Source organism: Cornus florida, unplaced genomic scaffold, assembly GCF_030987335.1.
Source record: "Cornus florida cultivar Cherokee Brave unplaced genomic scaffold, ASM3098733v1 CherokeeBrave_3.0.0_Hap2_Chr11, whole genome shotgun sequence".
Taxonomy (NCBI): Eukaryota; Viridiplantae; Streptophyta; class Magnoliopsida; order Cornales; family Cornaceae; genus Cornus; species Cornus florida.
In genome coordinates, this window is record NW_026775581.1 from 134650946 (window position 1) to 134770530 (window position 119585).

The 119585-nt window shown below is 35.4% G+C and overlaps 7 protein-coding genes, 1 long non-coding RNA gene, 1 other non-coding gene and 4 pseudogenes across 12 annotated transcripts; 9 read left to right on the forward strand and 4 right to left on the reverse strand.

The window, feature by feature from the left end:
* Nucleotides 1-15354: 15354 nt before the first annotated feature.
* On the forward strand, nucleotides 15355-23984 carry LOC132282196 (cyclic nucleotide-gated ion channel 2-like; annotated as a pseudogene).
* Nucleotides 23985-24212: 228 nt separating this feature from the next.
* Nucleotides 24213-25940, reverse strand: LOC132285356 (uncharacterized). The gene is made up of 2 exons (XR_009472513.1): nucleotides 24989-25940; nucleotides 24213-24863 (listed from the first exon to the last, which is right to left on the reverse strand). It is a non-coding gene; the product is annotated as an uncharacterized LOC132285356 (long non-coding RNA).
* A 5315-nt stretch (nucleotides 25941-31255) lies between these two features.
* On the forward strand, nucleotides 31256-36632 carry LOC132282198 (uncharacterized). The gene is made up of 8 exons (XM_059783811.1): nucleotides 31256-31304; nucleotides 31694-32020; nucleotides 32139-32643; nucleotides 33199-33337; nucleotides 33462-33523; nucleotides 34425-34563; nucleotides 35232-35440; nucleotides 36322-36632. Exons 1-7 carry the CDS (start codon nucleotides 31256-31258, stop codon nucleotides 35367-35369), a joined length of 1359 nt encoding a protein of 452 aa, XP_059639794.1. The 3' UTR covers nucleotides 35370-35440; nucleotides 36322-36632.
* Nucleotides 36633-38237: 1605 nt separating this feature from the next.
* On the reverse strand, nucleotides 38238-52811 carry LOC132286051 (probable ubiquitin conjugation factor E4). The gene is made up of 16 exons (XM_059788305.1): nucleotides 51546-52811; nucleotides 45538-45742; nucleotides 45123-45274; nucleotides 44671-44965; nucleotides 44324-44476; nucleotides 42415-42618; nucleotides 42198-42310; nucleotides 41945-42059; nucleotides 40750-40839; nucleotides 40445-40648; nucleotides 40182-40277; nucleotides 39932-40054; nucleotides 39348-39440; nucleotides 39055-39219; nucleotides 38794-38883; nucleotides 38238-38597 (listed from the first exon to the last, which is right to left on the reverse strand). The coding sequence occupies exons 1-16, from the start codon at nucleotides 52379-52381 to the stop codon at nucleotides 38415-38417; spliced, it is 3117 nt and encodes a 1038-aa protein (XP_059644288.1). The 5' UTR covers nucleotides 52382-52811; the 3' UTR covers nucleotides 38238-38414.
* A 2908-nt stretch (nucleotides 52812-55719) lies between these two features.
* Nucleotides 55720-62620, forward strand: LOC132285441 (formate dehydrogenase, mitochondrial-like). Of its 3 annotated transcripts, none has more exons than XM_059787634.1 (8): nucleotides 55720-55800; nucleotides 56889-57033; nucleotides 58762-58864; nucleotides 58964-60136; nucleotides 60393-60862; nucleotides 61625-61749; nucleotides 61890-61999; nucleotides 62107-62620. In XM_059787634.1, the coding sequence occupies exons 4-8, from the start codon at nucleotides 60122-60124 to the stop codon at nucleotides 62212-62214; spliced, it is 828 nt and encodes a 275-aa protein (XP_059643617.1). In that variant the 5' UTR covers nucleotides 55720-55800; nucleotides 56889-57033; nucleotides 58762-58864; nucleotides 58964-60121; the 3' UTR covers nucleotides 62215-62620. The 3 variants fall into 3 exon arrangements, with proteins under 3 accessions (XP_059643617.1, XP_059643616.1, XP_059643618.1); XM_059787633.1 differs by having other exon boundaries at nucleotides 58782-58864; XM_059787635.1 differs by lacking the exon at nucleotides 56889-57033 and having other exon boundaries at nucleotides 55782-55800; nucleotides 58782-58864.
* Nucleotides 62621-64406: 1786 nt separating this feature from the next.
* LOC132284810 (phosphatidylinositol 3,4,5-trisphosphate 3-phosphatase and protein-tyrosine-phosphatase PTEN1) lies at nucleotides 64407-73132 on the reverse strand. Its single transcript, XM_059786939.1, has 8 exons — nucleotides 72655-73132; nucleotides 70634-70961; nucleotides 69815-69991; nucleotides 68925-69038; nucleotides 67298-67486; nucleotides 65665-65907; nucleotides 65088-65189; nucleotides 64407-64718 (listed from the first exon to the last, which is right to left on the reverse strand). Exons 2-8 carry the CDS (start codon nucleotides 70919-70921, stop codon nucleotides 64584-64586), a joined length of 1248 nt encoding a protein of 415 aa, XP_059642922.1. The 5' UTR covers nucleotides 70922-70961; nucleotides 72655-73132; the 3' UTR covers nucleotides 64407-64583.
* A 3211-nt stretch (nucleotides 73133-76343) lies between these two features.
* Nucleotides 76344-82823, forward strand: LOC132285759 (formate dehydrogenase, mitochondrial-like). 2 transcript variants are annotated; one of them, XM_059787965.1, is made up of 6 exons: nucleotides 76344-76747; nucleotides 79933-80098; nucleotides 80498-80990; nucleotides 81742-81869; nucleotides 82212-82291; nucleotides 82393-82823. In XM_059787965.1, exons 1-6 carry the CDS (start codon nucleotides 76619-76621, stop codon nucleotides 82552-82554), a joined length of 1158 nt encoding a protein of 385 aa, XP_059643948.1. In that variant the 5' UTR covers nucleotides 76344-76618; the 3' UTR covers nucleotides 82555-82823. The 2 variants fall into 2 exon arrangements, with proteins under 2 accessions (XP_059643948.1, XP_059643947.1); XM_059787964.1 differs by having other exon boundaries at nucleotides 80429-80990; nucleotides 82393-82822.
* A 1792-nt stretch (nucleotides 82824-84615) lies between these two features.
* LOC132285326 (UDP-glycosyltransferase 708G1-like) lies at nucleotides 84616-86514 on the forward strand (annotated as a pseudogene).
* A 4611-nt stretch (nucleotides 86515-91125) lies between these two features.
* On the forward strand, nucleotides 91126-96601 carry LOC132282199 (UDP-glycosyltransferase 708C2-like; annotated as a pseudogene).
* A 1568-nt stretch (nucleotides 96602-98169) lies between these two features.
* Nucleotides 98170-100281, forward strand: LOC132282200 (UDP-glycosyltransferase 708G1-like; annotated as a pseudogene).
* Nucleotides 100282-101032: 751 nt separating this feature from the next.
* LOC132286698 (probable mitochondrial saccharopine dehydrogenase-like oxidoreductase At5g39410) lies at nucleotides 101033-104801 on the reverse strand. Its single transcript, XM_059789064.1, has 2 exons — nucleotides 103864-104801; nucleotides 101033-101826 (listed from the first exon to the last, which is right to left on the reverse strand). The coding sequence occupies exons 1-2, from the start codon at nucleotides 104539-104541 to the stop codon at nucleotides 101137-101139; spliced, it is 1368 nt and encodes a 455-aa protein (XP_059645047.1). The 5' UTR covers nucleotides 104542-104801; the 3' UTR covers nucleotides 101033-101136.
* A 327-nt stretch (nucleotides 104802-105128) lies between these two features.
* On the forward strand, nucleotides 105129-105200 carry TRNAQ-UUG (transfer RNA glutamine (anticodon UUG)). Its single transcript has one exon. It is a non-coding gene; the product is annotated as a tRNA-Gln (tRNA).
* Nucleotides 105201-115613: 10413 nt separating this feature from the next.
* On the forward strand, nucleotides 115614-119194 carry LOC132284353 (chorismate mutase 1, chloroplastic-like). The gene is made up of 6 exons (XM_059786450.1): nucleotides 115614-115963; nucleotides 117361-117583; nucleotides 117668-117754; nucleotides 118139-118282; nucleotides 118543-118635; nucleotides 118768-119194. Exons 1-6 carry the CDS (start codon nucleotides 115782-115784, stop codon nucleotides 119002-119004), a joined length of 966 nt encoding a protein of 321 aa, XP_059642433.1. The 5' UTR covers nucleotides 115614-115781; the 3' UTR covers nucleotides 119005-119194.
* Nucleotides 119195-119585: the final 391 nt, after the last annotated feature.

Here is a 119585-nt window from a genome sequence, read left to right on the forward strand (position 1 = left end):
TTTATCTACAAAATAAAAATTCACCAATAATGAGAAATTGTTATACATAAAAATTCTTATAATAATAGTAATAAAATATTAGTAAAAACAAGAGATTGTAAAACCATTTAGTGGTTTAGGAAATTTTATAGCTGGGTCTCGATAAGCTCTGAAAAATATTTTTGTATCATGTGCAGTTCCCTCCCTTCCCGGCCACACAAAGGTAAATAGCATGTCAAACCCACATACAACCATTATATTTGAGTAGGATATCCCTTCCTACCAATATAAGGGATTTGCTCATTTACTGGAAGTGATGTACGAATGTGTCCCTTCTATGGCTCCAATGCAATCCTGTCAATATAATATATATGGATATGTACACATGTATAATCAATAACCATTAACAAATATGAAATTTCCTAATAAGTGAATATATATATATATATATATATATATATATATATATATATATATATGAATAATTACCTTAAAATATGGCCAGTATTTCGGGTTGGATCGTATATAATGTAAAACTTCATCATAATTTTCAAGTGGTTTAATCTCATCTAATGCCAAGACAGTCATTTTTTCTAGCACAAGACCAAATTGTCTACTCACTATTTCACCAGAATGTTGGAACCATTCTTGAATCATTCGATTTCCAACTCTATGTCCTAAAGTCATTAAGAACATGCCCACTGCTTCCTCTAATTGTATACCCCTTGTGGATTTTAATCCACAACTTTTTAATCTATTACATAATTTTAAAAAGACATGTTTTTCTATGTGAAACATTTCAGGACAACGATTGTCGTGTTTATCAAGAATCTCCATTAGAAACTTTCATATGAGGGGAGTCCCTGCATGGGTTTTTCATTAAAAAAAAACTATTTTGATGATGCACTGCTACACATGACGTTGTAACGATGATTTGATTGAGCTCCATATCATCTTTTTTAACATGTTCTAAAATCCCCTCATATATGTCATTCTCAATATCACTATCATTCTCCATCACAAAACTGAAAAAAAAAAAATAAAAAAATAAAATAAAATCAAAACAAAACAAAAGTTAAATAATCAAAACATATAGTAAGAATATCATACAATAACATCACATGATCCATGTCCAAACAAAGTAGTACATAGCAAGAATATCATACATCGATATCACGTAATCCAAGTCCAAAAAAACCTAGTACATAATACATCAATATAACATAATCCATCTATAAAAAAAAACCTAGTACATAGCGCGATTATCATATATCACCATCATACAATCCATGTTCAAAAAAATTAGTACATAGTAATAATATTATGTATTAACATCACATGATACATGTCTCAAAATTTTAATACATAGCAAAAATATCATAGATCAATTCATATCCCAAATACCTAAAACACAACAACATAATATCATAATGCCCAAAAACCATATCCCACGGATAACACATTACTCTTAAATATCAGCATTGCTTGACTTTATATATTGAGCATTCAACCATGCAAGTTGGCTCTCCGGGTCCTCCAAAGCTACAAACACCTCACGATATGCTCGATTTACGAAGAAGTTGATCCCAAAATTGAAAAGTTGACTCCCCTTTTCACAACTTGGAAGTGTACATAGTTTATTAAGAACCTCTTTAATAGAATATTCAGGTGGATCAATTCGTATGTAGGAATCCCTATTTTTAACAGTTTCACAAAGTTTATCAAGTTGCCTTGATAACTTTTCAGACGTAGACGGTTGCGTCTTTCTCTTATTGAGTATTTTTTTATTTTGATTTAAGGCTCTCCCATCATTTTTACATTTTGTTTCCTCATGTTCACTTTCTTCAGGATGTTCTCCCTCATCAATATTATCATCAATGGTAGGTGATTGATTATACAAATGAGGCATGGTTCAATAAGTAAGTGGCCAAGACCTAGCTCCAGTGGCGATCACATCTTGAAACAACTCATCTAGCTTAAGTAAGTGCTCTAAACCTTTCACACGAAATTTGGCCGCATCTGGAACTTCTGCACTTTTTAATTTAGAAGTTAGAAAATAAAAATTACCATTAAATTTACTGTTAAAAAATGAAAAATACATACACATATACATACTTGTAACTTTGTCTCCCACCGCTCACTTGAAGCATCTATAGTCTGTCTTTTAGTATCCCACCCAATTCCAGTCTCTCCTCTTAATAATGTTGTAATGACCCGAACCCAGAGGTCCGAACTGCTAGCCGGGTCCTTATCCGAACCCGAGGTCCGAACCGCTAATTGGGTTCTTACCCGAACCCGAGGTCATCCAAGTCATTCCACCAAATTTCTAGAGTCCATACATCACCCTTGAGTCCTAATTGTGTCATATAGAGGCTTTAAGCAACAATCAAAAACTCGGGGTAAAACGTATCAAAAGAAGGAACAAAGATCACAAAGCAGCAGTGTTTCGGTTGGCCGAAATAGAGCTTCGGCCAGCCGAAACAACCTCTGTACTAGTCGATCGAAATGGCCATTTCGGTCGGCCGGTTGTGACTTCTACAGGAATTAAACTTACTGGAATGATCGACCGACCGAAGTGCCCGACCGAAATGCCCTGCGAGCTACAAAATCTGCACTGAACAACTATGTATATGGAAATGAAGAATAATCTCAATGGAGATCTTGAAACTGACCCAAATCCATTTCAAAACACTACAAAATGGTACACTACATTCCACACAGTCAAAATATAAAACTTACATGCCCTTTTCATGGATTCAAAATCATTTACATGCATTACATCATAATTACATCAAATACGTTGCAATCTATGCAACAAAATACATCAACTAGCATTCATGTGTCTCATTTCTAAATATAACAAGTTGAAGTTCACTTGTCTTCATGTAATTTAGATACAAAATAACAAAATATCCCATTGTCCAAGCTAGGCCTGTGGTGGAACATCGTCTGCTACCTCTTTTCCTAATCCTGAAAAAATGTTAGAATATTGGGATGAGCAAAAAGCTCAATAGAAGTCACACAAGGCATTAGTTTTGAACCCCCTTAAGCCAAATAATATATAATGGAAGTGAAAGGATGTCGGGATCATGGAATGGGGATTCAAACACCATAAACAACTTAGCAAAATACAACTTCAACACTAGTCACAATTCCACCAATGGTATGCATGAAATGGTATGCAATGCACCCGTCCCAAATCTGCATATACCTACCCAAACGACATTTTTAGAAACCCACTAACTGACTTTATCGATGTGAGATTGGTGACTAGTCCCGGTTCCAATTCTGGTAATGCCTGGTAACTGTTAAAGGCCTAGTATTAACTTTTTCACGCCCAAAATCGGGCCGCGCTCTCTCTGGGTCAAGCTAGCTCCAGACTCGCGAAATCCGGTTCGTTTTAAAGAAAACATTTCCTTTCCTTGGAAAAAAAACCCAACTTTCAAAAAAACAACCTTTCCTTTCAAATTTTCTCCAAAATCCTTCCCTTATGCCATGATATGCAATGTGATAACTCTTGTCATTAGATCTCAATTTCATCCTTATATCAAGAATACATTACCATGGCATTTATAATAATTAAGTAAAACATAGCATACTTTAGAAATTTGACACAACAAAGACATCATCATCTCAAGTATAGTATGTACAAGAACCATTCATTAGCAATTTCGACACATATGTACATACAACTTCATACTTTAACAAGAAAAACATTCCCAAATCCTCAATTCTAAATCAAAGTTTGCAATTTTAAACATATAGCAACAATATGAGAAATTTACTCAAATAAAGAGACAAAACTTGGTGCATTAAGAAACCCCTACCTCAAATTGATGAAAAACCCCCAATTTGAATCTTAGATTTCAAAAATCCTAGGATGTACCAAAGTTGAAATTGTTGATATCAACTTGAAGATCTCACCGAGCTCTTCGATTTGCCGCAAAAGGCACCCAAAAATTCCAAATGGTTAGAAAGTAATCAAACTTTGAAGTTTTGAAGTAAAAAGAAAAGAAAAATGAAGGGAGAAGAGTAAGAGAGATAGAGTGCCGGGAGAGAGAGGAAAATGAAAGGCCAAAATGGCCTTTTGGTCACACAAAATATAAGTAGGGAGTGGGTCCCACCACTAACTCAAAATATCCCACTTTTGTTTTCCATTTGAATATATATAAATACATAATAATTCCAAGCGCACTAGTTAACCCACATAATTTAATTCTCAACAACACAATTATGCGCAAAATAATTATGCATGGAATGCAATGAACCTGTGACATAACAACATCGGTAGTGGGTCCCACCCGAGACCTTCCAGTCCGAAAAATGAAAAAATGTCGAAATGGCAACCGGTGCATATCCAAGAGTCCCCAACTTAATGGAATGCCCCAACCAACTCTCGGACACACTCGGCACACCCCACGGTGTTAGGCACGCAAAACGTGAAAAGACAAAAATGCCCTTGCAAAAATAGAAAATTCCAAAAAATAGAACACGGTGAAAATGGAAACATTACAAATGCCTCCAAGAGCTGCCAATCTTTTTTTACATTATCCCAATGATTTTTTAGTTGTTTCCTTTCATAATTTTTGTTGGTGGCCTTATTAAAATTCTCAATAAAATTCTTCCAACCCTCTTTGTTCAAGTGTGTTCTATTTCTATTACCAGTTCTCACCTGTTGTACAACAAGATCAACAAAAATCGCGTGTGTGGTTGAATCCGATACCACTTTTGTTTTAACTTTTTCTTCCTCACCCTCCATCTAATTTACAAATGGAATGTAAATTAATAAATAATGGGAGGTGATTACTCACATATTAGCATTGGGCTAGTGAAGATGCAAGAAATATCCTCTCTCAATTTGGACAATTTGGACAGAATAGTTTTACACTTCAAGAAATTTTTCAACCCCTTTTCCCTCTCTTTTCAATCTATTTATAGACTTCCACAATCATTCTAGGAGCTTCCTAACTAACCCTTCACGCTGGGCTGATCCTTTGGGCTCATCCTGGATATGGGCCCACTTCCTTTGCTCTAAGATCGGGCTCCCAGACTGATCCTCCGGTTCTGGGCGGGGATGATTCGATGGAACCGAGTCTTCTTTCCATATCCGTTTCTGATAACCTGGGTCGTACCCAACCCAAGTCATTTTTGGTATCTTCATATAGATACTTTAATTATTATTAAAGTTTTCTCCAATATCTCAAACATAATATAACAATGGTTGTTTAAGTGTTCATAAATATATGTATGTATATGTATCCATATTGATTAGGGCATAAATAAAAATATGGGCTAAGAAAAACAGTATGATTTACAAGTTCAAAATTTTGGTCATTCCAAACTTCACACCATATATTCAATCTAACATTCATATACAAAATAGAATCAATCATTCATATACAGCAAAGTAAAAGATTACAATTGTTCTCGATACTTTAATTATTATTAAAGTTTTCTCCAATATCTCAATCACAAACACTCATACAAAAATGTATAACAAAAATGTCAAACAAAGTATAAAAAGCATATTTATAACAAATGTTATAATGTTGTATATGTATATATATCCATATATCATGGAAAACTGGCTGTTCATACAAAAATGGTTATTTAATGATGCAACATATTGATTAGGGCATAAATAAAAAATGGGTTAAGAAAAACAGTACAGTTAATTAGTTCAAAATTTTGGTCACTCCAAACTTCACACCATATATTCAATCCAACATTCATATACAAAATAGAATCAATCATTCATATACGACAAAGTAAAAGAATGCAGAACTCAATACTTTAATTATTATTAAAGTTTTCTCCAATATCTCAGTCACAGTATAATAAGCATACTCATAATAATATGTCAAACACAGTATAAAAAACATACATATAACAAATGTTATAATGTTGTAAATGTATATGTATCTATGTATTATGAAAAAATGGTTGTTAATACAAAAATGGTTGTTTAATAATGCAACATTCACGTGATCGATTAGGGTATAAATACACTCCAAGAATTGAGGGCAATAGGGACAAAAAAATCTGTCCCTATAGGTGCTCAAACCGTCCCTAATGTCTTTTTGGGACGGTTGATGCAAGCGTCCCTATATGTAGCGTCCTAAAAGGTCTATAGGGACGGACTAATTGAGACGGAATAAAACTCCGTCCCAAATACTTAATTGGGACGGAATAATTATCTTCCGTCCCAAATACTCAATTGAGACGGACTTTTATTTTGTCCCAATTGAGCATTTAGGACGGAATGAAACTCTGTCCCGAATACTCAATTGGGACGGATTTTCATTCCGTCCCAAATGAGTATTTGGAACTGAATGAAATTCTGTCCCGAATACTCAATTGGGACGGAGTTTTATTCTGTCCCAATTGGGTATTTGGGATGGAGATTTATTCTGTCCCAAATACCTATTAGGGACGGACAGGTTTTTTTATTTCTTTTTATTAGTAATATTATTTGCATATGCGATTCATATATAGCCTGCTTCATACATCATTTATGGACATCCATTCATTATATATATCCATTTATAATCTACCTGTTATATATATCCATTCATAATCTACTTCTACATAAACTAAATTTAATGTCAACACTAATAATAACCATTAATTAAAATAAATATAGGTAGTTCAAATCATACTTCTAGCATTTCTCAAAACAGTACAAAAAATTATCATATATAATCATCAAAAACTTAGTTTCTAATCAAAAACTTTCTTGGCCTTGAAAGTTTTTGTTTAGAAACATGGCAGAGAGGTGCAGCAGCTGCCACCTATTTGTGTGCCAAGCTATTAGGAAATGCTACCAAAAACTTAGTTTCTAAACATCAATGTCTGAAATCAGTAATCATTGATCATTAGGCTCGGATTGAAATGGTTGGTACAGATGACCAAATGCCCCAAACATAGGTGGCTGAGGACTATTTAATAGACAGCCAAATGGTCCATAAGTTGACGGTTGTTACTGCTGTTGTGGGCTACCAAACGGAGGCCGATGCACGCCAAATTATGTGAACATAAGCTGAGAAGACATTTTGTTTTGATTCTCTGCAAGACTAGCCATAGTTGCCTTCAAATCATTTATGGACTCCAACATTCCATCACATTTTTCTTCAGCTCTATTAGCCCTCTTTCTCTCAGCTTCTAATTCTGCCACTAATTCTGCAATATTGGCATCCCTCTTGCGTCCTCATGGAGGAGCCTTCTTTCCATGACCAAACCCGCGAAAATAAGTGCCCTTTCCTTTTCCAAGACAATTCTCTAGTATCTGTTCATCCACTGGAATTAAACTACTAGCATCCACATTAATAGATTCTTTTGATTGGGCCACCATATTATCCTGCATTTTGAAATGTCGATGAAGTAATTTAATAGATTCCTTATATTTTACATAGTATTCATTATTTCAAAAAATTGCATATACAACTTGAATGAGCATAATAGTAATCACAAATACTCTACACAATATATAGCAAGAAGAATTCTGTAAATTGCTCAAACAAAAGAAAGATGAAAAGATATATAATATTTTCATGGTTATGGTATGAGCTCTATTCATAAAATTTGAAAACGAACATGAGATTCAAGAACAAACCATGACATTAACATAGGATCATAACTATAATTTACACTGCTCCACTTCACATCCACTCCATATTGTGTGCTAGTTCAAGATTGTGATTGAAAACCAGTACTCCAAAAAAACAAAAAAAAAAAAAAAAAACAATTATAGAGATTGTCTAAAACAGAGAAACAAAGCAACAAAACAACTAAAAGAAGCAGCTAGGTAAGGCACCAAAATGCTGGCCAATTTTGGTGCAACTCCTAGAGGCCCAAAGCACAGAAGTATGTTTTAAAACTGACCAGGAAAATGCCATAAATTGATATACATTTTCTAAAATAGAGAAACAATGTAGTTTGCCTTCATAGCTTCTACATTTGATATGTAGTTTTCTACTTTAATGGATGCAGCCAAGACAGAGAGCCCTGTCATCAATTGGCATCAAAAGAGTTGCAAGAATAGCATAATTTGGTCCTAAACCAATTGGCATTTAAATGGCAAAATTGAATTGGATATTGGTGTTCGTAAATATATGAATGTGCCTAAAAATGTAACAACAATTTCACTACACATATGATCATGCCTAAATTGTTATATTTTTTATTTATGAATTCGAACTGCCTACATTGATGAGGATGCATGGTTGATTAATTAATAGGTTAATTATAGGTTATGATCATGATAATCCACCGACTATTGAATACTATAATATGATTGAGTGGGGCATAATATGAATTTCTTGTATTATGGGTATCTGGTACTAGAAATCTTATTCATTAATTGAAATTGTAGACCTTATACAATCAATCAATATAATTTATGAGTCCAAGTTCTGGCAGTTGCACAAACCCATATTGATGTTTATTACTTTCCACAACATTTAACACTTTGATCCTAAATATGGCTAAGGAGTTGGAGGTTTGGCAGTCTGACTTTGACAGAAACCTTCTGCCCCTTAAAAACGATTACCAAAAAATATGGTGATAGTCTATTTTTGTATAATTGTGAATTTAAAGACAACATTGAAGACGTGAAGGAAACCCCATAATGTTGTTAAAAATGCATTTAGGGTAATAATTTCTTGAAAAAGGAAATTCATATTTTTTGAAATCATATACAACTAGAAGTCTAGAATTACATTAGCGTGGTTGTTTGTATAAGGTAAGACCTATAGCTACACTACCTATCTTCTGTACAACATTAAAGATCTACATATCAGTAAACAATAGTAGTGCACATGTTATGCTCTATTAGGACTCAAGACGCCATAGTAATCAAGGTCCTCTGTTTTGACTAACACACCACTATTTTGTGTTCTTCGATTTCTCTTCCTTTCCTTTGTATGGAACCTAACCCCGTTTACAATGCAACCAGAATATCGATGTATCCAAAGGTCATCATTAATTGTTAACTTGTTATGATAACGTTCTTCCTTTATCTATGAAAAATTTGTAGAGTGTTAAGCTAATGCACAAGGACACAGCATCTAAAAGAAATGGTAGGTATGTTAAGTACATTATAGACTTACCAGTGTTTCCAACCATCTAGGAAATTCTTTTGCGTGTCTGCCCTTCTTTATGTCTTTTAGCCAACTTTATGAAGTTTCTCATGCCTTTGTTATACTCCTCACTACCTCTAGCATGACGATGAATCCAAAACTTATCCATGTAACTGGTTCAGCAAAAATAAAATCAATTATGGATACACTAGATTGATGCATGTTGAATATATATATGTATGTATAACAATTTTAATTTCCTCATCCATGGTCCTATCCCATTAAGGTTCTTTTTTGTTCCTTTTGTGTGTGTAATTTAAAAGTCGGCAACATGATATTTTTTAAGTTATGAACAAGTTAAAACAAAATTATTAAATGAAAACTACTCCATCAAGTAATAAAGAATGACACATTGGTGCACTCTTAACTAGAAATCAGGCATGGTTGCATTTTGTATTAAGGAGAAGAAATAAGGTGGCTAGCATTTTTATCACTTAAAAAGATAAAAGACAAATAATCTTTTACTCATTTTCAAAACACCACTATCACTTGCAAATTTTAGAATTATTAATCATTTTTAAAAAGTAAACTTTTGTCATTACTTTTACATTTTCTTATAGTGAATAACAAAATTATAGTAATAGATCAGCTAATTCTAACCCAACATAAAAAAACAAAATTAAAAATAAAAAAATAAAAAATAAAATCCCATCCCTTATCCCATAATCTTGTGTTCCAACACAAATAACTTCTAAGGACTCCAAAAACAAAACACACAATCAATCAATACATTTCAAACAATTAAGAATCCAGAATTAATAGTTAATATAGAATTACTTGGGAAGAACAAAAAAAAAAAAATTAAACATATAGAAGTACCATTATTACATATAGATTTTATGCAATCATGATTAACTAGAATGGATCTCAAACTAGAATGAACACGAGATCATTCACTCAATAAAAATAATCAGAATTCAGACCCATCCAACTCGATATCAGAACACAAATTTTTTTTCTTGTGGTTATATATTTAATTCTTACACGCACAAAATAGAAGAAGAAAAAATCACAAACAGAGTCATACAAATATAAAACACACACAAATCCTTCAAAGGTTTTACACAAAAAATACAAGAAAAAAACACAGAGGCATACAAATAAAAATACATCCCACAAATCCTTCAATTGATTGGAAAAATTACCTTCAAAGAACAAGCGAATTACCTTCAATTTAAACGTTGGCGTTAAGGAAAAAAACTGAGGCGTTTTGCACTCTCTCTAAATGAAGCTTTTCTTTGTAATTTGAGTGTCGATCTATAGAATACAAAAAAGAAAAAATAAATAAAAAATTAATTTAGTGAAAGAGCCTAGAGTCAAAAAAAAAAAAAAAAAAAAAAATTCAGCCTTAGTTCGCCCCCAAAAGTTCAGAAACACTACACCCACAAATAGGACGACGGCGGCGAGAAACGGCCTGATACTGCTGTAGGAAGGAAGGATGGGATTAAATGTAGTTGAGGAAAAGATAGTAGGACACGAGTAGAGCCCACCTTCTGGTTTAGTTTACAACCAACACAGATTTGTGTGAATATGTTAAGTTAGAAACAAATATAGTAAGGAACAAGTTATACAGAAATCTGAATCTCTTACCTGCCAAGACAAATAGAAATATGTTGTCAATATTCAGGAACATGTGATAGATCGATAGGCTTTTGCTGCTCTTCACAAATTAGGGCACAAATTAATTGAGAGAGAAATTGGGAATAATCGAAGAAGAGATCGAAGAATAGAAGAAAATTGGTATGGTTGCCGAGAGAATGGTTGCTGAGAGAGTCGGCGCCTATGGATTACAGAGGGAAAAAGGCGATCTGGCCATGGGGTTAGAGAGAGAGTTATTTGCGTTGAGGAGTTGAAGAGAGTAGTGAAGAGTTGAAGAGGGTGGGTTTTGTAAAAAATCCAAACGACGTAGTTTTTTTTTTTTTTTATAATTGTTATTTATTTTTTTATTTTTTTTTATATTTAGAAAGGAATAGAGACTTATATCACTGACACGTGTAAATGATGATTAGGCACAAAAAAAACCCTCTGTCCCTAAACATATATTATCCGTCCCAAAATCTAATTCCACCAAATTTATTTCCCTCCAATCTGTTTAGCGCCTTTTTTTTTTTGTTTACTTAGAATAGCGCCATCTCTATTTTTTGGTGATTTGGGACAATAATTCTCTTTTGTCCCAAAAACCCTATCTTTTTGGGATGGAATTTAATCCATCCCAAATAATCCGTCCCAAGTATCAGGATTTCTTGTAGTGATAAAAAATTGGTTAAGAAAAACAGTATGATTAATTAGTTCAAAATTTTAGTTGCTTCAACCTTCACACCATACATTCAATCCAACATTCATATACAAAATATAATCAATCATTCATATACAACAAAGTAAAAGATGTCGTATTCTTGCCAGAAACAAAAGAGATCCTTAAAGGGATGATCTTCCTGAAGTTGTTGTTTGAGTTGTCCTTAGGGTTTAGAAAGAAAGTGACGATCTTCCTGAAGTTGTCGTTTGAGTTGTCCTTAGGGTTTAGGAATAATACAATGTCTTTTATAATGGCAGATGTTGTAATTTTATTTTCTCAGTGCCTAAAATAAAAAGGTACGCTTGTCATATTGAAAGATTCATTAAACCCATAAATAGCTTTCCGTGTGTATCTAGAAGAGCGTTTTGTCAAAGCTGGGGTCCCCAATTTCTCCAAAACGCTCTTTTAAGAGCTAAAAGTTCTTCTATAAAACTATCCAAACACCCTTCATAATAGCTTCTAAGCCCAAAAAGTTAAAAACAGTATTTGAAAAGCCAATTCAAACAGGACCTTAAAAGAGTTTTGAGAAGTTGGTGGTTCTAAGTCATTTGTAATTTAAGTTATATAGTCATTATTCGTGCACATGACTCTTTAAAAAGAGTGCTGTGGTTTTAGGGCTAGATGAGACCATCTTCCAATTAATCAAATGGAAAAAGCCAATCAAATTCAAAAGAAGAAAAAGGCTTGCCGCTTTAATTGTTTCTTTCAAAACATTATTCATCATAAAAGTATAAAATCAATTATTAGTATTCAGCGCCAACTGTTCTTGGTTGTCCTTTTCATTTTTTTTATCTTTTGTTCTTATTTTTTATTTTTATTTTTTTCCTCGACACTTTGAACATTTCTTGGGTTGATCAGTTCAACCAACCTAATTTTATAATTATTATTGTTCTTAAGAAAAATCAAACTGGTTTCATTTCCCATATGATTTTAGAGTTGTTGATTACTTAAAACTTAAAATTAGGTTGGAGATTCCTTACCAAAAAAAGAAAAAGACTTTAAGGAAAAAAAAAAAAAAACAATAAATAAAAATGAAAATGAGAAAATGCATGTATATGCATTTAATGTATGAGTCCAAAATTTATGATGGGAAGAGTTATGTTATTAAATGATTGAACACGTGTATTTGAGTGAATTCATATACTAGCTTTTAACCCTATAATAACGGCTTTACATGGAGTGAAATATTTTTAAGTGTGATTATTTAATGATCATATTATTCTATTGCATATTGTATTCAGAGTGAATTTGGTACCAATCAAATTGATGTCTAGCCGCCATTAACAATATTACTTGAAAGTTGAAAGTTGAAAGTTGAAAGTTGAAACAAAAGCATAGGAATAAATAGATTCCTTACAGTTAATAATAGCTCTAGGTGATTAGTGAGAGAATTATATATATATATCTATATTTTTTTATCTCTTAAGTTGGAGGGCAAATGTTAATGATGTTCCTGCATCTTAAAGGTCTTCAAAGTGGACGGCTAATTTTCTTTTTTCTTTTTTCTTTTTTTTTTTTCATTTTTGTCCACTATTTTGGGGTTCGATGCTTTAAATCACTTGTAATTCACTATCGGATACATACAGTTCTCATTATACATCCATAATTCTTAATTACCAAAAAAGTGCATGATGGCCTAACTTTGAGTAGTATGATTTCCTCAAATATGAAGGATTTTTTTTTTTTTTTTTTACCCAAATTAGGAAGAGGGAAACTCACTTTTGGAGAGTTAGGTACTCTACCAATTAAGAAGTAAATGAAGTAATATCGGTCAAATTCATGGGAGTATTGTTCCATATTCCTTTTGCTTAAATTTTCCTACTATTATTTTCTTTTTCCTTGAATTATTATTTCCTTATTGTAGATCATTGCGCCACGCCGTATGCCATGTGGCACTATTTATTATAATTGTAGATGATCGCGCCAAGTGGCACTATTTATTATTGTCTCGAGTTACTAAGTCTCTGGTGAGTACTGAATTCGCAAGGGCAAGGGGTTGCTACCCTTCGCCCTCCTATACATGGTGATGCCCCGCTCTAATCGGATGGGTTTCACCAAACCCCTGTATGAAACTCTTTCTTTTGCGAAAGAAGTTTTTTGTATATTCATTATAAGAGAGTTCTCGCCTCAAGCAAACCCTTGTAAAAGGAGGGCTCGAGGTATGAACAAGGAACGAAAGGCCGAGGTTTCAGAAGGCAAACCCTCAATTAGTCTCTCTTTTCCCTTTCTTATCCGGGGAATCTGAGTAACAATGATTAGGTAGTTAAGTTCCAAGGATTCGCATTACCTTGAGGTCTACACAAGGGGAAGAGAATGCTTAATACCCAATAACTAAGCTCCAGCAGGAGAGAACACATAATATATGTTGATTGACTTATAAGACCTGCATTTAATACAGGTCATCGCCACCACCTCGAAAAGGGGCAACGGCGTGCCTCGGTCTGCCTGCTAGATATCCAACTTGTCAGAGATTAGGTAGAATGATTATTGGATAAAGAAGGAGCTACCCATGTAACCAATGGTTCTTACTTTGGTAAAGTGACCATTAGATAAAGAATGAGCTACCTTTGTAACCAAGGGTTCTTATCTAGGTAAAACTACCATTGGATAAAGCAGGGCGGCCTTGAGGTTAAAAAAATCTTGAGAGACCCTAGGCGAACTTTAAATGTAAGATCCTTTATGCATAAATTTTCACATACCTAAAAAAATTATAAAAGTGCGAAATTTTCATTGAAGTAAATGTACTGAGCTGCAAAATTATGAATTAAAGTGTTCCAATAAAGTTTTTCCAACATATATTTTTTCAATAGATAAGATCAATCCATTCAATCTCTCTTGTGTCATTGTCGACAGCAGGTAAGATTTGATTAACTTCAACTTTGAAAAGCTTATTTCCACAGATGCAACTGTAACTGAAATAGTCAATAATATTCTATATGCGATCGAAGCATTTGGAAAACAATAACCTATCATTTTTATAAAATCCAATACTTCAATTATCTTTTTAGTTTCTTTTGGTAAAGCGTCTCTCAACTTGTAATTATAAAATAATTTTTTCCCATCAATATCAGAAATCACTTAAAATTTTTATAAAATCCAATACTTAAATTACTTTTTTTTGTTTCTTTTGGTAAAGCTTCTCTCGATTTATAGTTCTAAAAATAATTATATCACATCAATATCAAGAATCTTGTCATGTTTTAATAGATTTTCAAAGTTACAATGGGAACACTTTAAACTATCATTATTTGCAAACTTCAATCTCCGTAATGCAGGGTGATGAGACTTAATGATAGGGTAACTTGACAATGTGCATACTCCAATCCGTTGCATGAGCCCCACCATAGCTAGTTCCGTAAGAAGTGATTCCATGCTCACTCAATATTCGCTTTTAGATGTTTAGTTAGCATAGAGTATATCATGTTATTGATATATTATTTAAATTAATAATAAAATTTATTATTATTCTTTTTATGAAATTTCTTAAATAGTGTCTTTTGATTCAATGAATTAATGTCGGGGCTCACCGAATATGTTGACGGTTAATCATCTCCTCTATACCTGCAAGTACAAGCTGCTTCATGTGCTACAGGGCAGGCACCAATCTTCAGGCCACATACAAACACCAACCCCTCTCTCTCTCGTACATCACACAACTGATCAATATATTGTTCCACTGATTTTTTATTTTATATAATAATAGTTTTTCTTTTTTCAAATTATATATCTATAGAAATTTAATATTCCCCTTCAAAAATAAAAATAAAAAATAAATCTCATTTTTGCCTCTCTACACAATTTCCTGAGTAAATTAACTTTTCAATTTCATCGTATACATCACCCTGCATTTATATCTCCCACCCACTCCCTCTAGGCTCTATGTATAACACACTGCTTCATCTCTAGCTTTCCAAGGAGTAGTAATACCTCATCTTCACTCCCATGGTTCCTCCCTTCCAAACATGCCCTCTAGTCCAAACTACACATTCCGGCAACAAGAATGACGATGACGACGACAAACTAATCTCAAATTCATCCGAATGCTACGCATGTACGCAGGTGGGTGTCCCAAATTTTCACTCCACTGGCTGTGACCGGACTCACACACCCGAGTGGGAGGCATCCGCCGGTTCGTCCCTGATCCCAGATCAGAACCAGTATAATCGGAAAATGGGGAAGGACCGGTCTATTAGGTTTCAGCGGCTGGCTGGGCCGTTCGGCCGAGTTCTGGACCCGCACAGCAAGCGGGTGCAGAAGTGGAACCGGGCGTTTCTGCTGGCACGTGGCGTGTCCCTGGCCGTTGATCCTCTGTTCTTCTACGTGCTGTCCATCGGCCGTGGTGGTGCGCCGTGCCTCTACATGGACGGTGGGTTGGCGGCGGTTGTGACCGTCCTTCGCACGTGCTTGGACGCTGTGCACCTGTGCCACCTCTGGCTTCAGTTTCGGTTGGCGTACGTGTCGCGCGAGTCCTTGGTGGTCGGCTGTGGGAAGCTCGTATGGGGCGCACGTGCGATAGCTTCCCAGTACGTGGGCTCTCTAAAAGGGTTCTGGTTTGACGCCTTCGTCATACTCCCGGTTCCTCAGGTTAGCACCACTTCAATCATAAATTGAAACTGGGAAGCACTGACACTTTTTTTTAGGTAATTTAGACACGTAATAAGTTTATGGACACTATGGAATTTAATTTAATTTAAAATGTATTAAGAATTATTTAAACAATAATACAAAAATTACAAACGCTTAAAGTTCGTCACTTCATTCACAATTATAAGCGCCATACCTAGCCGGAAAACAGGAATAAAATGGTTAAAATTTATTATTTTTATATATAATAATATACTAATGTATAAATAATAATAATTTTCAAAAGGAATATATATATATATATATATTTGGTATTATTTTTTTTTAATGTATTCATATCTAAAATTCACCATATGATCGGTTCCGTACTTCCTAACTGAAATACGGAGCCTGACAAAACCAAAGGTGTACTGCTGTCATTTACACTAATATTTTTATAGTCAAAATGTCAGAAATACCCTTATCCTTTTAGAACGACAAGTGCTGCTCTGCGTGTTAATGTAACGAGAAGCGTGCTTGCTAGCTTACCGTAGCTCACAAGGGTAACTTGCTTTAGCATATGGACAGCTATGCAGATGCACGTGTATACACATATTACATATACTATATATAATATTTATATATATGATTATATAGATTATATATCTGTATACTTGTACATGCATAATGTCTGACATTTATATAACTGGGGATGTGGTGGGTATGAGAAATAAGATTATGGGGATTGAGATGGATTTTTGATTGAAATTTTTTTTGAAAAATCTAAATTATAATTAGATTGAGATAGTAATTCAGAGTTATGAGATTGGTTGAGATGGAAGCAAAAGAATAGAGGTGGAGGATCCATGGATATGAATGTTAAAAGAAATATTGAGTGAAAATTGTTAGTAGAGTTGAAATTAATATTTATAAAGTGTTTTTTTTTATTTTTTATTTTTAATAAAAGAGCCATTTGAGTGAAGAAAAACTATTGAATGATAAAAGAGCCTTTGAGATAAAATAAAACAAAGGGTATTGCTGATGTTGTGAAAAAAAAAAAAAAAACACATTGATGCAGGAGACGAGATAAGAACACATAAAATATTCTGACAAATGGATAGAACATATCCATATGATTCTCCATTTGTAGACAATAGGATAGATAGGAGCAGGTGGGGACTATTAAATTCATACTCCAACTTTTGCCAATACAATCATCTTTTTCTACTTTACAGAAATCTTATCTACTTTGATCCGCACCTCAGATGTTCTTATAGTCCCCCTACTAATAATTATGTTCGAACTTGTCTCTCACTTGTTGTCTTATTAATTACCATCATTGTGTTATGTCCTCCGGTCAAAGGCCACAAAATGGGGCTTTATTGTGTGACTTATTTGGTAGAGCGACTGCTAGTGTATCCCCTAATTTGTTTTTGGGTGGGGAACTTTGCCAGTTTGCATTCTATTGAAGTAAGTATGCGATTTTTCTTTTTTATTATTATTATTTTCTAATTTAATAAGTCATGGACAAAGTATTTGTCAGGTTTAAAAAAAAAAATAGAATTTGCTTCAAAACAAATATATAATTATGCGTATGTATAGACTCAAATTTGTGGTTAAATAAATATGTTATATTTACTACAAATTTTAGTTTTCTGCACGTTTGTGTTTTATTTTTTTGGGTAAGTTAGTTTTCTGCACTTTTTAAATTTAGGATACAAGGATTTCCAAACGTGTTGTGTTTATTGGTAAGAAATTATGTTAACTCTGGATGGCAGTGTTAGTCATGGTTAAATCATGGTGCCAACCATGATTTTGATGGTGGGTGTGATTGATATTAATTAATAATACTCCATCAATAAGCATAAGTAATGTGCCTTATGTGCCTTATGTGCGTGTCTGCTTGATAGTGATGTATGATGGAAGGAAGGTGAGAATTACCTTAAGTTTTGTTTTTATGTGACAGTATACAAGTACAACTGAAATTCTTGGATGTCTACCTTTATTTCTAACAGTCTATTAACAGCACACATCCTTTGAAGTTACATTCATGTATGTTTTGAAACCACCCTTCACAATTTCTAAAATTCAGTGTATGTTAAAATGTTTGTTGGATGTTAAATTTCTTCTCTTGCGAACACTTTAACCCTGATCATAGAATTTCCGAGCCCTTAATACAGGAAGGTATTGAATGAGCAGTGTATGCCTTGTTATTGGTAGGAACAATTTTTTTTTTTTTTTTTTTTTTGATGACGAAAAACGACCAATGCATTAAGACAATGGAATAGTACAATCAGAGAGAAGAGCGTCTAACAACCACTGGGGCAGACACTTCACTTGAAATCACAACACTTGGCCACGAGAGCCATTTTGCTCAACAAGTGAGCTACGCCATTACCTTCCTTGGCGTGGGTAGGAACAATTAAAATTAATCATAAAAAGAAATTAGTCCCAACGCTTAGTAAAATTTGCTCTACATCCTGCTCACCAACCAACATAATAATTGTTTTCCCCTTACTTGGTACGCAATACGTCATTGTTTTAAAAGTGATGATTTTTATGATCATCTTTTTCTTCATTGGTGAGTTTGCTCAGGTGTGTGCACCTGATTTGGTGAGATGTGTGGCTAGACAGTGTACAAAGAAGTTCGTATTTCCTGTCTGTTGGTCAACTGGTTTGTTGTGAAAAAAAAAAAAAAAAAAAAAAAAAAACCCTGGTTTGTTGGTTGTTAAAGGGATCTGTGACCACCGTATTAGTTCGTGGTCCAAACCATGATTCGCAGTTTTGGTATCGATTGCGGTCACAGTGTAACGGACTCGAACAAATATCGGTATAGAACCTTGGTCCAAACCAATACATAGTAGACATGTATGAATTTAATGAATGCATCACATGTGGTGGGAGAAAAATAAAGAACCATCTTAAGTAGCCGTTAACCTTTTCTTGTTGATTCCTGGAATGAAATTTTTTTTTTTTTTTTTTTTTTCATTCATGGCAAGAAACACACAATTACTTGCATTTTTGGTTCCCAATTAGGTTAGAACCCTTCTTCTCTATTTGAGAATAGAGAAATTATATCATTGGAGTCATTAGACTAAATGCCAATTTCCTGGAATTAGATTCAACATTTTGTCATTGTGTGTTTTTGGGTTTCTGCCCATTCACTAGCTTACAAGCAAGTAAATGTGTCTTTTTTTTTGCTTGTGTGTTAGAATCTGTTAGTCTATTAGATATTGATTGTCTACGGCCAATGATCCCGGCACTTAATAATTTCTCCTAGGGCCAAGTTCTATATATGTGCTTTTACTTTTGGAGTAGGACCCAAATAAATTGTAGATTGTATGTTTCCTTGACTAGCTCTATTGCTTATGTGGCAATCAGTTCTTCTTGTGAAACTTTTCAATCTGTCGAGATCGAGTCTTCAAGACATGCAGCTGCTATTGAACACCCGACCTCCTCTTTGGGGAGGAATGCTTGAACTAGATGGGCTATTGTCCATTTGGTATTCCAGCTGCTATTTTAGTGTTTTGCTTGGCTTTTTTGTTTTGTTTTGCCGATCTTTCAGAGCTGCAGTTTATTCTTTAGTTTTGTTTTTGTTCTTCTTGGTGGAGGGATGCCTTCACTTTTCCTCTGTATCATATTGTGTATTTGTTAATATATAATCCCATTCAGGAAAATATATATATATATATATATTCCCCTAATTGCTGCATCAAAAATCATAAAAACGAAATCACAAACTGCGATAGACAACCTTCCCTCAACCTCAAAGTACCCAAACCAAGCAAGAGGTTATTGATCACTTGCAACCTCTCAGATCGATCCCTTTAACACACTCTGATCAACTACCTGCTTTGGATCACATCACTGGTAATGTTGCAGCAAATTATATAGCACTCTGTGCTCAATGATGAACATGAACTCTAATGGCCATAATATCACATCCCTCAATTGGATGTGTTTTAACACTGTCAATTGTAAGGGTCTGCCAATATCCAAACCAGATCGAATTCGGATACAATGTTGTGATTCTGGCTTTTTTTTAACCCTCCCAACCATTTTATTATGTGATTTCAATGATGGTCTCTTTTTTTTTTCCTTTCGTACTTTTTTTTTTTTTTTTTTTCCGTAATTGCAGGCTGTGTTTTGGTTAATTGTTCCGAAATTGATCAGGGAAGAGCAGATAAAGCTGACAATGACAATAATTCAATTGATCTTCTTGTTCCAATTCCTTCCCAAGGTGTACCACAGCATACACTTAATGAAAAGAATGCAAAAGGTCACTGGTTATGTCTTTGGCACCATTTGGTGGGGTTTTGGCCTTAATCTCATTGCCTACTTCATTGCCTCTCATGTAAGTCTATGTAATGTTATGTTTGGATCATGTATATATATGTTGAGAAATTGTTCATGGCACTTTACTTATTCCATTTGCAGGTTGCTGGAGGATGTTTGTATATCCTTTCGATACAACGTGCAGCATTATGCCTCCAGCAGCAGTGTGACGGAAAAAGTAAGTGCAGTCTCTCTTTGTCTTGCTCAGAGGAGGTCTGTTACCAGTTTCTGTTACCGGCAGACACATTAGGGAATCCTTGTGGTGGCAACTCCACAATGACGATCAAAAAGCCAATGTGCTTAGATGGCGATGGAGATTTTCCTTATGGTATCTACGAATGGGCTCTTCCGATTATTTCAAGCAATTCTCGTACTGCTAAGATTCTTTATTCACTATATTGGGGATTATTTAACCTCAGGTAACATGATTGAATTTTACCAAGAATTTGTTATAAAAACCTTCTCGAGTATGTAGTAGGTTTATACTTTATAGCCTCTTCTATTTGCCAATTTTTTCAAATAAAATTTTATTCCCAGTGATTATAATCGTGGTCTTTTCTTGGACTACATGCAAGAATTTTGCTGCTCATGGACTGCATAGGTGTATTGAGAACCATTCTGTGCCAAAAAAGTGTGACTTCCAATATATTGATTCTTTTTTATATATAAAAAAGAAAATTATATGTGGGTATAACTTGGTTCTGGCGGTTTTGACCATCTGATTACCTTCATGGACAACAGTCATACACTTTTTGATCTTTGGTTACAGCACCTTTGGCAATGATCTTGAACCAACAAGTCAGTGGCTAGAAGTGGTTTTCAGTACATGTATTGTGCTCAGTGGCTTGTTACTTTTCACTCTATTGATTGCCAATATTCAGGTAACTCAAATTCTGTGCTCTAGATGTTCTGATTTTTTATGTCAAAAGTTATTATTATTATTAATGTTATGGTTTGACAATGAGGACTAAATTAAATGTTACCTTAAAGGTATTCTTGGACATGGTCTCAGCGAGGAAGACAGAGATGCAGCTGAGGTGTCACGACATGGAATGGTGGATGAGACGGAGACAGCTGCCTTCTCATCTGAGACACAGAGTTCTCCATTTTGAACGCCAAAGATGGACAACCATGGGTGGAGAAGATGAGATGGATTTGATTAAAGACTTGCCCCAAGGGCTCCGACGGGATATCAAGCGCCATCTTTGCCTCGACCTCATAAAAAAGGTAATGCAAACACCCATCTACTAATGACAAGGGGATAAATCAATTCTTAACCAATCCCAAGTGTATTAAGAACCCTAATAGAGTGAATATTTAGCAAGCAGGACCCTCTGCTTTTGGTGATAGAACTGACTTCATAGAGGCATTTTTTTATGTTATAATGGTGAGGATCACTTTGGTTTAGCAACCATTACCACAAAAATTGTAATCAACCATTACAACAAATTGTGATCACTTTGGTTTTGCTTCATGTATTTTTCTTAGCAACCATTACTACACAAATTGTAAGTGCAGTGTTTTTTTGGAAATTCGTCTTGTTTAGGTACCTCTGTTTCAAAGCTTGGATGATCTTGTCCTCGACAACATCTGCGACCGTGTTAAGTCACTTGTGTTCTCCAGAAACGAAAAAGTATGTTACACAAATTCCATAAACTTACTCAGAAAATAGTTTTCAGATAAAAAAAAAACTGTGTTTTCATAAAATAGTCCTCATAAACTGTGAACCAAAACCTATACAATTTTTTTAATTTTCAGTCCCCTGCAGAGACTTTAATCTTTTTCTTTCTTTCTTTCTGTGGAACAGATTATTAGAGAAGGAGACCCCGTGCAGCAGATTGTGTTCATTGTTCATGGGTGCGTAAAGAGTAGCCAAAAGCTCAGTAAAGGCATGGTAGCCACAAGAATGCTAGAACCCGGAGGCTTTTTGGGTGATGAGCTCCTCTCATGGTGCCTTCGCCACCCGTTCATGGACAGACTTCCAGCCTCATCCGCCACATTTACATGTATTGAATCAACAGAAGCATTTGGCCTCGACGCAAACCATCTTCAATTCATCACTGATCACTTCCGCTACAAATTTGCTAACCACAGGCTTAAGTGAACAGCGAGATACTATTCATCCAAATGGAGAACATGGGCAGCTGTGAACATACAGTTAGCTTGGCGCCATTACATGTTGAGGACCAAGGGTCCAATGAATCATGAAATGTAAAATGGAGATGATGAGCGTAGTGTCACGGGCCTAGAGATTTGGCGCAGCGGCACGGCCCGTGCGGCACCAAGGCGTTGCTTCAGCTCGCGCAAGCGCCCTGGTCAGCCACCACGACCTGCCCTCCCAAGGATACATGCTGACTGGTTTCGGCCTGCCATGGCCTCGTCAGGGGAACGGCTCCAGCTCCCGACCAGTTTGTGCAGGGATGGCCAACTCCCTTCTTCATAGTCAAGTCCAAGACTAGCGACAAGCACCTCGAACTGAACCGAGTCGACCTGCCTGAACTCTGAAGAGGTACCATCCTGTGGTCCTGCACGCCCCTTCCCTGGAACCATTCCCAGTCAATGAATGTTCTTAGCCAACCAGCATGCGTATCTTCTATGCTCATGGCGTCGTTAGGAATCGGATCGTGACATTCTCCCCCACCCAAATCCTGCGACGCCCTCGTCGCAGTGCGGCGCTGACTCCGCTGCGTCCAACTTTCCAAAGCCTGTCTCCTCCAAGTGGTATGCTCGCCTGCCCACCATCGCTTCCTTGTACAACCCCTGGCTGCACTCGCCCAATGATAGGGTTTCGGGCTAAAGGGACGCCCACTTCTTCGGGACGCAACCCCACGTTATGCCGCCTCCGCGACACCCCGAGCAAACAAGCGCCCTCCGGCTGACTTGATACCCGCCCTTCACAACGGTTTGCACGCCTCTTGAACTTGCAAGAACTTTGGTGCGCGCGGCCCTCCGGCCATCCGATGCGCGCGGCCCTCCGGCCCTTCAAGGACGCGTCTTCATGGGGAGATGGAGGCTCTCCTCCAACAGCATTGATTGCCCACCGACGCTTTTTCAGTGCACCGTCTTCATTCTCAAGACCCCCGGATCGACAAGGGGGCACACCTCTGTGCTTTTCCCCAAGTCCTGCTCTGATACCATTTGTCACGGGCCTAGAGATTTGGCGCAGCGGCACGGCCCGTGCGGCACCAAGGCGTTGCTTCAGCTCGCGCAAGCGCCCTGATCAGCCACCACGACCTGCCCTCCCAAGGATACATGCTGACTGGTTTCGGCCTGCCATGGCCTCGTCAGGGGAACGGCTCCAGCTCCCGACCAGTTTGTGCAGGGATGGCCAACTCCCTTCTTCATAGTCAAGTCCAAGACTAGCGACAAGCACCTCGAACTGAACCGAGTCGACCTGCCTGAACTCTGAAGAGGTACCATCCTGTGGTCCGGCACGCCCCTTCCTTGGAACCATTCCCAGTCAATGAATGTTCTTAGCCAACCAGCATGCGTATCTTCTATGCTCATGGCGTCGTTAGGAATCGGATCGTGACAGTAGGCTTAGGCAGTATGCTGCAATGTTCATGTCAATCAGACCGCATGATCACCTTGATAAATCAGCAAGTGCTGCAAAAAAATTTCCTCCTCATTTGGTCCCATTGTTAATGATAGGTCCTGAATGCGCCCAATTGTAAAACGATGCTGATAACTCCCAACTTTTTCAATAAAACAGATCAAGGGATCCAGAGGTATTTTTATTGAAATAAATGTCTGACGAGTATATTTTTTTCTTTTTTGCATGACAAGAATGTTGGATTTTAGAGGTGCGTGCTCTCAATGACCAAAACCATGTAGGTGATATTTACTCCTAATTTCAAGGGACACAAACTAAATTTAATAAATTACAAACTAGAGACAAAAAATAAAAGAAAGTAATACCAATTGTCATTATATAACCATGATCCACTAACTTTCATATATACATCAAATATCATATAATCCATCTACTCAAACCCAAACTTCAGACATTGATTCTCTTGAAAACAAACAAGCCCTATAACTTCAACTATCGTATATATATATATATCAAACTACTGTCCAAAGATAATATATATTACTAATATATACACATGACAATCTGCCCTGATCTCCTTAGTACTTCCTATTCTTCAGCTGCTCCCATACCCTTAACCACTCCCTCGACCACCGACTCAATGATGGTTGCCACGGTATCAGATTTGCACCCGAGAGACTTGAAGAACTTCTTAATTATACTCATCTTGTCTTTGAAGCAAAATTTGATCTTCGCTTTGGCGTCATCATTGCCCAACAAGTTTACTTCTGCCTCTCTAGAGGTCCACCAATGGTTTAACAACCGATCCAATTTGATTGGCTTGGGATTTTCCCTTCTCATTAGGCAATTGGTCAAATATGTGGATCTTGAGAGAAACTGTTGGGGTTCATAACATCAACCCATTCCAATTTGAACTCGCACAAATGATTCCAAATGGGGTTCCAACCACCGAAATTGGTCACTCTTGTACTGCTAGTATACTTCTTGTTGTTGAGACTAACTATATATATATATATACACACAGTATACACATGATCATATATACACGGTTAAACATAATAATATAATAATTAAAATTAATACTACAACAAATAAAAATTGAATTATATATGCTTAGTTGCTTACCCACAGACGCGTATCTCTTCTGTAGATTTATTAGCCGGAATATGGAGATTTTGAGCCCAGGCAACATTTATATGGAACATTGCAGGTCCTTCTGGCGTCTCCTCTATTATTTTTTATGACTTATCACCCTGCTATTTCTCTTTCCCTTTCCCTTTTTCTTTAGCTTTTCTTTTCCCATCCATAACAATAGAGAAATAGAGAAAAACAGTGTGTGTGTGTGTGTGTGTGTGTGTGTGTGTGTGTGTGTGTGAGGAAAGAGATGATAGGTGGTTAGAGAGAGTAATGTGCACCCTGAACTGGGTGGCTGCCTCCTTTAAATAAAGGAGAAAGTAATGTGCACTCTGAATTGGGTGGTTGTTGTCTCCTCTAAATAGAAGAGAGAGTAAAGTGCAATCTGAACTGTGTGGCTGCTGCCTCCTTTAAATAGAGGAATGAATAGATCAAAAGAGATGGGTGATATTTGTAAACATGGTGTGAACACATGATTTGGTCCTTTGGGGTGACAAAATGCAAGACTTTGGAAAATGCTACATGCTGCACCTACATTACTCCTTTAAATAGAGGAGAGTTCAAATATATAAATGACATTTTCTTCAAAACAAACAAGCCCTAATAACTTTAAATATCATACATACATATGCACATATATATATAGTCCCAGATTTTTCTAAATTCTTTTTTTTTTTAATTTTAAATTTTTTTGTGCATTGTTTTACGAATCATGCGGCCCGGAGGGCCGTTTAGGTCATTTCTTTTAGCCGGGGGTTTGGGTCATTTTTTTTAGCCGAGGGTTTTAAATAAAGGAGAGTTCAACATTTATTTGGAACATTGCAAGTCCTTCCGGTGTCTCCTCCACTATTTTTTCTGACTTATCACCCTGCTGTTTCTCTTTCTCTTTCCCTTTTTCTTTAGCTTTTCTTTTCCCATCCATAACAACAGAGAGAGATCGAGAAACAGAGACTGTGAGGAAAGAGATGATAGGTGGTTAGAGAGATAGAAATGTGCACTTTGAACTGAATGGCGGCCTCCTTCAAATAGAGGAGAGAGTAATGTGCACTCTGAACTGGGTGGTTGCTGCCTAGCTCCTTTAAATTGAAGAGAGAGTAATGTTCACTCTAAACCAGGTGGTTGCTGCCTCCTTTAAATAGAGGAGAGAGTAATGTGCAATTTGAACTGGGTGGCTGTATCCTTTAAATAGAAGAGAAACAAATAGATCAACGGAGAGGGGTGATATTTGTAACCATGGTGTGAACACATGGTTTGGGCCTTTAGGGTCACAAAATGCAAGACCATGAAAAATGCTATATGCATTATACACCTACATCACTCCTTTAAATAGAGGAGAGTTCATATATATAAATGACAATGATTTCCTTGAAAACAAACAAGCCCTAATAACTTCAAATATCATACATATATATATATATCTGTAATGTTCCGAATTTTTTTTTTTTTTTTTTTTTTGAATTTTAATTTTTTTTGTGCATCATTTTGCGAGCCACGCGGCTGAGAGTGCCGTTTAGGTTATTTTTTTTAGCTGAGGGTTTTAGAAATTTATTTTTAATTATTTTTAGTCCTTTGGAGGCAATTTGATTATTTTTTAAAAAAAATTTAAGAATCTAGACGACTTTAACCGATTTTATTATTTTTGTCTTGAGCGTGTAATGGACCTTTCCCATGCAAATGCATATATTTGTATTTATATATTAGATGATTTTTTGGGGACTTAGATGGGTTTACAATTGAAGGTAAAGGGTAAGAAGGTAACTAACCTAAAGCGGTAATTGACCACATTATGACGATAGCCCCTTAACCACTCCCCGACCAACGACCCAACGACGGTAGACGCGGCTGTAGCAGTATCACATTTGCACCCGAGAGACTTGAAAAGTGATCTCACAAATGAAGAAATGTCTGAATTAAACAAAATAATGTTAGCATGGGAAATGTCTAAGCTGTTTTTTTTGTGATTCTTAAGAAATAATTTAAAATATCTTTAAATCTTGAAGTTTATCTTGTTAATGATAAAATCGAGCTCTTCATGTCCTGACTAAGAGAGCCCTGGACATACAATATAGCATCATTACTTTGGTGTTTCAAGGTTTTATCTTCCAACAAATCGTAAAGTTAATATATTATTTTATTTCCTTGTTTGTTAAATAAATTATTTCTTTTGCAAGGACCAACAAAAAACCAAAAAAAAAAAAAAAAAAAAGATGAAGAAGAAGAATAAGTTATTATAGTGAAAATGGTAGTTATGGTATTATAAAATAAAAAATGATAGATTAATAAGTTTAAGGATTTTTTTGTCATTTTTTTACAAGAAACAAAAAAAAGATAAATAGAGTGCAATTGTAATTTTTTTTCTATTCTTTTTGGAAGGCCAAACAAAAGGTGCATATTTGAAATGACAATACTTAGGTCATCACTAGTGAGGATTTACAAAATATTCTCAGCTAATGTGGACTAATAATAAAGACCTTTGATCTTTAATTACCAAATCAAATATAGTAGGTAAATATTCACTTATCAAATCACAAATGGTGATTTAATTACCATATATGATTTGGTAATTATAATAGGACGCGTCCATTTATTATTGGTCCATATTAGCGATAAATATAATGTAAATTCTTACTAATATTAATCCTAAGCACAAGTTTCTAAGCACCATGCTATAATCAACCTCAAACATAACTTTTGCCAAGTTTCCAAACAACTTAATAACCACTATTCCCGCGGTATTATAGATCTGATAATTGAGATAAAGTCTAATAACAAAATCGTTCATCATGAGTTGGAAAGGTAGTCAATGAAGATGTTGGGCCTTTAAGAGGAGGTGATTGTGGCTACATTTTGGACCAATATTCAACAAACTTAAACAAAGAGTGAGTTTCTAAGACTTTGATAAACAAAGAGTGATCCAAACTAGAGATATAATACTGAAATTGAATCCAACTGAACAATTAGAAACAATGAAATTAAATTGAACAAACTTCTCCTTTCGTCCTTTTTTTTTTTTTTTTTTTAGTTTTTTTTTTTACTTTGGTTGGCAGGGACAAGGCCTTTCTTGCTGGCGAGCTCATCCGATTCTAAAGTCCTCTCCGAAACCACTTCATGTTTAATTGTTGAAAGATGGAAGGAAGCTTTCAAAATGATATTGAGTTCCTCAAATATGCAGGTTAGAAAAATGATATTTGCTGCTATTTTCTGTAACGACCCAGCTCCTCATGGATCCGGATCATTAAACGGGTCCTTACCCGACCCAAAAACGTCCAAAGGTAATACGGTCATTTCACGTTAAATTTAAATAACAAGGTCCAAAAAGGGCAAATTGGTGATTTGCCATAAATCCATAAATTGAGACTCAAGGGTATAACAGTCATTTACTTGTATCACGTAACAATTAAAATAAGGTTCTGGACAATATAGTCCTTTCGGAGTTAAAAATATAATTATGGCATTTTAGTAGGTCATAAAATAATTACTTGTAATTTCACTTGGTGCCGAAGTGTAATTTTGGGAAACTAAACACAAGTGACATAAACCGGTCCACATCTCCACCCCATACGTCGATTGGTCCGAGATACCAGTCGACTGGTTTAGGACATAATACCGGTCGACGTATGGGAAGTCATACGTCCACCGATTCTGGGAAATCTTCACTTTCACTTCCCACTGTCCTGTGTAACCCATGTACACCAACTTTTGATAATTCAAACACCCACGCCACTGCACTTACGTGTAATTTCAATACATTTCAACAATAAATTCAATACCAACAACTAAGTTAATAACATAATTTATCACACGTCACTAAAATACACTAAAGGATTTGGTGTAATTAGAAATTAATTACATTTTCTCAAATGGTCATGAATACAAACTTATTTACATATCCAAAACTACAATTACACATGAAATGGCCAAATACAAAATAGCAAAAAAAAAAATCATCTTCTAATGACTTTCAAGCTTGCGGAGGATTTTCATCCGCCATTTCATTGTCGTGACCTGAAAAATATATAAGTAGGGTGGGGTGAGCAATTTGCTCAGTAGGTGACGCCTAAGACGCACCTCATGAGATTCCGTGAATCCAAAACGAAGAATAGGCCAATAGGAGTTAGGGTCATACAACATAGGGGAGAATACAACATGGTTATCATTCTCAACACAAATAATATGATGCAATGGAGATGCAATGCATGCCGATGTCGCTCCCCTTTTCACAATCGAAATCATTGCTTTCAACTGTTAATACAGCCCGCCCTTTGGTGACCCCGCAGCGACACGAGAGGAGGATTGGCTAGTGTCCCTGACCTTTGGTACCCCCGTGGCGTCATTATGGGGCCCAGTTAGCTCAACCATGTTAGGACGACTCCCTAGTCCCCTTTAGGCTATATTAACCTCCAGCCCTTTGGTACCCCCGCGGCGACCGGGTTTTTCAAAACACTTTCATCAAAACATTCTTTCCCAAAACTCCCCATTTTCATTTCAAAAACAAATTTCTTCCCTTCATACAGCCCAATGGTGTACATGCATGTCTCATGATCTCAACACTATGAAAATGAGGAATTTGACACAACACAAGTAAGCATGTTCTCGTACTTCTAATATTTAAACAATAATGGATTATCACAAAAAACATAACATGTGAATAATACAATAGGCATAACTCACAATATAAACATGTTTTTCAAATAGTGCAATCAAGACAAGTCTTTACATATTCACATATATACATTCAAAACATTTTTAGGCTACAATTAACACAAATAGGCATGTTATAACACAATTCAAGTAAGTTAATTCACAAAGGTGCATGAATAATGTGAATTAGGAAGCCCCTACCTCAAGATTGCACAAAACCCTTAAATTGGGTCAAGAATTTCGAATTCCCTAGGGAGGCTCAAAGTTAGAATTGTCGGTATGAACGTGTAGTGCTCGTCGTGCTTTCCGTTTAGTCTCAAACGGCACTTAAAAACTCCAAGAGTTGAGAGGGTTATGAAGCTTCAAAGATTGATACAAACTGGAAAAGAAAAGCAAGAACACAAGGAAGAGCAAGGCATTTACGGGAGAGAGGAAAAAAATGAGAAGCAAAAGTGGTTTCTAGACCACTTAACCTTGGTGGTGGGTCCCGCCATTTCCATTTTCTTTTATCCTTTTCTTTTAATTTCAAATTACACCACATACAAATACCACTTAATCCACATAATCTAAAATGTTCAAAAATACAAATGGACCCAACCACAATCCCGAACGACAAACGTGAAAGGACAAAAATACCCTTGTCTCTACGAATTACTGAAGAAAAAATATATATATACAAAAAAACGGAAACGTCACATTTTCCCTATTTGTGTGTCAAGTTCGAAGAAACTGAACAAAAACTTAAGGGTTAATTTCACTGATATCCCCTCAGATTTGGCTAAATATCACTCACATTACAATCGTTTGTTTCGTTTTTCATTTACACCTCAAAAGTTACTTTTAGGTGTGTCAGATACATTTTTGTATATAAAATGACATTGCTAATTTTATAACTATCTGAAATGACTTGAATACCCTTTGACTTTTATTATATAAATTTATAATTATATATATATATAAAAAGAATAAATATATATATATATACATAAAGAATAAATATATATTTGTATATATATATATATATATATATATATATAAAGAATAAATATATATTTGAATATATATATATATATATATATATATATATATTTCTCATTTTGTATAACAACTAAGTTATAATTATTTGTATAACAACTAAATTATAATTATTTTTTAAAATTATTCTTTATATATATATATATATATATATATATATATATATTTATATATATTTCTCAACATTTACACCACCACTTTTCTCCACATAATATCTTTGTCTTTCTTTTTTTCTTTATTTTCTAATTTTCTTTTCTTCTTCTTTATTACTTCCGGCAAAGAATTTTTCTTTTTTTTTTTTTTAATTTTATTTTCTTTTCTTCTTATTCATTATTGTCGGCAAAGAAGAGAGAGAAAGAGAGGGCCATTAATGGTGAAGACGGGAGCAATTAATGATTGTGACCAGTAACTTTTAAATCAACCAAGAACACCAACCAACACAATCTCGGCGTAACAGGAGTGCGTCGGAATCCAGAAAAGAAACTACAAGAAGATGGGCTAACAGAGGAGTGCTAAGGCTAATTTAATTCACTGATTTGCATTCTGATTATTATCTAAATCAATATTAATCAAGTCATTAAAATGGCGACCCACAGTAAGATTATTGGGGTTTGTAGTGGGAGGAAGGGGAGTGAGTGAGGGTAAGGGCATTTTAGTCTTTTTAGGTTTTTTTAATACTTTATAATAAAAGTTATTAAAAAATTTAGGAGTAAAATTGTCTTTTCAACATTTTTAATGGTGTCATTGGCGAAAAAATTATTTTGGGTCTGAGTGATAGTAATTTTAGTAATATATTTTTATGTGATATTTGACAAATCTGAGATATTTGTGAAATTAACCCAAAACTTATTTATTAAGTTTATGAGAATTATTTTAAAAAATATATATATTGTTAAAAATAAATTTTTATAATTATTTTAAAACAATTTTTTCATTTTTTACGTTCTTAAGAATTATTTCACGAGTGAAGCAGGAGGACGTGGGTGTTCATAAGTTTTAACCTTTTTCTGTGCACCTCAGTCCAAACCCACCTAAACTCCGGGTGGGTTTCGGGTCCGTGCTTCACCAAACCGAGTCTGGACGGTGTCGTATCTCATCTCCCTCTCTCAGTCGCTCCCTCCTTTTTATCATCGCCATTTTCTGCTCCTGCATCTCTCTCTGTAAAAGTGTACTTTGCAATGAGCGCCTGCAAAACCCTAGTCCGAACATCTCTCTCTTGTTTAGAATGGGGGTTTAAAAGCAGCAATCGACGAACAGTCTCTTCACTCTCTCTTCGACGCCTCCGCTCAATCTCTGCTTCTAATTCATCTAATGTCTGCTTGTCATCTCTCCTCTTTCGCAATCGAGGTAATTCAATCCCCCTATACTCCCTCTATATATATACACACACGAACACGAACATGTGCATTTATCTATATCTTCAATTTATTGCCATCTTATGGGTTTTCTCATTCGGTACGGCTAGGGTTTAGTGTCGAACCATATGGAGTCCCTTCAAGAACTTACTGTTGCATCGAAGGGGCCATATCCTTGGAAGAAGCAACAGATTGTGGGGACGAAACTGTCTCTCCAATCCAAACCCTAGATCCACCAGAAGACTTGTCGGAAGACACAGTCGAACAGTTGTTATCGAACAGCGACGATGTTTCGAGATTCATGAAAATGGAACGAAGGACTGAGGTTCACAATGGAGGTCAATTTGCTCAACCCAACCGTTGGTTTCCGTATCTTGATAAGTTCAAAGCTGGAACTACTTTTTTGGATAGTGGTGAAGTGTTGCAAGCGATGGATCCGTATATAATGGAGGTGAGGAAGGAGAGGTTCAGGAATGTGGTGAAGAATAGGAGCTATTCGGTCTGCTTGGTAGTTGAAGGCTTGTGTGATTTTGGGAATGTTTCTGCTGCGTTTCGGTCAGCGGATGCGCTAGGGTTTCAGTCGGTTCATGTGGTCTCATGCGACAGCTCAAAAAGGTGCAACCAAATTTGAGGTGAAAATGCTGTAGTTTTGCATGCCAAATGTTTGGTTTGGCAATATCAACTATGTGTTTATTGTTTCTTCTGTGTTGTTGTAAAAAAAAAAAAAAAAAAAAAAAAAAAAAAAGCCTATTACAGGGGATTCGGAAATTGTAACATTTGATTAAATACCCAACATGGCTCATCGAAAAATTGGATGGTGGTTTCTTAGAAGTGAAGGGACACCCTTCATCCTGATCCAGGATTATGTCTTATATATTCATTTTTGTATAATGGGCAGATTAGATCTTCATAGGGTGACAAACTAAACAAATTGGAACAATTCAATTTTCTTGAAACTTAGACAAATTTTCGTGTGATCAGGGTTCTGCTATATCTTAATGCATTGCAATATGCCTTAGCATTTATATTTCTTTCTCATTGGTGCTCATGGCAATCTTGCTCTTTCACAATATGTGTACTTAAACTACAACGGTATATTTTTTCTTCTGTCTGTTATGAACCACTCTGAACTTGGGACAATAGGACTTACTAATTCATTCTAAAATGCAGATACAGAGACAATCGTCATGTTAGCATGGGAGCTGAGAAATGGTTGGATGTCGAAGTTTGGGACTCCACTCAAGAGTGCTTCAAAGCTTTGAAATCACGTGGTTATCGCATTGCCACAACACACGTGGGAATGGATGCGGTATCAATAAAATTTCCCTTTTGTTCGTATGTTTGCATTGTATTATGAGGGGTGTTCAATTTAAGTGCGTCAAAGTTTACTAAGTTCAATATATGCTCGACTGACTATCTGATGCTATGCCTAGGTTTCCATTTACGACATGGACTGGACGTGCCCAACTGCAATAGTTGTTGGAAATGAAAATCAGTAATTATCTTCTTCTAACAACTTTTACATTGTCCTTGATTGTTTATTTCCTCTGTTCTGAACGATGCTTTTATATCTGTCATGGCCAGTGATACTAGTAGGGTTGTTTATTGACTTCTAACATTGGACACTTTGGAAATTCAAACCATTCAAATAAAATAAAATAATATTAGGAGCCCTCATTTTGTCACCTCCCCTCCCAATGTCCTTTGCTGAGTAGTTTATTTTTCCTCTTTTAAATTGATTTTTTTCATACTATGTCTGTTAATTGATGATTGAGGGCCTGTGGACTTTTTTCATCTTATAGTTTTTCATCTATTTTTTTGTGTGCTGTCTAATCACTGCTATGATTAATTAAGAAAATTTCGTGCTAACAACCTTTTGATCTGGATGAGGACTAACATATCCCGTCATCTGTTAGGGGTGGACTTGTGTGCCCCAAATGTTTCTCTTGATTTCTTTTATATTTTTTCTTGAGCTTTCTGCTGTTATGTTCCTCCTTTTATATAATCTTTTAGATTCAAAAATGTTATTTTTTATTGGTTTTCTTACTTTGCAGAATCCATTGCAATAATACCAATTGATATAAAAGTACCCCACCCCACCCTAAAAAATATGAGAAATGATCCATTTTTGGACAACCTTGCAAGTAGCAACTCTAACCTTCTTAGGCTTTTTTCATTTCTTTTAAATACATCTTGTTGAGAATACTAAAACAATTAGGCTGCATTGAACTCTGTTTTCTACTTGAAGCACACTTTGTAGTTGATGAGTTGGTAAAGCCTCCAGCAGTATTGCTTGGAAATGTGAACTTAGTCTTATAATGTCTCATCTAAGAGCTCTCTTTGAAACATAGTTAAATTGAAGTCACAATTTGATCTTGTTGAATTATTGACTGCAGGGGTATAAGTGATGAGGCCCTGGAGTTATCAGATTTGCGCTGTAGTATTCCAATGAAAGGCATGGTGGATTCCTTCAATGTTTCAGTTGCTGCTGCCATCCTCATGCACCACGCTGTTTGTGACAGAAATTCCCGCTTGGTAATTAACTGTGTTGCATTTACATCTGGCAGCAGTTACCATTTTACAATAATAAATACTGAAAGACACTTTACCTTAAATTTGTAGATCTTGAACAGATATGAGTTTTGATGCTTTGGGCATTGGTCTGTTTGATAAGCTTCTAACTTGATTTCATGCGTCATACTTTTATCAAGCCTAGTTTAAGGTTGCATTACAATTATTGCAGTAAGAGAAGTCATTCTCACACATGAATGTTTTGTATGTATATTTGGGATAGGGGGTTCTTACTTGTTGAAGTTGCGGTGGATTCACTGCCCCTTGTGTATTCATACTTACTGTAGATTGTTAAATGTTGTATTTGTTTAGAATCATTGTTGAACTGGTTATGCCATTGATTCTCAGGACTTGTACATTGGGTCTTTATTAAAAAATTCAGTTATATTTTTTTCCGTGGTACATATTGTTTTTTTGAAGTTGAAAACTTGGCAAATGTTTGTGTGAATACATTAGATGGCAAATGTGGGAAATCTCATATTCTTTTTCATTAGATGGCATGGATATGTATTCCTTATGTTGCTGATTATATAAATCCATTGTAGTTGCTAATGTATTTACATTCCATTATTATTTTTTACCGAATATTTACATTTCATTATTCATTGTTAATTTTTCCGTTTGTTATACAGGGTTGCCACGGTGACCTAACATTGGAGGAGAGCAAAATCCTACTTGCAGAATTCTCTCTGCGACACAGCAAGAGTGCAATTAGCATCGCCAATGAGTTTGCAAAGCGGAAGACAGCGAGGCCCATACCAGAGCTTTGAAATCATCCTTTTAATGTCCAGGGTTTCCTGTTCCATGATATGTAGAATTTGCGACTTCTGGTAGTTTACAGGTACTTTTTTCATTTATCAGTTTCTTACCCTATTCATCAATATTGTTCTATTCTATTTACGAAAATTACATGTATGGCATCTGTAGGTCAATTATCTGGTTAGCTGTGTCTCTAGAACTCATCATTGTGAAAAGATTAAGTTACGAACTTATGGGGTGAGATTATGTTCTGGTGTCATTTTGTAGCGCGCAGAGTTGGAGCCTGTTTGGGGTTGATGTTGGACTAAGTAAGGCGCTTTTATTAGTAGCGTTGTCCAAAAATTGCAATCAGTAAAAAATATGTTAAATGTTTGGTGACACATTTTAATAAGTACTTTTCACAATTAAATTATTTTTTAATTAATTCAATTACAATATTTGTTTAAACACTTCTATTACTAATTTTACCATAATATCTTTATTAAGAAGTGAGTGTAATTGTTTTTATTAAAAATAAAATGATAAAATTGTCTAATGAAAAAGAGTTGCATAAAATATTCAATATCTATTCAAAACACGCTTTTGAAAGTTCCAAATTCTAGCTTCATTCAAAAGCATTGCTGGAGATGTTTGTGTTAATGGTGGTACCAATGATTTCCATGTTCAGGATCAGTCTGACCCCTTATTCGTTATTCGTTTACTGAGCTAAATTTGGTATTAAAAGCGTTTTTAATGCTTATTATCACACACATCTAAACTTAATTTTTCAAAAGAACGCTCTCTTGGTAAAAAGAAAAAAGGTGGTGCAACTATAATCTTACGCCTTACTCAAGGTACTCTCATTCTCATCGAGTGCAATTATAGATGGAGTATACCCCATTGTGTGTGCCCCCGATCATCCTCATCTGAACGTGATTATTATCTTTAATTAATGACCACCTATTTATCAATTTATTTTGACAGGGGACTTTTGAAGTCTAATGAATGCGACATGTTAAGACGAGAAGATTCCTACACCAAAGTGTGTTATGTAACCGTATTGAATCTGTACAAGTTAATTTTACACCCAAGTGTCTTATTTATTGAATCAGATTAGCATTGTATTTGTGCATTTATCTATAAATGCATATTGACAGCTTATTTTACAGTGCACAAAAAATGCTTTTCTTTTTCTCCCGGAATGTAACTTGTTTTGTTGCAAGATGTCAAAGCACTGTAACATTAGGAAAGAGCTTAGAAGTTAATTGGAATATAATATTGGTTTTTTTTGAGAATATTAACAGTGTTAATGCCAAGCCCAACGTGATGGAAGGGATGGTAAAAATGATGGATGTGGCTTTGGTTGTAGAGATACGCAAATATGGATGGAAGAATGGGAGGGAGGGAGGGATGATGCATCTTCAGGAAAAGGAACGTGTTTTTCTCACTTTTTGCAGAAATGATAGATGTGACATACTTTTTTTGTTTGGTTGGAAGGAAGAGAGTGGGAGTTTTTATATATGTTTTACTAATGTACTCTTATTATACATGATTTTGTAAATGATTTAATAGATATGGTTTAATAAATGATTTTGTAAGTAATAAATTGGTAAAATTGGTATAACAATTTTTTTTTTTGTAAATGACACATGGGCCCATTTTTTTAATTTTTGAGGCAACTTTTTTAGATGAAATTATTCCTTTACATTATCGTGATCTTCATTTTTAAGAAAGAACGCAGATGCATCGATAGTCTGGTGGTTAGTGCCTTCAGTGGATTTTGGGAGTGCCCGATTTCGACTCTTTGCATCTACTAATTTACGTCTAACTCTTCTTTCCTTATAAAAAAAATAATAATAAAAATAAATAAATAAATTCGAGAAAGAACAATTTAGTCGGGCAAAGCTTCAAACCACACCACCTGGTTCAGTCCAAAGAGCTTCACGCATGGACATACGATGACATTAAATTCCCAATTGGATGTTCCCTACAACTCAAGATTGGGTGTGTTTTGAAACTTTACAATAGCTCTGATCAAACCCAGAGCAAAGACGCCCCAATTATTATACGCATGAACAATATAATTACGGGCTTTGCAGGAGGAATTGGATATGAAAGAGAGACAATGATTTAGTCTTGAATTGCTAAATATATATATGAATGTATGTATTATGCAAATGGATGATCATTGAGGGAAACCAACTCGCCTTACCAGCACACTGAAGTTGTCGCCGTTGGCCTCAAGGTCGTCGACGGCAGAGAGTGAATGGGAAAGAGATGATAGAGAGATTAAATGGGAATAAATTAATGACAAGAAGAGAGATAAACCGAAGTTGTAGGAATGGAAGACTTCATCAGTAGGCATCCTCAAAGAACCCGAACCAAGGAGACAACAATGGGTTTCCTTGAGAACGACCAACCTAGCGACTCAAGCCGTTGCCGAGAGAGAAACAGCGGCCTTATGGTCGCTATTCAGGTAGCAGCTTCGGCAGAGCAGGCCGGCGGGCGGATGTCCGGCGATCTGTTGAAGATGTTTTAAAGGGTAATTTCAAATTGCCTCACAAATTAGTTTTACAGAGTTTAGTTAAAATCAGATTTAGTTTTAAACATACATATACAACGCTGAGACCAGCCACTCTCTTCAGGATAACTTGTATTTTCTGTCGACGATTTATTTTCTAATATTTTATTTTCCTCCTATGTTCTCGTTCAATGGTAATTGGTAATAAACAAGGGAAATGGGATATCATTAGCTTCTTTTAAGCACTGAATTAGTAAAACTAGACGATGCAAGATAGTGGACAGCTTCAGTTGATCTACCACTATAAATACCAATTACGAATACCTATTACCATTATCTATCAAATTATTGGAACTTTTCAGGTTTCAAGATCTGCCGATAAGGTTAAACATATTGTTAGTAAATAATATGAGCACTCCAGCACTTACAATCCACTTTAAGTATAATAATAATACTCCGTAATAATAATAATAATAAGAGAGGGTTCTATCCACTGAACACAAAATAAAGACTTCAATTCCCATTTACAAAATATTAGGAATTCTACAACCATTTCCTAATCAATTAAAGTCATTCCATCGGTTGTGGTTTGTAAGGTGGCCTTGGTGCTATGCATACTCAGGCTTTCTCCGTGTTTCTTCAATTGTTGAGATCTAATGAACTCTTCAATTTTTGCTTTCAGCTCAATGTCGGGAATCAGCATGTCCGAAGTAAGATGGGAACGATTGAATGGATCAGTCTGCAAGATCACAACATCAGTCTTCAATACAACTAACTAATTTTAGGGGAACCATAACAATTTCCCCACCTTAATCAAAAAAAATATTATTATTATTTATTTATTTTTATAAAGTCTATTCATTTCCTCAGTAAGTTAGCAAACCAAATAGAACATTAGTGATCAAAGAGAGGTAAAAGTAGAAGTGAAGATGTACATTATCACTTAGAAGATGCCTTTGAATGACAGGACGATCTACTGTGATTCTTGAAGAAGGTAATATAACCGGATCCTTCATTAAAGTGTACTGCAACCAAAGAAAAGTTATTAGAATGTTCATATTATCAACAACAGAAAGAATTTCAAAAAATTAACAATTAAGACTCGAGTTACCAAATGCTTTAAACTGAAGTATGGTATCATGGGTTAGCTATCAAACTATCATTAAAATGGCTTCAAGCTGAACTATAGAACATACCTGAATTGGGTCAAGGAATTCATCCGGTATCTCTCCAAGAACAGCTTCAGCGTCCATAGCCTCAGAAGCTGCGACCTTGGCTTTTGCACCAAGCTCAATGAACTCGTGAATAATTCTTCCATCTTCACCAATTCTACGGAGAACATCTGCTGCAGCAGTAAACAACTGGTGCAGATTCAAACTGTTAGACTGATTTCAATCAACTATACACTCGTAAAGAGGATGAAAATCCTATAACATTATATTGACACAAAAATCAAAATACTAGTAGTAAGTTTGCCTCAATTGAGTACCTGCTCATTGTACGATCGACCATCCTTAGTGATGGCAGCAGGGAAAATATTGTCCGTGTCACCCCTTGCTAGGTGAACATATATATTGACAATCTTCAAATCAAACATAATAATAGTTAGGACTCGGGATATATTTTGCTCCAAGCTACAATTATGTCATATGTACAGTGTATTGCTAGCAAATGGGAGTAGACCGTTGACAGCAAAAACCATAATTATGGAAGTATGATGCTACAATAAGGATGCTTCTATGCACTTTTGGGTCTAGAATATCATGTCCAACAAGGATGCTTATTTGCACTTTTAGTTCAAATTTAACATGCTTACTGACACCTCTTGTTGTCTCAATGTAATGAAAGGGCCAAATCCCTAATGGAGTATGGCAAGTCAGTAATAGACCATATACAACCTAAGTTGAAACAAACACACAATTATCACGCCTGACCAAGAAGAAAATGTAGGCAGTTATTCAGGTAAAAATCAACTATAAATCCAAAGAGACCTGTTGTACTGTTGATTCCCACTCTTGGATTTGCCAAATAAACAAATATATTGTTCACAAATAAGGAAATTTCGGTGCCAACCTGCTTAAGCAACTGCTTTGGACGGAACTCATACTTTTCAGGCTCTTTTAGACTAAGAGATTTCCTTTGGGGGCCCACAAGTTGCAACAAAAAGTAATTGAGCATGCTGGCCACTCTTTCAACCTGGAAGAAGAAAGAAACACCCAATCATAATTAAAAAGAATGCACCAGTATCCAATGGTAGTTTTAGCTACAACTGGTCTTGTGGGAAGGGATTACATTATGAAACAGATAAGTGAGTATACATTACCATCTCTGGAAGTAGGAAAGGAGCTGTAATCTGCTCTGAAGTAAATGCCAGCATGGTCACATCTTCATTGGCCAACTTCATATCAATCCGAATGATCTAGAAAAGCCAAGGAATTTTAATTGAATAGTCATTTTAAAATTATGCAACAAAAATTCATTGACCAACTTCATATCATCCCAAATGACAGAGAAACAGCCAATGATTTTTATTAGAATTAGCAAATTAAGCAACATTTAAGTTCTCCAAAATAAGTAAAAACTAACGTTCTCTTGGGAGTGGAAAAGTCGGGTTCTCTCCTGCCTTTCTTGAGCCGGTCTTCGCTCCCATTCCACAGTATTAGACATCTCAGCTTCCAGCTCTTTGAGTTCAAGAATTTTGTTGAGACTTTCATCGAGAAGATAAATGCTATCATTGACCAAGAAGTTTAAGAAGTTCAAATAGACACCCTTTTCCTCTTCCTTGGCAATCTGGAACAGCATAAAGGACTCAGATGGAAGTTCATTTATATCAACTGAAAAGGCACGTAGCAGAATTTTCAATACAAAACAGAGCATAAGGATGACTATACCTGTCTCCACGCATTGCGGTGACTAGGAACCTGCCATAGGTATTCTAGAAGTTCGGCAATATTATGGCGGATGTTAAACTTGTCATAGAACTGCACAAGATGCAGAAGAAGAATTCCAATCAAAAAGAAAGAAACGGAAACTCTCTGTTCAAGTCAACATTGGAAACAAACGAGTTTTTGATCAATAGAGAGAATTCAAGAAAAAGTGGAGGGCAGGGGGGGGAGTGAATAATTTGGGTCATGTGTTTGCCAGCAACATAATACCAAGAAATGATCTTGGAACACTACTCAAACCAGACCACCTTATAAGAAAACAAAACCTTGCCCATATATCCCTGCACCCAATCCAAAATGCAAAACTTGGACAGATTCTTAATTACTTTGATCCAAGCAATTTACCTAAGTTACTCCTGTCCTGGAGGCAATAGGGGCAATTTTGAGATTTAATTTTCAGTGGTAAGGCTCGAAATCATGCCCAAAGTTTCAACCTTGTCTTGTTGAACAGTCTGCACAACCTATAGGATTCCAGTGCATGCCAAAATTAAAGGAAACACAAATGTGGTTATTAGGCTTGCACATGCTCATTGATGAATACTGCCATCATCCTTTTTCATGCTCGGCCAGCATTGCCGCATATTTTTCCTCTAGGTGGGGAAAAATGACCAGCAAAATAATGAGGAACAATTTTAATGAGATTTATATTAATTAGTGCCATGTAAAATAAAGAGGCACAAAAGAAAAATGATTTATATATATTTATTTAGAAAAAGGAGTCTCAACAGAAATAGAAGCTTCTAGAATTGTTGATTCATATTTGCAAGTCTAACAATATATCTTTATTATGTACAGGGCACCAAAAGTTCAACAATCTTGATTATGACATTACAAGAAATCAATACATTGAAGTGCTCCTTCAATATTCGCCCCAGTGCCCCCATTACGTCCACACTCAGGCTTGGTTATGGAACAGTAATTTGGAACGTCCGCAGGGACAAAAGACAAATTAGAATAAACATAAAAATATATTTGACCTGATACGATAAGGGCTAATATTTCAAGGCATCTGAAGAAGCGTCAAGATAATTATAAAAGGAAAAGCATCTACAAATAAACGCAGCCATATTAATAGTAGGAATGTACAAGAATAAGCTGTTGCTCTCAAAAACTAAAATTATAAAATCTGAGTGGCAATCACCTGAGTGTGAGAACCCGTGAACTCAATGTCAACATAAAGCTTCAGAAGGTTCCTCACAAGATACTCTAGCGACAGTTGATGGCCTTCAAATAGAGTAGCTGTAACGGATGAGCCACTGCCAAAAAATAAAAAAATAAATAAAAATAAAAAGAAGTGAATACCCAAATATTAAGCTCCAAAATGTAACCCTTTTTTTCCAGTGTAAAAAAAGTCAGTCAGTCTATTATTTCCATAAAATGGAAGATATAGTCACCTTCTACGGGGCATCCAGCAGTTCAGGACTTCCACCATTTTTGCTCTTAGATATGGATTCCTGATGAACTCTGGACTTGCCATGAACATGATGATGAAGTTCATGAAATCATCCTGTCAAGTAAAAATGAAATGAAAGATACTTTACATGCGTCAAAGAGCTTATGGGGAATAAGAATGCGCATAAATTCAACATAAATCTTTAGCATATAGCCTACCAGCAAAACCCCATCCAAAGCTTTAGGAATCCGAGAAGCAAAAATAAGCAATTCCATGGCATCTTCCAAAAAATGCTCAGGCATGCATGAGAATTCCATTGGGCAAGTTGATGGCAGAGGCATCTTAAAACCATCAACCAGGCCAACCAACCAAACCACCATTAACCGGTAGAAAGTCAGCGCATTCTGAACAAGTCCTCCATCCTAAAAATAATATTAATTGATTATGTCAGTAACAGGATGAAGACCGGTCAATGCTGTTTTATCTCTATGTTTTTCTATTGACCAAACCTTGTCTAAATTAGTACATGGGTGGATAGATGAGAGTAAGATTTGGCAGCTCTAGGTTTCAATCCCTAAGGGAAGTGACACTACATGAGTAACACTATAAATGACCAAAAAGATATCACTTTTCATTTATAGAGGTTTAATTTTAATTGCATGTGATACAACATTGTACTGAGGAAGTTCCAAATTTCCATCATTTCTTATCTTGACAAGTTTTGAACAACAACAAAGATCACCTTAAATTTTTGTGTCACGTTAACATTCAAAAAGATGTTACAGCACAGTCAGAACTTATAGTTTATAATAGTAAAAGATGACCCTTTATTTATCAAAAAAAAAAAAAAAAGAAAAAAAAAAAGAGGGTTTTCCTGGCAATACTGGCTTTTGCTAAAATGTGGGAGTACCTGATATGACTGTCCACAGCACATGCTTTGACGAAAGCCAATATTACTTTGACAATAGTAGCATTTTAAGATAAAAATAGTATTACCAAAAGCAACCTTCCTTTAGACTACATAGTACAAACTGAGTACAACTATATGCAAATAAATCAAGAAAGCCCAATGATACACAGTTAAAAACAGTTATAGAATCAAAGCAGATAACCATGAAAAAATCTATTGCCACAAAAGTCAAATACATAAAAAGGGCTGCTTATAATTCAAAACCTCGTATTTTTCATTAACAAAGGGCTGCTAATAATTCATAAAAATAATCCAGTGCAATTTGGAACCACCAATTGGCATATTGGTAAAAAAGCTTGCGCTGTCAAGATTGAGAACGCATGTTTGAATTTTGAGAGAAATCACTTTGTGTAATTAACAGCAAAAGCTATGACTTTATCCAGTCTAGCCCTCCAACAGCCTCAATTAATGGGAATCATTATCCACTTCCTTATCTTCTATTTTCTGAAGCACAGATACTTTTGCAAAGTAACCATGTCAGGTGTAATCATAACATACCAGTCGATACAAATGTGCCCATGACTTAAAATGATCTTTTCTAATTTTAAACATGTAATTGATACTTCTTAGATAATCTGAGACGTATCTAACATGTCTTTGACTTTAAGGTGTGAAATGTGTTTATATAGCATTAGAGTATACTTGTTTGGAAGAACATAAAAAGGGTTCCGAAGCTTGACATATAATAAGAATAAATAATATTCGATTTTGGTCCCAAGTTCATATCCATGCCATGCAACCTCAATTTTCTCAAGTACTTTTTAGTATTTTGAGTAAGGGTCCCTTTATATTTCAAACACCTCTTAGATAATCCAAGGCATGTTCAACAACTTTTAAGGTGTGGCATGTAACATAAAAAGAATTTCAAAAGCTTGACATAGAGTGAGTAAATAATATTTGATTTTGGTCCAAAGTTCGTTGGACATTGAAAAAGACGTAAGAACAAAGCATTCACGTAGCGGAAACGAGGATACTACGTTGGATGCTAGGAGTAACTAGAGAAGATAGGATTAAAAATGCACGTGTGAGGGGAAATGAGGATGCTACATTGGATGCTAGGAGTAACTAGAGAAGATAGGATTAAAAATGCACGTGTGAGGGGAACTCTAGATATAGCGCCTATAAATGATAAAATTAAAAAGAAAAATCTGACATACCCTCAGTATCTGTGCTTCATAACAGAGCTTTTCCTGCGAATATAGCTCAATTTCTTTCTCGAGGCGAGCTACATCCAACTCCAGTTGTTGAGAAGGCGCTTGCCCCTGCATGGTTTTCAAACTGGAGAGAGTATCCTCACATCTCGAAATGTCCTGGATAGAATTTCATTGGAAGGAGTAAAACCATCAATTAGTAGACTAATATTAACTAATTAGAAGAAAACCCAGGTAAAGGGAAAAATAACACTAATAGCTCATGATTATGAAAACATAGAAAGCTACTACAAAATACTTATTTATTCCTTTTCAGTCTGGACCGACAGAGCATGTGAGGCAGTGAGCATTACCTGAACAAGATGCTTGAAATCAGAAAATGCTTTTAATATGCCCAAATTGAGGACCCTTGCAGTCATGAAGAAACATTCACAAATAAATGGATATTTAGTTTTTCTGCTACAACTTGACAATGGCTTGTTAGTTTGGAGGGGAGAGAGTCCACCAGCATTACTGCCAGAACTGGTAGCCCCTTGAGATTGTAGCAACCGATTTTCTCCAACTTTACGGCCATCAGCTTCCAAAGTATTATCTTTATTTAGCCATTCAGTAACTTCTTCAGATGATGCATGTAGAGCAGTCAATCCTCTAGCATAGTTCATGGGAAATATTCAGGAACTATAAGAAGACATCCAAAATTTTGTACAGAAAAAAATCTAATAGATGTCCATTGAACATTCATAAGTGATAAAGGAAAGTATAATGATGATGATGATGATATGTCTATTGAACACAAGGCTCTCACCTTAAATCCAAACGTGTACTGTAGAATACATATTTAGGATCAATTTTGTCCCTTTTTGTTAGATTGGCATCTAAGAATGGCTCGCAAAGCCGAAGCATAACAGCACTGAGATTAACAAACATGCCTGAACTTGCGCAAGATATTGGATCAACCTGTGAGCAAGTCAAATATAATGCAAGGTTAAAGGAGAAGAGAGGTGTTGAATTTTTCCAACATACATTCTTAGAAAGGCAAACCACAAAACATGTACCAGAAGAACTATGGTCTCTGCTTGTACAAAAAACATTCTTAGGCAGACATACCAGGAAAAAAAGTACTAGCATGTCATTTGGTACATGGAATTACTAGCCATGACCAAGTCTCATAATTTGTTGCTCACTGTAACTTGAAAAATGTCATCTCAGCAACAATTTACCTGCATATGAGCCCTTGAAGTGTTTCTGTTGATCACCTCTGCAAGATACTCGAGGACACTCTCACGAGTGTCTGTATTCTTAAGAAGACACAGAAGAACTTCTGCCAGGCCATCATATAAGTTATTCATGACAGTTTTGATTGTTGTGAAAGAAGATAACAAATCAGCTGGACGCCGAGTTGATGCTTCTGAGAAGCACTGCTGGCTGGTGTTTGAAAGAGAGAAAATCCATATGAGATAACCTTCTTAAAAGTTAAAATCATTATAAAGCTATGGATCCATATCAAAAAGAAAGAAAATAAAAAAGAGATGGAAGTTAGATGAAGACTTCAGTAGAGTTATTTCCAACAAACGGGAATATTTTTATTTTTTTAATGTTTAAAACTTGAAGCTATTTGCATGAGAGAAGGTGTACGAGTTATACATCAAAAGAAGAAGGAGGAAAAGAAAACTTAGCAACAAACGATGGCAACTTAAGTGACAAATCAATATTCTTTTCCCAATGTGTGATTGTTTTATTAAAGAAGATGTAGACATACTGTTTGATGTGATGATTCTCACTTTTTTACATCAAGGCTTCAATAGAGATATTTCCAACAAACAAGAAAACATTTATTTTTATTTTTTTCATTTTTTATGTTTAAATCTTGAAGTTATTTCCATCAGAGAAGGTGTACAAGTTATACATCAAATCAAAAAAAAAAAAAAAAAAAAGAAAAAAAGATGGCAATTTAATTGGCAAATCAATATTCTTTTCCCAATGGGTGAATTTATTCTTAGGGTCAGTTTGGTGCAATAGAAAAGGGAGGAAAGGGAAGGGAAGGTGATGGAGGGGGATTAAAAATTTGTGTTTGGCAAAAATTGTTGGAAGGAAACGGAAGGGTTTGGAGGGTTAACACAAGGCCTGAATAGTGTTTTGCTTATCCTCCCAAGAATGGGAGGAAAATAAAGGAAAGTGAAGGGGAGGGTTGATATATTATTTGTGATGCCTAATTTGCCCTCAAGATTACATATACATACAAGTTAGCAATTGCAGAGAGAGTGAGAGACGGCCAGTGGCTAAAGCTTGCGAACGGCGAACCCAAACTGGAACAGCGGCGACAGAAATTGAAAGATATGGGTTTTGATTTTCTGAACAATCTGAAATGATATATCGATACGGGTTTTGAACCTTTGATTCTTGCAGACAGATAGATAAACTGAAATATATAGGTTTTGAACTTCTGATTCTTGTAGTGCAGAGAGAGAGAGAGAGAGAGAGAGAGAGAGGGAGCAAGTTCAGAGTTGAGAACGAGAATAGAGATGGAGGCGGAGAGAATGGGGAGGCTGAAATGATTTGCCCTAAATTTTGTTTTTTCTTTTCTTATGGCCCATCATCCATGTGTGCACAGAGGCCATTTATTACCCTTTTTTTTTTTCTTTTTTTTCTTTTTTTGTAAGGAGGTTGCTAAAATTTTGCTATTGCATTATTTTTAGTACTAAATACATAAATGTAAAAAAGGTATGTACCTGTTTGTGTGTGTTAAATGTATAGGTGATAATATATATTTATCTTTTAAAATAGAAAAGGGTATAATAGTAAATTTCTTAAAATAATTTTATTTCCTTTCTTTTCCCAAACATGATTATTATACTTCCCTTTCTTTTCCTTCATTAATCAACCAAACACGATGGAGGGTTAAAATTATCCTTCCCTTCCCTTCCCTTCCCTCTCCCTCTCCCTCTCCCTCATAACTACTGTTATCCTTTCCCTTCAAATCCATCACACCAATCATAGCCTTAGGGTCAGTTTGGTGCAATGGAAAAGGGAGGAAAGGGAAGGGAAGGTGATGGAAGGTGTTTAAAAAATTGTGTTAGGCTAAAATGGGTGGAAGGAAAAGAAAGGAGAGGGAAGGCTTTGGAGGGTTATGTATAGCTTTATACAGTAGTTTTCTTATCCTCCCAAAAATGGAAGGAAAGTGAAGGCAATGACTGATGGAGGAGTTGTGATGCCAATTTTACCCTCAAGATTACACAAGTTTGCAAAACAATATACATACAAGTTAGCAATTGCAGAGAGAATGAGAGACGGCGGGCCAGCGGCTGAAGCTTGCGAACGGCGAACCCGAACTGGAACAGCGACGATGGAAACTGAAAGATATGGGTTTTGATTTTCTGAACAATCTGAAATGATATACCGATACGGGTTTTGAACTTTTGATTCTTGCAGACAGATAGATAAACTGAAATATATGAGTTTTGAACTTTTGATTCTTGTAGTGCAAAGAGAGAGAGAGAGAGAGGGTAAGTTCAGAGTTGAGAACGAGAATAGAGATGGAGGCGAGATTGGGGAGGCTGAAATGATTTGCCCTAAATTTTTTTTTTCTTTTCTTGTGGCCCATCAGGTATAGGAGACTATATATATATATATATATATATATAATAGAGATGGAGGCGAGATTGTGGAGGCTGAAATGATATGCCCTAATTTTTTTTTTCCTTTTCTTGTGCAGGGATAGGAGACTATATATATATATTTAAAAATATAAAAGGGTATAATAGTCAATTTATTAAAATAATTCCCATTCCTTTCTTTCCCTTTCTTTTCCTAAACATGATTATTATCCTTCCCTTTCTTTTCCTTCATTAATTGACCAAACACAATAGGAGGTTAAAATTATCCTTCCCTTCCCTTCCCTTCCCTTCATAACTAATATTATCCTTTCCCTTCAAACCCACTGTACTAAACATAGCCTTAAAGAAGATGTAGGCATGCTTTTTGATGTGATGATTCCACTTCTTTACATTTAGGCTTTAACCACAAGTAATACTATGTTATGCATGCCACATATGATTAAAGGTTTATCAAGGAAGAAATTCACAGATAATATGCATTAATTCAAGGAATCTCGGTTCTGCTGTCATGTTAAACTGATATCAAATTATTGATTAAACGTCAAGACCTTCCTCACTTATTAAAAAAAAGACCTATTTCACCTGTAATGAGAAATTGAAATCCCACAACTCAAGTCAGCAAAACATAACATTTAGCCCATTTATTTTTAAGGAAACCAGCTACATGAATCTTTTTTCCTTTTTTGTTAAACTCTATCTAAAGCAATATCCTCCATTAATCATTTGAAATCAATGTCATTTCTTACAGTATTGACCTAGACCCATGATCTTTTTTACCTTCCTTGTCTTTTGACGACTTTATTGTGAAATAAATCACTATGTTGCCATGCATTTATTATTCTTCATTATGAATAGCCAAACCACCTTAAATGATATTACTTCATATTTCCTTCAACTAGTGCTACCGCTAACTTCTCGCAAATGTTCATTTATTATCCTATCTTTTGTTCTTTTTTTTTTTTGTTTAAGTATTGTCACTCGTCCATCTTAGCATCCTACCCTCATTTCTCTCAAAACATGTTTAATGTAGATTGTTCTTAGATTCAGTAATATTTTAGGAATTTAGTGTTTGATTCGGCTATAAAATAGCTTATATGTGATCAGGAGTAGATATTATTTTCGGATTGAAATTCAGATTCATGAAAGCTGATAGGGAATCCTACATGTGATTTAAATAAAAAAAACAGCATCAAAGTCTTTAATTTTTTTTAATAAGAATTTCTACTTATAAAAAAAAAATTAAAAAAATTAAAAATAAAAAATAAAAAAAATTGATAAGTAGCATCAAGGTCTTTAATTGCGCACAATATTTTGCAATGAGAAAAAAAAAGGGAAAAAATAAGAAGAAAAGGAGAAATGAGCAATCACACTATCATTGTTGCGTAAAAGGTAAGCACACACTTGATCAAGAGATTCAAAGCTGCAAATACTCCATTGATAAATAATTCACCTCAAAAAAAAAATAAATAAATAACCTTTTAAAAACTTGTGGGAGCCTTAAGAGAATCAAACAAAAGAATTAAGCTTTTGAACCCAAATCCTTGAGACTTCTATTTTTGGCTGCTACCATGGATTACCATAAAACTTTCCCTTTACTACATAGATCTTCAATAATTACATATTAATCTAGAAGCAGCACTCCACTTCATCCTATCTCTTCTGCCTTGCCTAATGAATCTACTTTGGCCAGCAGAACCCCTATATAGTTACAAACCAAATACCATGTCCTTGTTTTGCCAAACCCCAACCAACCAGACTCTAAAGTATTGCTAGGTAATTTAACTTAACCCTACTCTAGTTCCCTTAACCAAAACTATACCATTAACAGTGACATATTATAAAGTAACATCATAATTTTGCCTAGTAAGTTCTTTCATAACTAGTAAAAAAGATCAGGGTTCTCTCTCAATTCTTGGTGTATTCCTATTGTGATTGGAATCATTGGTCTCTCCTTTAACTATTATCACACTACGCACTGAATGATCAGACATCTTATGGAACACATTAAATTTTTTTGTTATACTTCTCGAAAACCTTGTGACAAGATTTTACCAAGTTGATACATAAAATATGGAGGTTTTCCTTTCCATTAGGAAAAGAACAATCTGCAGACAACATTTTGCCATATTACCATTTTTTAATTATAATTGTTTCTTGTCTTAATACTTTGCTTATCACCTTCTCTTGGAGTTCTGTAGCATAATTATAAGTTTGGCATAACAGAGAGTTCAACTTTGAATTCTATATATATTTTCACGAAACCTCCATTTATTGAGAACATGTTGTCTTTAAGATCCTGAACAAAATAGTCAACAAACCCAACCACCATCACTAATATTTTTTCCCCTTCTGATGAGATATCCAAACCTTGGCCAAGATAACCTCTGATCACATATTGACTAACACTCGATAAAATCCAAGAAGGTGGCAGCATAAAACGAGAGGTTTGAACTTGGTACCTTGAATACCTCGCTTCCTGACAACCATCATTGCCCATATACTCCCAAGTTGATAAGTCCCATGGTATCTTCTATATTCATCTGTTTCTGAAGTTTATTTCTACTATAGAAATTTTAATATTTTAAAAGTTCTTTGAAATTTCTAACCTCGTTAAGTTACCTAGTTCTTCTAACTTAAGCTCCCTACATTATTTTTTTTGTTTATTTCTTTTTATACGTAAATTCCAAATACACACCAAAAACTGGTGGTGGTGCTGATACATCCAATGTACATGCAATCTAAAGAAAAGGTAAAGAATCAATAGACAGGATAAAATTTTACAATTTAAGAAAACAAAGATTTCAAATGGTTTGCTTCAATCTATGAATGCGCATATACACCCGTTCAAAGGGTTCTATTCGCATCTTGTTTGTCCAATACATACCTTCCAAGGTTTTTCCGTCAACAGATATTTAAGATTTATAACGTATTCCTGGACAAATTGCTTCTCAGCTTCCATATTCTGCCACTAACTTTCATTAGCTGACAGTCAATTCCGTTTAGATTCCCCAAGTTCCTTTCTCGTCACACCTTTAAGCAACCAGTCATCTCATTCCACGTAACATTATTTCCTTCATTTAAAATCAAAATCCCTTTTTCAATTATCAAACTCTAGGGATTTAAGATTTTCACAGGTAATTTGCATGGTTTGGTACTTGAGTGTTTATTCTCATGCTCTTACTCCATTTCTCAAGACATATATCATCACACTCTCTTATTGATTTTGCAATTTTATTACACATTAGCTCAAATTATCAAACCTTTAACCTCTTCACACAAAAGTTAAAGTAAACTTGAGCAACTTAGTTTGCAATAACACCTCAAAGAATAAAAGGAAGCAAAACCCAGATAGCTTACACATCTAAAATAAAGCAGCAATGAGATGTTTAAACAATCAAACAGTAAAAAAATAAAATGTTGCATCCATTACTTGAGAAGTCATGTTATATGTATGATACTGATTCTTAGAGTAAAAAAAGAAGCATAGATGCATTAAACACTAGGAACTAACATGATAAAAGTAGCATGAGTAAAACAGAGAAGCGCACCACAAAAGCATAAGTGGAAGAGCCCTAAATGCAAACTAGTATTGGATAGGACAAAACCGAACTCACCCTACATCAGGCTGACTCTTGAAAATGGTATGATCCGGCAGAGCGCTGACATGAAAGAAGGGACCTAATATGCTTGTCATCTCTATAACGCGCCCATTCAAGTACATGCCCTTTGGAATCCACCAGGGGTGATTCACTAGGGACTTTGCACCAATTGGAAAGCTAACTAAAAACAGCAAAGCCCTTAAAGGCTGTTGAAAATTCCCAAGAGCGGACACTTTCAACACACTACCCCTCAAGTCCTCGTACAGTTGCTTCAATATGGGGTCCAAACTATCAAAATCCGCGTCCCTAAAAAACTCCTCCAAAAATCCTGGTGGGCTCCCAATCCCTCCACTACTACCAATCCCTCCAAATCCATCAAGCGAGCTCGAAACTTCAGAGAAAATCAGCGGCAACAATGGTGACACATTCGACTTATTCGTGTCCCAATTGGGAAACATATCGGGATTGCCCAAATGAATCCTACAATACGAGACAGCCAATTTCTTGGCTTGCTTAACAACTGATTCCATTTCAGACCTCAAAGCTTTATCCTTTATCGAAGTAATCTTCTTCCCCTCGTCGTGTGCGCGACGATAAGACCCGGTTAAATACGAAAACGGAGGTTCAGCCGATGGGTAGTTACCCGAAAGCCGATCAATTAAAACCCTTTCCATCAAATCCCTAGACAGTCTCAGCTCTTTGCCCTCGCTGAGAACTTCGGCTGCTGTCATCTCCAAATACACAATTCGAGAATCATTCTCCATCGAATCAATGAGCGATACAAGAAATATCTTACGGAGTATGACGTCCTCGATCTCCGCTGGAGACCTTTGAGGCTTTTGAGTCGCCATAGTACACAATAAATATAACTATAGATATAGGTGTATATATAATGAAATTCGATCTTAAGCTTCGATTAAGTTAGACAGTAGATGCAGAAACGAAGTGTTGGATATGCTGTCGACTGATTAGGGTTTCCATCATATCTGATTAATGGCGATTGAATAAATCATAACAGAAGAGGTTAGATAAGATAGAACGAAGAGTGGTGAACTTATATATATATATATATATATATATATATATATATATATATTTGTGTGTGTATCTATGGAGAGAGAGAAATTGTGCACTCACAAATCATTGTGTGACAAAATTGGAGATTTGACGACTAGAAAGAAAGAGAGTTTTGGGAATTATCGAGGAATCTAATTTTAACAAGGAACTGTATTTCACGAACTTGAGACGTATTCTTCTTTTATAGGAGACCTGTTTTTCCGTAACCTTGGTAATTTAGGATTGATGGAGATATATACTTTCTATATTAGTTTTTGGTAATTGGCCCTTAAACCCCACTACACTTTCATGGAGCAATTTCCAAAACTGTCTTATTTATCTACGTTTTTTTTTATTATTATTATTAGTGAGAAATTTTTTTATCATAATTGTTAAATATGTGTACTTAATTGTATTATAATAATTATATATTAAATATTTTTCGAAGTAAGGGGAAAACTTAGGGGCTAGACTCCAATCGCTTTAGGGTTTGAGAAAGGTTGGATGAGTTAAATATTCCGAAGAGACTATTTGTATTTTTTATTAAAACTGTATTTAGTTATTTAATTTATACATAAAAGGACACTCTCAACGGGACTCCAATTGCTTTAGGGTTTGAGAATGGTTTGATTTAGATATTCCGAGACTATTTTTTTTTAATTAAAATTGTATTTAGTTAGTTTTATTTATATATAAAAGGACATTCTCTATGCGCAAGCTGTTGGATAGTGTTATATACTCATCTATTTATACCTAATTATTTTTTCATCCGAATCCGACGTGAAACAAACCTTCCTTGTGACATCTAGTGTCTTCACCTTTACGGCACATCTTAAGTTGTAAAAAATAATAAAACTTTGTAATCCTTGCAATACTTTGTTATGAAAATTAATTAGTTATTTAACAATGAATATGACACAATTAGGCCTCAATTTCTTTTGAATTATGGTAAAGTTTGGATATTTTTATTTTTTTTTTATTTTTATTTTTTTCTCCTCCTCCTCTTTAAAGAGAATGGTAGGTATATCCTAAGTCACACAAGAGCGAATTTCAAAGTGGAGCTCTCGCTTAGAACGTAAGAACGACACGTGTTAAAAAAGATTATGTGATTTAAGGTATATTTCATTTAATTTTTTATTCAAACACAATCACTCTATATGTATAATAAAAATCACTTTTTATTTTCATTTTTATCTTTTACAAAATTAGAGTTGTCCATTCAATTATTTTTCGTTACATCTTTTATAAAATTAGAATTGTGAACACGAATGTCACTTCTCTACCAACATGTCTAATAAAGTATACTAGCATCATCTCCATTTTTACAAACTAACTCCATGTCCATTATAATGGTGGAGGGGCATTTCTTAAAATTTAAAAGGAAAATTTGTAAATTTCAGTACTCATCCTCTGAGAAAATTTTCAAGAATTCCATGCATAGTCAACTTACATGTGTATATTTTTTTGTGAAACATGTACACAACACGTGTATCAAACTAATCATGAAATTGCTACATGCTTCCACAATGACATATATGACCCTCCTTTAATTAATATTACACTACGCACCGAATAATCATACATCTTATGGAACACATTAAATTCTTTTGTTATACTTCCAACTTCTGGAACACCTTATGATAAGATTTTACCAATTTTTGTTTTTTAGTTGAATAAGATTTTACGAAGTTGATACATAGAATATGGAGGTTTTTCCTTTCCATTAGGAAAAGAACAATCTGCAGACCAAATTAACTGTACTAGTTTTTTTGTATCAAATTCTTAATAGATTGTATTTCCGGGCTTTTGAGGATTGAGTTAGATCTTGTGAATATGACCACTGGGCTAGACCTACAATAAAGGGTGAAAAAAGAAAAGACTGGACTAGCAAGTACATTAAAATGTAAAAGAGTTATAGCCTATTTGGGATTATTTTCACTTTAATTTTGAAAAATTGTCGTCAGATGTGTTTGGTAATTATTAAAAGCGTTTTAAATAATTACCAAATTTTAGTTTTGTAGAGGTTGAAGCTATAATTTGGATCTTTTTAAAATTACGTTTTAATTAGAGGTTGAATATTTTAGATAATTATTTTTCATTACTCAATTATGTCCTTTTTATTTTTTTAAAGACAATTACACACATTTCTTAATAAAGTTGTTATTAAAGGACATTATTGTAAAATTAATAATAAAAATTTTATTACAAAATAAATTAAAAATAATTTAATTATAAAAGTACTTATTATATATTGTTAAACACCTAATATATATATATATATATATATATATATATATATTTTCAATTGCAACCCCAAACCTCTTAGTGATGTGAACCCAAATGACTAGTGATGTAGGACACCTCTTACACCGAGGCCTCGTCCACTAATAAAATAATCCTTCTTTTTAGTCAAACTAACACTCAATTCATATATATTTAATTACAATTTTTTAAGGATAGAATCACATAAATCTTCCTAGCAACACCAATCCTTTGCTTTGCCCCGCCGATAAAAGACAAAACACGGGTTACACCCATTTTTAAATTTAAACCTGACATATATATATATATATATATATATTTTTCCTATCTCTGCTCCCAGTATCTCATTCACATCTTTATTTTCCTTTCTTTGCTCCCATCTACGTATCTCACACCCATGGTCATCCAAATCTTTTTTTTTTTTGGGCCAAACATTCCAAATCCTAATATTTATTACAAGACCTTCACTTTTTAGAATAACAAAAATTCTTTTAATTTTGAAATAGTTTCAGGCAGTTTTTTAGAATCATATAAATAAAAACAAGTATAGTTTTAAAATCACTCACTTTGAATGTATCTTCCTTTAATTATGTTTTTAGAGAACAACACATTGAAAATTGTCTTTCCTACATTTTTATGTTATTTTTAATTTTTTTATATCTTAAAACTATTATTAAAAAAATTAAACTATCCATTTCTATTTCTCCCTTCTCAAAATCTACCTCAACTATTTTTTATGCATGCTATAGATAAAAATTAATCCTTTTTTCACTCAATTCTATGACAGAATGATTGGCGGGTGGGAAAAAATATAGCTGTGGGTTTAACCCTAAAAAATAGATTTAGCACATATTTGATATTTCTTTTTAAGTTTAAAAGAGGTATATATATACACTACAGTGAAAAGAATAGAAGAGAAGAGAAGCAGAGTTAGTTATTCGTTTCGTGACTGGTACGACGCCTTCTTCTCCTCCTCCATCTTTTTTTTTTTAATTTTATTGTTAAACTTCTTACATTACAGTGGTGAATTTTAAGTTATTATTCTGTACTGTGCTAGGGTTTTCAGAAGAATTGGTTGTCAAAGTTTGTTCCTTTTTCATGTATCCCCTTGTGTAATGTTGTTTCTTTTATGCACTCCCTGCAAAGAGAATGTTGTTGTTTACTAATCAATGGTTGGTTTAGAATCCATTTTGATTTAATAAAATACCCCCTCTTTTGGTTTTAGCAAATAATTTGCCCTTTTTTTTTCTTTTTGATTATAGAAATCTCTCTTGTGTAAAGGTGCATGTTAAATAATCAAAGTTTGTTGGACCATTGATTTATAGCATTTTTCTGTTCTATTGAGAGATGTTTTGGAATTTTTGGTTTCTGCCTGTATATTATTTTTTTCTCCATTGTTGGCAGCTTGTTTGCTTAGGGCTATCTCTAAGAGTCGTGTTGGAACAATGGTAGTGTTTGCTATAATGTGTCTATATATTAATTTGTTTTGATTACATGGGAATTAAAGTGGTGAACTGGATCTTTAGTAAACTGTTTGTCTTCTTCCCTTGAAACTTGATTTTTTTTTTCTTTCCCTTTAAGGTGAGGGTGTTGATGTTGTTGGAGAATTAATGGGGGTAATTTCTTTCTTGTACAATTATGATGTTTTGGATAAAAAGGCATTAAAAATTTTGGGGTAGCAATGCCATTTTACACTAATTTTGATGCGGAAAAGTGATTTGGAGTGTTTTTAAAAGTTATTTTCAAATTTTCTATCCAGATTTGGCCAAACCTCAGGCATAACTCCTCTTTTTTCTAGGTTTTAATTGGATAATATTAAACATATATGCAATAAACAATGCCATGCTTAGATTTGAGATATGGTGTTTAATTTATTGAGTTGTGCAAATCTGGAAATTTTATTCCAATAATTGTTGTTTGGGCTTAGAAGATACAAATTCCAAAATCGATTTTGTTACTAAACAAAAAAAATTCCATTCAGTTGCTGGGTTTAGAAAATCTGGAATTCTTTTTTATATTTCTACCTTTCTATTTCTGCAGCTCACCAAATTTGGGACAGCATCTCCGCCCTGTATTCCGCTCATTAAAGTCTGACTACACCCCTTTACACTAATCTCCTCTCAGGCCTCCCTACTTTTTGCCCGATCACCGTGTTATCTACTTCGCCAGCAGCAAAGATAGTCAGGTTGTCTCTAAGAGTCTAAATACTTGCTATATTTCTTTCTTTGGATACATATTATATATATATATATATATATATATATATATATTGATCGATTTCATAAATATATTTATATGTACATATAAATTTCATACATACTTTTATATGTATATATGTGTTTGTGTGTGGGAAGATAAATTTTTCAAAATAAAAAAACAAATAGGTTTTAAAGTGGCTTCAAAAAGATGAATAGTCATCAATTTTGAAACTAAATTGATCTTTAGTTGTCACTTTGTCAAAAAAATTTAATAATTTGAAAGGTTAGGGTTTTGATCTAGAGATGATACGGATGAAGCCGATATTACATTCATGGACAACATCTGTCAATGCCGGTGGAGAAAGCCTCATCGTACATGTAACTACCCTTATCCTATCTAGACACAATAATTTTCGCTTTTGGCTCCCTCGGCCCACACACTTCCCAGGGGGTCACCCATCTTGGTACTACTCCTGGTTAAACACGCTTATCTCTGGAGTTCTGGGGGTTCACGGCTTTAAAACGCGTTGTGTCATAAAAGGATGTTGAATCTACATGTAACACTTGTCCCATCCACACCTAGGCAATGTGGGATTGTGCACCTATAGCTTGCCCAGTGTGGTAGCTTACTGGTGCCACCTGCATACGCTCACACACACCCGCCCACAATGGGTGACCCCCTTGGAAGTCTCTGGTCCGAGAGAGTCAAAAGCGGACAATATTGTGTCTGGCTAGGGTGAGGGTTGTTACAAATGGTATCAGAGTTTGACTTAGTCGGAAGTGTGGTCAATGAGGACGTTGGCCCCAGAAGGGGGTTGATTGTGGTGACCTTATGGGCTGGTGTGTGCAGGTGGCACCAGTATGCTACCACACTGGGCGAGCTACAGGTGCACAATCACACATCGTCTAGGCATGGATGGGGCAAGTGTTATATGTAGATTCAACATCTTTCTATGACACAATGCGTTTTAAAGCCGTGATGGTTGTGAACCCACTAAAATTTCAGAGTTAAGCGTACTAAACTGGAGTAGTACTAGGATGGGTGACCCCTTGGGAAGTCTCTGGTCCAGGGGAGCCAAAAGTGGACAATATTGTGTCTGGCTAGGGTGAGGGTTGTTACAGTACACCCCTCCCAAAATTCACACTTTGGTCCTTCGTCTTCCTTGTGCCAATCCTCTCTGGCGTTAGCAACAGACTTATTCGGTTGGAGTATCCAGAAAACACATCCTCAAACACGCCGGCGTTAAATGAGTTTGACGTGCGGTGAGAGAGTGCTTCACTGAGGAGTTGACTTCTTGTGTTGTACCACCAATTTTAAGTTGTTTGTATGCCTCCTAGATGTGTGAGTCAGTGAATCCACAGCTATTCATCGGTGATTGTTTAATTAATTAATTCTGACAATATAAATTGTGAAGGAGGATTTGGTGTTGTAAACAAATAATAGGAATTTGAGTGCAGAACCTACGGAGAAGCATGGGAGGGAGAGTGCAAAAGAGGTATGTGTGGAATTTAGATTCAATGGTCACTTAAGTGGAACATAATTTTAGGATTGACAACTATTTGGTCTTTTATAACTTCAAGGTCGGTTTAAAGCTATTATCTTTAATTTTGGTCACAAAAATCTAATTTATCTTGTATATATGCATACACACAGAAGTTTTTGTGATAAGAGTTTCATCTTTTTGTGCTTCCCTAACTTGTTCTCAGTATAACAGTTCAGTATGAGTTCCCGCAGGGTAAAATTCGGGATCTGCATCTTTCATGCAACTCATCTTCCAGAGTGCAGTGAAAACTCCCAAATGCGTGCTTACGTTGCAGGTTTTATTAAAAGTCAACAACTACATATGTTCCAATTCTATGCATATTTATCAACTTATTAGAGTGTAAATTAATTATTTATATCCTGTTAACATTCAGTTGCAGTTGGGAAGCATAGAGTGAAGAAAACTCGAACCAGCTGGCTTAACATGGGAAGCTCGCTTTGGTTTTCCATCTTATTTTTCACATTAGACATGTCGGAGGTTGATCAAGAAGAGGTCATGGTTTCTATCAAGTTATACCGGAAGGATGCCAATTCCAAAAATGACGAGTACATTGGTGGGGTGTACAAATCTTTAAATCAGTTTTGGAATGAGAGGGTGATGAATGAGCACGACATGTCGTGTGATTTACCCTTGAAAAAGGATTTGGGAGAATTTGTTGGACGGATATATTTTACTTACTGGTTTATTGAAGATCCCTGGTGGAACAAATTGAGTAAGAAAAAGATTTCCTGTACGCCGATTTTCTGTGGCTTAAACTCTAAGGTGTAATATTTGTCTCTTTCACAAATTTCCTTTTAAACTAAGTTGTGTGAATTTGCCTGTATGTGAAAGACAGTTGCATGAATCAGATGAAGGTTCTGAATGACATGGGTGAGAGAACTGAAAAAAGTTTGAAATTCATTTATTGATAGCTTTTGGAAACTGTTATATAATAACAATCTTTTTTTTTTTTTCTTTTTTTTCTTTTCCAGTTACCTGAAAAATGTTTCTCAAAATATTTTGTCATAACTAAACTAAAACATGCTTTGGATTGTGCTTCATGGGCTGCTTGACTGTCCCCGTTATTGAATGCTTCCGATCACATTTTCAGTAACAATTTAACGTAGAAATGCATGATTTTCAATATATTCAACTTGGAAAAATTAGGAAATCCATTATATTCCTCCTACGTGGTTTTATTTCTGTTTTCTGAAATGAAAACTCGTGATTTTAAACATTTCTTTTTAGTTGGCCATTTTTTTCCAAATGACTCTTTGTATTAAAATGCTATATAAATTGAGAATAAGGCCATTCAAATACCAGACAAGCTTTAAGTTAGAAGTAAATTTCTTCAGTTTTTCTTTTATGATTGGTGTGGTCATTTATCGCAAACAGTATTCTCATGGAAGCAAAAAGATCATTGGTTTCTCTTACAAAGCTAATGAATATGCTTCGATAGAGCCCAACTTTACAAGCCGTGTAGAAAGAGCCTTGGGCATTCAGGACTGGTTGGAATCACAAGGTCACCAGTACATTGTCATCGACGGCAAAGATGGATCTGATTGTGGTTAGTGCATAGACAAAATTACTGTATATAATGTATGTACTTTTGTGCATGTGAACCTGAATAACACGTTAACAGGGAACAAGTAACATCAAATAACTGAGATGAAGACGAAAAGCTATTTTTTCTAATTTTTATTAATTGAAATTTTTGAAAAGGAATATGGTTGAAATATTGTGTTGTGAAGTTATTGCTTCTTGGTTATAGAGAATAACAAAATCTTCTGTTTTAATGATTCCCTGTTGCAAAACTTGAAAAGCATATTCCTGATCTCCACGTGCTGATAACTACCCCTTCCCATCCGACCTATGCAACGGCTGAAAGGATCAAGAAGGCCAAAAAATTGCAACTGGTGCTCACAGCTGGAATTGGTTCTGATCTTGTTGATTTGAAGGCAGCAGCTGCTGCTGCTTGTTTAAAAGTTGTAGACGTCACTGGAAACAATGTAGTCTCTGTTGCAGATGATGAGCTCATGAGAATCCTCATTCTTGTCAAGAATCTTTTGCCTCGATACCATCAAGTTTTCAGCAGGGAGAGGAATGTTACGGCTATTGCTCATAGAGCTTATCATTTGGAGCCTTTCAACTGTAACCTCCTATATCATGATTTGGTGAAGATGGACTCAGAATTGGAGAATCAAACAGGGGCAAAGTTTGAGGAGGATCTTGACTCAATGATTGCCCAATGTGACATAATTGTCATCAATACACCTCTCATGGAGAAAACAAAGTAAGTCTTTCTTCTCACCCCCAAGCCGCCTTCAACTAGAGTTCTTTCTAATTTTGAAATTAGTAAATGGGAAACTAACATGCATATGGACGATAAATTTAGATGAAGTTATGACATTTTTCAAACGTGGGGCAATATAAATCTCAATTGTTCTTGTTAACTTCTAATAAATGTTGGGAATTCAATCCAACCTCTTGAATTGGCCAAAATGGTTGCAATGTTTTGAATGGGTGACCTGCCTTCGGTGCAAGCAGTTTATGATTATCTTAATTGGAAGCCCATCAAGCATGTGTTTAGTTCTTTTTGGGCATTTGTGAATTTATATCCTCGGTTGCTACTATTTAATGAGATCAAAATTTTGAGTTCTTGACTAAAACTTAAAACAACATTTATAGTTGCCTATGTTATTATTTTAAAAAATTTTATTTTTTATAAATACTTAAATATTACATTTTTCTGTTAGTTTTATTCCTAAATGGTATTGCCAAGTGATGTATCAAGGCAGCTCACTGGTGACTGCTTCACCACTGCTAGTTTGGAACTTAAAATGCTTGGATTCTTTTCTTCACTTTAAGATGTATAATGTCCATCAGTCCATATGTACTTGTGAGGTGAATAACAATTCCGAGACCTAATCCACATTATATGATACGTTAATGCTTCTTTCAATCTATTATGTGGGTCAAAATAATGATGGTCTTTTGCTTTCATTTTTTAACACTATTGGCGACATGTTTATACTCTATTCAAAACTAATTACAGAGGGATGTTTGACAAAGATAGGATTGCTAAGCTGAAGAAGGGAGTTCTAATTGTTAACAATGCTTGGGGAGCAATCACAGATGCACAAGCAGTTGTTGATGCTTATTCTAGCGGACAAATTGCAGGTAATTTCAACATTGTGAATTTTATGGATATGGATGTTATCTATCTTTATGGAATACAAGTTGAGATATTCAATTTGTGAGTAGAGGGACTGCAATAGTAGTAATCAACTACTGCTTTCCTTTTAATACTGAATTGGTAGGTTACAGTGGGTATGTTTGGTACCCACACCCAACTGGGCTTCGGAAATGCATGCCAATGCCAATCCAACCTATGACCCCTCGTATTTCTGGCACTACCGTTGATGCGCAGGTATTCAAGCTTTTAATTTTCCTTTCTTATTGTATTACAGTATTGTTGCTTCTTTTGTTTTCTGTTTCTTGTTTGTAACTCCAATAAAAATATTGAAATGACGCTAGTTGCAATATGCGGCTGGAGTGAAGGATATGCTAAACAGGTACTTAAAGGGTGAACATTTTCCTGCACAAAATTACATTGTCAAGGAGGGTCAACTAGTAAGCTACTGAAGATGATGCTAGTAGGGCTCGTTAGTGGGATCTCTCACATCTGAGGGTTTAAACTTCTAACCTCTTAAACAGTTTTAATATATACAGAGTAGTAGTGTAACATAACTCTTTGGGAATGGGTTTTAAGAGCAGACAAAAAAAATGTAAAAATTCTATAAATAAATTTAAAAAACAACGATATGCATGAATTTAATTTGGTTCGACTCGAGCAAAATCGAAACAGAAAGATTGACTTACTATATGGGTGTCTGAATGGTGTGAGGGTATTTTCGACTCCCAGCTTAATCTCTCATTGCACACAGATTGTTTCTTTGACTAGAATTGTACTTGGTTATTTCCAAGAAACCAAATGGATCTGAAATTAATGCTAATAATGTGTAATTAATCTCTGAGTTTATTTGGAAAAGCCAAATCCAAATTGTATTTGAGTTTATATTCATTCGGTAAATTAGAGAAGTTTGGATTCATTCTCAGAAATTAGTTCTTCAAATTTAGCCAAGAAGTGACATCAATGTATTGTGTTTCGATCATATTGAAGAGGTATAGCAGTTTTGAACTCTTTTTCAGGAGGACTGAGAAAGTTCATTATGAAGGTAAAATCACACACACACACACAAATACTTCCAGTGTACTATAAATTTATGTTAATATTAGATACGATTTGTCTCGAGTGCGACTGTGTCTTGCACTTGTGCATTTGCCCTTCATATTTTTTATAAAATAAAGAGTTGTGGATGCTAATGTCACTTTCCTACTGTTACGGGGTTGGGACCTTGACAAGCCCCCTGACAGCCATGGGATGCTGTCAGCGTGCACCGTGGGTGATCAGTGGCATTTTTGTAAATATGGCAAAAAAGTGAAGCTTGAAGTTTTAGCTTGGGATTTTTATGGGAGGTACCTTGAGTCCATAAAAGATGGTTGGCGCAGACGGCACTCGATTTGAATGTCGTGCACTTTGAGACATTTATATGTGAGTGCAGATTAGTGGACTTGGCACGGGCTAAGTTCACAAGGTTGGCTCAGATGTTGCTTAAAGCATGGACCACACAAGTCATGGACGTGTGGCATAGTCAAGTCAGTGGGCGTAGTCAAGGCTCAGCGTGCAAGGTTGGCTCAGGAGACTCAGACATGGCTTATGGTTACAGAAGATGGCTAAGTGGGTTCAGGTGGTTGGGGGAAGTTACACTTCCCACTAAGTGGGCTTATTTGGTTGGGGGAAGTTACTAACACTTCGCACTAAGTGGGCTCAGTTGGTTGGGAGAAGTTACTAACACTTCCCACTCGTGTGCATATATTATGGGAGGGGACAACACACAGGTGGTTAAAGTTAGTTTTCTTTCACTATGCTGATATATAGAAGGTGACAGATAATGTGTAACTTCCTGTGGACAAGTGGCATGAGCAGAGCGTGCCAACAAGCTAGTAGTTGGGCTTGTCAACTACATATGTAGTGTTGGCACACTTAGTGGGTGCCAACATGACCCTAGGTGGATGGGAGTGTCATCCACCACTTTAGTGGGTAGTTGTGGATGGATGGGAGTGTCATCCACCACCTTAGTGGGCAGTTGTGGGCGGTTTTAAGAGTTTGCCTATATATTGCTAATGTGGGTTCTATAGAGAGAGCAGATTGAGAATGAGACACAGAGTTGTGTTGTGAAAGACTCTTGTATGCTTCTGCAAATTGAGGCCTTTCCTTGTACTGTTTTGTGAATAATAGTAAAAGGTTAGAAGCCTTGTGCTTCTGTAAAATTCGTAGTGTTATTGTCTTTACATTCTTGCAACTATACTTATGTGTGAGAGTATTTTACTTGCGGTGTGTTTTAGGCAACAAGTGTGAGTTGACTGAGCTAAGTTAGAAATTCAGATAAAAGTAGTTCATATTTCTGGCTTAGTGCCATTATAGGCACTAGATTCACGTTCAGAATTTACCCTTTGATACCTATCAACATGCCTAATAATGTATGCTAGCATCGTCTTCATTTTACCTCCATGTCAATTATAATTCTGGAGGGCCTGGAATGGAAAATTTGTAAATTTCACTATTCATTCTCTTGCCCTTTTTCTTTTCTCGGTAAGTAAATGGATATTTGGGAATTGGGACTCGTGAAATTTAGATATACAAATTGACAATGGTTAGAAGAATAATGTATAAAGAAATATGGAACAGCGCGCGCGCACACACACAATCAACATGAGAAAATAAATTGACATTTGTAAAATGCTCTGAAGTTCTAAATACAAAACTTGTCGTTATTCCTGTTGGCTTCCGTCATCAAAAACTAGACGGCGAGACAGCCTCTGAAAAAGATTTACAGGGAGGAGTGCAAATTTACAGATTTAAATGGATCCATTCAAACAAATTTAAGGATTTAATCACTAAACTCGTCAATGGATGGAGCAAAGAATGAGCTGTTTGCCGGACCGAATAGCAGCTCCAAGCAGAATGCTGGGCCACATATTGACTTCCCTTTGCTTCCAATTTTATCCAAATCCCGCACAGAAAACTGTCCGGACCAGAAGAATACTTATAAATCAAAATTAAATTGAATTAGTTGTTAACAGTCTTACAGATGGTTCCGACAAGCATATCATGGATGACAGACTTAAGCCTAAAGTTAAGAACAGAAATATGTATTCAAAACAGTCCAATGTATGGAATATCCTATCACTCTAGTTTGTCTTTGTAAATGACACAGACACAAAAATGCCCTCTTTAAGATTCCATCACTAAATTGGGTGTTGCCATGTCCTAGAGTTACTACACAACTCTAGACAATTGAAATCATAGAATTCTCCAGAAATAAGCATTCATAAGACGGGCTGACATTTCTCCCTATTTAAAGTAGGCGACAAAGAAAAATCCACTAAAATACCTGTAGCATGCTATTCCTGATGAAAGCTGTATTGAAGCAAGTATAGAAGAGACGTCCTCCAATCATTTTTTCATAGAATATGACACGAACGTCTCCGTTAACCTGCAAGAAAATATAGGCCATTCCATGCTAATGGAATCAAATGGTAGAAAAGTATATAAAAATATAGCCCACTTCATGCTATGGAATCAAATGGTAGAGAAGTATATAAACACGTACACACATGCTTAAAACTGTGAGGAAATTTCCAAGAATTCAATGCAAAGTCAACTTACACATGTATATTTTTTGTGAAACATATACGCAATAAGTGTATCAAACTAATCATGAAATTGCCACATACTTCCACAATGGCATATATGGATCAATTCTAATAACGGGCAGTGCTGATTCCTCATTCAATTTTAATTCCAAGTTTTTACCATATTATTCAGGAATTTTTTGCTCAGTTAATTTCTTTGATTTCCCTAATTTTTCACTATGTTTTCAGCAACTTATTCCAAAATTTCAACTGATTCCTGGATCCTCAATTTGTCAAGGTAGATAAAATTAAGTAAATGTATTATCAATGTCTTACTTGTACGGGTTTCTCAAAGTAATAGTCGAGACAGGTTTTCTGGTAGATTACAGGACTCTCGGTGTCCATTTGGACAACCAGACGAGGTTCTTCCAATCCCAAATTCTCCCCTTCTTCATCTTCATCTCTCTCGATGAAGGAGAAATAATAGCGAGGGCTATCTGGTCTCTGATAACCTTTCTCAATTCGCCTGCAGCAACTCTTGGCAACTTCAACAGGTGGACAATATCGCTGACCTGGAACCTGTTGAAAATAAGTACAAGGTAGTTCCCATCAAATAATGAAAGGCATTGAAAGCTGATAACTAACCTATATGTGTGCCCGCCCACACATACACATTTTTTTGATAAGTGTGCCGGCGCGACAAAATTTTAAAGGCTCACACCCAACGATTTCAGGATATCCCATCAAACAAGCAAAATAAGAAAGAAAAAGGCAAATTAGAAAAACAGAAACTAGCAAACATATGCTGTTTGGACATCTCATTAAATAGTTTTAATCAAGAACTAGACAGAAACATGGCGTATGGCATCAGCCAGTTTTAAATCAGATTGAAAAACAGATAACAGCTATAAAATATTTACACCTAGATGCATTTAAGTAATTAGGTTTCACTAAATAGGAAACCATTACTACATATAGGGCTGTGAATGAACCAAACTTTTGACAAACAGCTCGAGCTCGGCTTGCTAAGAGCTCGATTCGTCTTCGTTTGTATAAAAAACAAACCGTGCTCAAACAGAACTTTCAAGCTCGATAACAACCCCTGCTCGGCTCGTTTGTTCGTGATCATGTTTGTGAACAATGCTCGTAAATGCGTTCGCGAACACATGTGCTTATATATATAAAAAAATATAACTATATATGTATATATATAACACATAAATATATACCTAATAGTGAAAACTTATACATTAATATCTATCTAAAAATGAGAACCTAAGGTCCGTTTATATATAAGACTCTTATAAAGTGGAATATCTTGGCCAAACTAAGGATCCATGAGCCCATAGATATAAATAAGCCCCAACCTAATCTAACATCATCCTTCTTCTATTCATGTTCTAAATTGCCGCTGGCATCTCTCTCACACACTCCTACCGGTACCAGCGTTGTGTGTCTTTTCTCACACGCAAACATGGAAAGCATTACAGGAACATCACTTTGAAGATCTGAGAGAAGATTGGAGTGAAGATAAGTGGAGAATTTATAATTTTATACAGAAATTTTTTGGGGGAAATCTCTGATAATGTAATTCATTTTTCCTGAATGCATCTATGTAATGTGTGTGTGTCACGCATACATGATGGTATCAACATGTCTTTGCCTTTTTGTCAACAAGCTTCGAGCCCAGCTCGAATTTGTCGCGAATATTATCGAGCTGAGCTCAAACACCATGTTGTATAGCCAAGCCAAAGGGATTAATTAATATTTCCTAATAAGCATTAAAAAGTCAATTCTAAATAGATTTAAAAGTCAATTTTAAATACAGAAAAAGAAACACAAGCAACATGGTCAAACTCTTATGTGAACTCTCCTCATTAAGTTATTTTTGGGATTACTAGCATCCTATTATGTGGGATCCTAATTATTTTATCATATATACCATCTTAAAGGCGTGAGATGGGCTAACCTCTTGCAACTCTGTGACCACAAAGAAGACACGTTCAGTGTTCACCGTGTCGTATAGTCGGATTCGCCGCAATTCTCTACTGCATGGTTGAGGCAAGGTCAAGTCTGGAGGTCCATAATCAACTCCCCTAGGAAAAGAAAGAACATTCTCCCAGTATCCGACATAACGACGTTGGCTAGGTATGGAGACCTGTTTAACACATCCAAATTATTCCACTTGTCCAAAAACTTCACGTGTTCGAATAAACAACATTCTTAATATGACTGGCAGGGATGGATCCAACACCATCCTTAATATGTTTAAAGTTCAAACAGACAACATGTATATTTTTTTTTAAGGTCAAATAGACATGTAGTTAATACGAGATTAAGTAACATTAATTCACCATATAAGAAAAAAGAAACTAAAGTACTCACAGCAATGGATCCAATACCATTGTGAATACGTTCAAACAGAGACCATATAGATAAAACGTTATTAAAAGCAATTGCCACTCTATAAGAAAAAGGAAAATAAAGTATTATATGCATAAAATTCTGATCTTTATGGTGTTCTATTAGCAACTTGGGTATTGCCTATATGTTCATGTAATGTGCACAAACAAGAATAAGACTGGCAGTAATGGATCCAACAACATCCCTAGTTTGTTCGAAGAGGAAATATGGATTACACAATATTATGTAACAATAATTTTGCAATTAATAAGCAAAAAGAATGTAAAGAATTCTATGGATAAGAATATCTACGTTTTATGGTATTCTGTTCACAACTGAGCAGCTCTCTTATGATTTTATAATTTTTTTCATAAATTTTCTCAACAGATTTTCCCTTTCAACATTTTGGTGTGATTTCTATTTACAACCAGTTTATTACAGATGCTGTACTTAATGGTATGTCAATCCATCAAACTACTCAAATAGACAGATAGAATATTGTTAGCATCATACTCAAACTAATTTTTTTTTTTCCTAGTTGGTACTCACACGCTTATCTCTTCTGAGACTTGAACCCCTGACCTCCCTTTGGGAGGTAAGAGGCCGATACCGCTAGGCCACTGGCCGTTGGTCATATTCAAACTAAAATTTTTACTCGTATGTATAGATAGTAATGGAAAATCGGCATATTTCAATAAACTTATGTGCTATCTATGTATGGATATAATGATTGAAACTATACACAAAGCAGATAGTGTAAATGGAAGATCTAACCAACTAATATCACGACAATATCTTCAAAACTATTTCTCACATCTAACTACTTAGCTACTTCAGCAAGCTGTCACATCTACAATTAAGTAATCATAAATTTTGGAAATATTGAAAAGATTATATTCCAATCATGTCAATTCCAAATCAAAGATTTCATCCTTAAAACAGCAAATATTTCTTTTTACCATGCAAATTTTTTTTTTTATTATTCAGGGAAAAAATAAAAAACGAATCTTATTCATCCATCAATGAATGGTTCATTTATTCCGATTTGTCAATAAAACCAGCTTAAAAATTTGATTTTCTGTACATAAGAAAGGGCTAGTTTTCAATTCAATAAGCTGCTAGCGTTGCATTTAATAGTCACCTAACTTCACAAACCATGCACAATAGCCCATGATATACCTAATTCGACTTACTCCTTCATTATTGGTGGTCCGTTTATGTGCATAAACCTGAAGAGCCTCCTCTGCTGACATGCCACAGTAAACAAGGTAGGCACATACCATTAAGCCAGTCCGACCTTTGCCTGCCTGCGTTGTGCAAACAAAAAGCACCAATCCTAAGCCAAATTTTGATAGGACAATAAAATTGTTAATGCACTCTAACATACAGGATGCTGAACAAACAATCACATACAAATTTCATTTTTCAAATCTACTTTCTGTGCAGGGGCAGAGCCAGAATTTTGTGTCAAAAGTTCCAGAACAGTGTGGGGGTGAAAATGGATGACAGGAGCGAGGGGTTGGACCCCTTGAAATATACATAGCTCTGCCTTTGTTTCTGAGATAAACCCAAAAAAATTAAACATCAGCATTCAGCTATTCCTGCCTTCTTGGTACAACAGGATTTCACTGATTAGTTGTCACCAATAAGACTGTGCATTGTACAAGCATACGAAGTGGTTTTCCATTCTTTTCCCCCAACAGATGGACACTTAAATAAACTATCCTTGTGCTTATAGCGAAAAAACGGAGAACTTCATCAGTATCTCAATGGAGAGAGAGAGACAGAATCAGAGAGAGAGTGGCGACAGCAATGGAGTTGAAAGGATTAAAAAAGATACAAGCCTGTCAAGTTGATAGTTCCAGTGGTTGACAGCCCATTTTTTGTACATTATTAAACAATCGTGCTTCATTTCTCCCACCCAAATACAGAATGGCACAGTTAAGTGTATCATAGATAATAGATTCATCCAAACTACATATGCTGGTATTTATTGCATAAATTAGTTTTAAAAAAACAAATTAGTAAATAAACTTTATTGGGATAATAAAATTAATAAAAATACAAAGTCCGAAAGTAATACCATGCAATGTACAACTGCAATATTTTTTGGGTCGCTTGAAAGCCATGAATACACACTTTCACAAAAATGCTTGATCGTATGGAGAGGTGGAACATGATTGTCGTCAAATGGAAATCTCTCCACGCGGCCATGAAAATGTGATGGATCATAAGCTTCTTCTATACACAAGTTATAGACCTACAAAGTACCACCCAAAAATGAAAGATACTTAAATATTGAGAGAGAGAGAGTATTTAATAGGGGATTACTGTTGACAAGGCAGGAAGATCAAACATTATAATATTGAAGATCTTACAATAATAATACTAATCAGACTATCAGAGCATAATTATAAATAAATAATGGATATGATCAAACCACAACAGAGTATTTTTTTCTTTAATAGCACTGATTATAATCAATAAATAGATAAAAATGAAAAACAACCCAGGGCAAGCTGCCAATCATGGAGACAAGCACCACATAGTCATTTACCAATTAACTACCAAATGACCACTCATTGCTACTGCTTCAAGACTTGGTAATTTTGAGAAATCATATTAAGGCAGCACCATCAGTCGGTTTTCCATACAGATTGAGCACAACCTATTCAACTGGTTATAAGGAAAAAATTATTTAAATAAATGGGAAAACGAAAAACAATGAGCCTGTAGTTCTCTGTAAATTATAACCCAAAGATAATGATTCACTACAAAGAAAACAGTTGTTCTACAAATAATCTAGACAAAAGTGATTGGAATATTAGAAAACAAACGATCAGAGGAACGGTATTTATGGCATATGAGATTAAAATTTAAAGGAATCAAAGTTGCTAAATACCTTATAATGGCCCTGATGTGTCATGTCCAGTACAGACTTGACTTGCCAGAGAGGATTACGATACACTGCTCGCATACGTTCTGCAGGAAATGACATAGCTAATAAACGATCTGTGATATACGACATGTCAAGATCATAACCACCAACAAGCATTCGTCTCCTTTGCTTAGATACCAAGTTCCGTATGGATAAACTTCTAGAGAAATAATTGATAAGTTGATGTTGGACATGGAGTAAACTCAAGTCCTCAGCCTTCCCTGGCCCCTGTTGTGAAGTACTTATCCCCATTTGGCTGATATGATAGGCTTTACTACAGATGGAAAGGCACCTGTAATTAGAATAATTAAAAGTTACCTCTAGAGCAGTAACATATGAGTGTTGCTCTTTCAGAAGAACAAATGGACATGTGAAAGAAAATAGATCAATAAAGTTTTTCAAGTTTAGGAATCGCAAATCAATTCTAATACAAGTAACAAATACAAATTTAGAACACATAGATTCATGTATAACAAAACTAACTGCAGAACCCGAGTACGTACATTTGTACAATTATTGCTAAGCAGAATGGCCTAGATATGTATTGAACCGCAAACACCAATTCTGATGGACTTGTTGAAGTAACACAAACAAATGCGGAACCGGATAGATACATATAGTACAACAAACCTAACTGCGGAATCAGAGGATGTACAGTTGTATCATAAATTCATAATGCTGTGCAGGCTGCAAATGTAATCTACATCCTTTTGATAACTTTCTTTTTTAAAAAAATGTAAGTGCATGGTGTAACCACCATTCATGTCCATGACTCCATGCCGCAACAACATAAAGCATTTGAACAATTATAGCTGTAATTAACAATTTTGGATTGTGAAATTACTCCTTAGGGTTTTCAGAAACAATTTTAGTATAATTCATGACTTTGCTTTGACCTCCCAAATAAAAGATGAAAAATATGCTCGTAAAATCTCTTTTTTTTATTAGCATGATTATCAATAGCAGCTAATCAAATCACTAACTAGAATATTCCACGTGAATAATTCAGTCCATTGTGTTATATTCGTTTGTATCACATAATAAATTAAGAAAAAAATTATAAAAAAAATAAAATAAAAAACTTTTATTTCTATTATTATAGAGTCAAAGGATTACAATTTATGTAGTTTGAATCAACTAAAAAGCTTATTAACAATAATGTATTTAATTCATATTACATTGGCATTTAATGATTCCAACAGAGACAACACCCCTAACCTATCTATTTTCACATCTATGCTCCCCAACACCAACAGTTCCAATTCCCAACTAATTGATGTCATAATGGCTATCAAGTTGTCCTCAAAATTGAATATTAGAACACAAAAAAATTCTCCTTTATGCATTATATTTCAATCTTAACATAAAGAACTCTTTCCTAATGAGCCAACTTTCTTTAATAAGTCGTTCTTTGAAGATGATTTCAAGAGTATAAAAGCAAAAATGAAATAAAGTAGACATGAAAATATGATACCAAAACTCAATGCCAATTAGTCTCGCTCCTCTGCATTTTCCAGTGAAATTCAATTCAGTGATATCTCAAGCACAATACAAACATCTGGACCAGTTTATGTCATTCTTGTCATTTTAAAAGGTTAGATAAACAAAGATATACAAAGTTGCCTTTTTTTTTTTTTTTTTTCTGCCGCATAATTGAGAATAAAAGCATAAAAAACGCTTCCTCAAATCACAGACCTTTTTTTTTTTTTTTTTTAACAAAAACATCAAATAAAACAAGAAATTACCCACTTGATATCAAACATTAATACTGTGTAACAAAAAAAAAAATTATTAAATTTTCTAGATTTATTTTTTTTAAATGTAACCCAAAAAGTCACATGGCATTACAATACCAAATATCAATGCATTTTCACCCCTATTCTTTTTCAGGAGAATCCAACAAAATTAATAAAAAATATATTTACAAATTTGAACATATATATACAATTAAACGTAACTGCATTCAAAAGAAAAATAAGTTGTACCAGTTGAGCTGAACATAGACAATGGTCCAGAAAGACTTGCTTTGATCTCTCTCCAAATGTTAAGCCTAATTTGGTTTCCGCTTTGTTTACAAGAATTGAACCGAAATCTAGGGCATGAAATGGAAACCCTAGAAAATGCTTGCAAAACTATGGTGGTAAAGGAAGCGAAAACGAAAGAGAGGAAAGAATGGAAATGGAATTTAAGGGGGCCGAGAAGACAAGGTGAGTGAGTCCATATCCATGTCCATGTCCATGGATGATTAGGGAAAGGAAAAGGAATGACATTATACTTCTCTTTTACAAATTGAATGCAAGAGCTTCTGCTAATTTTGGGAGAGTTTGTAGTCCCTCCCATCTTCTCTCACCGCCTCCAAGAATTGGAGAAAAATGAGGCGAAACAATAGGCAATGTATTAGCCTATCATTAAATACTATTCCAGAGGAGTTAGGGGTGTGTTCTGTGGATTTTACAGTTGCAATACTCTTTCCGTAAATAAATGGATTTTAAAATTTATGTTTCTCATCAAATATAAGTAGTTGAGTTTCTTGGTTTTTTCTTACATTAATTTCTCATATTCAATTTTCTTTCATTAATTTCTCATATTCAATTTTCTTTCATTAATTTCTCATATTCAGTTTTCTTTCATTAATAAATTAATATAAATATAATTTTAAATTCTCGCTCGGATCGTGCAAGAGAGAGTTCTTTCTTATAGATAATATTTAATATAATTTTTTTTTTATAAAAAATATCGTAGATAAGGTGGAGAGAAGCAATGGGAAGACAGGGCGAGAGAATTTAGTTGGAAATATGATTTTTAATAGGTTTGGAGGATGTTATATAAAGCGAAATATGAAATCAATTCTTAAATGGGCCAATAATAAATGGGCATATTATTTTTAATTATCAATTTAATATAATGGATAGATACTTACTTATTAAACAAATTAGAGATGGGTTCACATCAACGTATTGTTTTTAATTTAATCGTCAAATTTTTTTTTTTTTAATCATCATTGTTAAAACATTACAACAACAATAAAAATGATAAAAATTCATTAAAAATCAAAACAAAGCACAAATGGAAAATTTGTTTTGAGAGCATACATGAACAAAGCACAAATGGAAATTTTCAACAATAATAATAATCCTTATTCTTAATTTTTCTTGTTGGATACCCAATTAGTATAATTTTCTATTTGTGCTTTGTTCTTAATTTTTCCCGTGGTTATGAATTGTTTGGCTTATAATAGTGTATAAAAATGAGCAACCCATTTGCTGACCATTTTTGTCAGGACATGCATGTATGCTCTCAAAACATTTATTGGATTGATTTAAACTTGTTTTACTTCTAGATGTCACAACTGCAGACACTGCATATACGAGGGTGGTTATTGTAATCTTCATCTGTCATCTTCTCGGTCATATCTCAATTCAATTTAAAGGTATAAATATGTGGTTTTGAGTTAATGTTTGTGAAGGAAAAAATAATAGTAAGTGTAAAACTATGTAAGTGCGTCCTTACAAGAAAAAGTGATTAAATAAGGATTTGGGCTTTAACATATACTTCTTGGGCATACAGCCACAACAGTAGAGATTACATTTTCCATGACGCACAAAATCTTGACAATCAATAATGGGATTCTAAGTACAGTTGGGCTTGGTGGTGGTGGTGGTGGTGGTGGTGGTGGTGGGGGTGGCAGAAGTGTGCATTGGAGGTGGTGGATAGATGTTGTAGCGAGAGAGAGAGAGAGAGAGAGAGGAGAGATGTTGTAGGGAGAGAATTTGGTGGTTGGATGTTTGGAGATTGTTTGTCATTTTGCATTTTATCAAAATTTTATTTTATAAGATATTACTAATATATTAGTGATTTTATTGCTCAATTACTCTCAAATGTGTAAAATTAATAAATTACCTTCTATTGATCACAAAATCCTTACATTCACCAGTTATGGGGATGGGGATGGGGAATGAGATCCCCACTCCATCCCGTTCCATTGTAATTTATTTCTAATTTTTGTTTTTTTAGTTGGTATTTATTTACATACGCTTTTACGAAAATTTGAATTCATGACCTTCCATTGGTAAGTCGTAAAAGCAGAGATTTAAATCTTTTCAATTCCTAAGCATTGCAAAATTCAATTCTCAAAAAAAAATTAATTTCTAAAAATTTAAAAAAAAAAAAAATAGTGCCTAATTGAAACCTTTCCTTAGTTGAATGGATATAAAATCAGAAATTTAAATACTTTCAATTTATAACCTTTGTAAATTTATTTGGGTAATTTATTTCCTCCTATATGAAATCAGAAATTGAAATCCTTTCCATTCCTAAATGTTAGTAAACTTTAATTTCAAAAATAAATTTAATTTCTAAAAATAAAAAACTAGTGACTAATTTAAATCTTTTCCCAGTCGACCGTACGTACATCCATTAGTCACTGAAAACGTGTTTTTCCCTTTCGGTTTGGCTTGAGGTTACTCTGTTTGCTGTACATTGTGGTGGATGCTTTAACTATTTGATTTGATAGCAGAGAGAGATATGGCAATCCAAAGAAAACCTGGATTGGTGCAGTCTATCCTAATTTCAAAGAAGAAAGCCACTGTACCGGTCCACAGATATGTACGTATGTAACTCCTTTATACTAGCTCGTCTAGTACAACACTAACTACAACTGGTTATGGTGAGCTGAGAACCCAAAAGAGATGTTAATTGATATTTTTTTTATATGCTATTCAACTTTGGGGTTCACATCTTACCTCATAGGAAATACAACAAACCTTGTAGTCCAATGGACCGTACCAGTCGCACTAGAAATGACAATCCTTGTAGTCCAATGGACCAGTCGCACCATAAATTTTGTATGTTTCTCTCTCTCTCTCTCTTATGTTTTTTTTGCTGTTTCAAACTGCACCTGTTATTCATCAAAGAAAAAAATCTCTTCTTCTTCAACTGACGACTTGTTCTTGGACGAAGAAGCAGCTGCCAGAACCAGTGGCTTGTTGGCCAGCCGTGGCGTCGCCTCTTCTTCTCCTTTAACTTAGTATTGGTACTCTTCTGTTTCAGTTGCAACCCTTTTGATTTGTTTCAGTGAAGGTGGTGATCGATGTTGGACGTCTCATCGCTTAGTTCCATTCTCTCTTCGAACCCATCGATTGCATGAAACGCTTACTCGGAGTGTTCGTTCTGTCTCGGTTAAAATAACAATGAGGGTAAATTGGACATTTCGTTTTCTCAATTAACTTGGTCCCCGTCGACCACGTAGCAGAGGGAGTCTAAACGAAGATTACCCTATTAGAACTTAAGTTGGATAGCAAATAAAATAAAATCATTTAAAAGTTAAAATCGTATAAAAATATATATTTTATTTTGTACAACACTTGACAAATAAATTGTAATTATAAAATGACTAAAGATAAAGGAACCGAAAAGGAATTTCTAATATCGAATTTGACTTAGTTGGTTATACTGTACACGCGGACAAAAATAAGACAAATTCGAAACTTATTCAGAAAAATCATTCGTTGACTTTATCATTTTTTTTATAAAATTAAGAAAGTTATAAATAAGGATAATAATTTTATTTGAAATAAAATAAAAATAACCTTCTCAATTTTTTTTATTTATTGATTTTTTAATTTCCTTATTTATTATTTTCTTAATTTTGTAATTACTTATATTTGAGATTAGAGCGCATCAATAGGAATGACCTCGAAAGCCATTCTACTTCAGAACTAGAGCAGCTCTTCAAAGTTTCAGTACGCTCCAATAGCGTGTTTGTGATAGATCCTCCAAAATTTTTAGAATAGAGCCCATGTTCTTCTCCACTCACCAGTAGCTATTTTTGAGAGAAATAAATTTTAATTATTTAGGATACATTGCTTAAAATTGTGTGCGTAAAGGGTGGGAAGAGAGAATCAGATTAGGGATTGAGCAATAGAAGCTTGACAAATCTCTTACACAAAAATGTCCAGTGAAGCAGTTGGAGAAGAGACGCGTGCTATTACTATTACTGTGGGTGATGATATAGTCAGATTATCTGATTATGGAACTGGATTTGAACCTGAAGAGGAACTGAACAAAACAGGAGAACAGGTACCTAAATAATTATTTCGTCTCTCTGTAGATCGAAACACAGTTCATTCTGGTATCAAAATCGTAGAAATTTGGCCATATCAAAACCCTAGATAAAATATGTATCTATATGACATATAGCTAATTAACAGTCACTTGTAATTAGCAAAACATACTTCAACACTTGGGATTGATCTATATTTGTTACTCATTCATGAAGTTAGTTCTAATTGATCTCATATTAGAAAGCAACTGTGTTTTTCAATGCGTGGCATATTAGATTACTGATAAATTCTAGATGTTTGTTTTGGTTTTGTATATACAATATTCCTTTGAATTGGTAACAACACTAACGCAGCTAGGCACGAGTACTGATTTTTGAGACACGGTGATTGCAAATGCAGTAACATTATGTTACAAGTACAAATACAGAAAACGGATTATCTGTAAAGCTCTGAATACTCAAATTTTGCTACACCAACCTTAATTGTTGATGCAAATATATCACCGTATTGAATTTTAGAGATTCAGTCCTTGCTTTATTTTCATTCCCAATATCTTCATCAATTGCAGACTGAAATTTGATTCCTCTGTTTCTATGATTACCAACATCAACCTAATGATGAACATGAATGAAAATCTTTACTTTTTATCATTGACATCTTCTTTGTTGAAATTAGCCACATTGTAGGTTATGGATTGCTTAAAATTTAAGTTGTATATATCTTTACTTCATTCACAGAGTCATCTAAACTAAATACCCTTGATTAAGTTTGTGCACACTGTTACTTTTATTTTTATTTTTATTTTATTTTATTTTTTTTGTAATTCATATTCTAACGTAGTATCAAAGTCATGTTCTATGAATATTGATTTCAAATCTTCTTGTCTTCATTTATCCTTTTTTTTTGCTTTGCACTAACTGTTCCTTGTTCTACATTTTTTATTTTTTCCTAGTTGGGAAACTCACACACATACTGCCTCCACTGAGGTTCGAACCCCTGACCTCCCTTTGGGAGGTAGGAGCCTTGTACCGCTAGGCCACAGGCCTGTTGGTTAATTTGTATCTGCATTATATTCATTTATTATATATATTTTTTTGCTTTTTATAATATTATAGTGATATGTATTTGAGGGTCTCATTTTGATTTGGACATTAGTTCTGTTGTATTCTGATTCAATTTTTCCTGGGTTTTCATAAATCTCAAAATTTCCAACCTGTTTCTCAGCTTGAGACTGTTTTTATTAGCCTAGTCTATGTCCAAAGGTGCAGCATGGGAATAGGGAATTATCAACAGGCAAATGATGCCCACTATGTTGTGTCAGTATAAAATTTGACACTAAAGATGCACAAATATATGAAACTTAATACTTTTTGAACTCGGGACCTCTTTATTTGATATTATAATTAGATGGATGTGAATGCACAACAACATTATTAAACATGTTTCTTGTACACTATTTACAAAATTCAAACGTTACCAAACGTTGATTCTATTTTTAGAAAGAAATGGCTAGATATAGAAACACCTAGAATACATAAATGTAAACGTTACCAAACATCCCCTTAGTTTCTCTTATTTTATTTTATATATATGTGTGTATGTGTGTCAAAATATGGGATGTATCAATGTATGTTAGTCTCTCTTCTTTTTTCACAAAGCTAGTTTCTCTTTTCTTTTTATATGTATGTAAAGTAATGGTATGTATTATAATATTTGTCAGTTCTCTATACTTTTTTCACAAAATGCCTTTTAAACTAGGTTGTGTGTGTGAAAGAGAGATAGAGTTGCATGAATCAGATGCAGGTTCTGAAGGACATGGATGAGAGGATGCTGCCTTGGCCAAATCTTCATCTCTCCCTCTCTCTATCTCTCTATCAAAACTCACTACCATACGTATCACAAAAGAAACAAAAACCTAGAAGACCCATATCTTTTTTTTCTCTACCTTAGCATTTTCTTTCTTTTCTTCCTTCCTCTTTCTTTTGCTCTCTTTTTATGGGTTTGTTGATCTTTTTGAATTAAAAATTTTGAAAACAAAAAATACTTTTAAAGAATGTCTTTAGACTTTATCTCTATTCTCTCTATAATATTTTTCTCTCTAATTTTCTTTCGAGATGCTCTAAGAAGTACTGTTGAATGGATATGGAAAACTGTTTTTCTTATCGTTAGATTTAAAGAAGCAAAAATTAATGAGTAGTGATACACATCTCAAAAACTATTTCGAGATGTGTATCTCAAATCTGAAAACGTTGCCGTATAGAGTCTCACTTGAAACAGATATTTTGTCCACAAGTTTCCATAGGTCATGGATTGACTAATAAAAAAAGAAAAAAAAAAAAAAAAAAAAGAAGAGAAAAAAGAAATATAGGTAATGGAGGCTAAGCAAACAATTCAGTAGCAAGTCCCTTTCTTGGATTAAGGGTGTTCCATTTTATCTCTTTGCTTTTGCTCAAGTTTGGATTAAGGGTGTTCTTAAAACTAAAACTGTTTTAGTTTTATGAACATTGAAAACAGTTTGAAATTCATTTATTGTTATTTTTGAGGATTTGTTATCTAATAACAAACTAATAAAATGCAATTTTTTTTTTAGTTATCTGAAAAATGTTTCTCAAATTATTTTTTGATAATTAAACTAAAACATGCTTTAGGTTGTGCTTCATGAGCTGCTTGAATGTCCCTGTTACTGAATGCTTCCATTCACATTCTCAGTACCACGTTAAGGTAGAAATGCATGATCTTCAATAGATTCAATTTGGGAGCATTACCTAGTCGCCTAGTTGGTAGAGCGCCCAGCTCCCCGAGCGGGTGTGGCCTTGTTGTAGTCCCCCTCCCCCTAGTTTACTAGGATTTAAAAAATAATAATAAAAAATAAATAAATAGATTCAACTTGGAAAAATTAGGAAATCCACTATATTCCTCCTACATGGTTTTATTTCTATTTTCTGAAATGACAAACTCTTAATTTTAAACATCACCTATTAGTTGGCAATTTTTCCTAAATGACTCATTATATTAAAATGTCATATAAATCGAGAATACGATCATTCAAATTGAAGACGTCCATACAAGCTTTAGGTTAATGAATTATTTGAAAAAAAATATGATATGATGGCATTTTATTCTTGCTTTTCACATCTAAGTAAAGCCCTGCAGTTTTCATTTATGATTGGTGTAGTAATCGTTCTCTCTCATTGCAAACAGTCTTCTCCTGGAAGCAAAAAGATCGTTGGTGTCTTTTGCAAACCAAAACATGATTTTAAGAATGACAATCTTGTGGGCTGTGTACAAGGAGCCTTGGGAATGCAGGACTGGTTGGAATCAAAAGGTCACCAATACATTATCGCTGAAGACAAAGGACCTAATTGTGGTAAGCGTGTAGACAAAATTACTCTATTTAATATATACTTTTGTACACGTGAACCTGAATAATAAGTTAACTTGAGTAAGCTTCGGCAGGGAAGCCACCATGTCATGCATGTAGTACAGTCGGAGCCAGTTAGTTCATGGAACAAGTAACGTCAAATAACTGAGATGAAGATGGAAAGCAATTTTTTCTAATTTATGTTAATTGAAATTGTTCAAAAAGGAATATGGTTAAAATGTTGGGTCACTGTTTAAGGTGCTAGTGTTGTGAAGTCATTGCTTCTTGGCTATAGAGACTAATCAGATCATCTGTTTTAATAATTCCTTGTTGCAGAACTTGAAAAGCATATTCCTGATCTCCATGTGCTGATAACTACCCCTTTCCATCCCGCGTATGTTACAGCTGAAAGGATCAAGAAGGCCAAAAATTTGCAACTGGTGCTCACAGCTGGAATTGGTATTGATCATATTGATTTGAAGGCAGCAGCTGCTACTGGTTTAACAGTTGCAGAAGTCACTGGAAGCAATGTAGTCTCTGTTGCAGAGGAAGCGATCTTTCTTGCTGAGGATGCACTCATGAGAATCCTCGTTCTTGTCAACAACTTTTCGACTGGATACAATCAAATTATCAGTGGTGAGTGGAATGTTTTTGGTATTGCTAGTAGAGCTCATTCTCTTGAAGGAAAGACTGTGGGAACAGTTGGTGGTGGACATATTGCTGGGCTTTTATTTCAACGGTTGAAGCCTTTCCACTGTGATCTCCTATATCATGATCAGAGCAAGATGGATCCAGAATTGGAGAATCAAACAGGGGCAAGGTTTGAGGAGGATCTTGACTCAATGCTTCCCAAATGTGACATAATTGTCATCAACACACCTCTTGTGGAGAAAACAGAGTAAGCCTTTCTTCTCACACCCAAGCTGCCTTCAACTAGTATAATTAAAGAGTTCATTTTTAATTCTTAAATTAGTAAATTAGCAATTGGAAAACTAACATGCATATGGACGATAAATTTAAACGAATTTATGACATGTTTCAAATGTAGAACAACATAGATCTCAATTGTTAATGTTAACATCTAATAACTGGTGGGAGTGTTTTGAATGGGTGATGACCTGCCTTCAGCGCAAGCAGTTTATGATTATCTTAATCGGAAGCCCATCAAGCATGTGTTTCGTGCCTTATGGGCATTTGTGAATTTATTTACTCTGTTGCTATTAAGTAGAGCAAAATTTTGAGTTCTTATCTAAAACTTCAAACAACATTTATAACTGCCTATGTTTTCTTTCCAAAACTTAAATATGACATTTTTTTGTTAATTTTCTTCCTAGACGATATTGCTAAGTGATTTATCAAGGCAGCTCACTGGTGACTGCTTCATCACTGCTAGTTTGGAACTTACAATACTTGGATTCTTTACTTCACCATAAGATGTATAATGTCCATCAGCCCATATATACACGTGCAGTAAATAAAAATTGGGAGACCTACACTACATGCATGATATGAGATGTTAATATTGCTTTCAATCTATTATGTGGTTCTAAACAATGATGGTCTTTTGTTCTTATTTTTAACACCATGGCCCCATGGCCAACATGTTTATACTGTAATCAAAACTAATTAGAATACCGGTTTGCCTTCAGAATGATGTTTGACAAAAAAAGGATTAAAAATGTGAAGAAAGGAGTTCTAATTGTTAACAATTCTAGTGGAGCAATCATGGATATGGAAACATTGGCTGCTGATTGTCTGAGTAGAAAAGTAATTGCAGGTAATTTCAAAACTGAATTTGATGGATGTGAATGTTTTATATTGTATCCGCATATATTCCTATAAACAACATAAGCTAAGGTGTTGTTTCCATCTTGATTTTGATATGAAATTTATTATGTTACTTGTTCTCCTTATTTTGTTAAAGTTCCTTTTTGTTGGATGCCACTGTATTATCATGGATTTGAATAATAATAATAATAATAATAATAATATATATGATGATGATGTTTAGCTAATTAAGCAAGTTGAGGTCTTCAATTTGTGAGTACAGGGACTGCAATACTACTCACCAATTTTGTCCCTTTAAACTAGTGCTTACCTATAATTTCCTAATTTTTAGGTTATAGTGGGAACCCTTGGCAATACATGCCAAACCAAGCTATGACCTCTCATATTTGTGGCTCTACAATTGATGAGCAGGTATTCAAGCTTTAAAATTATTTATTATATTTCAATATCGTTGCTTCTTTTCTTGTATTTTTTGTTTGTAACTCGGAATAAAAATATTGAAATGATGCCAGGTGCGATATGCGGCTGGAGTGAAGGACATGCTGGAGATGTACTTGAAGGGAGAAGATTTTCCTCCACAGAATTACATTCTCAAGGACGGCGAACTAGCAAGCCAGGAAATGCTGGACAGGTACAAGGGAGAAGATACGTTGTCCGATTCCGCTGAACAGTAACTGTATGCAATATAATAGATATATATAGTTTCACAGAAATCCCTAACATAAAATATACTACTACTATATAGTTTCAGGTTGTTCCATATACCGTGGATTTTAACTTTTCATCCCAGCAATGACATAGGAATAGAAAACCATATGTTTGTTGTATTAGAATTAAAAACCCAATTTATTTAATAGGAACTTGATTCCTACCTTTTAACTTAGATTTCAAAATTAAAATGTGATACTTGTCTGTTGCCACCAGAGGATGCTCTAATAATATAAACACTAATTCTACAACCCTTTCATCTTCATCTTCATCTTCATCTTCATCAACCAAAGAATCCAAAGAACCTTTAGCTTGTTTGTATTAGTTAGTTGTAAAGCCGTTATAACTAATAATTTTTTTTATTACTAGTATTAGTTATCAAAAAATCTCATCATAATAATAAATTTTGAGAATCCAAATATTATGACTCCTAAATAAATTAATTCCATAAATTAAAATAAATAATATCTAAGTCTAAACGTACATAAAATAAGCCAGATAATATCATACGTGGTCTAAACATGAAATAAACCGGAATGATTTGCACGAACATCCTCCAGGCCCTTTACTCCATTCCTTCACGAGGGCCGGGAACAATAAGACTCTTGAAGTGCAAAAGCCAACTGTACAACTATTAGCAGGCGCAACATCCGTAGGACTTGAATTTTTTTAAAATATTTGATTTGATTCCATTCTACAGTAATAATTTCATAATTTATATACTACACGTGCGAATCTCCCCCAATTTGCAATTTTAATTTAGTCAATCCTTCAATTCAATTTGTGAATCTACAGTTTCATAACCATTTTTTATATAAACAATAACTCTATTAAGCATCTATAATAAATAGACCAAAGGATAAATTGCCACAAGCAGCAACAATAGACCAAAGGATAAATTGCCCACAAACCCCTTCAAGTTTGCAACTTTCACCCTCTGTTGAGCTTTGAATAAAGTAACAACTAGGTTCATTTCATCGTTAATACTGTCTAAATAAATTTTTTTAAATGCAAAATTTTTTAACTTTCAATGGGATGAAGTTACAGTTTTAGGCTCAATTAATATGCGGTGCGACAAAACTAACTCCAAATTGTTGAAATCAATAAATCGGACCGATTCGAATTGAACTATAAGAGATGATTCTTTCTTTTTTTTTTAATTCTGGTGTGACTTAGCTAAATCAAATTTGAAAAATTTTCGTATTTTTTCTTTCATGTTGCCTATCAGGATTCTGTACGTAATACCAAGAATTTTACTTGTAGTGTGTCTGCATGGTTCTCTAAGCAACTGTGTTACATGAAAAGTAAATAAGAGAGAAAAAAGTAGCAACAAAGACATAGACATATATAAATGCACACTGCCTTAGACAGTTGGATAGGATTATAACAGTTCCTCTGTCTACCAACCGAACATGCCACACTTGAATGTTCTTGGTATGCGTCTTATCTAACCTATTGACCAAATATGTCATTTAATAATACTATATATTTTAAATGATTTAATCTTTTATTATTAAAATAATATAAGGAGTAGTATTAATGACCGAATTCGATGATAATTATGAAATTTTATTTAGTGATATCAAGTGGTGAACCTCCTCATGCCAGAAGAATTCAGGCACAGATCATTATTCGAATGGGAATACAGAAGTAATTTTTTAGGTCCCCAAGTTTCAAACCCAAGAGTTAAGTGCAACTTTTTGCGAAAATTTCATCAATGTAATTAGGACCAAATTCAGAGGAGGTTGGTGTATATTACCCTAATTAATATTACTCTGATTTAACAATAAGTTGGCATTAAAAAAACAAACCAGAAACAATTCATAAACCATCCTCTGGTACTAATATGTTTTTTTTAAAATTAAAATCCATAGCAATAGGCAACAAAGACATGAACATATATGCTGCATTGGAATGTGTGGTGGGATTATGCAGTTGGTTTCTCCCATTTAATCTTTCCATCCACCAACTCAACATAATATATATGTGCAACACCTAGTGTGAGTATCCACAAATTTATCATCCACTGAAGAGAGAAAGCTAACCTACTCACCACCAACTATGTCGAACACACCGCACATAGCCCTCTTCCCAAGTGCCGGAATGGGTCATCTGATCCCGTTCCTTCGGCTCGCTGCAATGCTAGCTTCGCGCGGCTGCACGGTCACCCTTATCACCATCAAACCTACGGTCTCTGCTGCAGAGTCTACTCATATCACTGCATTCTTCTCCACCTTTCCACATATCAAGCGTCTCGAGCATCAAATCCAACCCCTTTTGCCTTCTAATCCCACCATCAATGACCCTTTCTTAGATCATTATGAAGCCATTCGTCGCTCTGCTCATCTTCTCCATCCCCTCATATTATCTTCATCCCCACCTCTCTCTCCCATCTTCTCCGACTTTTTTGTCACAACAAGCATTAGCCAGATTGCTGATGATCTCTGCATACCCAACTACGTTTTCTCCACCACCTCTGCCACATTTCACTCTCTCGTGGCCTGCCTACCGTTTCTAGCTTTATCCGGAGGCACTGCTAAATTTAATAGTAGTGGCACTGTTGAGATCCCTGGTCTCGCTGCATTGCCAACATCAAGCATTCCTCCACCCTTCTTCAACCCAAATCATCCTTTCACAGCCCTGCTAGCATCAAACGCGCTTGCTCTAGCAAAAGCAAAAGGTGTCATAATAAACACCTTTACCTCATTTGAAACAGAAACTATCACTGCACTCAACGATGGAGGAGTTTTATTAAGTAATATCCCAATATTGCCACTTCTTCCAGTTGGGCCGTTAGAACCTTGCTATCTCGAAAAAGACTATCATCTTCCATGGCTAGATAAACGAAGTGCTGGATCCCTAGTGTATGTCAGCTTTGGAAGCAGAACAAGCATGACTAAGGATCAAATAAAAGAACTTGGAAATGGGTTGCAGAGAAGTGGGTGTGGATTTTTATGGGTAATAAAAGGCAACAAAGTGGACAAAGACGATAGTGAAGAGCTAGAAGACTTGCTAGGCAAAACATTCCTTGAAAGAACTAAGAATAAGGGAATGGTAATCAAGGGATGGGCGGACCAAGAGAAGATTCTGGCACACCCCGCCATTGGAGTTTTTGTTAGCCACTGCGGATGGAACTCGGTGATGGAAGCAGCTCAAGTAGGGGTACCCGTGTTGGCATAGCCGCAACACGGGGACCAGAAAATAAACGCAGAGGTGGCGGTGAAGGCGGGGTTGGGGATGTGGATAAGGGATTGGGGTTGGGGTGGAGAGAGATTGGTGAATGGGGAGGAGATTGCAGAGAAGATTGATGTGATGATGGGGGATGAGAACTTGAGGAACAAGGCTAGGAAGGTCGGTAAAGAGGCTAAGAAAGCTGGAGAAACTGGTGGGACTTCCGAGAAGGTGTTGATGGAAGTCATTGAAATGTTGAAGCATAAACACGGGATCTAATATCTATATTTTCCATGTTATGCATCTTCTTAGTTTTACTTTTATCAGTTCTCTTCCAATTTCAGATTGCTTTTAATTGGTTGTCAGTCTCTATTGTTCACGGCTGATCGACTTCTAGGCTTCCATCCACATTTAAGTCATCATCTGCCAACATGGTGACGCTTTCTGTATCCTTCAACAACATAGTTGCCCTTGTAAGATACAAGTGGTTCCGATGATTGGTGATGAATAAGAGAAATAATGGAGCTTTTCTGTATGGCGGGAGACATCTATTTTGGCTCAAATTTTGGGAGACATAATAATATTTGTGATCCCACAGCAAACAAGAAGTGAGAGATGGTGATTATTGTTGTGTGTTACCGTGTAGTGATACATGTGTGTGTATGTATAATGTATATGGCAGTTAAGTAATGTGTGTGCATGTGACGACGTAAAGAAAAAGGAAAAAATTGATGAAGGTGAACGAGGCCAGTCATTCTCCATAAAACGTGGAGAGAGAGAGAGAGAGAGAGAGAGAGAGAGTTGAGTTGAGTGGGGGGAAAAAATTATAGAATAATCTTGGTGATTCATTGATATTTGTAAACTTTATATTTTTTAAAGGTTAATTACAATGACACCTCTTGATGTTTGTCTTAATTACAGTCATATACAAATTAACTTCTTTTTGAACAGTTAGACTCCTTTAGATTTCATAAACTTAACAAAGACACTCTTACCATCTCTGACACAAGTTAAAATGGCGTTATTATCCTTTGACTTTTGAATTACCTTAATTTTTTAATTAAAATAAGAAAATGTATCAAAATGCCATTTTAGGACAAAAATACCCTCATCTTCCCTATCTCTCTCCACCCACCAAGTCCAAAATCAATATCCAATCAGTCCCTTTACAACTTCCATTGAATTTGAATTTATCTTTATTGATTCAAGACTCATCATTTCAGATGCTAAATTCACCGGAACTGTCATTGCCGAGCTCAGTGACTTACATTCACTCACTCTAAGCAATTCATCCATATTAAACGATTAGTTAATAAAGCCTAAACTCTATCCTTTCAACGAGAAGCCCATATACTTCTGCAACTCTCTCTCTCTCGAGCTCCAGCAACGATGACGATGCTCTAGCAACATTGACTAGCAGTGGTGTTGGCATGATGGTAAGTACAGTCTAGTTGCCCCACTTCCGTATGAATCAACAACCTTCTCCAATCTGATTTTCACGATGGTGATTGCGGAAGTGGGGAAAGTCGTGTGTGGAGGTGATGGTGGTGTTGTGGCGGCGGCGGGGGCTATAGTCGGAGGAGGAGATGGATCTAGTGGAGGCGGAGGTGGTGTTGTGGCTGCGGCGGCTGTGGTTGGAGAAGAAAATGCGGATCACCATGGACGGCGACGATTCCCGACCGACTGCCACAAATTCCCCGCCGCTGCTGCTGACGACGATGTCATCGTCGAACACTGCCGCCACTTCAGCGCAGTTCTTCTACGGGCCGATTCAATCCATCATCCACCGGCCGATTCAATCCATCACTGCTGCCGCCACTTCAGCCTGTCGCCGTCGACATCGTAACCAAGTTCTGGGAGGTGGTGTGCGCAGAGCACGGGATCAATTCCTGCGGATCACGTGGCCGGTTGTGCGCAGAGCACATGATGTGGAAAACGTCTGATCCGGACTGTACGACCAGGTCTTCCTCCCCGACAACTTCGTCTTCAGCCAGCCAGTCCCCGACCATGATCTCTTCAACACCAAAGCCATGATCACCTTGGCCAAGACGTCAAGATCATCGCTGCCAATTTGATCGTTGACGATGGTCAGTGGTGCTGGTCGTCGTCGTCAGTCAGTCGGATTTCGAGAGGGTTTGTCATGATATAAGGGTTAAGGTATAAAGAGATTATGTCGGTTGAAAATAAGGCTAGGGTTACATAAGAGAGGTGAGATCTGTAGGGGTTAGAGAGGTGATAGAGGAGTTGAAAGGTTAGAGAGAGAAACGATAGAGAGAGTTGTGGTAGTTAGGTTTTCTAAGATGGGCATTTTAGTCATTTTACGATTCTAATATTTTCTCATCACATATTAATTAAATATTGAAGGGCAATGTAGACATTTCACTGGCAAAATTTGATATAAAACTAACAGGGAGTGTCATTGCTCAAAAAGAGGTTAACTTGTATATGACTGTAATTAAAGCAAATCTCAAGGGGTGTCATTGTAATTAACCCATTTTTTAAAAAGGGTTGGTCGTTATTCATTCGTTGCTGCTAAATGTAGGTAATTTGTCAAACCACATGCATCTTAACTTATTTTTGTGTGTTATTTTTTATTTTTTTGTTTTCTTTTTCTTTTATTGCTATTGCATATTTTTCGTGTTATATGAGATCTTGGAAAGATTAATTCCTAACATTTGTCTCGCCTATTCTTTTCATATGAAGAAGCTTTGTTAAGGTGGAAATAATAGGCGGATTGGGGAAAATATGAAACTTACAATTAGAGGCCCCATATGTGACTTGAAGTCTAGTTGTTTCTAGTGAATGATGGAAATTTAACCCCACATTATTACATAAGATACAAGTGGTCTGATAAAATGAATAATGTAATTCGGCGTCTGCTCCCTATACCCAAATCATGAGGTTCCAGGTTCCTCCACAGCTACGGTTAGGTATGAGTCATCTCCTAAATGCATATCACGTTGATTTAAAATGATAAAATCAAATGAAGTTATGAGAAGTCAATTTGGCAGCACTTAGGCTTAGTTTGTTCGATATAAAAATATTCTTTTATTTTTACTTTGAAGGTGTTTAGCAAAGGTCTACGTCGAGGTTGAGGTCGAGTTTATCGGACGAAACATGTAAAATAACTTGCTGAAAATTGATGAATAAGTTGTTTTTGTTAAATTTTAATATTTTTTTTCTTCGTAAATATTGTACGACAACCAAACACCTGGAAAATAAAAAAATATTTTCCATCCAAACAATCGGAACCTAGTGACAGTAAAGTATTAGATGGGGCTACCATTAGAGAATGCCATTGGGCCATTTGCAACATGTAATTTTGGGAGGAATCAGCCATTAGAATGGTCTGATAGTCAACCAGTTGGATCACTGGTGTATACTTTAGAGTGTGGACAGCCATTTCAAGGGAGCAAATTAGAGAACTGGGAGAAGGTATGGAAAAGGTCAAAAGTAAAAATTAATATACTACTACTATATAGTTTCAGATTCCATATAGCGTGGATTTTGACTTTTCATACCAGCAATGACATAGGAATAGAAAACCATATGTTTGTTGTATTAGAATTAAAAACCCAATTTATCTAATAGGAACTTGATTCCTACCTTTTAACTTAGATTTCATAATTAAAATGTGATACTTGTCTGTTGCCACCAGAGGATGCTCTAATAATATAAACACTAATTCTACAACCCTTTCATCTTCATCTTCATCTTCATCTTCATCAGCCAAAGAATCCAAAGAACTTTTAGCTTGTTTGTATTAGTTAGTTGTAAAGCCGTTATAACTAATAAATTTTTTTATTAGTAGCATTAGTTATAAAAAAATCTCATCATAATAATAAATCTTGAGAATCCAAATATTATGACTACTAAATAAATTAATCCCATAAACTGAAATAAATAATATCCAAGTCTAAACATATATAAAATAAACCAAATAATATCATACCTCGTCTAAATATGAAATAAATCAGAATGTCTTTGATCAGCACAAACAACCTCTAGGCCCTTTACTCCATTCCTTGATCAGGTCGGGAGCAATAACGGGTCATTGATATGTATAATGACTATTGAAGTGCAAAAGCCAGCTGTACAACTATGAGCAGACGCAGCATCCGTAGGACTAGAAGTTTTTTTTAAATATTTGATTTGATTCCATTCTACAGTAATAATTTCATAATTTATATACTACACGTGCGAATCTCCCACAATTTGCATTTTTAATTTAGTCGGGGAAAAAAAATCCTTTAATTCAATTTGTGAATCCTCAGTTTCATAACCATATTTTATTTAAACAATAACTATAATAAATATATAGGTTTCAATCTCAATTTCTCATAGAGTAAAATCAAAAGAATAACATTAGTGTTTGGCTCCGATCGAAATCAATATGCATTTTTCTTATCTATCCTCCTAGTGTTTGCTTAATGGTCTGGTTCTGGAAACTGTTAGGCTCTCTCCTTCCAGCCTGGTATATATATATATATATATATGTTGCCTCGTGGTGGGTGGTTTCCTCCTCTTTTGCACGTGCAGTTCCAGGCTTTGTATGGATGCCTGATAGTGGTGGGTGGTTTCTTTTCTTGAGTTTTTGTTCTCCAACCTCTTTTTTGACTGGTGGATTTGGGGTTTTATAGACCTGTATATGTATGTAATACCAGAGAATTTCCCTTGTAGTGTGTGTGCATGGGTCTCTACCAACTGTGTTACATTTGCTTGCTTACCAAAAAAGAAAATAAGAGAGAAAAAGTGGCAACAAAAAAATATATACACTGCATTTGACAATTGGGTGGGAGGATTATAACAGTTCCTCCATCTACCAACCCAACATGCTACTCTTGAATGTTGTTGGTATGCGTCTTATCTAACCTATTGACCAAATATGTCATTTAATACTCTATATTTTAAATGATTTAATCTTTTATTATTAAAATAATATAAAGAGTGGTATCCGTAATTTCGTGCCCCACCTCATTGTGATATCAAGTGGTGAGCCTCATGCCAGAAGAATTCAGGCACAAATCATTATTCGAATGGGAAATACAGAAGTAATTTTTTAGGTCCCCAAGTTTCAAACCCTAGTTAAGTGCTACTCTTTGCGAAAATTTCATCAATGTAATTAGGACCGATTTCAGAGGAGGTTGGTGTATATTACCCTAATTAATATTACTCTGATTTAACCCTAAGTTGGCATTAAAAAAACAAACCAGAAACAATTCATATGCCATCCTCTGGTACTAATATGTCTTTTAATTAAAATCCAGAGCAATAGGCAACAAAGACATGAACATATATACTGCATTGGACTCTGTGGTAGGAATAGGGTGGCAAATGGGCGGGTTGGGTCAAGTTAAAAATGAGCAAGTTAATATGGGTTAAGATTCATATTCAACCCATTCAAAATGGGTTAAAAATGAGCGGTTTAAAAATAGACAGGGTCAACCCGTTATAACCCGTAAACTCATCAATTATTTTTTTTAATTTTTTATATTTTTTATTTTTAAATTTTTTTTTATTTAAATTTGATGGGAACATTTCTCGCTATGGCTACCATCACAAACGGAGCATTTCGCTATTTTCTCACATGTCCCTCTATAAAACTTTCTCACTCTACACTCTCTCAATCCATGGCCGCCATCACATCGCTCTCTCTGCAGTTTCGCCCACGCCTTTCGCATCAGAGCTTGGTATATCAGCTTCTCTCTCCCTCCAAAATCTGATTTATCAGTTTATATTGTTTTGGATAATTGTTTGTATGTTGGATAAAAGCATACACTTTCTTCATCTACAGGGGGATTATATAATCAAATAAGCCACGTGTTTATCTAATAGTTATCAGATTATTCATTTTCAAATTCGATGTCTTCTTTTCTTTTCTTTTTTTCTGACTATTTCTCTTTGTTTTTCTCTGGTTTAAGTTTTGTTGATAGTTGATTTATTGGTAATTTATCTGAGTGAGATCTGGAATTTATAAATGATAATCTCCTGAGATATTGCTCCACAGCGAAAGCTTTTTGGTGGTGGTGGTGGTGTTTTTTTAATTTTTTAATTATTTTTTTTTTCATAAGGTTTTAATTATTTTAAATTTTATTTTATTTTTTAAAATTATTTTTAAATTTTTAATTTGAAAAAAATATTTTTTAATTATTTATTTTTTAAAAAAGAAATTTCTAGAGAGAGAAACTTAGAAAGGAGATTGATGAGAAACAAATTTAGAAAGAGAAGATTATGACTGAGAGTATTTTAGAGAGAGAAGATTGTGACCGAGAGAATTGAGGATTGTGAGTGAAGAGAATTTTAGAGAGAGAAATGAGTTGAGTGTAATATAAAATAGATGTTGTGTGTTTATCATGTGATGGGTGACCCTTAAATTAAATGGTTAAAAGTTATTTAACCCATCTTACCCTCAATTAAATATGGTTCACCCATAACTATTAAAAAGCAGGCGAATATGAACGAGTTGATGAATTCTGACCCATTTTGCAACCTTTAAGTAGAATTATGCCAGTTTCTCCCATTTAATCTTTCCATTCACCAACTAAACATAATATAAATGTGCCACACTTAGGGTTGTAAGTTGGACGGGCTAGCCCAGCCCAACCCAACCCCAACCCAAGAATTTTGAAATTTAGACAAACAATTCACAAATCGGGTTCATGTTCGGGTTGGGTTTAATCAAAACCCAAACAATTCGGGTTGGACTCGGGCTCAACCCGAACCCAACCCAAAACCCAAAATTATTTTTTTTATTATTATTATTTTTTTCTCTTTTCTCTCTCCTCTCTCTCTCTTCTTTCTCTTTTCTCTCTCTTCCCCGAATTTTTTTTCTCTCTCTCTTCTTTCTCTTTCTTCTTTCTTCTTTCTCTTTCTCTCTCTCTCTTTGCCCGATTTTTTTTTTTTTTTTTTTCTCTTCTTTCTCTCTCTTTCTCTTTTTTCTCTTTCTTCTTTCTCTTTTCTCTGGCCGTCCCTCAACCGATCCACCGCCGCCACCCCTCAGCCGATCCACGTCGTCGCCGTCACTTCCAACAAATAAAAACAAAACCCATACATACAAGTTAGCAGTTGCAGAAAGATAGGGGAGCAAGCTTGAGAGTTGAGAGAGAGGGGGGCAAGCTTGAGAATCGAGAGACAGCGGCTGAAGCTTGCGAACGGCGAACCCGAACTAGAACAGCCAGCGATGGAAACTGAAACATATGGGTTTTGATTTTTTGAACAATCTGAAATGATCTGAAATATATGGGTTTTGAACTTTTGATTTTTGCAGACAGATCTGAAATATATGGGTTTTGAACTTCTGATTCTTGTAGATTTTGTAGTTTGAAGTTGCACAGAGAGAGAGAGAGAGTTGAGAATGAGACTGGACGATTGGGTAGGCCGAAATGATTTGCCCTAATTTTTTTTTGTTTTTTAATAATATATAGATATATCTATATATATAGATATATATCTATATAATATATATATTTTCCAAAAAATATATATATAAATAAAATTTTAAAATTCAACCCGTCAACCCGACCCGACAGGCCCGAAAATATTCGGGCTGGGTTTTGACTATAACCCATGTTAGTTACAATTCGGGTTGACCCAACCCAACCCGATTCGGGTTGAGGTTGGGTTGGGACTGGGCTGGGTTGGGCCAGCCCAACTTGCAGCCCTAGCCACACTGAGTGTGTTAGTATCCGCATATTTATCATCCATTGAAGAGAGAGAGCTAACCTATTGACCACCAACTATGTCGAACACCAGTGAATTTCAGTGTACACCGCACATAGCCCTCTTCCCAAGTGTCGGAATAGGTCATCTGATCCCGTTCCTACGGCTTGTTGCAATGCTAGCTTCGCGCGGCTGCATTGTCACTCTTATCACCATCAAACCTATGGTCTCTGTTGCAGAGTCTACTCGTATCATTGCATTCTTCTCCACCTTTCCACATATCAAACGTCTTGAGCTTCAAATCCAACCCCCTTTGCCTTCTAATCCCACCATCAATAGGGCTGCAAATGAGTCGAGTCGAGTCGAGCCGAGCTTTGGCATGTTCGGGCTCGGCTCGCCACAATCAGGGAGGTGCTCGGGCTCTGCTCGAGCTCGGGCGAGCCTAGAATAGCCAAGCTCGAGCTCAGCTCGTCAAAAAATCGACGAGCTCGGGCTCGGCTCGATTCGGGCTCGTCTGCGCACATATTGGGGAGGCTCTCAGCTCTCAAGCTTGCCCAAATAGCCAAACAAAAATATCAGAATAAATGAAAAACCACTAAAAAAGAGCAGTTTTTTTTTGGAAGGTAAAAAGAGCAACATAGATTCGTGTAGATAGATGGAAGTCATCAAAGTAGCCCTTGAAAGTGAAATCAACCTTTAAAATAGCTAGCTGGTTTGCTACTTGCTTCTTTAATTAGATACACAGCACACACACATATATAGCGCACACATAACACAACACCTATATATACACAGCACACATATATACAAGTATATATAATACAAAGCAGGTTAGTGTATATATATAACACAAATATATCATATATATATATATATATATATATATGCACATACATACCTTCAGAATCGTTGCAAAGAAGGAAAGAAGAGAATAGGAAAGATGAAAGGGCTGTCGCTGCTTCATTTGTGAATTGTGGTAGAGAATGAAAGTAGAATAGGGTTTGTTTGTAAACTTAAATGGGTTGAGTCTTTAAAATGAATATAGGCCATTATTTTTTGGGCTTTGTTATTTAGATTGTAGTTGGTTTTCAAATGGGCTTATCATATATAATTGTAATGGACTCACACATATGGGCTGGATCAAGAATTTATAAATGGCTAATAAACGAGCCTTATAGGAGCCTTGTTCACGAACTTAAACGAGCCTTGTTCACGAGCCCATACGAGCCGAGCCTAATGTTGTTCGGGCTCGGCTGGTTTACTAAACGAGCCTAGAAATTAGGCTCAAGCTTGGCTCATTTGCTTAATGAACGAGTCCGAGCCGAGCCCTTAGCGAGCCGAGCCCGAGCTGTTCATGAACAGCTCGGTTCATTTGCAGCCCTAACCATCAATGACCCTTTCTTAGATCAATATGAAGCCATTCATTGCTCCGCTCATCTTCTTCATCCCCTCATATTATCTTCATCCCCACCTCTCTCTGCCATCTTCATCCCCTCATATTATCTTCATCCCCACCTCTCTCTGCCATCTTCACCGACTTTTTTGTCACAACAAGCATTAATCAAATTGCTGACGATCTCTGCATACCCAACTACGTTTTCTCCAGCACCTCCGCCACATTTTACTCTCTCGTGGCCTGCCTACCATTTCTAGCTTTATCCGGAGACACTACTAAATTTAATAGTAGTGACACTGTTGAGATCCCTGGTCTTGATGCATTACCAATATTAAGCATTCCTCCACCCTTCTTCAACCCAAATCATCCTTTTACAGCCCTGCTAGCATCAAACGCACTCGCTCTAGCAAAAGCTAAAGGTGTCATAATAAATACCTTTACCTCATTTGAAACAGTTATCACTGCACTCAACAATGGAAGAGTTTTAAGTAATATCCCAATATTGCCACTTTTTCCAGTTGGGCCATTAGAACCTTGTTATCTCGAAAAAGACTATCATCTTCCATGGCTAGATAAACAAAGTGCAGAATCCATAATGTATGTCAGCTTTGGAAGCAGAACAAGCATGACCAAGGATCAAATAAAAGAACTTGGAAATGGATTATAGAGAAGTGAGTATGGATTTTTGTGGGTAATAAAAGGAAGCAAAGTGGACAAAGAAGATAGCGAAGAGCTACAAGACTTGGTAGGCAAAACATTCCTTGAAAGAACTAAGAATAGGGGGATGATAATCAAGGGATGGGTGGATCAAGAGAATATTCTGGCACACCCTGCCATTGAAGTTTTTGTTAGCCACTGCGGATGGAACTCGGTGATGGAAGCGGCACAAGTAGGGGTACCTGTGTTGGCATGGCCGCAAAACGGGGACCCGAAGATAAACGCAGAGGTGGCGGTGAAGGCGGGGTTGGGGATGTGGATAAGGGATTGGGGTTGGGGTGGAGAGAGATTGGTGAATGGGGAAGCGATTGCAGAGAAGATTACTGGGATGATGGGGGATGAGAACTTGAGGAACAAGGCTAGGGAGATCGGTAAAGAGGCTAAGAAAGTTGGAGAAACTGGTGGGACTTCTGAGAAGGTATTGATGGAAGTCATTGAAATGTTGAAGCATTAACATAGGAACTAATTTTTATATTTTCCAATTTCAGATAGCTTGATTGTTTGTCAGTCTTTATTGTTCACATCTGTTCAGCTTTGAAAGGATTATTTTGTGCCTTTGATTTCAGTTACCTTTTGTACAATTTTTAGTAGGAAGTTTCAATGTCCAGCACGCAAAATCAAGGGGTGTGAATTCACATGCCAAATATCAGGGAGGAAAGGTGAGTAGTGCAATTAGGAGTAACCTCAAGGGGTGTGAGTTTCACGTCTGCAACCTATACCCAAATCTTGAGGTTCCTCCATAGCCACTGTTAGGCATTGGTAATCTTCTAAAGATATGGAGATTTAAAATGATACAATTAAATGGAGATCTGATCAATAATTATGGAGATTCTGAGCAAGTCAGTTGGTCGGCACTTAGTGTAGTAGAAGGGCTACCATTAGTGAGTGTTATTGGCCCATTTGCACCATGTGATTTTGGGAGGAATCAGCCATTAGAATGGTCTGATAGTAAACCAGTTGGATCACCGGTGTATACCACTTTTGAGGGTAAGCAGCTATTTCAATGGATTAACGTGCAAGTCGGTGGGAGATTTGTTCATGGAGAAGGGAAGAAGAAAGGCTTTTTGTGAATATAGGAGTACGAGAAGCATTCTTTTAGCATCTAAAGATGGTCTTGAGATGAGGACTCAAACAAGTTTTCAGATGAAACCAGAAACTCATTTAAGCTAATACACAAACTGGCTAAATCAAACATAACTCACTTATTATATGCCACTGCTGAATAAAAATAAAAGAAACCTCAAAACTCTGTTCTATTAGTGCAACAAAGTCCTTAACAGTTGGGCTAGAGGAGTCTGTGAAATGAAATTAAAAGATATTCCGACTCTTGAAGTCTTTCTAGGATATCTGTTGGGCCAAAAACAATCCCAGGGGTGAAAACACCTGGTTATGGCGTTGGCTCAGTAGAATAAGAGCATACTGAAGTAGAATTATTGGAGTGCCAAGTGGTCAGATAGCCAATCTCAGGTCCCATCACTCTTATATTATTATCTCCATATCAGGTTTCACGTCTCCCTGTGACACAAGACTGCAGTCAAGAAATCCATTTCCAATGAACCCCAACTTAAAGGAAGCACCTCTCACCTCATCATCAGAGCCAAAGGGACCCTTCTTCCTAAACCACCCAAGGCTGAAGACTGACGAAAATTTTAAAAACAGCCCCTCGCCAAATCAGTTTTACCAAATAGCCCAATGAACATCCCAACAGTGATGGACCGAAAGATTCCTATAACGAGGGCAAATCAATAGGAGAAATATAGAAGAGGATGTCCGATGCGTGGGAATCCCTCACGCGGGCATCATGTGCGTGGGTGTTCCTTCCGTGGATGCTCTAGCGCAAGGCGTCCCTCTCGCCAATTGCCTTTGTGCGGGCATATCTTTCAACATTCATAGTTTGTGAACAAATAAGTCATATAATATATCAAAGCTCCAAACCCAACACAATTTGGCACCACAGCACGGAACATGAGGGCTTGTACACGTGAGAGTATGGGGCCATCTCTCACAGCCATATCTAAATATATTGTCCCAAGTTATCACATAAATAAGTATTTCCATGGCGCATTGTAAGTGACAAAGACTACCTAATAATTTATCCTGATTCTGGATGCGGTTGTGTTTCTATATTAAGTTAGGCTATTTGGATGTCTAGTGGGTTGGAAAAAAATTAATAAATAAATAAATTCTGGTTAGTGTTTCCTTCTTAAAAAAAAATAAAAATAAATAAATAAATTATTTTTTAAGTATGGTTTTCTCCTTTTTTGAGAATTCTTTGTGCAGTCCAGGCTTTGTATGGGTCACTCTTTACTTTCGCTCAAGGTGCTGGATGCCTGGCGGGAGATTTCTTTTGTTGAGTTTTTGTTCTCCCACCTCTTTTGACTGGTAGATTTGGGGCTTTATAGACTTTTGTAATACCTGGGGATACTGTGCATTTTTTTCAAGTGCCCAATCTGCCATTTTTACTGCATATATACTGCATTTGACCGTTAGATAGGACTCATAAGGTTATGCCAGTTCCTCCCATCTACCAATGTAAGATTATTATATATGTGATACTCGAATGTTAGCGTGTGTGTGTGTGTATGTGTGTTGTGTGTACTACAAAAATCATCCACTGAAGTTAACCTATTGACCACTGAGTCACCAACTATGTCGAACACCAGTGAATTCCAGGGTACACCACCGCACAGCCTTATTCCCAAGTGCTGGAATGGGTCATCTGACCCCGTTCCTTCGGCTTGCTGCGATGTTAGCTTCACGAGGCTGCATTGTCACCTTTATCACCGTCGAGCCCTCTGTCTCTGCTGCAGAGTCTACTCACATCTCTGCCTTCTTCTCTACCTTTCCACACATCAAGCGTCTCGAGCTTCAAATCCTCCCATTTTTGCCTTCAAATCCCACCACTGACGACCCTTTCTTTATTCAATTTGAAGCCATTCATCGCTCCGTTCATCTTCTTCGTCCCCTCTTATTATCTTCATCTCCACCTCTCTCTGCCATCTTCTCCGACCTTTCTGTCACAACAAGTATTAGTCAGATTGCTGATGATCTCTGCATACCCAACTACATTGTCTTCACCAGCTATGCCAGATTTCTCGCTCTATTGGCCTACCTACCTTTTCTAGTTTTATCTGGAAACACTGCTAAATTTAGTAGTAGTGAAAATGTCGAGATCCCTGGTCTCCCTGCATTACCAATATGAAGCATTCTTCCGCCCTTCTTCAACCCAAATCATCCTTTCACAGGCCTGCTAACATCAAACGCGCTCGCTCTCCCAAAAGCAAAAGGTGTCATAATAAACACTTTTAACTCATTTGAAACAGAAACGATCACTGCACTCAACAATGGAATAGATTTAAGCAATATCACAATACCACTTCTTCCAGTTGGGCCATTAGAACCTTGTTATCTCGATAAAGACTACCATCTTCCATGGCTAGATAAGCAAAGTGCGGAATCTATAGTGTATGTTAGCTATGGAAGCAGAACAACCATGAGCAAGGATCAAATAAAAGAACTTGGAAATGGGTTGCAGAGAAGTGGGTGTGGATTTTTATGGGTAATAAAAGGCAACAAAGTGGACAAAGACGATAGCGAAGAGCTAGAAGACTTGCTAGGCAAAACGTTCCTTGAAAGAACTAAGAATAAGGGGATGGTAATCAAGGGATGGGCGGACCAAGAGAAGATTCTGGCACACCCTGCCATTGGAGTTTTTGTTAGCCACTGCGGATGGAACACGGTGATGGAAGCAGCTCAAGTAGGGGTACCTGTGTTGGCATGGCCGCAACACGAGGACCAGAAAATAAACGCAGAGGTGGCGGTGAAGGCGGGGTTGGGGATGTGGATAAGGGATTGGGGTTGGGGTGGAGAGAGATTGGTGAATGGGGAAGAGATTGCAGAGAAGATTGCTGTGATGATGGGGGATGAGAACTTGAGGAACAAGGCTAGGATGGTCCGTAAAGAGGCTAAGAAAGCTGGAGAAACTGGTGTGACTTCCGAGAAGGTGTTGATGGAAGTCATTGAAATGTTGAAGCACAAACACTAGAACTAATATCTATATTTTCCATATTATGTATCTTCTTAGTTCCACTTTTATCAGTTCTCTTCCAATTGCTTTTAATTGGTTGTCAGTCTCTATTGTTCACGGCTGATCAGCTTTGAACAGATTATTTTAGGCTTTTGATTTCAGTCACACTTTGGCCACTTGTATGACAGAAATGATGAGAGCTGGAAATATCTACATTTCTTTGCAATTTTTCAAACTATTGAATTTATATGGTTTTCCTTCTCTGCCTGGTCCCGATCATAATTAATTAGAAAAGCACACCAATTCAATTCTCACCACCGATCCACTTCCCCTTGTCTAATTCCTAGCCTTCTAGGCTTCTATCCACATTTAAGTCGTCATCTGCCAAGATGATGACGCTTTCTGTATCATTCAACAACATAGTTGCCCTTATTGGTGATGAATAAGAGAAATAATGGAGCTTTAGCGTTTTCTGTATGGCGGGAGACATCTTAAATGTTCTATTTTGGCTCAAATGTTGGGAGAAGTAATAATATTTGTAATCCCACAGCAAACAAAAGAAGTGAGAGATGGTGATTATTGTTGTGTGTTATGTAGTGATACATGTGTGTGTATGTATAATGTATATGGCAGTCAAGTAATGTGTGTGCATGTTATGACGTAAAGAAAATGGAAAAAATTGATGAAGGTGAATGCGTCCAGTCATTCTCTATAAAATGTGGAGAGGGAGAGTTGGGTTGGGTTGGGTTGGGTTGGGGGGGGTGATTCATTGATATTTGTAATCCTTATATTTTGAAAAAAAGTTGGTCGTTATCCAATTCCTGAAAGTAGGTAATTTGTCAAACCACATAAATCAACTTATTTTTGCGTGTGTGTGTTTTCTTGTTCTTTTATTGCTATTGCATATTTCGTGTTGTGTGAGATCTTGGAAAGATTAATTCCTAACACTTGTCTCCCCTATTGTTTTCATATGAAGAAGCTTTGTTACGGTGGAAACAATAGGTGGATTGGGGAAAATATGAAACTTACAATTAGAGACTATATGTGTGACTTGAAGTGTAGTTGTTTCTAGTGAATGAGGGAAATTTAACCCAGGTTATTATTACACAAGATACAAGTGGTCTGAGAAAATGAATAATGTAATTCGGCGTCTGCAACCTGTACCCAAATCATGCAGTTCCAGGTTCCTCCACAGCTACGGTTATGATTGGCCAGGGTACTATATTATCAGTACCCTCAGGGTACCCAATACCTGCTCGGAAAAGGGTGAGTGGTGAAGGCGATAGAGAAGGTGCAAGTTGGTGGGAGATGTGCTCTCATGGAGAAGGTGAAGAAAAAAGGCTTTTTGGTAAAGAATAGGAGTAAGAGAATCACTCTTTTAGCATCTAAAGATGATATTGAGATGAGGACTCAAAGAAGCAGATTAGTTATTTACTAGAAAACAGAAACTCGTTAAAGTTAAACACTAACTGGCTAAAACAAACATGACTGGTAACTCATTATTATATGCCACTACTGCTGAAAAAAATAAAAAAGCCTCGAAGCTCTGTTCTATTAGTGCAACAAAGTCCTTACCAGTTAGGCAAGAAGAGTCTTTGAAATGAAATCAAAAGATATTCCGTTCTCTTGAAGTCGTTCTTGGAGATCTGTTGGGCCAAAAACAATCCCAGGGGTGAGAACACCTCCCTTTGGCAGGTTCTGGCGTTGGCTCAGTAGAATAAGAGCACACTGAAGTAGAATTATTGGAGTGGTAAGATAGCCAATCTCAGGTCCCATCACTCTTGTTATTATTTCCATATCAGGTTTCATGTCTCCTTGTGACAACAGGCTGCAGTCACTAAATCCATGTCCAACAAACCACATCTTAAAGGAAGCACTTCTCACCTCATCCTCAGTGGGACCCTTTTTCCTAAACCACCCAAGGCTGAAGACGGACGGGAATTTTAAAAGAAGCCACCTCCCTAAAGCAGTTTTACCCAACAGCCCAATGAACATCCCAATAGTGATGAACCGAAAGATGCCAAAGAGAGACTTGGACCCTATCTTCACCCCAAAGTGAGCCGGCTTAACTGTCGACCAGAAAGTTTCCCTTTTTTCAATATGTTCGGGACTCTCATTATCCCCGGGAAGACCACGGGGGTTTTCTGTCAGAACTGCTAGTGTTCTTCGGACAACAATAGAATCTGCAGACGGTAGCTTTACAGCCCAAACACCAATCTTCTTCTGGTGTTCTATAATCGCTCCTTTGGGAGGAGCGGGACCAAGAATCTGCCAACAATGGGAAAATTGAATATCATTATCCAAAGCCTTCTATTTTTCTTTTTCTATGCGTAGCAATCAATGAGCTCAAATTATCCAGAATAAAGCACAATGTAAGAATTCAATTTTCGTTATCGTAAGAATAATAAAGTAAAATAATAATCTAAAAATATGTTTTCCCCTACTCTGTAAAATCATATCAGACATTTCACTGATAATGTATCCATTTGACAGGTACTTAGGGGGATTGTGGATGATAAGTGTTAGACTTGCACTAGGCGTACCTCATGTACAAACGGTTAACCATCATTAAGGAAAGAACACCAGTTACTGCAATTAATCGAATCAACATTGTTCATAATAGACTTAACAGTTTATACTAGCTTTATAATTTATTTATTTTTGAAAGTTCAAGCAAATGCAAACACGCCCACACAAATATTGCCCCTGCCTGGCTAGAACACTCAACCTCCCATTTGGGGAGGAGAGATCATGCCATTTGGATTAATATCCATTGGTGCTTTATAAATTTACAAACTACATAGCGTGGAAGAAAAGAAGAAAATTTTAAAAATAATGAAAATAACTTTCCTTTCTTTTTTTCTTTTTTTTTTTTGGGTAAGTAAACCAATTACAACTGCGATAATAATAAATAAATAAATAGTAATAAAAACTCAAAACTGTGGTTGACATGTTGAGATAGATACTCAAAGTTGAAAATATAATTCAAGTGAGCAATATGATAAATTTTTGCTCAGGAGCTGAAACCGCGGATCCAAACAAAATAAAAGCTGTTTGATCAGTCATTGTGCAAACAAAAAAATATTATGAAAACAAAATCCCTTAACAAAAGAACATCATATGCACTGAAGATTTTCTAAAATCCATTAACCAAAGATCATCGTCTGCATTGAAGATTTTCTAAATGCAAGAAGTTATGGACTCTACGTCTACAAAAGAAAGGTAAAACAAGATCGGCAACTTCTAACGAGCACATCAAAAACTTCGATCACAAACAAAAATATGTGTCCAAATGAAGGAAAACATGAACCACGATAGCAAATTCTATTTTCAAGCAATAACAAAAACAGAGGAAGATAAAATGGATGAAACCCAACCACAAATAAAAATATGGGGAAAAAAAAAAAAAACTGTGTAATTGCCTAGCAAACTGAAGAGGAGAAAAACAAATAAATTTTGAATTATGTTACTTAGGTGATTTAATTAAGAAACGGAAGCCACAAAGTTGTATAAGGATCAGTTTGTTGAAGTTACTAGATTTCACATCTCTCGAACAATTAATTATCTAAGATTATAAGCTCTAAATTCCACCCTATTCCTACATTTTCTCATAACATAAAGAGATATGAAAGTAAATTATATGAAGAAAAGGTTGTTTGGGATTTGTTCAGATCGTTCTTAACAGTGTCGGGTTCTACTTTCTAGTATGGCTTTTCAACTACTTACTACACTCTATTTTCTGTGAATACCTGTAAGTTACTCATGCTGGTTGCCTGGTTAATTTTTGTTGGGCTTCATTTCACTATTCCAACTCAGCTGGAAAGGGATTTCAACTGCTATAGATGCTATCCCGCAGGCAAATGGCACTTACATTCACCTGAATCCTTGTTATAGAGATAATGTCCTCAAGCTTAATTATAGCTCTATTTTGTATGGCATATCTAAGATTTTTTTTGTAGGCTGCTCATGTACTTCGGGTTTAGTTTTAGCCTCTGGCACAACCTGTACAGGGTATTGCCCCCTCTTAAATTCCTGTACATACTTTTGTTGAATGATAATTGATATCTATTAAGCTTACCTACCAAAAAATAAAATAAAAGAAGTAAGAAATACACGAGAACTAAGGACAATATATGTAAATTTGACCTTTCTTGGACAAGAAATGAAACAATTTGAATCCACCCCTAACAAGAATGTTTCCAACACTGACAAGAACACTAAATAAATCACACATACATATACATGTGTGTGTGTGTGTATATATATATAAATCAATCACATATGAAAAAGAGAAATTTGTCTTACCACAGGCCGAGCTCTTCTAGGTCTCGACCGTCTCAATTCCTGCAACTTATCCGCATTAGCGACACCCAGAACCGCCGATTCAAACGTCCCAAAATTCCCAACAACCTTCTTCTCCGATTCCAAACTCAAATACGCTTCCATCCGGTTCGGCGCTGATGGGGACTCCCAGTGCCTCGAATTGAACATCAACCCCAATTCCGCCGGAACAGAATCAAACCCACAAGCGGAAACCACCAAAGAACCCTTTTCCACGGCTTTTTCATGGAACATCGCCTCCATTCTCTCCATGAACTCCGGCTCGCCACATATGTCCAGGTAATCGCAGCCCGAATCAGCGCATGCGGCGACGACGGGCTCACCATAGAGGCGGAAGGGGCCTACGCAGTTGAGGATGAGCTTGGTTTGGGCGGCGAGCCGGCGCAGGGATGGAGGGTCGGTGGTGTCGGCGGTGAGGATGGGGATGGAGGGAGGTGGATTGGGGTGAGAGGCCCATGTCAGGGTTTGGGATAATTTGGTTGGGTTTCGGCCAGCTAGGGCTAGGGTTTTGAGTGGGGACGATGAGGTGTTGAGAAACTTGAGGGTTTCTCTGACTACATACTTGCCTGTGAAACCTGAAGCACCGAGTATTATCAGGTCATAGATGGGACTAGTATCACTGTGTTTTTGGTTCTCTTCCATGTTTGAATGAGTATAAAGAAACTGAAATTAGGTTGAAAATGAGGATTGAGAAATGATGGGTTGAGAATCTTGAGATTGAGTAGGTCAACAATGTATCTCAAAATACTTTTTTCTATACATTATTCCTTCCAAAAGCAACTTAGAAATGTGTGCCACGGTGCCACCCTTCTCCGTTTTTTTTTTTGTAGGAGAAGCGGAGGATACATGTCTCGAATAATATTAAAAGTTAGATTTTAGACATGCGGGTAGCAATTCAATTATTTTGGTAACACCATACTTACAAATGAGTGATGAGTGTCATTTTAGGGCACAATATTTGCATTTTTATTTTTTTGTTTTTTTATTAAAATAAAAATAAAAGATGATGCAAGACTTATACGAACTTTTGAACATGTGGAAGCCAGGCCTCCAACAATGCGACAATTGCAAAGATGCGTACCTTTGCTTTTTGGGTGATTTTATTTTACAATAGAATGGTAAGAATATGGGTTGAAGTAGAATTGGTTTTTGAATGCTAGAAGAATAACCTTTGATAACGACACTAGTATCGAAAAATTATAAAATAAAGTGAAAACAAGATCACAAATGGTTCTATGGTGTAGTGGTTAGCACTCTGGACTTTGAATCCAGCGACCTGGGTTCGACTCCCGGTAGGACCTTCAAAACGTTTATGTTTAGTAAAATTTTATTTGTTACAGATGGAAAGAACCTTATAGAAACTGACTGTTTTTATAATTAAAAAAACACGTAATTGTTTTCTCTTTCTTTTAATCATAGTCAGTTTTTCTTTTTTATTTTAGTATGTAGAGATTTTCGTTTATACAATAATATAAGACCTGACTAAAGATTGTGTTATTGCTAAAACAATATTGGATATCAATTTTGTTAATAATATATTCAATAATCATACACAGTAAATTATTATTATTATTTTTAACCTGCCAAACATATAACATATTATAAAATCATAAAAGAAATACATCAGGCATCCCTTGGCAAGGCGGTGACCACATACAACCACATCAAAAGTACAACTATGCATATTCCACGATATAAGATGAAAAGTCAAATTCATATTGCAGACCAACTATCCAATGAGTCTGCCAAGGAGCTAGTAAAGGCTATGAACTAGGGTCACGTGAACAAAGATAAGCCCTATAAGCAAATCGTGTCTTTCACGCACAAGCACAACTTTCCATGTCATAATTGCTTTCGACAATTTATTGCACGGTACTTCGCATTGAAAGAAGACAGTAACTGGTCGCCGGAATCCAAGATGACAATGCTGTTGTCGCCGGCGATACCGGAGCAGCGGAGACACCTATGGCCACCACAAACCGCCGCTAAACCCAGAAAACATCATAAATTCCATGAACCAAACGTTCGCCCATCGTTGAAAGGATGTAATAACACCCCGCCATAATGCAAACTGTATGGTTTGAGAAGGAGAGGTCCATCACTGCCGAACCGTAAATCCGGCATGGAAACCAGAGAGAGATAACACTAGGAAGGAAAGGGATAAAGGAAGTCCAGTAAATAGTGCAGGACCCAAAGCAACACAATTTACAATTTAGCACCAAACAGGAGAATAAAACAACCGTAACAATACTTGGATCAAAAAGAAAGAGAGGCAAAGATGAAGATTCGAAATTCCGATGAGAAAAGAGAAGTAACTATTGGGATTTATATGCTCTGGCATAACAAATTTCTGTTTGGATTAAAGTGACATATGTTCTACGTTTATGAAATATTTATATTTTATACAATTGGTGAATTCAATGTATTATATTTTGATTCATTATAGGATTGATAGTGTCCATTTAATTACAAGAGATATTTATATATATGTTTGTGATGGCAATCAATGCATGATATATAAATAGTAATCATAAATGATTCATAGTCGGTAATTATCGATGGACTCATAATTAATTAAGATTTGAACTGGATCCGCGTTAGGTTGAGATATATTGCGAGAGCCGTCGTATGCAATTGCTCCCTATCACCGTCATGGCATTTGACTCTTAAGTATAAGAAAATTATAGACTCTTTTATTAATTAATAATTACTTTGATTTATTCGGCGGATTTTTCGGGATCCTTACACCGACACTTTGGGTAGTTATGTAATTAATAGTTAGAGGGTTATATTTTCAATATTTGCATCATTGCTACTTGTATTTATTTTATATTGATTATGGTTGATCACAAAGTAAATTCGAAAGCCTTCGTGTATTTTTAGACAAAATGATTTATTATATATTTATTTATTTAAATTATTATTTTTGTCAAACAAATGTTTTATTGTAATCGAACCAGAAATAATCAAAGGTACCAAAATAAATATATTAATTAAGTAGTCGGATTGATGGTTTTATTTATCCGATAACTAATTATGCATTGAGGGGTCAAAGTGCAATATTGACTTAGAGGTTATTTATTATTTAATTGGAGTTCAATTAATTTCTTTTAGTGGAGTAGAAATTAATTTATGAATTAATTAAATTGGGTCCATGGACCGGGCCAATTATTAATTCATTGTAGCCAATAAAATAATAGGCCCAATGGATTCTCACTCATAACCCAACTTGATATTAGAATCATATTAGATTTGAGACATGTGAATTAGAGATTGATAAGGATTAGTTGTTTCATTTTCTTTACCTTTATGTTGCCTATAAATATACATGGTCTATGTATATTTTAGGAGTGATTTTTAGTAGAAGGAAAAAGGAATATATTTTCTCTCTCTAGAAAATTAGGATTTATATTCTCATCTAATAGAGGCTCCCACAAGCCTAGTTTTCCAAGGTCATTCATGGAGGCATATGAGTGATTCCTAAAGGCAAAACAATTACCAAGAAGATGGAGATTCAAGGAGAATGCATCTTGTTAAGGGATCTACAATAAGTGAGAACATTCACTTTAGAGGAGAGATCTAAGGTTTACTCAAACCTTGATGTAAGTATTCAATCTTTTAATTGAATGATACATCATGTTTTATTTTTGCATAAAACTTGTCTCTATGTAATGAATCAAGATCTATGAATTTAAATCCCTCGAAAAGTTTTTAAAACTAGTACGTTTCCCAACAGTAATGACACAATCCCCAGTAGAAAATCGGTACAGGTGCCCCAAGCCAGTAAACCAATTTTATTATCTATAGGTACATCGATGATAAAAGGAGACAACATGGAACCGAAATCAAAGAACTTGAGACCAAAAAAGTATGAAAAAAAAAAAAAAAAAAAAAAAAAACATGAGGTCCCAAATTAAGATGTGAGGCCACACCTAGAGATGTATATAGCAAGCCCCATTGAAAAAACCCACAGGATCCCATAGTTGAAGAAAACCATGAACCCAAAGACCACCCCCAGGATCCCATGGCCAAAGGACGACGACAGCCTGCAACTTAGCCCAGAAGACACCGAAAACAGCTGGCAAACTCGTGTGTGACATGAAAATACCAAACCAAAACGGAAGAAACCATAGAAAGGAACAGATCCACAAGCAGATCCATTTGCTATTCATGACTACTCGACAAAACGCAAGAACACTGGGCACTTGTTGTAATACCTAGTTTTAAAAAGGATATAATTGAAATTTTTATTGTATTTTAGGTGCTTATGTGACTTTGTGTTTGTATAATTTCATGTTTTATTTAAATTGATTTAATTGTTAATTGATTTGTTAATTAATTGCTTGTGTGTTTTAATTTATGTAAATAGTTCTTGATTGAATTGTCTAGATGTTGTTTGTTATTGTGTGCTTAAAAGATTTTAATTTCTTATAATTTTATTTAGAAATGTATTTTATTTTGATTTTTATGTTTTTAAAAAGAATGAAATTGGATGGTAGTAATGGACCAGCCAAAGGGCCACATAGAACTACTTGGACAAGAGGTTTGATGAGTACGAATATTTACCCGTATATGGATGGTGGTATATATTTAATTGAATATATACGTATGTAAGGATAGAGTAATATTATTATTCATAATTATTTATTATTTATGTTAATAATAGGAATTTAGTTGGTCGTATATATATATATATATATATATATATATATATATATATATATATATATAATTATAAATTATGTATATATTTAATCATTATATTTTATGTAATTAGGTTTTTTTTTTTCCGTCGGTTTTGGATTTCAATAAGGATTAGGGTTGGAGTAGGTTTAACCTATAAATACATAGGATGTCTGCAATAGGGTTAGGAAAAACCCTTATAGCAGTAGAGAGAGAGGTGAGAACAGAGAGAGAAACTGAGAGGAAGAAAAGCTAGGTTTCAGACTAGAGGGTTGAACCAAGGAAGCGGAGGAACAGGGGCTGGCTCGTGGGTTAAACCAAGAGTGGCAGAGGAGGTTCGATGGAAACTAAAGTCGCTGGAAAACCTAGGAAAAAGACGGTTAAAGGTTTCAAACCGAAACCTTAAGAGGCAAGTTCTTTTCTGTCTCTCTCCCCTTGACCTGTGTTCTATGCATTCCTAGATGATCTCTAGGGTCTTAATCAGACGGTAAATAAATTTGGTATGTTTTTAAATCAAGATTAAATAGTCTATGTGCTGAAAAATTAACCCGTTTCTTCGTATCAACTGTTGTTTCATATGTGTTCTAAGTTTCTGTTGATGATGCATACTGGAGTTTGGATGCCTTATGAGGAATTTTGGGACATGAATTGAACCCTATGAATAGTATTAGATATCATAGAACCTTCTGTAACAGCGTCGGAAGTAAAGAAGACGAACCAGAAGAGGAAACGAAGGAAGCAACTCTCTGTGAGAGAGAGAGAGCTAGCTCCAGGAGGTTGGGAGCCGGCTCCCCTCTTCACAGAGCCGGCTCTAAGGTCTAGGGAGCCGGCTCTGAGGTGGATTGAGCCTGTTCCATTTTCTTGTGAGCAGGCTTTGTTGTTTTGAAGTGTATCAGAGGTGTTTTTGCGTACTGTTTGGTTAAATTTGGGATTCTGAACTATGTTGGAATATTAAAAGGGTTCTAAATATTAATTCATGGTGTATTTAAGCCTTAGGATGCAACATTTGATTTATATGCTAATAATTTTTAAACAATATGAAAGTTTAAAACAAATTGCATGATGTTTACGGATGTAACGGATAGAAATGACTTAATTGCTCAATCTGTGTTTAGCAATTTAATGGATTGTAGTATGGACTTCAAACATTATATTGTGCTGTATTAGAACCCACATTGCATAATTAGTGTCTTTGTGCTCATGGATTTAATAGTAGGAAAGTTTAACCGATTTTGCATTATTGTTAACGGATAGACATGATTAAATTGGTTAGTTTTGTTTTAACAATTTAATGGGTTGTAGTATGATTTATAAATCATATTCTGGATGCATAATAGGGTCATTTAATTATCGGACTTGGTTTATGCTTACTTTTGATTCTAATTGCTGCGATATTAATCTTTAATCTGCAATTACATGGGTTACGGTTTTGGAATCTAATTGCTGAAATATTAAACTTTGTTCTGCAATTACTTGGATTATTGATTTGAACTTTAATTGCTTGACTATTAAACTATGTTTGTCAATTGCTTGGACTTATGTGTTGGATTTTAATTGATGAATTATTATCATAAATTTTGTCAATTATTTGGATGTTATGGATCGTATGCACCGGTATGGGATGGTGGCATACTAGAGATGGATTAGCTCAAAACGCTAAATCCTACCTTCTTGGAATAAGGGAATGGATTGTAAAAATTGAATCCTACTTATATTTAAGTCATAACAACTTAATAAGTTGAGTGACTTCATGGATTAATTATTATTTGTAGTTAAGTCAGATCAACTGAATAAGTTGAGTGACTAACCGGGTTGGAAATCTTATGTCTAATCAATGAACAATTGAATGACATACTCTAGTTTTGGACGGACTTTAAATATATATTTATGGTACCACGGTATAAGCTTAAGTCTCAGGATCATTGGTTAGGGAGCGTATATGCATTGGGATGCATAGCTGGATATGATGGTCGAGGTGTACCCTGTTAAGTCTAGGTACTCATGCCCACCTTTAGGTGCGTTTTTGCATATTACCTTCTATTCAGGTTGAGACTCCCATTATAGTCCAGTGACAGTTTTTTAGTGTGGATATATATATATGGATGGATTAGATAGCTACTGTTGAGATATCTACGATGTATCTACGTATCGGATCTCTGTTTGGATTGTAATTAGAATAGAAATTGTTCGTGGGCCTGACCCACTATTATTTTTCAGGTATCGGATGGTTCCAGTCTTAGAGCTTGTTCGTACTAAGCAGAGACGGTCACTCATTCTTCCGACTGCGTAGAACTGCTATTTGTATTTAGCTTTGGATTTCTGAGGGTCCATGCAGTATGGATTCCCGAGTTATATTTTGGAGGATCAGTTGTTATCAGAAAAATTTATTAATTAATGGAAAAATTTTCTGAGGTTTTCATTATTGGATTATTGGTTTAGTTTTCTTTCAGTAGATTTTATTTATTTCTTTTTATCATAATTGTATTCTGTATTCATTTATTGCCTAATTGTTTTGATATTCTCGGGTGTTCGGGCGTGGGCCTAGCCAACCCGCATCTAAAAATTCAGGAGTATCACACTTGTAGAGAAGCCTCTGCACAGAAAGAAGAGACGTAACCATACAAAGGATAAGAAGAGAAGGATTCTGAACAAGTTCTTAATTGGAATATGTCCTCATTCACAAGTCTCGAGTCCAAAACAGAAAAACACTATCCAATTTGTTCAATCAATGGTGGGCTTGGGGCGAAGAGGATGTCTACTTTAATCATACACAACAATAACATGTAGTACAAAACAAGAATTCTTTGCAACAAATTTTACTAGTACTATTCTTGTTTTGTTTATATTATTTCTTATACTTTATAGTACTATTTCTAGTGCTATTCTTGTTTTGTTTATATTATTTCTTGTAGTTTATAGTACTATTTCTAGTACTATTCTTGTTTTGTTTATATTATTTTTTGTAGTTTGATATCCTCTTACAGAACAAGAATAGTACTAGTAAAATTTGTTGCATTCGAAAAAGGCCGTATTCAAAAAAGGCCATGTTGTATTTTGAGAGCCATATTCAACGGCAAAATAAAGAAATAAGAGATAGAAACACATTGGAAAATATATACATTAGGAGTGTTGCCCAATGTAATTAGATGTCGTATTATATGTGTTTATTTTTCTTTATATATCTATTTTTTTAAAAAAAATTCGTCTGCTTATTTGTGTACGTGTTTTTTTTTTTGAGAAGGTACACCATGTTTATATGAACCGAACATGTTGTGCACGTATAACTCCTGTGAACCCCATACATGATGTACAGGTGCATCGATGATCTATACTTATTTTTTTTTTGACATTTTTCATCTGTCTCTTCACATATTTGTCCCTAAATTTTTCATCCAATACGTATTTATTTTCACTGACATTTTCATCCACATTATCACATACATGTCGGGAGATTCTTTACGTGTATGTTTTACCGCTGCATATTGATTATGCATCTATCTTCTGCATATTGATTACGTGTCTATCCTCTTTACATGTTGATTGGTGTATAAAGAGTTATTTCAACCCACAACTCCACCTACTTCAATGTCACTCTATATCACGTTACAACAGTAGATGTTGTGATCTTATAACCTACTCGAAAGCTTCATTTTTCAAAATATTTTTCACTACATCCATTGACGTCATACGACTCGAAGCACATAATTGGACCGAAAACTTTGTTTTCAATAATATTCTGAGTGGCATGATGAAACCTACTTGCAATGATTGCCTTGACTACAGGCCAGAGAGCTCATTGTCACATAAAGGTGAATAATAATGTATGTTCATGAAATTAAAATTTGTGTCTGAATATATATATTTTTCATAGTTAACATTATTTACAATAAATAAACACATAATTAAATAATTTTTAAAATTGAATGAATACAAAATTGAAGAAACGACTTCCACGTGTGCTTTTATTATCATCCCACTTTTCAAATAATGTATCACATCCACATGGTTATATATTTGTTTGTATGTATATTTTATGGCTCTCAATTTTAATGATGCTTATTTACATAAAAGAAAAAAAAGAAAAAAGAAAAAGGATAAGTTCTAGTTGTTCTATCAATATTTAGCTTTTTTATCCATATCTTTTTTCGTCTATTGAACTTTTTTATTTTATTTTTCACGTCATTTTAATTTTGCTTTGCATGCAATAGAGAAAATCTCCATTTGAACCATTGAATAGATGTGAATAAAGATATTTATATTTATTTATTTTAGATTTTTCATCTAATGTATTTGTTGACATTTTTTTATCTACGTGACATACGTGTCCCAAGATTCTTGACGTGTCTATTTTTTCTCTGCATGTTGATTATGTGTCTCTATTCTTGACGTGTTTACTTTTTCTCTGCATGTTGATTATGTGTCTCTATTCTTGACGTGTCTACTTTTTCTCTACATGTTGATTATGTGTCTCTATTCTTAACGTATCTATTTTTTCTCTGTATGTTGATTACGTGTCTCTCGTCTCCGTATGTTGATTAAGCTTGATTTGTGTATAAAGAGCTATCTCAAGATGTAGCTTTACCTGTATCAAGTAGGTGTTATGATCTTATGATCTACTTGAAAGTTTTATTGTTAAAAAATATCTACGAGTCCGTAATGCTCGAAACACTTCACTGTGGCAGGCTGGAAACTTTGAATTCAATTCAATATATTGCGTGTGGGCAGAATGAAGCCCATATGGCTTGAATGCCGACTAGAGAGGTTGTTGTTGCGGAAAGGTGAATAGTTCATAATAACGCATCATAAAGTAAGACTTGCAGCATCTAAGCATCTTTATCAAATTAAGATTTGTGTCTGACTATTTTTTTTTTTTTCGTTTTCTTTTCATAGTTAAACATCATTTGCTAAATATTTACAATAAATAAGCACATGGTTAAAGAATTTTTAAAGTTGTATCAATACGAAATTAAAGAAACTGCTACAATGTGTGTTTTCATTATCATCTCACCTTTCAAACAACGCATCACAGCCACATAGTTAGAATAGTTGATACGTGGGTCTGTATGTATATTTCATGCCCTTAATTTTAATGATGCAGGTTTACATACTGAAATGAGGGGAATCAGAAAGGAAAAAAAAAGAGTATGTTTATAAGATGTAATTATTCCATTAATATTTATCTTGTTTATCCATATATTTTTCTATCTATTAAATTTTTTTTATCTTTATTTTCACATTTCATTGGTGCAAGGGAGGAACTAATAATGGGCTAACTTGGGTTATAGCCCAGGTCTAATTGAAAAAAAAAATTTAGTACTATTGTTCTTATAAGCCTGTGTATTATTCTTCCTTTTCCTATCAGCCCAGCCCAATCCATACTATTTCTATAAATAAAAAGAGTTATAAAATTTACAAAGGTCAAATCTTAAATATGAGCAAGCCCATGAATTATAGACATTCCCAATCACAAAATAAACCATAATAAAATATAATAAGGTCTAATCCAGTAAATCAAAACACATTGTTAGTCTATCGAAGAAGACCTAAAATCTTCGTGTATAAGGCACTAAGGTATAAGAAGATGGATATCGTGGATTATTATTGTTAATCCAGTGAAATATTGAATTTTATTTTTGTATATATATATATATATATAAGGGGCTTTGTCGATGACTTGATATTTTCTTGTTAAATTGGGTAATTTACTATATAATGGATTAATAAGTAGTTAAGGGCGGAACACATAGGTCTTACTTTCTAATGTGAATTTATGGATAAGAAACATATATATAGTTCATTCTTGTAGTTGTTTGTTTTAATACTTATATGAAGTAAACTTCAATGGATTCTTGACTGTAAAAATACGTTAGAGTTTAGAAGTATAAATGTGTTAGAAAGTTGTAGGTTATTAGGTTTAATTGAATAACTGATGCATGATAATTATGTATTTAGAGCATGTATGGCACACTAAGCAATCATGGGTTTTATTATTTTTAGTCCTTTTTATTTTGCAATCCTGTCTCCGCCCCTGCATTGGTGTATCATTCTATTTTTACTTTGCCTTGAATAAAATAAAATCACCATTTGAATCATTTTCATCACTTTGTATCTGGTGGGTGAATCATGTGAAATATATATATATATATATATATATATATATTTCATTAGTTGTATTTATTGTTATTTCATCCGTGTGTGCATTTATATATTGCGGCTCTTTTTTAGTTTTTGCTTTTGAATGGATGGACAATTGAATTGAATAAAATTCTGATTACAAAGCCCAATCCATATTCCATACAGACTCTTGCATAAGCCTCACCCGAAGCCCAAGTATATTCTCTCACAGGCCAACACTTCAAACACCACCCAACCCAATTGGTGTCTGAAAATCTCTTCAAGCATAATAGAGAAGGAAAAGGCTTCACGTTGGGCCAATAATATTTCCTTAATTGGGTAGGAACTGCTTCTAGATTTGCTCATTTGGGCTGGGCCGGGTTTTTCCTTTGTAATGGCTCTAACGTTTGTCCTTTGTTTGGGCTTGTTTGGCTGATGCAGCCTTTGTAATTATTTACTCATATGTATAATTGTTTGATATTTCCGAAAAAAAAAATAAGGTTAAAAAATAAAAAAGAATAAGGTTAAGCTAAGCTCTCTAAAAAGTGCATTTCATCGTAGACTTCCAATTTTTTCTATACACATCCTCAATTTTTTTTCCTCACCTTTTTCCGTGCTCCTTTTTTTAAAAAATTACCAGTTACATTTATTTATTTCTATAGTACTCCACAGTATAATGCTCTAAAAAATTACCAGTTACTTTTTCCGTGCTCTAAATTCTAAATTTTAAACTTTTAAATTCGAATAAATATATATATTTTAATAAATTAAAAGTGTGAAAAGTCAATTCGTCTGTGTGGAAATCTGAACCACCTACCACGATTCGTGAGCGTTTGCCGAAACGTCGCAGTCTTGAACAACCCCACTACGGTAGCATTTTGTATTGTGTTGGTACCAACTCAGGACCGGGGGAGTACCCATCTACCTACCACTTTTCAACACCTACGCAACCCCACTTACACAGACATTGTTTTTGTTCAGAAAACCCCTCTCTTTCTGTGACCGTTCTTTCTATCGTGCTCTCTTTTCTTTCTTTCTGCTTTAACTCTCTCTCTCTCTTCTCAATTTGTTTGATCGTTCCGAGAATGGAAGCCAAATTATTAGGATTCGCATCTCCTGCAATACAAACCCATACTGGTTGTAAGCTTTCAAAACCCAGTTGCCTTTTTGCGCACAAAGGTGGGCGGATTTGCAGCTTTCGATTCATCAATACAAACTCGTCAAAACATGGGTCTCCATCTGTTCAAGCATCTGCAACTCGCATTGGGTATATAACTCTCTTCCTGTTTTTTTTTTTTTTTTTTTTTTTTTCCCCTACCTATTGTTCTTATTTCCACAATTTACCATTTGGGTTTTTCCATGAACCTTGCGAATCAATTTGCTTTCTGATAGTATTATTATTATTATTATTATTATTATCATCTTAAAAAGGGAATTTATTAATTATCTGTTGTGTTCAGTTGAAAGTGTATTAATGAGCACAATTTTATCTGTTTGGAATGTTTGCTCTCATTATTGTAGAATGTGGTATCTTTTGATTCTCTATTTAGATCAGTCTTTGATGCTTATAAATTTATTATGGCACAATATTCTCTCTTTTGGCTATTTGCAACCACTACTGTTTAACGTGTTATCTTCTGTTTGAATTATCAGGTAAGTTTCTACACCGTGTTTTGGAATTTGGGCATGATTTTATTTTTATTTTATTATTTTATAAAAAATAATCGGATGGAAAGTTCAATTAATTAAATTTTTGATCTCTTAATTGTCAACTCATGTCTTTCCAAATTTAACTTCTAGTTGTGAGAGGTGGATTGCACTTTATTGCAATGTAGATGATTCATGCAGTTGAAATTTTGGGGGTTCTGCTTCTAAGGATCAATTTTCAACCGTCGATTCTCATCTTCTTTTTGTTAGCTTGATATATGAGAGGTGGATTTTCTCTAACGCAATATAGGATAATGTTTGATTTATTATTCTCCACTCGTGAAGATCTTGTTTGGGGACCTGTTTGTTTGTTTGCCCCCACAAATTCACATAAATTCATATCTATCTGTTTATCATGCATTAAATTTTTAATGTGGTATACACAATTTTTTTGGATATTAGATTAGAGTCGCACAGTAGAATGTTCATGAACATGACTATGCTTCCTTATAAGCATGCACCATAATTTCCTTGTTGCCTATGTTTTTTTATCCTGAGAAATTGATTTATTCACAGAACATAAAAGCCCTTGCACAGTTTAGAATGATGGTTTTGTCTTTCTAACTTGAATGAATCATAATCAAGTTCATTTATGATAGCATGCATTCATAAACAATGTATTTTGATTATTTATTTGCCTACAAAGTCAATTGTTGCATATTAATACATGCACAAGCATGCAATGCATATCTATAAGCACACTATAAATCTTGAAGTAAAACACTCAATATGTGGTTATAGATATGCATTGCATGGGTTAACTTTTTGGAAGATCTCCAATTGAGTTTGACTTTCCACTAAGGGCTTGTATTATTAATGGGTGTATAGTTCAATAAATGACTGATAATTGTGCAGTAATCCATCATTAAATTATATCAAGACATAATTGCCATCTCTTGGAAGCTTTTTCTGAGCTTTTTAAAATAAAGGTCTGAAGTTTATTTTCTTTATTTGTAGATTGCCAAAGAAAGAAAGGGTCGATGAAAGTCAGAGCTATACTCTAGAGGGCATAAGACATTCTTTAATACGACAAGAAGATAGCATCATATTTAGTCTTTTGGAAAGAGCTCAATATCGTTACAATGCAGAGACCTATGACCCTAACGCTTTCTTCATGGATGGCTTCAGTGGCTCTTTGGTTGAGTACATGGTTAAAGCAACTGAGAAGCTTCACGCTCAGGCACATAAACTTAAACTTGTGGAAGTAGGGAAGAAAAACTCTAATTTATTGCAGGGTTCTGATTGATTTTTGATGATGCATCAGGTGGGAAGATACAAGAGTCCTGATGAGCATCCTTTCTTCCCTGATGACTTGCCCGACACAATGCTGCCTCCTTTAGAATACCCCCAGGTAAGATATTAAATTCAGTTGAAATGTGATGCTTTTACCTGAATTAAAATTTGATTCACTTATAAGCCTCTGGGGACAATTTGGTTATTGGTGAATTTTCTTTGAAGTTGTTGGAAGCTGGAATTATCATGAGTAATATAACATGGTTGAAGGCTTGAAGCCACCACCAAGCATTAGCTTGACTGGGTATCTCTTCCACTCGAGCATTAACTTGGCTAAAATTTTATGGTATTGACTATTAAGGATGGTTTATTCCATCTCTCTTTCTCGCATGTGCGAGCACGTGAATGTCTGTGCACACTTGTGATCATTTTCAATGAAAATCATCAAGTTATATCTTTGCAAGCATTCCTAATTTATCCTTGTTTCTAATATGCAAAATAGGTTCTGCATCCTATAGCTGATTCAATCAATATCAACAATGAAGTATGGGATGTGTACTTTAGAGATCTTCTTCCGAGATTAGTTAAGGAAGGAGATGATGGTAACTGTGGATCAACTGCAGTTTGTGACACAATTTGCTTGCAGGTACACAATTTGACTACGTCTAATTAGTTGGAACAGTTATAATGGGAAATGATTATACAATTATGAGGCATTGTTTGTGTTTTAATGATCAAGAAGGCTTTTGTATTATTCGACTCACTCATACTCTAAACCATGTATTATTATTCCCCTCCCTTTCCTTTCTGAGACATCGATGGCCTGACATGATGTTATTTTCTACCTTGAGGGATTCTAACTTGGCGATCTTGCTTAATATGTATTGTTGGACTCTTAACATGCAGGCCCTCTCAAAGAGAATTCATTATGGTAAATTCGTAGCAGAGGCAAAATTTCGAGCATCACCGGATGCATATGAAGCTGCCATTAGAGCTCAAGTATATTTTTCTTTTGTGTTTCATTTTATTGCATCTTTTATATTTTTCAAAATTTTCTTTCAAATCTTCTCATATCATGGGATGGAGATGGGTTTGAGGTCTTATTTGTATGGTGTGATGCTCGCTTTGCAGGACGGTGCCCAACTGATGGATTTGCTAACATACCCAGCAGTGGAAGAGGTAATCAGAAAGAGAGTAGAGATGAAAGCTAAAACCTATGGGCAAGAGGTGACAGACAAGATAGAGGAAGACAGAGCTGATCCCATATACAAAATAAAACCAAGCTTAGTTGCTGACCTTTATGAAGACTGGATCATGCCATTGACGAAAAATGTTCAGGTTGAATATTTATTAAGAAGACTGGACTGAAGTTAGTTTATCAAGTGAATAGTCTTAGTTTTGCTGTGTGTGATAAGTACAATGATGAAAAAAATGCTTGTGTTTTTGTACAGAGTGGTAGTATATATGCCACTATGTCATTCTGAGTGTTAAACTAGTCTCCTTTTGCTGTATATTTTGATCTATTGAGTATGTTATTCCAGGTGTTAATAATGCATCAGCACTATACACGTGTCTATTTTACTGAGCTTTTCATTTGATACAGTATGAAGACGTGGGAGAGAGAAACACAAAGGAAAATATTTATAGTAATGAATTGCAATATCATTCTCATTATTTTCTAATTATAAATCATTGATATGAAAACATTCCACGTATTATAATTAAAGAATATAATGTTGCGTCGATAAAATTGAAAAATGGTTTCAATAAACATGGCATGTTTCAATAAATTCATTTTGTGGGTGTTTTTCACACTTTTTTTTTGTTTTTGTTTGTTTAGATCTGCTTATGCTTGGCTTGTTATTGGCTAGTATGGATGGATCTGTTATTTTCTCTTTGGTTAGATCTTGATCTATGTCGGTTTTGGTTGTTCTCGACTTGATTAGATT

What these genes read in the sequence shown, in the direction of transcription:
- LOC132282198 (XM_059783811.1), top strand. Translation starts at nt 31,256, where the DNA reads ATGGCGACCCACAGTAAGATTATTGGGGTTTGTAGTGGGAGGAAGGGG. An exon ending in TTGTAGTGGGAGGAAGGGGA is followed by an intron (nt 31,305 to 31,693) that starts GTGAGTGAGGGT and finishes TGTGCACCTCAG; the next exon opens with TCCAAACCCACCTAAACTCC. An exon ending in GTGACAGAAATTCCCGCTTG is followed by an intron (nt 34,564 to 35,231) that starts GTAATTAACTGT and finishes TTTGTTATACAG; the next exon opens with GGTTGCCACGGTGACCTAAC.
- LOC132286051 (XM_059788305.1), bottom strand. Translation starts at nt 52,381, where the DNA reads ATGGCGACTCAAAAGCCTCAAAGGTCTCCAGCGGAGATCGAGGACGTC. An exon ending in AGTACACGTTTGGATTTAAG is followed by an intron (nt 44,966 to 45,122) that starts GTGAGAGCCTTG and finishes GAACTATGCTAG; the next exon opens with AGGATTGACTGCTCTACATG. An exon ending in AATTCCTTGACCCAATTCAG is followed by an intron (nt 38,884 to 39,054) that starts GTATGTTCTATA and finishes CTTTGGTTGCAG; the next exon opens with TACACTTTAATGAAGGATCC.
- LOC132285441 (XM_059787634.1), top strand. An exon ending in CCTCTCATGGAGAAAACAAA is followed by an intron (nt 60,863 to 61,624) that starts GTAAGTCTTTCT and finishes AACTAATTACAG; the next exon opens with AGGGATGTTTGACAAAGATA. An exon ending in GCACTACCGTTGATGCGCAG is followed by an intron (nt 62,000 to 62,106) that starts GTATTCAAGCTT and finishes AAATGACGCTAG; the next exon opens with TTGCAATATGCGGCTGGAGT.
- LOC132284810 (XM_059786939.1), bottom strand. Translation starts at nt 70,921, where the DNA reads ATGGGGATAAGTACTTCACAACAGGGGCCAGGGAAGGCTGAGGACTTG. An exon ending in GGACCACCAATAATGAAGGA is followed by an intron (nt 67,487 to 68,924) that starts GTAAGTCGAATT and finishes TGTGTTAAACAG; the next exon opens with GTCTCCATACCTAGCCAACG. An exon ending in TCAGGAATAGCATGCTACAG is followed by an intron (nt 64,719 to 65,087) that starts GTATTTTAGTGG and finishes TGGTCCGGACAG; the next exon opens with TTTTCTGTGCGGGATTTGGA.
- LOC132285759 (XM_059787964.1), top strand. Translation starts at nt 76,619, where the DNA reads ATGTCCAGTGAAGCAGTTGGAGAAGAGACGCGTGCTATTACTATTACT. An exon ending in CCTCTTGTGGAGAAAACAGA is followed by an intron (nt 80,991 to 81,741) that starts GTAAGCCTTTCT and finishes GTTTGCCTTCAG; the next exon opens with AATGATGTTTGACAAAAAAA. An exon ending in GAGTAGAAAAGTAATTGCAG is followed by an intron (nt 81,870 to 82,211) that starts GTAATTTCAAAA and finishes CCTAATTTTTAG; the next exon opens with GTTATAGTGGGAACCCTTGG.
- LOC132286698 (XM_059789064.1), bottom strand. Translation starts at nt 104,541, where the DNA reads ATGGAAGAGAACCAAAAACACAGTGATACTAGTCCCATCTATGACCTG. An exon ending in CTAGAAGAGCTCGGCCTGTG is followed by an intron (nt 101,827 to 103,863) that starts GTAAGACAAATT and finishes CATTGTTGGCAG; the next exon opens with ATTCTTGGTCCCGCTCCTCC.
- LOC132284353 (XM_059786450.1), top strand. Translation starts at nt 115,782, where the DNA reads ATGGAAGCCAAATTATTAGGATTCGCATCTCCTGCAATACAAACCCAT. An exon ending in GCATCTGCAACTCGCATTGG is followed by an intron (nt 115,964 to 117,360) that starts GTATATAACTCT and finishes CTTTATTTGTAG; the next exon opens with ATTGCCAAAGAAAGAAAGGG. An exon ending in AAGCTGCCATTAGAGCTCAA is followed by an intron (nt 118,636 to 118,767) that starts GTATATTTTTCT and finishes CTCGCTTTGCAG; the next exon opens with GACGGTGCCCAACTGATGGA.